Here is a 120783-nt window from a genome sequence, read left to right as displayed (position 1 = left end):
GCTGCCTTGCAACAAAACTCAGTGTGTGACTTCCCAGGTGCCAAGCTGCAGCAAAGCCAGCAGCCAGCAGAGAGACCCCTCAGACCTGCCAGTGGGGCAGGTGAGGTCCCTCTGGAAGAGCAGGAGAAAAATCCCCTGTACCTGCAGTTTGGGAGCTTGGGATGAAATCCATGTGATGCTGTGTTGCCTGGCAACAGGCTGAGAGTGATGGAGCACAGGGCAGGTGTTCTTCAGCCTGGGGAGGTGATGGACCACAGGACAGGTTTCTCCAGCCTGGGGAGGTGATGGAGCACAGAGCAGGTCCTCTCCAGTTTGGGAGGTGATGGAACACAGGGCAGGTGTTCTCCAGTTTGTGGAGGTGATGGAGCACAGGGCAGGTCCTCTCCAGTTTGGGAGGTGATGGAGCACAGGACAGGTGTTCTCCAGTTTGGGGAGGTGATGGAGCACAGGACAGGTGTTCTCCAGTTTGGGGAGGTGATGGAGCACAGGACAGTTTCTCCAGGCTGGGGAGCAGCAGCTCCAGCCACAGTGACTGCCGGTTTGTGTGCACAGAGCAGAGGGAAGGACATGATCACAAAAATGTGTAAGAACCAAGAGGGAGATAAAAGTCCAACAGAGGGTAAGGAGAAAAACAGAAGTCAGGGAGGGGAAAGGGAAAGGAAAGCCCAGAAATGACATCTGGCCACTGAAGGAGCTGCAAAGGCTCCTGGCTGTCACCTCCCAGGGACAGCTGCTGTCTCTGCTCAGGTGCATCCCAGCTTTGACAAGAGAACTGCAGGATAATGCAGTTTTCCTATGAGCACCTGTAGTGATTCTTCAGGAATTCTCTCAGGGATACTCAGAGTCCTGCTGCTTCACAAGTTTTGAAGCTGATTACACTGATTTGGGCCGAGGGAACTGTTCTGAGCAGTGATCATCCACACAAGGTGACACTGGGAATGGCACCAGCTCTCAGAGAAATCCCTGGGAGGGTTCCACTCCCAGCTAAATGTTTTGAGGGGCACTCAGGCTGAGGGTCAGGCATGGTCAGCACAGAGGTTGTCAGTCTAATCTTAATTTTGTCCACCTTTAGATGTTTGGAGAGAGAGAGAGAGGGAAAGAAAGAGAGGAAGAGAGAGAGAAAGAGGAAGGGAGAAAGGAAGAGAAAGAAAGAAAGAGAGAAAGAGAGAGGGAAAGAGAAAAGAAGGAAAAGAAGACAGAGAGAGAAAGAGGGAAAGGAAGAGAAAGAAAGAAAGAAAGAGAAAGAAAGAAAGAAAGAAAGAAAGAAAGAAAGAAAGAAAGAAAGAAAGAAAGAAAGAAAGAAAGAAAGAAAGAAAGAAAGAAAGAAAAGAAAGAAAGAAAGAAAGAAAGAAAGAAAGAAAGAAAGAAAGAAAGAAAGAAAGAAAGAAAGAAAGAAAGAAAGAAAGAAAGAAAGAAAGAAAGAAAGAAAGAAAGAAAGAAAGAAAGAAAGAAAGAAAGAAAGAAAGAAAGAAAGAAAGAAAGAAAGAAAGAAAGAAAGAAAGAAAGAAAGAAAGAAATTGTTGCCATCCATACCAAATGCTTTAGGTCTTCAAAATCCCCCTCAAAGCCACAAATCTCCCTGTACTTCTCTCCTTGCATTTGCACCCAGAGCAGAGGGGGCCCCAAGCACTGCCAAGGGATTTATTGAGGTGCTGTTTTGTCTCACAGTGAGGTGTCCCCAGCTCTTCCTGCTCACATTTCAGCCCATTTCCATCCCTGGGTCAGGAGGGAGGCTGAGCTCAGCCCTCCACACCACTCTCCTGACTGCAGCACTGCCCCTGCACAGAGCACATTGCAAAAAAATGACATCCCCATCCCTTTGGCCAGCCTCTGGCTTCCCTTTTGCTGTTTTAGCCTATCCACAGCATCCCCCAATGTCCCCAGGAGGAGGAATTAATCCATGTTTCCTTTGGAACACAGTAAAAAAAGCATTTTGTTCACACTCACATGGTGAGGGAGCAGTAGGGTTGTGATGGGCTGTGATTTCCCTGTTCTCAGATCTAGACTCTTAATAATTAAAACTTTTACCTCAGTACTTTCCATTTTGGTGGTTTTTCACCCAGTCTGACTATAAACAGTGCTGTAACAGGACTTTAACCTGACTGCAAATTCCAAACCCAGCAGATAATTTGTCCCAATTTGAAAAGATGAGCAAAAATATTTTATCTAAGTACAGCTGCTTCTGAAATGTCAGGATAAAGTTTTGTTTTTAGCTGTACCTTCCTTGTCATTTATAATAGGAGACAATACTAAATTTACCCCGATAAGTGCTTCAACACTCATCAGAACAAAGCCTATTACAATTTTCTATCATGAGTATGGAAGGAAAAAAAAATAAAATCGTTCTCTCTCCGCAGAACGTCTCCACTTTGTACCGTGTTTTCCGAGAAAATTAATCCTCTTGCTCTCTCTTTAAAAATTAAGGCTCAGCAGAGCACATGAGAGCAGCAGGGGAGGCAGAATTCCTGGGGGCTGGTGCTCCTTGCAGGGTGAAGCAGCTGGAGCCCAGGACGTGCTCTGGTCACTCTGACTCTGTGTCAGCTGCACTGCTGCCCTGGCCTCAGCTTACCAAGGAAAAACACTTTATTGTTTAAGAGTTTTGCTCCAAAATGTGGGCAGGGGAGGGTTACAGCGTGTTCCCTGTGAATCCTCTCCCAGCCATCCCCTTAGCAGGCTGCTGTCCCTCTCACTCCACTGCCTTTTCCCAGGCAGAGCTATCTATAATTGAAGCAATAGCTGAACCATCTGATTTTCCACCAGCCAACACCTCCTGCTGCAGCTAGCACCAGCCTAAGGTGAGTGCATATAGAGACATCACACTTTAGTAACATGTTACATTTGCTTTTTGCTGGTGCCAGCTGCTGCAGAAGGTAGTAGGGAGTGAGCTGAAGCTGGAACTGGAGATTTTGGGGAGCTGCTGCCATAAATCCAGGCCACATCTAATCTGAATTTCCTTCACCTTTAGCTGTTTGGAGACAGAAAGAGAGGGAAACAGAGACAAAGAGTGAGAGAGAAAGAAAACAATGTAAGAAATCTCATACACAGAGTGATCCTAGGCATGGATATAAGATTTCTCAGTATGTGCCCATTTTTACATCACCAAAAGATGCTTCTAATTATTTCCATTCAGGTTCCAAACTGATGTTTTCTGTGCTCACCAAATCCACTGAGAGGCGGAATGTTTCAATCTAAAGAAAGTCCATAGGGGAAATTAGAAAAGTTTTTCCAAGGAAAACAGCAGGGAGAAGAGAAAACAAAGGAACTGGAAGGAGAAGTGTAAAGCATCCTGCAAAGCTGTTCTGTGCAAACCTCCTTGCCTTGGTTTGAAGGACAGGTGTCTGCCAATAAAGGCAGAAGCTTCTCTTTGAAATGGAGAATGTAAACACTCTCCTTTTAAATTATTATCATTTTGAAATTAAGGGGCTCTCTCAGGAAAAGAGATGGGAATTAGGAATAACAGTTTTTTATTAGGAATATTAAAATAGAAATACAGTATTACAAAGAACAATCCCAACCCTGCCAGAGTCAGAATCCAAGCTGACACCCGTCAGTCAGTCAGGGTGGTGGCAGCAGTCCCATTCCATGGTGGCTGCATCCTCCTGCAGTGGCAGATGTGGTTCAGCTGGAGCAGTGCTCCTGGAGAAGGTGCAGTTTCCTCTGAAGGCGCAGGGATGATGTGGAAGGGTCTGGCTTTCCTCTGGAATGCAGTGGAAAGAAGGTGCCTTGGTGTCCAAAATCTCAGTTTTTCTCTGGGTAGGAAAGGCTTGGCTGCTGCCCTGGCTGGAGCATCTCCCAGTGGGATGATGGAATTTTATCAGTCATGCACTGGGACTCACTGGCCATGAACAGGAGATATCTCCTGGAGGGAGGATGGGCTGTGGAAAGATAAAGATGATTGCCCAGCTGGTTTAAAGATGGCCCATTAGCAGAGGATATGTGCCAGGAGATCAGGGGCACTGCCACACCTGGCTGCAGCAGATGGGGACAGAATCCACATTGCTGGGCACATCCTGTACTGCAACCCCAGACACTCCTCTATGCAATATACAGTATCTTAAGAGCTGTCTGAAGTCTCCATCCCTCCCTCCAGCTCTTTCACTCCATGTTTGGAGAGGACAAAGCACTTTGTAAGGGACAGGCTGCAGAGGCAAGGCTGGGGGCAAAGCCAGAGCTGAGTAAAGCCCAGGGAGTTCACACCTGAGATGCCTCAGCCAGAACCCACCCAGCAGAAGGAAGAGCTCCTAAGCCTGCTTCCCAGGCCACCGTTCCAGCTCCTGGAGGTGAAGCTGTTTCCCAGACTGCCCACATAATTCTCCCAGCAGTGGGACCCAGCTCTTCAGAGGAAACTGAACCAACAAATTGGTGATGCCCAGACCCCAATCACAGAAACATTGGTGGCCAGAGAGCTCTGGAGCTCCAGCCCAACCTCCCTTCACACTGAGAGCCATGCACACAGAACAGCACAGCCCTGACCAAGGGGATCCCTGTTCTCCCAGGCTCAGGAACGTGCTGCTTGATGTGTTCCTGCCCTCTCCCCCAGCACAAGCCCTGTGCCACATCCCCACATTGTCACACTGCTGTGACCTCAGGAGCAGGCAGCAAATCCACTGTTCCCCTGTCCTTGGAGTCAGCCAACACCCCGAGGGGGTCTGGTGTGTCACATTTACACCCACAGCTCTCGAGGCTTTAAGGGAACTGGAAAAGCTCTTGCTCTATGATGTCTAACTCTCAGTGGAAGTGCAGGGGTCAGGACAGGCTGTTTTTTGAGCCAGGATGTCCTGATTAAGTCAAGCACTGGTGATGGCATCTTAAAAGTGCTCAAGAGGGGTAAATCATCTGCCAACACCGGAAAGCTCTGGGGAGAAATCACCAAAGAATGCACTTGTCAGGAGTCAGAATGGGCCAGGCAATGCACATCCCTCTGCCAGGAGCCCCCAGGAGAGCGGGGTGGTCCCTCACAACCAGGGGCTGGCAGGATCTGTTGGCATGGCAACGAGGGATGCTGCACAGGCAGTTTGCAACACGGAGAAATGTTTGATAGATTTTAAAAATGCCAGCCTCGTTGTCTCCTTGCCTCCCTCCTCCCTCACTCACGCACTCCACCTTGCGCTGCCAAGTTGAATAACGGCGTTGCTCTGGGAGAAAAACAGCATCATCTGTAGCCCTGCTGTCAGGAGAGGGGCACAGAGGCCTGAACCACTTTTTTTTCCTGATATTCCCCCATCTCCTGCCAGTATCTCCCCTTGTGGAGACAAAGGCAAGCACTGGAGAGGGATCTGGGGCTCCAGCAGGATGCTCAGACTCTGTTTGTGCTGTGATATCCCACATTTCTCATCAACTCTCTGGACTATTTTACCTTCCTCATTGCAGGATGGAGAGGGCAACTCTGACTTACCTTTTTTATTTTTGAAATGGTTTAAGATGCAGGGCTTTTCAAGCATTAAGTAATTCTTGATCACCACTAGAACTCACGCAGAGTATGGAGCAAAGAGAAGTGAAGAGGCAGAGAGGTTAAAAAAGCAGACTTTTCTGCATACCCAAAACCTTTTCTGCTTTCACGGGAGATCTCTGGGATGTTGGAGGTGAGATCAGGACTCCCTGCACAAATGGCAGCTGCAGAATTCCCTGCTCCTACTCCAGGGGTGACCTCCCAATCCAAAGGAGTTTGTCCCCAGGTGCAGCAGCAGGCACATGTTATCCTCCTGCTCATAATTTGGGACAGTGTGACAACCACACAGGTCTGGCTAATGCCAGGATAAACATCTGCTGCTTTTGGTCTGGGTGTGATGCCAAGGGGTGTTTCAATGTGGTTCTGGCTTCTCCCTGGCCAGGGCTGCAGATTGTCCAGGCTGTGTTTCAGGTCTCCTGAGGGGCTCACTGAGGTTCCCCTCTAGCAGCACCCAGCTCTGCCATGGCTCTGTGAGCCTTGTGCTTCACACCAGGGCTTTGTGTGCTGCTCCTGCCTACACCACCAGCCTAGAGCCAAAGCTGATTCTGGGAAGAGGCACCTGTGACACCTGGAAATGCTCAACCAGCAGGACACCCACCCCCAAAGAGATTTTCCCAAGGATGTCTCAGCTCTGTAACAGCCCTGAGAGCATCACCAGCCCCCAGCCAGCCCCACCTGGGGGATGGGATGTCTACCTGTATCTTCCCCAGCACAGACAGGGGAGCTTCTCTATGAATCTTCCTGCAGCTCATGTCCAGGGAGGAAGGCAAACAGGAGAGAAGGTCCCAGTTGAGTTCCCTACAGTGTAATTCCTGTTGTAACACCTCCCAGCTGGGCAGAGCATGAGCCAGTTCCTGCTCCTAATCCCTCCCCAAGGTAAGAGGGAAGGTGACCTTTCCCTTAGCAAGAGGGACAAGGAAAGAGCAATGTTCTAAGGTCACCATGGAGGGCTTTGTCACTAAAGCACACCTTGAACTCCAGGCAGGGTTTAGGCTCTAATATTTTGCACTCAGACACGGTTGAGCATGATCTGCATAGCTGAGACATCTGTGTCCTTTGCTCATGGGGGTGAAGAGGCAGCAGGGGTTGGTCAGTGGGAAGAACCCTGGTCCCAAATCTCCTGGGCTGCCTCCTTGGCAGGAGCAGGATTGCTGTGTAAACTGGCTGGTGTCCACATGTATGGGGGCTCAGTCACAGCAGCTCCTGTGCTGGCTCTCATTAAGAACTGAATTTTTGAATTCTTTCATCAGTGTTCCCCCCGAACCCTGCAGGGAGGAGCAAACCCGGGGATTCCCTTGGCTGTGGCTTTGTGTGAGTGCTCAGCCCTGGTGCTGCTGATGGCAGAGGGAGGAATCCCCCACCTCTGGAGGGAAACAGAGGGGGATGGGGCTGCTCTTTTCCTCCAGCTCTGGTCGATTACAGGGAAGAGGAATCTGCTCCAGCAGCTCATCACTGTGCCAGCACCAATCGTGGCAGCACAGGGAATCCCTCTGCAGGAGCAGCTCTGATGAGCCCAGCCAGCTCCTGACAGGGATCCTCCACACCCACACAGCCCCCTGAACAGCATCCCACATCTTCCCCCCCAAAGGAATCCTCAGAGCTTCCTCTCTCCTCTGTTCTTCTGTGTCCCCCTGAATTTCTTCTGCCTCGCTCCACGCTGCTCTGCAGCTTTGTGTGCTCAAAATAATTCGTGCTCAGGGAATTCCTCTCCCTCTCCCTCTCTGCTCTTCTGCAGTATTTCTCACTGGCCTTTGCCCTAAGAGATGTAGTTGAGCATTAGCCCAAATATCATCTCCCACTGGTGTTCTGTACAGACTGGATGACTTTAAAACCCTCCTGCAAAAACATCTTGTTTCAAAAGCAGAGCAGGAGAGAGGAAGGCTTTGCTCTCCAGGTGGGGTGTTTGCTGAGGAATTATTATAAGCACTGAATATCTTGGCAAAGTGCTGTGTTCACCTAGGGCACTCCCAGCCTCAGAAGGAACAAAATCTGGGAGCAGCAACCTTGGCACCAATCTCCTCTCCAGCCACCTGGAGGGAACCTCTGCATCCATCCCTTCATCTTCAATTGATCACCTGCAGATCACAATCAGCATATTGATATATTGTGTTTATATTGCATATTCCTGATTGATAGGTGCTGTGCTTGTGTGGGAGGTCTCACAGGTGGGGTGGGTTAATCCTGGCAGCAGAATTGTGGGGCAGAGGTGTCTGGACTGTGATGAGGGGCTGAGTGTCAGCAGTGCAAGCAGCTGCCCTCAGAGATGGGCCCAAGGCACTGCAGAGCCTGGGTTATTTCATTCTTTGCTGCAATTAGGGATTGTTTCTTGCTTCTGCCTCTTGTTTTAGCCTTCTTCCATCTGCAGTGAGTGATGAGTTTTGTGATTCCTGGGCAAAGCATTGAGGGGACATGAGCAATTACTGCCCCATAGCAAACGTGTTGGGTTTTGCTTTTTGGGCTGGACCTAACTCCTGCTGAGCCCTGAGAGCAGCCTGGTTGCCAGGGTGCTGTGCAGGCTGCAATGTGTGCATGTGCTGCAGCTGCTGCTCAGAGACCCGGGGAGGAGGAAGCTCTGTGCTATAACCTCCCTTTTAAAATACTACAGCAGCCTAATGCAGCTTGTGATGGGGGGAAGAGCAGCTATTTTTAGCAAAAACGCTTCAGGTGAGTCGAAACTTTCCCCTTTGTTGCCTGCATCTTCAAAGCTCTTCTTCCAGCCTGGAGAAACAAGGCTAATCAGCCTCTGCTGCTTCCCAGTTCTCCCAGCAGCGAGTCTGCAGGCTCTGGGATGCTGCAGCCTGCCCTGCTTGTGCCTCAGTGCTGGGCCATAAAATACAGGGGTATAAAAAGGGATATAAAAGCACCACAGCCATAAGAAAGCTGGGAAATGCCCTGGGTGGCCTTGGCTTCCAGATGGGCTGGGGTGTGTTGGAAGCTGCTCTTTGGGGTTTCTCCAGACATGGTGTGGATTAGCTGGAGGAGATGCTGGAGCTGCAGTGCCATGGGGGGTGGGCTGTGGCTCCAGAGACTCTGGAGAACCCAGAGAAGACCCCAGAATAAATATCCCCACTGGAGCAAGAGAATCATGAGGGGTGTGTGAGGAAAGGGTGCACAGGCTGCAAGGACAGACAGCCCAGGGTGCTTTTTTGGGGTCCCTCCCTGCCTCGAGCTGTTGTGCTGCTGTGCCACAATTGAAATAAAGGAACCAGGAGTCTGAGACTCTGCCTGGGGAAACCTGGGTGGAGCCACTGAGAAAATATTGTCTGGCAGTGAGAGGGAGTCAAACTGGGAAGCTGTGGAGGGACCTTGGTGGCAGTAGTGATGGTGGTGGTGTAGATGTGACCCCAGGAGTGGCACCTGAAGGGTCAGGAGGGAAAGTTTTGCTGTGGGATGTCCTCACTGAGCTGTGACAATGGGCAGAGGGGGCTGAGGATGCCACCCATCCACGCCCTGCTCCCTGCTGAGGAAGTAGAATAAACTGGGCTGGCAAAGAGCCACAATCCCAAATTCACTGGGCAGTGCTTTTGGATTGTTTGGCTTTTCTCTGAAAGATTCCTCTCCCCAGGTGACTGGCAGAGCCAGCCCCCAGGGAGAGCAGTTCTGTCTAACCCACTTTTACACCATGCACTTAATGCAATGAATCTCCTCGCTTTTCTCCAAGATCTTCACTTACAACAAGATCCCTTGGCACCCACTTTAAAAAAAGAAGCCTTGCTGACATGCCTTTATTGGGCTGCTCTTAAAGCTGCCACAATTAAACAGCACAGATAAGAGCTGCTCTGCAGCCTGCATTCAGTTGGTAAATATTAATGCTGACTTTTTTAAGGTGAGTGGTGTGTTCCTGTGCTGCTGGCAGCTAACTTGGCTGGTACAAGAAATGGCTTCACTTTTGATAAGGGCTCAAAGAAGGTTTGAGCTCTTGGAGTTTTAGGCCAGAAGGGATAATTTGAATAAGTTTTTTTTTTTTTCTATTTAGGGTATCCTGAAGTTTCAGCTGGTTGACACTTCTAAGTTGATGAGCCCTGTACCTTCAGGATGAAGGCAGAGGAGGTGTTTGGCAAGGTTAGCTTATCAGAAGGGTTATATTTTGATTTATAGATAAACAGAAGATCCTATGCAAACAGGCATGGAGTGCAGTAGCAGGCAATGCAGTACTTAATTAGCCCTGCCATTAAAAATGTGTAGTTTGTGGCTTTTTTCCCCTGTCTAACTTCAAACTCTGGAGGTCACTCTGGCAGAGAAGTGTTTCTCCATCCTCCAAGCCAGCCTTGTTTCTCACCCTCTCCTCTCCCACGGTCAGACTAACCCAGCTTTATGCTGAATTTAGAGGGCTTTGCACTTGCAGCTTCATTTTTGGTGGTGTGAGCACCTGCAGTGTCCCAAAGTGGGCACAAGGTGTGGGAGCTGCTGGCTGGGAGAGCAGCTCCTGGGAGTGCTCATTTGGCATTTAAACTCTCACTGGGAGCTGGTGAGGATGTCCAGAGCTTCCCTCCAGCCCAGGGGGTTACAAATGAACTTTGGGATGGGGCTGGAAAAGTGGGAATGGGGTCAGGATGTGGAAAATTGGGGATTGTGGTGGGAGATGGAAAATTGGGAATGGGGCTGCAGTGAATTCTGTCAGGGGGATGGTGTATCAAAAATCACCCCAAGGCTGTGTCTGGGGCCCAACAGGTCACAAAGGGAGAAGAAATCTGGTGAAATCTTCTTACTGAAAGGCAGATGTTAATTTTAAGGCTGCCTAACCAGTAACAATCTTGTCTTGTTTGCTTTGTGCTGCTCTGGGGTTTCCAGGGAGGTGCTGAAGGTTTTTGACTCCTCATTGCACCTCCTTCATTCAATTCTGCACCTTCAGAAACCAGTGTGACTTTTGCCTAATGAAAAAACCTAATTGGACAAAGAACAACAGCAGGGCTTGGCTGGTGAGAGGCTGAGTTGTGACACCTTACAAGGAAATATATATATATATATATATAAAATATACACACATAAAGAAAGCGATTTATGCACCTCTATCATAGCTGGTAATGTGAATCCACATTTAGCACAGGGGGAATTGCTGGCTCTGTGGGGATTGAGGGCTGTTTGGCAAAGCAAGCACTCTGCCATCAAATGAAGAGATCAGCCACGCTTCCTGGAGCCAGCCAGCCTGGGTTATATTTAACCCAGCAGTTTTCACACTGGGAGAGTAAGTACATACTTTATGTCTCATTTCTGTCCTGGGTGCCATGGTGCATCACAATTGTGGCAGGGGTGATCCAGTCCCCATTAACACCTTTACAGGCTGCTTAGCACATCTGAGGCTCCTGGAGGGTGGGGAGAGAGGAAAGGGAGGCAAAAGCAACTGCAGAGCCTGCAGCCTCTGCTCCTGGCTGCCCTCCCTTCCCTGGCTGGCTTCCTGACATCCTCCTAGACCTGCAGGGAGGGCTGCAGGCAGAGCTCAGTTCACTCTGGAGCATTAGGAGTGGATGGAAAAGCGAAGCAAATGGAGGAAGAGGTGCAGCCTCCCCACCTGAGGGGTCTGGAGGCTGAATTAATGCTGTCCTGCCCCTTGCAGGGCTTGGCTCTTGGAGCAGGGTGCTCACCACTGACAGGAATGTGGGGTTTGTCTTTACAAACAAGCTGTGGGTCTGCTGGTAGACAAAACCAGCACTGGGAGATAAAAGAAACAAGGATTCCACTGATTGATGAATGGAAAAAGATATTTGCCTTTGCAAACAAACTGTTGGCTTGCTGATAAATGAAATTGGATATTGGAAGATGAAAGAAGTAATGGGGGAAAAACATGAATTCTGTAAGAATTAAAAATTAAAAGGGAGGGTTATACATTAGAGGGGAATCTCAGGTATCAGGTGTTCTGGGAAGTCTATGCCTCTCAAATTCTTCAGTCCATGGCAAAAGAGAGAGGGAAATGCAGCCAGGAAATTGGAATAAAAGGAGGCTGTGTCCACCAAAAATTCGGGGGATCCCAAGGGAATGCCCCATGGCCTCTCCCATTATTGGAATAAAGTAAAAGGACTCCTCTGTCTCCTTTTTGGACCTCTGGTGTTTGTGGGTTAATTTTCCTGACACCACTCTCTCCCCACCCTGTTCAGAATGGGAGTGACTTTAACCAGCCAAGGCTGAACCAGAGCAAGGAGAGCAGGAAGGACCAAGATCTGTGTTTGCTCTCCTGTCCTTCCTCTCCCCAGTCTCTGGCAAATGCTGCTCCACGGATCTGCTGCCCTGAGCTTGGCAGCCTGGGGATGGCTCTGCCCAGGAGCTGCTCTCCCAAGAGCACACAGACACGAGGGGTGTGATGCCTCAGCCTGGAAAATGGGGTGCTGGAGCAGGGAAGGAGAGCAGACAATGCCTGGCAATGCTGATTCCCTGCCTCAGCCCAGAGTGAGCTGTCCCCTCAGGCAGGGCTGTAACAGAGGAGGTAAAGGGGATCTCAAATGTCACACTGCTCATTATTTCTCTGTAGCATCCAAAGTCTTTAATTAACACCAATCAACACCCTTTCTGCAACGGAGAGCCAGGAGTGGAAGCTGATGGGGGAGCAGGAGCAGGGCTGGAGGGTGCAGAGCAGTGTGACCTTCTGCCCTGCAGGCCCAGGTTTTCTCCTGCCTGTCCCATGGAATATCTGGCATCACTGGCTGTGTTTACAGCTGTACATGGAGAACTGAAAAGGCTTTACAGGAGCAGGCTTAAAGACCTGGTTGCCTTAAAATGTAGGGGGAAATGGGGCATGTTATTGTAGCAACATGCTCAATGTGGCAGCAAGTCTGACAGTCAAGGGCATAGAGCTTGCAGGACCTTAAGAACCCATCCTGAGCAGGTTTGGGAGGGTATGAGTGGGCTAAACCCGTTTCCTGCATGGCAGAGGCAGAATGGGTGCCTGCTGGTGCCTGGGAAGGGGTGGAGATGTGGAAAAGAAGGTCTGGGAATTGCTGGGCAGATGTGTGTTGTGAAGGACAGAGAGTATCCTGCCTGGAGGAGAATTGCTCTCTGAGAAATGGGGCTTGGGGCATGGGGTGAAAAGAGGGGCAATGCTGGCAGCTTCATTTCAGGTTAATGAAAATATGATTAACAGTTGTAATTAACTGATGAGATGGTGACTAGTTCTCTGCCCCCTCCTGATGATTGATGAGGTGCAGAGGCTGCCTGTGTCCGTGCTTTCTGCTTATGGCAGCACTCTGCAGCAGCTCAAACTTTCTGCCTCTGACCTGGGTCTGGAGGGGGTTTCTGTGGCTCTTGCTGCCGAGAGGGGAATGTGGAGCTGTGCAGAATGTACATGGAGAATGTAAACCCCCTCCCTCCAAATTATTATCATTTTGAAATTAAGGGACTCTCAGGAAAAGAGATGGGAATTAGGAAGAGCAGCTCTTTACTAGGAAAATTAAAATAGAAATGCAATATTACAAAGAACAATCCCAACCCTGCCAGAGTCAGAATCCAAGCTGACACCCGTCAGTCAGTCAGGGTGGTGGCAGCAGTCCCATTCCATGGTGGCTGCATCCTCCTGCAGTGGCAGATGTGGTTCAGCTGGAGCAGTGCTCCTGGAGAAGGTGCAGTTTCCTTTGAAGGTCCAGGGATGATGTGGAAGGGTCTGGCTTTCCTCTGGAATCCAGTGGAAAGAAGGTGCCTTGGTGTCCAAAATCTCAGTTTTTCTCTGGGTAGGAAAGGCTTGGCTCCTCCCCTGGCTGGAGCATCTCCCAGTGGGATGATGGAATTTTATCAGTCATGCACTGGGACTCACTGGCCATGAACAGGAGATATCTGCTGGAGGGAGGATGGGCTGTGGGAAGATAAAGATGATTGCCCAGCTGGTTTAAAGATGGCCCATTAGCAGATAATATGTGCCACAGAGATCAGGGGCACTGCTACACCCAGCTGCAGCAGATGGGGACAGAATCCACATTGCTGGCCATATCAACCCAACAAACCCTGCCTGGCTGAGAGGCTTCATAGCAGGGAAGGAGTGCTGGGGCAGAATGGGGTGAGGATGTTGGTCTGTGGTGGAGCAGAACCAGAGCCAAGCTGGGAAATGAAACCTCACCCAGTGCTCACAGAGGGCTGGGGCTGAGCTGAGCTGCAGGAGGGGAATTTCCTGATGTCAGGGGCTCTCTGTGTCTCTTGCTGTGTGCCCTGGAAATGTGACACACTCTGAATCTTGGGCCAGAGGGGTTTGGGGCATGCTCACAGATGGGACCTGATGTGCCAGGTTCATGCTGGGCTGGCCTGAGCTTTTCTCAGCAATTGCCTGAGGGAGGGGCTGAGCCAGACACAAAATGCTGCTGCATCCTTTAGTGAGAGCCCCTCTCCTCTCTACAAAGTGCCAACCACGAGGGATGCTCCCTGCCTCTGCCCAGTGCAGGCAATTATTATTAAACTGTATAAAACAAGACTAAAAGTACCCATGGAGCTGAACTTGCCACCTAAAAACCTGTAGAAATATGTGAGAGCAACACTGGAGGAAGGCATTGTGTGCATGTTAAGAGCAGGGGAACAACTTATTCTTGTTTATTCCTGCATGAGGGTGGCATTTGTCCCTAAAATGAAGACAGATGGCACCAGAAATGACCAGGGTAGGTCAGAAACTAGTGCTCTGCTCCATCCGAATTTCTCTGGAGCAATGGTTAAGGATTTGCTTTTTGCTGTAGAGGGGAATAACAGAGCAGGTGAGCTATATTTTGTTTGTCTGATTACATATGCATGATCTAAAAAAAGTGACTCTCCATTTTCTCCAAGGATACCTGATGAGCATTAAAAATACAATTGCAAGAATAATCAGGTCAGACTTCAAACAAATGCAGGGAAACAGTTCTGTTCAAGAAATAGATACCCTGTTATGTCACACTTTGTCTGAACAGTTCTTAAAAAATGATCTTCCTTTTGGAGATGAAACCAAGGCTTTTCAACCCAAAAGCTGTGAGTAGCCAAGGAGTTCCAGTGGGGAAGAAAAGCAAACCCCACAGTTTATGGGGCCTCTCAAGAGTTACAGCAGGGCATTTCTGGTGCAGCACCTGTGCCTCTGTGGGTTAAAATAGGTGCAAACAAAGGGGTAGGACCAGAGGGATGGCCCTGAGAGCAGGGGACTGACCCAAATCCATGAGCCCTGAGGGTGTCTCTGAGGGGAGCAGGGAGCCCACAGTGAGTCTCTGGTAGCCCAACCTTGGTGCAAAGTTGCTGCCTAGATCTGGCTGGGAGCTGCAGGGATAAAGTTTTTTTGTGAGAGAACCTTTTCTTCAGCAATGAGGTTAGAGGGGCTGCCAGTTTCTGTGGGGTTGTTGCAGCAGACCTCTCCTCAGGGGCAGAAATGAGCCAAGGCACAGATTCTCATTCAACAACATGAAAAGTGTCCTGGTTTGTTCTTCTTTACAGTTTAACCATCCTCACTCTGACTACAGCAGGGTCCCACTGCACTCTAAATTCTGGCTATTTCCTGCTGGACTGGTTTGCAGGCTCTGAACACAACTTTCACCTAGCTCAGCCATGACTGCAGGCTCTGACTCCATCAGACCCAGACTGACCTCACAGCAGATCATTTACAGCAGCAACTCTCTTATTTTTTTCATTCCTTCTTCCTCAGGGCTTCTCTACCTCCTCCAGGTCCTTCTCCTCCAGAAAAATCCTCCTGACCTGCTAACCCACCCCTTCCATCACACTTATGAAGGGCAAGGTTAATCCTCTTCTTCAGTAATTAGTATAACTGTGACTTATCAGGGGAGAGGTCTCAGTAATCTCTTTTTCTACACCTACAGGGAATTAGCACAAGAGAAGGGAGATGGAACTTCTCCATCCCTCCTAAACAAAACCAGCAACTTGTCAGGTGTCCAGCTGGGAGAGTTGTGTAGGCAGAGAATTTGTGCAGATCTGCAGGTGGGGTTTAACCCCTGCCTTTGCTCCTTGCCTTACTGGGGAGGTTGAAAGGCTGGAGCAGCAGAGCTTGTAGCTCTAAATCTGCTGAAAAGCAACAACTTGAAGAAGGAACTATCCATAGCTTGGCTTGAGAAAAAAATCCCAGATACATGAAAATGCCATCTTACAGTCACTTTACCTGCAGAGGGACACTTTCATGCATCATTGGGATGCAAATGCTTGAATAAGCTTCAGTTTAAAAGGGAGTTCATCTGGGAAGGGAAGGCAGAGGTCTCCTGTGGGCTTGCCTGCTCACCAGGAATGTGCTGGGTGACCTCAACAGCTGTGGCAGCTGGCCCTGCTATTGTTTTACAGCTTTTCACATGAGCAAGTGAGTCTGGCAAAGATACTCTGGACTGACAGAAGTGCTGTGTAAAAGGAGGGCAGTGAGGGAAGCTGCTCTGTGTCCATCTGATGGGAGAGCTTTGTCTCTGCTGGAGTCTGGAGGGTGGCTCTGAGATCAGCCTCCTTCCCCAGGAGCCAGGCAGCTCCCTGCCTGCTGTTCCATCACTTCTCTGCAGGTATAAATATGTGCAAATATGTGTTTTTATACACCCACAGCACTGCTGCTGCCCAGCAACCTGTTGTCAGTGGGCTGGGGCTTTGAGTGGTCTATTCCAAAAACAAAAACCTCGTGCCAGTGCTACAGGTTTGGGGCAGAGTGGTTGGGAAGTGGAAAAGGGAGATCCCTTTCCAGCAGAAAAGGGCCTGGAGGTGCTGCTTGGCAGGGGCTGCACATGAGCCAGCTGTGCCCAGGTAACCCAAGAAGATCTGGTACCTGTTCCTGTTCCTGGCTGGCATCAGGAATAGTGACCAGGGCAGGGGTTTTCCCCCTGTGCTGGGTACTGCTGAGCCCTGTATCAGTTCTGGGCCCCTCAGTCCGGGAAGGACATTGAGCTACTGAGTCAGTAGAGCTGGGGGAGGATCTGGAGCGCAGGTGCCATGAGGAGGGGCTGGGGGAGATGTGGGGGCTCAGCCTGGAGAAAAGGAGGCTCAGGGTGTCATTTTCACTCTCCACAGCTCCCTGACAGGAGGGGACAGCCGGGGTCAGCTCTGCTCCCAGGGAACGAGGGACAGGGGCAGGGGACATAATCTCAACCTGTGCCAAGGGAGGTGTAGGCTGAGTATCAGGAGAAATTTCTTCACAGAAAGGGTGATTAGACATCAGAATGGGCTGCCCAGGGAGGTGTTTGAGCAAAGACTTGGACGTGGCACTTGGTCCATGGTCTGGTTGACAAAGGGGTGATTCATCAGAGGCTGGGCTCCGTGATCTCAGAGGGTTTTTTCGGAGCCAGTTGATGGATTCTGTGGGTTCTGTGGGCTCTGTGGGTTCTGTGGGCTCTGTGGATTCTGTGGGCTCTGTGGGCTCTGTGGGCTCTGTGGGTTCTGTGGGCTCTGTGGGCTCTGCGGGTTCTGTGGGCTCTGCGGGCTCTGTGGGTTCTGCGGGTTCTGCGGGTTCTGTGGGCTCTGTGGGTTCTGTGGATTCTGTGGGTCCTGTGGGTTCTGTGGGCTCTGCGGGTTCTGTGGGTTCTGCGGGTTCTGTGGGTTCTGTGAATTCTGTGGGTCCTGTGGGTTCTGCGGGCTCTGCGGGTTCTGTGGGTTCTGCGGGTTCTGCGGGTTCTGTGGGTTCTGTGGGCTCTGTGGGCTCCGTGGGTTCTGCGGGCTCTGCGGGTTCTGTGGGTTCTGCGGGCTCTGCGGGTTCTGTGGGTTCTGCGGGTTCTGTGGGTTCTGTGGGTTCTGTGGGTTCCGTGGGCTCCGTGGGTTCTGCGGGTTCCGTGGGTTCTGCGGGCTCTGCGGGTTCTGTGGGTTCTGCGGGTTCTGTGGGTTCTGTGGGTTCTGTGGGTTCTGTGCGATCGGCAGCGGGGCCGCTGTCGCTCCCCGTGCGGCGGGCAGGGGGCGCCAGACCCCGCGGAAAGAACGGGGGACACGGGGAGAGACCGGGGGGACACGGGGAGAGACCGGGGGGACACGGGGGACAGGGAGAGACTGTGCTGGGGGACAAGGAGAGCTGGCACTGGCTGTCCTTCACTGGGGGACAGTGAGCCCTGGCACAGACAGCCCTGTCCAGCCCTGCCCTGGGGGACACTGGGCGCTGCAGCACCGGCCAGGACACAGGTGTCATTGTCCCACTCTGCTGTCACCCCGAGTGCTGGGGCAGTTTTGGGTGTCTCAGTGTATGAGGGATCTAAAGCTGTCAGCATGCAGAGGAGGTTGCAGGGATGGTGAAGGGCCTGGAGCTGCTGAAGCTCCTTGGTCTGTTCAGCCTGGAGGGGGACAGGCCTCAGAAGCCTCACAGCTGCCTCACAGGGGACAGCAGCAGCCTCTGCTTAGGTGACAGTGACAGGGAATGGCCTGAAGCTGTGCCAGGGGGGTTTAGGGCACATATCAGGGTGGTCAGGCACTGGAACAGGCTCCCCAGGGCAGTGATCACAGCACCAGCCTGACAGAGGTAAAGAAGTATTTGGAAAATCATTTTGGGCACATGGTGTGACTCCTGGGGTGTCCTGTGCAGGGCCAGGAGTTACACTTTGATCCCTGTGTGTCCCTCCCAGCAGGACATTCTGTGAGACACTCAGCATCCAGGGCTGGTCAGAGCCATGTGGTGGCAGTGCCAGCCCAGTCTGGAGGTGGCTCCTTCCCTGGACCCTCTGGGACAGCAGTTTTGTGCCAGGGGCAGCACCCTGGGCTCAGGGCTGGCCTGGGCACTGCACTGGGATTTTTCTCTCTGGATCAGTTGACTCCAGGCTTGCATTGATTTCCATTTGAGTCAGGCACTGCCTAAAAGGCCCAGAGGGAGCTTGCACAGCATCTGTATTGCTGCAGCTTCCAGAGTGAGCCTTGCCAAGGCTCTCAGGGTGTGAATAGCTGAGGGAATCCCTCTGCAGGCTCCCTTGAGGGATGCCTCCTCCTAGGTCTGACACAGGGAGCTCTGCTGCTGATCAGTGCAGAGCAGAGAGGTCCTGCCTTGCACAGACCAGCTCCTTCCCAGCTCTCACTCCCCTTGGCAGTGCAGGAAAATGTGTAGCTGTTCTCATCACAGAGCCATAGAATGGCTTGCTTTGGCAGGGACCTTAAAGATCATCTCATTCCACCCCTGCCATTGGCAGGGACACCTTCCACTATCCCAGGTTGCTCCAAGCCTTGAACATTTGCAGGGATGGAGCAGCCACAGCTTCCCTGGGCAACCTGTTCTGGTGCCTCACCACCCTCACAATATTGATTTTTTTCCTAATATCCAATCTAAACCTGCTCTCTGTCAGTTTGAATCCATTCCCCCTTGTCCTGTCACTCCATCCCTTATCAATTATCTCTCTCCACGTTTCTTGTTGGCTCCTTCAGGTTTTGGGAGGTCCCCATGAGGTCACCCTGAAGCTTTTCTTCTGCAGGCTGAACAACCCCAACTCTCCCAGCCTTTCCTCCCTGATCCATCCCTCTGCTCATCCTGGTGCCCCTCTGGGCTGGTTCCAGCAGCTCCAGCTCCTTCCCATGCTGGGATCACAGCTGAGGGCAGCTCTGCCAAAAGGTGTCACAGCAGAAGGACAGGGGCAGGCTGTCACCTCCCAGCACCTGAGCACCTTTACCCAGAGGTTAAAAACACCTCTCCTGGATTTAGGGGGTTCCTTAGACCCACCCTCACAGCCAGGGCTGGGTCTGCTCCTAATTCTGCATCAATTCCTGCTCAGCACTGCCTGGCTCCCAGGTTTGCCTTTGCAGCTTCTTTACTTTGCAAACTATTTTATATTATCAGCCCAGGTTCAAAAAGTATCTTTAGCAGCAAGTACTAAACTCTTTTTCTTTTTTATTTATTTATTTTTCAAGATTAATGTCTTAGCATGAGAGTTGAATCTGGTTCAAATGGGTGGTTTCTCATCTATTTTCACCTGAAAAAGCTTTTTTTTTTGTTCTGGCTTATTTTTTCAACCTTCTAATGTGAAGACTTACCAGGCCTTTCCACCTCCCTCAAGGTGATGAAAACTCCTCATTGTTTTCAGGCTGGTAAAGTGAGAGTGAAGAAAGGGACTAAGGCAGTAACTACTTGCTCAAATATTATGACTTCTTTGTCACTCAGGTGAAAATAGAAGGATAAAAAGGAGAAAAGAGCTGAAAGAGATTGTTCTGTTTCCTCTGAAAAACTCATCTTTTTTATTGCTGGTCTGGCTCGTAGAGAGCTTAAAGTGAATACATAAAACTCTGCAGAAAAATAAAAAAAATATATTTTTTTCAATTTTACATTTTGAAAGTAATAATTGTTAGGTTTTTGGGGTTTTTTAGAAGAAAGGTAAAAAATCCAGTGGAATAGGAGACAAAATACTGGAAAATAAAGGGCAAGGTGCTCTGAAGATGGGGCATAAAGAATCAAACCAAACTGCCTGAGGATGACTGGGATGGAAAGCAGGAGCCTCAGGTGGGAAAGAGTGAATCCCCTGAGGAAACCAGGAGCTGCAAGTGGCCCAGGGAGCCTCTGCAGTGCTCCAGGGGCTGCCAGGCACAAAGTGCCACGCCCAGAGCAGAGCCCACCCTCACACTGCCCAGGTGACCCCAAGCCTGGCTGTCCCACACTCCGCACCAAAACCATCCCAGAATATCAAACCCCCATGATGACTCCTCTCCTGGCCATGCCCAGCTGTTCCAGATGTGCTTGCTGTGGGCTGCAGGCCAAGGACAGCTGGCTGTGCTCAAGCTGCAGCTGTGAAAGCCAAGCCAGGAGGAGGCATCAGATGGGCTGGAAATTCCTCCCCAGAGCCTGTGTGAGACCTCATGGGTGTGGCAGTGCTGACAGGGTGAGCAGAGCTTGCTGGGGTGCTGCTGATTGTTTCTAGCATGTCTGCACTCTGCTTTTACAGAACTTTTAGGATGCCAGCCTTGCTTTCATAAGTGTGCCTTTCCACTTTTTTTATTTGCCCACTGCTCCTCTCCCCTCACCTCTACACTCTGGATATACTTTACAGCCAAGGATTTTAGAGAAAATGAAGTCCTGGCTCTTAGCTCAGCCTTTTCAAGAAGTTTTGCTTCCATATCTGCAGCTGAGCAGTTTTGCAAACCTGGTATTCTCTACCTTGATTTCATTAGTCTTTTTGGCCTGAAAGTTTCTTTTTGTGGTGCTTGGGTTCTTATTTGGGGTTTTTTTTTTTTCTTTTTTTTTTTGTGGTGTTTTTGTTGTTTGTGCTCTTTTTGTTCGTTTCTTTTTCCCCCTAACTTTTTAACCTTCTGCTCTTTGCCAAGCTTTTCTCTGCTATGCATCCTCATGGTACTGAACATTTCAGCAGTGAAGCCTGAAGTTCAGGGGGATGAAGATGGAACCTGCCTCCCTTACCTTGCCCCAGCCCTTGCTGTGCAGATGCATCAATAGAGCCCAATTATGTGACCCCCACTGCTGCTCTCCCCAGCACCTCAGCCTCTCTGAGCACTTGCACTCAATGTGCCTTTTAGGGCTTTTTCTCTCCCCTGTTGTACAATCTGCTCCTTTACTTGGTAGTACTCATCACTATTGTATTAGAGTGCTTCACACATGGTAATGAATTTAATTTCACACCACCACTACTGGAAGACAGGTTATTTTTAGCCTCTCTTTAAATTTGTGAGAATTGACATGCAGAGCAGGAGAGTACTGGATGCTTCTGGCTGTCAAGCTGGAGATCTCTGGGTGATTTTGGAATGCTTAACCACAGAGGGTTCTCTGCAGGGCAGCTGCCCCTGAGTAAAGGTCAGGTGAGCCTGGCATACCTCTAAGTCAGACCCAGGATGTGTCTTATACCTCTGGGAACCAAAGCAAGTGTCTCCCCGTGGAAACTTGGGATTAAACCCTTGTGTAAGAGCCAGAGGCAGCAGCTGCTCCCACAATGTGCCCTCACAAGAGGAGCATCCTCTGTCTTCCTGCAGCTTCATGGCTGTCTGCTGTTTGCCCCTGTCCTGGTTTGGAGGACAGGTGTCTGCCAATAAAGGCAGAAACTTCTCTTTTAAATGGAGAATGTAAACCCCCTCCCTCCAAATTATTATCATTTTGAAATTAAGGGGCTCTCAGGAAAAGATATGGGAATTAGGAAGAACAGTTCTTTACTAGGAAAATTAAAATAGAAATGCAATATTACAAAGAACAATCCCAACCCTGCCAGAGTCAGAATCCAAGCTGACACCCGTCAGTCAGTCAGGGTGGTGGCAGCAGTCCCATTCCATGGTGGCTGCATCCTCCTGCAGTGGCAGATGTGGTTCAGCTGGAGCAGTGCTCCTGGAGAAGGTGCAGTTTCCTCTGAAGGTGCAGGGATGATGTGGAAGGGTCTGGCTTTCCTCTGGAATCCATTGGAAAGAAGGTGCCTTGGTGTCCAAAATCTCAGTTTTTCTCTGGGTAGGAAAGGCTTGGCTCCTCCCTGGCTGGAGCATCTCCCAGTGGGATGATGGAATTTTATCAGTCATGCCCTGGGACTCACTGGCCATGAACAGGAGATATTTCCTGGAGGGAGGATGGGCTGTGGGAAGATAAAGATGATTGCCCATCTGGTTTAAAGATGGCCCATTAGCAGATAATATGTGCCAGGAGATCAGGGTCACTGCCCCACCCGGCTGCAGCAGATGGGGACAGAATACACATTGCTGGGCACAGCCTGCACTGCAACCCAAGGCAGTTCCTCATTATCCTGTGAACAGGAACTGCTGCTCCTGCATGGTGCTAATTCCATCTGGGACAGACACATCTGGATCCTACAGGAGCTGGAGCTGCTGTGCTGAGGTGAGGGGATTCTGTAATTAAACCCTCGAGTAATTAGCTGCTCTTCTATCAGTGCATGAGGGCAGGGGGCTGCTCTGAATCCTGGCACTCCTGACTGCAGAGCTTGACTCTCGGACCTGGTGGATATTGCTTCTGGAAAGGCTTCAGGGCTGTTGGCAGCAGACACCTGTGGCCATCACAGTGTTTATGGGCTCTGGCCCCCTCCCCATGTTCTGGAATGCTCTTTATGACCCAAAATCTTGTGTTTTCAGCCCAGAGTTCAACCAGTGTAGCCTTGTCTGAGCTTTCCTACCTCTCCTAGCAATCCCTGTGCTCACAGGTAGAGCTGCCAGCCAGGGGACCCCTTCTTGTCCTTTTCAATTATTCCACGTCTTCCCACCCCTCCAAACACCTTCCTCAGCTTTGTCAGCTCAGAGGAGACCCTGCTCTCATCACAGCTGGAGAAGCTGAGCTCAGTTTAGAGCTGCCACCAAACAGCAGCACAAAGCTGCTGGAGGATGAATCCTAAGGGAAGAGTGAGCCCTGGGCTCAGGACACTGAGTGCATTCCACCCAAACCAGATTAATTCCCACTGTCCTTGGCTTTTCTGCTCCTGCTAATAGTGATGCTGGCCAACACTCCATCAGGGATAATGATGTGGACTCCAGGCAGTGCCATGTGATGGTTTTTCCTCGTGGATCAATGCTGGGGTTGGCTCAGCAGCACACTCAGAGCACGGGTGTCAGAGAGAGAGATGGGAGAGCAGCACGAGAGAAAAGGAAGGTGGCAATTCCTGCAGGAATAAGTGACTAATTGCTGTGCTTTGAATCCAGGGGATTTGAGAAATGTCTGTACAGAGGCTGATTAATTAGTGGTGATGTCATTCTACTGGCAATTCCAGGGCAGGCCAGCTGAAACATCACCTTTGGATGTAGATCTAATCCTCAACAGAGTGTTCTGCATTCAGTGCATAATGTGGAGCTGCTTTAAGACAGCCACAGGGAAGATGAAAATGCTGAAAATGCTGCCATTGTCAGGGCAGGGAGAAGGGGTTTGCCCTTTGGTTTTGCAGTGTGACTGAGGAGAGTGAGTCTGTGCCTGTTCTGAGGGTGATCACTTGGACTTTGAGTGCTGGAGAAGTTGTAGTTTCATCAGGTTACCCTGCTGCTCAGAAAAGCTTTCCTGCAGCATGCCCCTCCCTGGCTTCTTTGGCATCTGGAAATTGCTTTACTAAACCCCTACACCCTCAAAAAAATAGGAAGGGGTGAAATTTTGCAGTTATATTTTGTTGGGCTGAGTGCAGGGCTGCCTTGCTGAACTTTATTGCCATGCCCTGCAGGAAAAAGCTTGAATTTTTTCATTGAAAGGATGAATCTTTGCAGGCTGACAAAATGGCCCTTTGGTAAGAGCTTTCTCATCTGGGGACAAAGATTCCACCATTCCTTCCTAATAGTGCTGAAGTAAAAAATATGGGAAGGCTTCTCTCCCTCCAGTGGTCTGCCAAAGCCTTTCCTGCCTGGGGCTTCTTTGGAAAAAGGTAGAAATAAACAAAGGACTTCTGTGGTTGTTGGGGTGAAGTAGAGCCAAACCTCCTCCTTCCCCCACAGCTTCTCTTCAGTGTCTTTTCTTCTTATAGGTTCTGCTTTCTTCCCACTTGATTTTTTTTCCCTCCTCTTTATATAATTTTTTTCAATTTTGTTGTTGGCAGCTCCTCTGTTTCAGATCCTCTTCAAACTTAATTAATGTGCTGCTTATTCCCTCTTCCAGATCAGTAATTATTATATTTAATAAGACCAGATCTAGTCCTGATCTGTGCATTACCTCCTGCTATCCCAACCCTTTCCAGCTCACAGCAATGCAGCATCACATCAGTGCATGCAAAAAGGTCAGAGGGGCTTCTTTGGCTAATAAAGGGCAAAAATGCATCAGACCTAGGGAAACCCAGCTTGTGTTGTTATACAGGAGTGGAAAGAGAAGCTGCTGGGGTGGTTCTTTTCCTGCCACAGCTCCTGACACGTTGGATGGATCCAGATTTGCAAATCCACAGAGCAAGGTCCCCTCTGCTGCTCCTGGCAGAGCACAGGAGCTGCTCCCTCTCTGGAACAGGACTGTGGGCTCCTGGAATTTAGCAGAGCTCTCTCTTTCCTCTCTGCCTTCCTAATTATCATCTCTGCATCTGCTGATTGTCAGGTTTTCATCAGAATCTTGGTGGTTTGCATGCAGAGAAATTCCCACTTATGGAAGAGGGGGAAAACCCCCCTGTCCTATTGACAGCTCTGCCTGGGGCCCTTTGAAATGTTCCACATCCCCCAAAACCACCTCCATCACCTCCTCCAGGCCAGGGAAGATTTCTGGGGGTTGCACAGTTAATGCCTGATGCTTCCCACTGACCTTTTGTGCAAGAAAAGTAGCAAAGTGGCCTGATTAACTGGGATTGAAGGAATTAAGCCCATGTTTGTGGAGATAGTGATCAATGAGGTCCCTTTTAACACACTTGTTACTCTGGGCTTCCTTTGATTGGCATTTCAGGAGCTACACACCATAAATTACCTTGATGGATTCCCCTGTGCACCTGAATTTAAAAGAGATGAGGCAGAGGGTTATTTTAGTTAATATTCCAGTGTGTGACTTGCCAGATGCTGTGCTTGACTCAGAACCTCTGTTCCTTCACTTCTCAAGTCCTGTCCCACACAAACAGCACTACAGCTGCCCTTGAACCTGCCTCTGGGCTTTCTGCAGCTCCCACATTCCCTGACCCAAGAGTCCTTTCTGCCTGGACCATTCCTTCAAAACTTTATGCCTTGAGGAGGGAGCCAGTGCTGTGAGGCTGAGGCAGATTAATTACTGACACAAACTCTAGGCAGGACCTGGCAGCTACTCCCAGGTGACCAGCTCGGGCTGCTGGCATGGGGAATTTGCTGAAGAATTGTTCCTGGGTGCATGTGGGTCCAAGGGAGAAATTGTGGTGCCCCCCACTGCAGCCCATTAGCTCAGTGAAGTGAGAGGCTGCCTTCCTCGGATTAGAAAGCACTTGAGGATGTCATTTACTCAGGCAGATTTCCCAGCTGACTGAGCATTCTTATTCCACTAATTACAAATCAAGAGGGTGCTGTGTGCATTGGCTCCCAGACAGGAGGAGCCCTCCTCCCTAATGGTAGGGCTGGCTGGACTGGGGGAAGCTGAAGGGATCCTGACCATTATTATCCTGCCCCCTCCTATCAGCTGGAACAAAGTAGAGCTCAGTCTGGTGAATCCTGCAGAATGTGGTGCTCAGATGCTGCAGCATGGTGCTCTCTCCATTGCTGGGCCCATGTCCAGCCCTGCAGGTGAATTCTGCCAGCACTGGGCTCACTCAGAGACAGGACCCCGACTCACCCTGGCTGCTGCTGTGCACCTCACATGAAGGAGAATCATTGACCCTGAATCTTTGGTGGCTTTTGACCAATGTTGTCTTATTCAAACTGTTTTCAGCTGGTGTGGGAGGGAGGTGACATAGGAAAAGCTGCTGGTTTCAATTTCCCAGCACTGAATACTGGTGGCCTTTGGGATGTGGAGTGGAAACCACACAGCCCAAGCAGCTTCAGGGTTTCCTGCTGCTCTGGATCACACAGCTTGGCCTGTTGTGAGCATTGCTGTTTTGGGAGAAGTTACAGCATCTCTTTTCTCATTTGGAGTGTCCCTGGATCTGTGTTTTCCTATTTGGCTGAGGCAGGCTGCATTTCCAGAGGCTCCAGGCATTGCCAGGCACTGAGAGCAGCAGAACATCTGCCTGGCTCCGTGCAGAGCTGTTCTGCTCTGTCACCAAATGCACAGCTGCCCTGGCTGTTTGTCTGTGACCTGTTTGCACCAACCCCCCCCCATCCTGAAGCAGGCAGCCCTGGGGGAGTGCTGATCATCAGTACATTTGTGTGTGTGCTGTGCATTTGTAGTGACAGCTGCAGCTGAATCCTCCAAGTGCTGTGCCAGGGAGGAGCTCCTGGGACCCACAGCCTCGTGCCTGGCCCAGTTCTGGCAGCAAACTGGTGCTGGGGTGTCTAATGCATGTGACTGGGTGTGTTCCAGAGAGTGGGGGTCCCCACCAGTCTGGGGGAAGGTCAGGAGCTGGACTGAGGGCTAAGCCAGCCCTGGCACCAGCTGTGCAGATGGGGCAGCTTGAGGAGCTGTGGGTGCACCAGGAGAGTCCTGGGCTCTGAACTGCTCCTGTTTTGGTGCCTTTCTGCCAGAACAAGGCTAACACACAAACTATTTCTGAGAATGATGCCTTAAGTTTTTAGCTTTTATATTTTTCAGGTGCTGTGCTGCATTAGTGAATAACTCTGAACTCTGCATAGTGCCAGTGAGCTCTCTTCACAGTTTGGTCAGACAAAACAATCCTTCCAGGCCTGAGAACCAAGGACACCATCACAGCCTCAGGCCCCAAAAAGTAGAAACAAAAGTGAATTGGGGGGGAGCAAACTGAGGGAATTTGACTTCATTACCTGAAGCTGCCATTGAACAATTAACCCCTGATATACAAATAGACCAAACTTATATCTGCTAAAAAAACTCATGACCATTGTGCATCTTGGGTGTAGCCTTGGAGGCTGTTGACTGCCCGAGGTGCACCTGTTAAAAGCCTTTAATAAACATCCACTTTATTCTCCTAACTTTGTCCAGCCTCTGTTCTAGGTAGCCATTCTCAGCATTAAGTTTCTTATTTTATTAACCAGTGAGCTGCTGGGTCAGCCTCAGCTTCCATGAGGGTGACCTGGTCCTTGCAGCCACCTTAATATCACAAAGAGCTCTTATTCCCTGGATTTCTGCTGGGGTTTTTTTTCCCAGCTAATTAGAGCTGATAAAGCCCAATTGCTGTTAGGCATTGCCTCAGCCTTCCTGTGCTCCCTGTAAACTCCACCAAACATGACAACATCTGAATCCTCCCAGGGACCATGGCACAGGCAGCGTGGTGACATTTAGAGCTCTTGTTAAAGCAGCAGGTTCAGCTGAGGTCTTTGGGAATCTTCTGCTCTGCTGCTGACAGGCTCTATCCACAGCCACACTGCATGGGTGATTCTCCTGCTTGATGGGGGGGATCCTGAGGTGGCTGTTTGGGGAGAAATAAGCTCAGAGTACAGGTGTGGTAGGTCCTGAGTGCCCCAGAGCTCCCTCTCCTTGGGGATTTATTCTCCTGATGGCCCCAAGCTCAGCAGCATCTTTGTGCCAGCAGGCTGCTGATATGAACTGAGCTCAGTTTACCAAGCTGTGATGAGACCAGGGTCTCCTCTGAGTTGCCAAAGAAAGCTGAGGAGGGTATTTGGAGGGGAGGGAAGACATGGTATCACATATTGTGTGAAACATGCACAGAGGGCATTTTCCAAACGCTTCAGCTGGCGTTGTCAACCCCAGCAATTTTTAGTGTGAACCTCCTCATATCTGGCCCTGTTTCAAGTTCTAGGTTTTGGCTCCATGCCACTCGATTCCTTCTGAATAAAAATTGAGTTCACAGCTTCGTGGGTGCAGAGAAAAACTCAGGAGGACCCTGGATCAGGAAAAGCCAAGCACAAACAGGGACTCTCCAAGCCAGCCTTCATAAGCACTTGGTTCAGGTGTTAGGTATCTGAATTGTTTAAGAATATTTGGAGTTGACAAGCATGTGCAACATCAGAAATAGAAATGCTGAGGCATCGAAATCCCTGTGACTCCACAGGGGGATCTTTGAACTGATGCTGCTGTTGTAGCTGCAGAACAGAAATCTGGGAGTATGTGAGCAGGTCTTTCTCTCCAGGTTTATTTTTGCTCTTGCCAAGGGACTGCAGGACAAATACAGTCTCTTTCAGGCCCATTAGCTTTTATGAATTTGTTCCACTGCCAGCACACAGCTTTTGAATTTCGAGACAGCTCCCCCTGCTAAAAGAGCTCTGGTACTTCTCCATGTAGTTGGACCTGGCTTCTGGAGATTTGGATGGCATGTTTTGTCATAGAAACAAGACTCCAGCTCCCTGCTTTACCAGGATCTGCCTAGACACAGCCCTTGAGCTCTGCAGTGCCTCACAGGAAGGGATTTTAGCTCTGTGAGGTGTTGTCTGGATATGCATGTTGAGCATCTGTGTGAAATGAAAATTTACAGCCTTCCTGATGGTCATTGCTGGGTTTTCTTGGGCATGTCTAAGCTGCTGCTAAACCCTCAGATACACTGGAACCCTCATCTAAGGTGTGGTCTTATGTAGACACACTGCAAGCATCCCTTGGGATTATATATCAGTAGATACATTGATCAGGGCCTCTCAGGGAATGTGGAAAGGAGGGGAAAAAATATCTTCTCCACCAGTTCATGTTTGGTTGTGGATTGTGAGTGACCTCAGGGGAGCCACTGGGGTGGCTGTGCCTTGGCACATCACCTTCCACCAGCACAGCCCCAACAGCTTGTGAAAATGATAATTTTTCTCACTTACTTTGCCAGGCTGCTTCTTCAGTTGCCTGGTGGCAAGAGCCACTTTTGCATTTGTCTTGCCAGGATTTAGTCCCAGCATTATCAGGTGCTTGGAATTTATGGATGGAGTGACAATCTGCATAACACGTGGGATGCAAAGAGAAAGCTCTCTCCATTTTCTGAGGTTTAGATGGGGGAGTTCCAGCAGCAAGAACAGGTTTTGCTGTGTGTTTGAGAGGGTGAAAGGATCATGTCCTGTAGCCCCTTCCCATGAGGAAAAAGTGTGTGGGGAAAGTCTGTTCTTGTGGGGACCAGCAGATTGAAGTCACCTGCTTTGAGCTGTGCTGGCTGAAACACCTCTTGAGCTGTTTTGGGACACCAGGGAGGGCACAGCGTTTTAGGTGGCTTTTGTCCCCTCAGAGCAGCTTCACCATGGACAGGGAGGGGAGCAGGGGAAGGAGATAGCACCGGGCTGAGGACAAAGGCACAGATTTGGGGATGTCCCTGCACTCCGCCCAAGGGCGCTCCAGTTCCCTGCTGGCTTGTCCGGGTGGCTCCAAACCATCATCTTTTGGATGCTGCCTCTTTGGATGGATATCAGGATGGATTGAGGGGTGAAAACGTGGCAAACAGGCGGCAAAGAGCAGCGCCAGAGGCTGGGACAGCGCACAGGGGCGAGCCCGACCCCGCGCCCAGCGGGGATGAAGGCGGGGGCTGATTGATGGCAGAGAGGAGCCGGGGGTCTCTCCGAGAGGAGCTGGAGGCGAGTTGCCATGGAGATGGGCTAATAAAGCACCGGCAGCAGCCGGCTCTGATGCTGCAGGGAGCGGCAGGGTGGGAGAAGGGGCAGCTGCCATGTGGGGATGGAGAGAGAGAAGGTGACACCGGGAGAGTGGGAGCAGAGTTTGGTCTGCAAGGCTGTCGAGCTGTCCCTGGGTGCTTTAGGAATGGAAGGGAATGGGGGGAAAGAGCCCTGCTCTCCCAGCTCTTTGGGCAGCATCATGGTGCTCCTTGGCAGTGAGTGGCCAGCAGAGCATCTTTGTTCTGGCCACTCTATGCAGGCTGGCTGCTTCCCCTGGCAGCAGGAGAGGGCTCTGAGGTGAAAATCAGCTTGCAGAGAGCCCCTCACACAGGACTGGCACAAAGAACTCCAGTGCCCAGCACTGGGTTCTGTTTTCTCCACGTGCCAGCTGCTCCATGCCAAGGGGAGTGCCTGAGCCCCAGCAGGACGTTTGTAACTGATGGTTTCTGATCCCTGAATGGCTCTGTGCCTCCCAGTGCCCCTGAGGGAAGTGTCAGTGGGATGTGTCCCTCCCACCACGCTGCCCTGCTGTGCCCTGGCCCAGCCCTTCCCTGTGGCAGAACTGCAGCCAGCTTCCTTGGATGCTGGATTTGGGTGTAGGGTGGGAAGAATGGGGATGGCTGGACCTGTCCCCAGGAGCTGTGTGTGCTGGAGGTTTGCTGCACATCCCTAAGCTCTGGCTCCAACCTGCACCTGCAGAATGGAGCCTCCTGCTTGGCTGTTGAAGGGCTCAAATCTGCAGTTCCATTCTGTTCAAGGGCAATGCAGCATGGACCTGAGAGCAAGCAGACTTTTATTCTGGCTTGTTGAGCAGGCTGATGGGAGGGAAAGGCTTTGCTAATTATTAGCAAGGTATTCCCAGGCTGCTGTACTTCCATTCTAAGAGATTAGTCTTCAATAATATGGTGACAGCTACATTTTAACCTTGATCACCATAAGAAAGGCTTTGCCTCAAAGCCAGGAGCTCCTGGACTGTTCCAGAGTTCAGGGAGATGTTCCAGCAGGTAAAGGCAGAGATGGAGAGGTTAGATAGTTTAAAAAAGAAATTAAAAGCCTTATGATGGAGAGATGCATTAAAAGATAATTGCTTACAGGTTCCACAAGATGTTTTTATGTCTCTTAAATTGATGAATGTATCCACAGGGGCTGATACTCTTAATGAAGGGTTACCTTTACTTCTGAATAGAGCAGAGATCAAAGCAATTACAACCAGATATTGATAACACTACCCATACCCCCCAGAGAAAAGGTTGTCTAAAATTGGACTTCTTAAGCTACTTAATGCCTGCTTCTCTGGCCAAAGCCTCTTCCTTCCATCCTGACAGCATTCCTGTTGTCCAAACCCCTCCTGTGCTACTGCTGGACAGCCCTTATGTCTTTAATTCCATCATCAGGCACTGTCCAGATGGTGGGGGCACTCCCTTCCCTTATGGGTCAGCTGGTTTTCAGCACTGGCTGGCATAAAGGAAGATTTCCACAGCCTCCCTTGATGTCTCTGCAGAGCTAACAGGTGGGGTGAGCAAATCATGAGGGGCATGGAGATTTTTGGCATCTCTGGCACAGCCTCTCTCCTCCAGGAGGGCTTTGACTGGTGGATATTTTGATGAATGGTTTGGCAGCTGGAAGCAGACCTTGCTGTGGTGCACAGGTGCTCTGCCAAGGATCTGCATGAGCTGATGTTGGTGTGGATCAGCACATCTGGAGGGGCAGAAGGGTGACAAAGCCCACAGACCTCCTAGTTTGGGAGGTGTACCTTTCTTAGGTGCTGCACCTCTTGCTCAGCTCTCAGCACTTCATTGTTCATCTGGTGCTTTCTTTTCTGTCTGAGTCCAATTGGTCTCTTCCCCATCACTGTAAGAACCTGGCCTGTGCTGTGGATACAAGGGGAGTGATTCAAGTTGATTTTTAGATTCTTGGGAAAGCCCTTCCAATAAAGGGCCTTATGCCCAAGGCTTGTTCAGGCTGCTGGCAGTGTCAGAGACCTTTGGGCAGGGAAAGCAGCATTTGGTGAAGACATCTCAGGGTAAAGTGAGAGATGCTGCTCCTGGGGAAGTGTGTGTGACTGTTGCTCATGGAAGAACAGGCCTCAAAGAGAAGCATGGTTTTCACTGCCTCTGACTGTTGTTAGCAGTACTTAAATGTGTAAATCTTGGAATGTTCTTCAATAGGAGCCATTTAAAATCCTGAGTCACTTCTGTCTCCGGATATGCCTGTCTCACTGATTCTGTTTCATGCCTCTTCTCATAGCCAAGGCAGCTCATGCCAGCAGCTGAATCAGTTTGGAAAAGAGGAAGAACAAGTAGCAGGATGGTTTCTGCTTCCAGCCTCAAGGCCCTCAATGTCTTTTAGCAGGCCAGGTGCTCTATCTGAGTGTGGTCATCCTGGTGTATTCTCCACTGGAGCACATCTGCCAGTGGGAAGATTGTGGGCCAGATCCTTGGGGCTTTTAGCTAAGGGAATGGCTGTGCCTTGGGACTCCCTCTGCACTCTTCCCTGTTCCCTTGCCAACACTCTTTTGTTCACAAGCATATAAATGAGGAAAAGAAGAGGTGGCTTGGAGGAAATGTGGATGTGAGCAGGAATTACATGTGAAGAAATATGGCTAAATTGTGTTCCTTAGCTGACCATGCCCTGAGTAGGACACTGGATTAGCTGCTGATGTCCTGAAATCTCTTCCAATATGAGTTTTCCTATCATCCTATGATTTGTCCTAGTTTTGGAGACCAGCAAAAAGCTCCTCTGCCGGCGTGCACACACACAGCTGTCTTCTTGAGTGATGCTTTATTATGGCAGGAGAAATTCAATGCAGAAACAGACTCTTTTTAAAATGGCAACAGCCCTACACCATGCACTGGGTGCTGTCATTCGTGTGTGAACAGTCTAAGGACAATTAAAATGTTGTCTGTTCACAAGAGATCTCTAAAGTTAGGTCTCTGATGCACAGGCAAAATATTTTCCACAGGGCAGAAAATAACAAGTTGAAGGTCTTGCTGCTACTGCAAAATTGTCCTGTGAGTATTTAATCTCCATTGTCTGGGGTTGGATGTGATGTTGAGGGCTGGAGAAACTTATCTTGATTAGGGTTTGTGTGGTTCAGAGCTCCTGTAAGTGAGCCAAGTGTTGCAGTAACACTAAAGATGCTTCCTGCTCTGGTCTAAAACACGAGATTTGATTTGGGGCAGTGACTGGTTTTTGTTTGAGATGTTGGCCTTCAGATCTTGTGAGCTCCTCAGGTCTTGCCTGAGGAAAGCAGAATTCTACTGGCATTTAACCTGCTGCTTACAGGTACATCTGGATACATGGGTTAGGAAAGACCATCCTCAGATCACAGGGACATGAAATCTGGCTTTGAAAGAGAGATGAGGCTCTCTTCCTACTGTCCAGGAATGCCATGATAAATACTCTTATCTCACCAAAGTCAGGATGGCTGTGGTCTGCAGGGATGAGGTAGAACCATGATTGCCCCTAACTTTCTCCTGGAAGCAAGAACTGGGTCATCTTCTAATACCTCAATGCAGAGAACTGACAGTTAAATTGGATTTAATCACCCGTGCCTTGAGGGCCCTTGTCCTGAAGTATGTTTCCATGTTACTTTAGCCACTCAAACGCAGCCGTGTTTCACGGAGGAGCCCTGGGGTGGCCAGCAGTGCCTGCAGTGACGCTCACCCCGCACCTCGGCGGCGGAGCGCTGGTTCTGTACCTCGGAGTCAACTGCGGCTGAGCAGGGAGAGCTCTGCAGGGACAATATATTTTGAGTGTGCCTCACTGTCAGCTCTCGCCTTCCCAGCTTCGCTGCCGTGTGGCTCTGCAAAACCTCCCCGAGCCCAGCCAGCTCTGGCCAGCCCTTCCTCTGGGATCCCTGCGATTCCACAGCGCTTCTACCCCTGCCTTTGCTGCCTACTCCCTGCTGCATTTTAACCTCTCTTCTCCTCTCTCCTTCCCCGCGTTTGTTCCCTTCGTTTTATTGCGATATAAGCCTCGGCAACCCCAAGTTGTGGGACAAACTCCCCTTCTCTGCCCCGGGATCCGGCCAGGCCTGGCAGCGTGGAGGCAGCTCGGGGTGCTGCCCACCTCCTCGCAGGAGCATCAGCGCCTCCAGGAGCTCCCCCCTTCAACAGGTAGGGAGCAGCCAGCCCGGCTCTGCTCATCCTGCTGCGCCCAAAGGATGGCGGGGCTCTGAGGCCGGGGCTGGGCGGAGGACCCCGGAGCATCCATCGCTCGGGGAGGTGGCCCCAAACCGGGGCAGCGACAGCGACAGCGACAGCGACCCATCCCCGCTGCCTACGCCGCGGGGCGGGCGGCTCGGCACAAAGCGAGTGGGTAAACCCTCCTCCGGGGCGCGGGGAGAAGGAGGAGGAGGAGGAGGAGGAAGGCGGGGGGATGCTGCTCCCCTCCCTCGCTCGCCGCGGCCGGAGCAGCGCGCAGGCGGCAGCGGCAGCCCCGGCCGGGCGGCACGGACGGAGGGCTGGGGCGCGGAGCCCAGCGCAGAGCAGAGGAGCCCAGCGGGCTCCGGCCGCCCCCCGAGCCCCCCGAACCCCCGGCGGGGCAGCGGGCACGCCGGTGAGTGCGGGCGGGTGCGCGGCGGGCGCGTCCCCGCTCCCCCGGGGCTCCCCGCGCATCCCCGGCGGCGGAGATGGGGAGCCGGGCCGGGATGGGATGGGGTGGGGCTGCCGGGGGCTGCGGAGCCCCCCCGGGTATTGTCTGGGGGACAATAGGCGGAGGGATGAAGGAAGGGGGGGCTCGGAGCATCCCCGCTGCCGCGGCAACTCCCGCGCGTGTGGGTCCGGAGCGGAGCCGTGCCCGCTGCTCCCCGCCGGGCATGCAGCCCTGGCACCGCCGGCTGGACCGCGGGGAGAGCGGCGGCGGGGGAAAAAGCCTGGAGGAGAACAATCCTGAGCACCCCCCGGCTGGGGCCGGACGGGGAGTGCAGGGCAAGGGCTGAGCGGGGAGAAGGGTGTAGTAAAGCAAAGTCAAATTTCCCCCTGAATCCTGCTGCCAGGCCTAATGGGTACAGGTGTTGTGTTGGGCTGGGGAGGGAAAGGAGTTTTGGGGGCTGCGGTTTCTGAGGCTGGTATGAGGGTAGAGGGGAAAAGAGGTCTAGGTCTTTTCTCCTTCTCCCAGAGATACTAGGACTGAGATACGGATCATTGAAAAGGAATAGCCTAAAGCAATTAAGTGGTAGAGAGTCCCCACTGCAACACTTATCCATTGTTCCTTGCTCTGCCTTCTGCCAGAATGGTTCTCGCCTGGACAAGAGAAGTACAATTGAACAAATAGTTCGTTTCCCTGGCCAATTGCATCTGTAGTGTCTCCCTCGAATCTGCTGCTGACTGGCTGCAAATGCAGCAGCGTCCCCAGACAGAAACAGAGAACCAGGACCCTCTGGTGAGATTCCCGCTGCTGAGGGCTGGCAAGAGCAGCTCCCAGTGGCCGCTCACCCGAGTTGTTCCGATGGCAACAGCAGAGCAGGTTTGCTCCCTCACCTCTCCATCCCCTTAGTGCCCTTCTGGGGAGTGCAAAGAAGGAAACCAGCGGGTGCTGAGGCAGGACCAGCCCACAACTAGAAGATGCTACTTGTGGTTCAGGCAAGTCTTCTCCTTTCTGTAGTCTCTTAACTTTTCCCTTACCCTGGAGGATGCGGGATTTCGGGGCGTTTTAAGGTGATGCTGTTTTGGTGGAGTTTAGCCAGCCTGCCCTTCAGCCTGTGCCCGTGGTGCCCCACAGTGCACAGAGGCAGGAATGCTGGAGCCTGACCCTGCTGCTCCTTGCTGAGAGAGCCCCGAGCAGCTGGAGGGACTGCAGCTGCACCTGGGCCCTTGGCATATGCTCACCTGGAGGCTGCTCTGTCCTTTCCCCTGGACTCTCCTCCTGGCTCACCTGGGGGCTGCTCTGTCCTTTCCCCTGGCTCTCTGTTGGGAGGCACAGATGCATTGTCTGCACTGCTGCGAGACACCCTCAGCACGGGGGAACTGCTGCTTTCCCTCCCTTTGGAGCTTCTTATCACAAGTCTGCATCATGGAGCTTTTCTCCTTCTGTTCTTTCTCCTTTCCTCTCCCTTTGTCTGTAGACTGCCACCTGTCCCACTTCACTCTCAGCTTCTCCTTTGCCTTTTCCTGCTTAATGTGTTCTTTCACCTCAGTTTCTTTTTGTCTAAGTAGACCATGTCCTCTTCAGCCTGCCTCTCTCAACAGTGGAGACAGAGCCCAGCCCCTCATCTCAGTCAGAGTATTCCTGCCAACTGTTTACAAAAAGTAGCACAATACCCAGGCTGAACACTGACATAATTACATACCCAGCCAGAGAGTGTAGTAAATAATCCAGCTTTTCAGGCTTTTGCCCAGTGGTGAGTCTTTTGCCATCTCCTCTGCCCATGGGCTAAATGTATTATACTTGGCTTGCATTTACTCGTGTTCTGGAAGCACGCAGTCAGTGCAGCCGTGTGTGGATCAGAGGGGATGGACAGGGATGCCCTGCACCATCCACACTCCCCGTGCCTGTGTGCATTGTGTGTCTCAATCTGCTCCTGAGGCCAGGCTCTGACAGTCAGAGCTCCTGCAGGGGCTGCCAGGGCAGGGACGGCTGCTGAGGTGTGGAGATTGTTCCATCAGGGAGGGAAGGATGGCGCTGGGGTGAAGGTTAAAAACACCAGCAAAAAACCACAGGGCTTGGTGCGCAGTGTTTGCACTGCTGGCCAGTTTTCCAGAGTGTCCATGGAACTGCAGACACACAGAACTGTGGATATTGCCAGCACGGTTGTATTTCCAGTTGTGATTGTGAGCCTGAGTCTGTCTGCAGTTGCTTTGATTGTGAGTCAGTCTGTCTGCAGTTGCAGTAGCTGTGAATCAGTGTCTGCCTGTAATTATGTGGGTGAATCAGTGTTGGCTTGTTACACTATGAGTGCAAACGGTTTCCCATAGCAGTTGTGGGTGTGAATCACTCTACAGTCCCTCTGGATGTGTTTTTGAGTAGAGAGATGCAATACTTGGATTAATTTTGTTTTGATGAGGAAAAACTGTCAAGCGGCTTCTCATTTTGGAAAATTAAAGCTGGTTTGGGAGTTGGGCACAGACCTTATTTCTTCGTTACCAGCAGAACAACTTACCAAAGAAATCCACTTTAAGGCTTGCTCCCAAGGTTTACATGTTGATCTAAACCTTTAATTTCTTTTCCTGGTGCCTCTGCTTCCGATTGTCTTCTCCTGCTGGCGTCCCTTGCAGAGCTGCAGCCAACACATTCGATAACCATCACGTGTGCCTCGTACCTTGTGTGTGTGGCAGATTCACAGGAAGGTTGTTTATGGCTTGTACAGTGCCTGTGTGTTTGCAGGGACGAGCCAGTGAGTGACTCTTGGCTAGGTGAGCACAAACATTTCCGTGCTCAGGAGTTGAGGACTGTGTGGTTCCTCTGCCTCACTGCGAGCCAGGGCTGTTTCTCCAAGTAGGTGGCAAACAGCAAATTGGATTCAGGTGGATGGAGGTGCTGCTGCCTGTTTCTTGGTCTCTGCTTTCTCTAAAACACCACAGCAGCTTCTGGCCTTCAGCAGCATCTGTACAGCACCAGCCAGCGCTGATCTAGAGGCAAGCTGGAGCAATCCAGGCGACCTCAGGTGATGGGAGCAGAGCACTGGGCTGGGTGCAGGCTCCCAAAGGCAGCCTGGCCCTGTGCTGTGCAGGGAGGGCTCAGAGCTGGCAGGGCTGGGCTGCTGAACGGGGTGTCTGTGCAGCTGGCACTGCCGTCCCAGCGAGCTCGTTTCAGAACAAAGGGATGCAAACAACCTGGGAAGCAAAGGGATGCCAGACAGGGGTCTGCTGAAACACCACAGCTCTTACTCCGCTGTTTCTGGGCTTCCAGATGAACTCTGGCTGCTCATTGCTGCCCCTGCCCTCAAAGGAAAAGGTGGTTTTGTTCTGGGGGACCTTCCTTTTTAGCTGGAGTGATTGAGAACTGAAGAAAACCCTCCCCAGCAGGGCCACAGGGCAGCGTGTGCCTTGTCTGTGTTTATTGCTGCTGCACTGAGCACTTGCTGGCTGCTGTCTCTGCAGAGAGAGCTTGGAGCTTTGCTCAGGGAAGCATTGGAGAGGCACAGCAGTGGTCACCAGAAGCCTGGTGTGCTCACAGAGGGTCAGGGACAGCTGGACAGAGCCCAGCCTGTGCAGGCTGGATGATTCTACAATCCTTGAGGGGTGCTGAAGGACCTCTCCTGCTGCCTGGGACCTGTTTTGGAGAGGCTCCAGTGCAATGAGGAAGGGCTTTAATGAGCTTCTTGTGCTGTGTAAGTGCTCCAAAATTTGGGGGTAAATATGCAGGTGTTGTGAGGTCACTTACAGCGCTGTGCTTGGCTGTGCTGCTGTGCAGGTGGGCAGATGGTGCTTGACACCACCAGGGCCTGGATCACCCTCTTCTTCCTGCACAGAAGTGCTTTGATCTGAGCTTTTGGGCTGAAGCTGCCTCCTCTTCCCAGTCTGATTTCCAGCTGGCTCCCAGCATCAGCTCCTCACTGCACAGCCCTCCCTGAGATACCTGACTTGACAAAAGATGTGCAGCTGCTGCAGGTCCTGGGGGCTGAGTGGGAGCTGTCAGTGCTCTGCACCCTCCAGCTGATGCCACTGGTGTCCATGCATGATGTGTGGGGATGCTGATCCATGACACCACATGTGGACAGCATCTCTGGGTGCAGTGCTGGGGCAAACTTGTCCTTGGGGCTGTTTCTGAATGCTGTCTGCATGGTGAGACTATTGCTGAGTGAATCAGATGGTTCCCCTGGCTGTGCATCTTCCCAGGAGGCAGTAATTCAGTGAGATACTCATGTGACTCTCACAAACGTGCCCAGGTGGGTTTATGGGACTCTTCTGCCTTCATTTCTTTTCTGGTGACTGCAGTATCCCCCTCTCTGTCTGTTCTCTCAGGTGTTTTTGCAACCTTTACGTTTCAGTCTCCATCTCCAGAGTTCTGTGTCTCTCCCTTGTCAGCAGTAAACCTGTGCTAATCACTCTTTCCTAGGAAGGCACTTCAGAATATTTAATGGTTTCTAGAATAAGGATTTCTGGGAAGATCAGGCTCAGTGTGCCAAGTCAGGAGATACCCAATTTTGGCACAGTTACTAGGGTACCTTTGTGATTTGGAAGTTTCCAGCACTTTTTTTGGTTCCGGAAGGAAGGAAGGAAGGAAGGAAGGAAGGAAGGAAGGAAGGAAGGAAGGAAGGAAGGAAGGAAGGAAGGAAGGAAGGAAGGAGGGAAGGAAGGAAGGAGGGAAGGAGGGAAGGAAGGAAGGAGGGAAGGAGGGAAGGAGGGAAGGAGGGAAGGAGGGAAGGAGGGAAGGAGGGAAGGAGGGAAGGAGGGAAGGAGGGAAGGAGGGAAGGAGGGAAGGAGGGAAGGAGGGAAGGAGGGAAGGAGGGAAGAGGGAAGGAGGAAGGAAGGAAGGAAGGAAGGAAGGAAGGAAGGAAGGAAGGAAGGAAGGAAGGAAGGAAGGAAGGAAGGAAGGAAGGAAGGAAGGAAGGAAGGAAGGAAGGAAGGAAGGAAGGAAGGAAGGAAGGAAGGAAGGAAGGAAGGAAGGAAGGAAGGAAGGAAGGAAGGAAGGAAGGAAGGAAGGAAGGAAGGAAGGAAGGAAGGAAGGAAGGAAGCTTTTCCAATTCCTTGCACATCCAACAGGGAAACTGCATTTCCCTGGAATGTCATTGTGCTACAACACTCTGGAGATTGGACAGATTGTCTTGGAGAGGAGTGGGAATGTTTTTGAAGCCCTTAGGTGTGTGGTTATAAAGACACCTGCCAAATTCCACGTGTTGTGAACTTCAAGTATCGCTGGATTCCAGCTGCAGACTGTCAGCAGGGCTCCTTGGAAAATCTGCATTGGATTCAGCTGTGGAGGTTACCAGCAACTGCACAATTAGTGCTGAGTGCATTTGCTAAGTGTGCCATTAAGGAGTGAGCAATGGACAGATGGAGGGAGGAAGGAAGAAGTGCAGGGCTGCTCTGAACACACACCATCCCTCCAGACTCCATCTTGCACACACACAGAGGAGAGCCAGAAGCTCTGGGGAGATGTTCTTCAACTTGTATGGAAGAGGGGTCAGTCTAAAGAGTTGTACCATTCCTTTCTGAGCTTGAAAATTTTTGGTTCTGCACTTTTTTCTTCATGGGCACTGTGCAGTTTTCCCTTCAGCAAGTCCTAGTGAGACATTTGGGGTTTTTTTTCCTTCTTTGAGTCTGTTAAGAGCCAATTAACATTCCTAAACCCTCGCTTGGTTACATGCAGTTAAATGCACGTTGCCTGCATCCTCCTCCCCTTTCCGAGGATCAGGGATCCCTGCAGGTATTCAGATCAAGGCGTTGGCTGATTCAGAGCTTTCCTGAGGGGGAAGTGACAGCTGAATAGCCTCGCAGAGGACAGCCCCAGCACGGGCTGCAGGAGCTCCAGTGCTGCTTTCCTCAGGCACTCTCGTGGGTGTTCCCATCCCTTCCCTGTGCACCGAGGGACTCCTTCCCCTGCTCTGCCAGCAGCATCCTCTCCAAGAGCTACTCTTGTGTGCTAAAATCTGAGGAGCTCAGTTTCTGGGTTGTTGAAACCTTGAGAGTTGTTTTACAAACTGATTTTATGAGGGAGGCTCTGTGGCCAGTAGCTGTTGGGCTTCTGTTGCCTGGAAAGGCTGGTCTGGAACAGAGCAAAAGGAATAAAATAGGAATTTGTTGAAAGAATACAATTTGGGCATTAGAAGAGCCCAGCTGAGGCTACACCCAAATCAGATCCAAGATGGATCCTGGTCATGAGTTTTTACACTTTTATAAGTTTTGTTTCATCTACATCTTGGGGTCGATTTTTCAACCACAGCCTCAGGGTATGAAATATCAGCCCCCTTTCCCTTGCTGTTGTTTCTGCTTTTGGGGTACCAGCTGTCCTTGATTCTCTACCTAGGAAGGGATTGTTTTGTCACTACCTTGTGAATACACCTTACTAACACCTAATATGAAATTTCAGAGTTACACACTAAGCAGCAGAGATTCTGAAAAATATAAAACCTAAAACCCAAGGCATCATTTCTAAAGCATTTGCACTGGTTGGGTTCTTGTGTGTGCCTGTGGCTGGGCTGGCAAGAGTAAGGAGAGGGTGGAAGTGATGCTGAGAGCTGCTGTGCCACGGGAACCACACTAGGATCTCCCTGTGGGGAGCTTTGGATGATCCTCTAAACTGTCTGAATGGTGAAATCTCCTCTGCAAAAGCCTCACTGTATTTTTCAACATGTTTCCTGCTTGGCAGCAGGGTGATGAGCAGGACTAGGTCTGCTCCCCAATCCATCTCCAAGTGTAAAGTAGCCACAGAATGAAGGAAACACCCTGCAGCCTCTTCTATCCAGCTTCCCAAGAAAAATGCAATGCATGAACCCAAGGAAAGTGTAGGAAACAGTGCCAAGCTGTTTTCCATGTATTGTCCTTCCTGAGTCTGTAAGTGCAGCCATAGCAAACCCCCATTTTGGGGATGTTCTCAGTGTGAACAAATTGAGTCGTGACTGGCAAAATGTCCATTTAGGCAAGTAGTGAAAACAGATTTTGCTCCCAATGCAGGTATGCAGAACTGGTTCTGATGCTTAAAATGAGACTTAAGCACAAATTTGACTTAATTCAAGCATCCCTGTTGTCCTTGGCTAGCATCTTCCTCATCAGAGCTGTCCAAAGCAGAAAATTAACATTCATCTCTGTACAATATTGAAGGAAAACTCTATGAACAAGGTTTGGTGAAAATGCAGTTATTGGGAGCTTCTTGGCACAGACAGGACACACCTACATGGAAGGTGTTCTGGGTTTTGTCACTGTTCCTGACCCTCTGAATTACCTTGTTCCTCCATTTTCTCGTACTCTTTTTTTTTTTAGTTTCACTTTTCCACTGTTGGCTCATAATCTGCCCCACACATGGTTTCACCAAATCTGATAAAGATGGTCCCAAATGTTCTACAGGAGCCACAACAGTTCCTGCAGAGCCAGGAGGCACCTGCTGCAAATCCAGTGTCCTCATTTGTGTGGGGATCCCTGGTCAAAGAATGCTGGCTGTGCAAATTCTGCCCAAACAAAGCATTTTTTAAAATCAGCAGTTGAATGGGAAAATGTTGATTTCAGTGAAAATTTTCAGTGGTGTTTTGGGGAGGGGAGAGGATAGACAGCAATGGTTATTTTAATTGTTTTTATGATTTTTTTTTTTTTTGCCTTTGGCTAATATTTGAAATTGCCTTAGGGGGAAAAATCAATTAAATACTATTGTATAATATGCAAGTTGAAGTGAAACAAAAGGGAAAAGCTGAAAGGAAATCTGTTGAGAAGCTGCTTATTGAAGAAGTTCAGAATTTGCCTTGTAAGAAAAATCAACATTTTATGTGTCCTTGTTGTCATTTGGAATGAGTCTCCCCGAAATGTTGGATTTTCCCAGAGAACAGATGTTCAGCCAGTTAATTTGTGCTTCAACAGCAAATACTTGAATTTCCAAGACTGTGTGTCCCTTCTCAGCTGGAAGGTGGTGAGAGCCAGAGGAGCCATCCCAAATCAGAGCTGTGGGTGTGTCCATGCCTGAGGCTCCTGCACCTCCTTTGGTGTGAGGATGAGCTTCCCTAGGGGGCATTCAGGTAGAATCCTGATTAATAAATCCTGAGCACACTGTGCCTAAATTAATCCATGCATTAATTTCTGCAGGGATTTTAAGTGACTGATGGGGAGGAAGGTAAAGGTAACTAGGGCCAAATGCTGGGTTGGTTTGGTTTTTATTCCCCCCTGTGCCTGCTGTTAGTGAGTATCTTGCCAGAACAAAAGCTGAGGTGGGTGGTAAGGGCTGGTGGTGTCTGGCTCTTTCCTTCTGCCTGCCTGGCAGCTCCTGGAGCTGAAAACAAGGATCAGGCACAGCCTCCAGGGAGTCTGTAGGGTCACTGTGCTGTGGGGAGAGCACTAAATGCAGAAATGTGATAAAACACACCCAGCCTGTCCTTGTTCCTCCTCTCCTGCAGGGGCAGGGGCAGCCAGGTGCACACTGAGCCATGTGTGATCTCCAGGTGTTTCCATCCTGCTTGGCTGAGCCCTCTGCACAGGATTTCTGCTGGGAGTTCTCCTCTCCCACATCCCTGTGCAGAACCCCTGCTCCTTGGCAGCACTCAGATAGTTCCCCTGCCCATCCCAGCCTCAGCTGGCTGAGAATTACCATCCAGGTGCTGGGGTTTGGCTGTGCAGCCTCCTTCAGTGCTGGAGGGAGCTGCCTGAGGCTCTGCAGCGTTGAGTGGAGAAATCCAGAGATCACATTTGGCTGGCACCAGCATCTTGCCCTGGTTTCTGCCTGCTGTGATTGACTGGAGCCTTCCTGCTGGCTCTGGGGGCTCAGAGTGGGGCTGGCTGTGCCTGGTGCTGGATCCCCTGTGTGCCAGACAGGGAGCGTTGCGAGGGGGAGATGTCACGACAAGCTGTATTTATCCAGGCTGTTGCTTGGCAGTGCTGCTCCAAGGTGCATCAACATAATGAGATACATAAAAGGAGAAGGCAGTTAAATGTGCAATAACATCACAATAAAAGTAAAACTGAGCATTAATGAAAACTCTGAGCACACTAAGTGTGGTATTGTCGAGCGCTCCCACCACCTTGGGCCTCGGTGGTCAAACTTAATAATAATTTCTGGCAGTGTCATTACCGGAATTAAATGAGGTTTAACTGTCTAGAAAAAGATGTTGAGGGGAAAAAAAGGGTCTTGGGACTTCACAAGTGGTTTTGCTGTGTGGATGTCACTGAGGTAGCAGAGGCACCAGGTGAGCTGGGGACAGGTTGTGACTGAGACTGCAGGGTGAGGTAGAGGAAGGGATGGGTGGGAGAACAGCCAGCGTGGCTGCTTTGGAAAGTGAGCTTTACTCTTGCTGCTGAGGCACCTGGGGAGCTGCAGGATCTGCTGTGAGGCTGGGGTGAGGGTTTTCATGTTGTACCTGCTTGGCTCTGACCCGTGGTGCAGCTTCCCCAGGCCAGCAGTGCTTCAGGACACAATGCTGCCTTTGGCTCCTGAGATGTCTAATACAGGAGCCCAGAAATACTGACTGCTGCCCACCATGAAAAACGGCACTCTTTGCTTTTCCCTGGTAACTAAAATCTCTTTTCTCTCCTCTCATTCCCCTGTGTCCCTCCCTGGCAGGTTTTGGAGGCTCGTTTTGCAGTGGCTGCACTCTGACACCATGGCAATGGGGCCCTTCTCCCTCCTCAGCCTTGGATTCCTGGTCCTGCTTCTGGCTCTCCCTGCTGATGCTGGGTAAGGTGCTGAGTGCTGAGCTCTTGGCCAAGGCTGCAGTCCTCTTTCTGAACTTAAATATCCTGGGGTCAGTCTGTGTGTGAAGCAGTCCAGGGCAAAGCACTAGAGTCTCTGCTGTTTGAGCCTCCCCTTGTCCCCATCCCCAAGCCTTTCACCCAGGGACTGTTCAGGCCCTAACGTGGCTGACACTGGCATTATTTGAGGTGCTCTCACTGAGATCAGTTGTCAGCGTTTTTTGCAACGAAACCTATTTTCAGATTTGGCCTCTGCACAATTCATTCCAGGCAAGGACTCTGCTTGCCTGAGTTTTAACCTGGAAGAGAGATTCCTTCCACCCCATTTAATATTTTAATACTTTTTTTAAAGAACAGAAAATCAATCTGCTTCATCTGTTTGGCTGTTAATGCTGTAAGGGTCCATGGGCAGCACACCTGACCTGCTGCAGCACCAGGGTTCTCTGCCAGCCCTGGCTGGGCTTGCTGCCCTCCTCTGCCTGGGTGTGCAGGCTCTGGCTGTCCTGGCAAGGAGAGTGCTGCTGCCAGCCTCACCTTCCCAGCCTCTGGAAGCTGTCTGGAGGAGATGAAAGCCTGTTAGTCCATGGCTGCATCCTGCCAGAGCCTTTGCTGGGTGAGCTCGGGGAGCCCTTCGAGGAAGGAAGAAGGAGATGCTGCCAGCTGTGGGGAGGGAGGAGCTCTGCACAGAGGTAGAGAAGTGCAAATAATACATGACTCCTATAAAACATTTAGAAAAGCCTTTAGAGTGCCAGATATGGACCCTGAAATGCTGTCTGCTGAGTTAGAAGTCCAGAAGGGATCAGGGATCTTCACGCATGAGAAGATGTCGGTGCTGCCCCTCCCGCCCTGTCCTGCCTGTTCTGCTTTGTCTGCTTGGGTCTGACTTTGCAGCTTGCCTTCCCTGGAAGTGCTGACCCTGCCCTGCTGCTCAGGCACAGTCACCCCCTCCCCAAAATGGCTGGGGGGTTATCCCCTTGCCCTGTGCTTGCAGCTCTGCCTTCCTCACTGCTGCCTTCTCCTCCCCATCACGTATTCACCGGAGCTGCTGCTCCCTCGCCTCCTGCCACGCAGGGATTGCTCAGAATATCAGTCCCCAGGAGGATTTGCTTCCTAAATTGTGTGTGAGGGGACCCCTGTGCTGATGTGGCACAGCTCCCCAGAGAGCCTGTGCACAGGTGGCAAGGTAATGACTTTTCCTCAAGCCTATCCTAATTAAATTTGCTGTAAACCTCCGTTCTTCCTGCCTAAAGGATTTTAATTATTTTAAAACCTTGATCCCGGCACATCTCTTTGCAGTTCCTTTCTGCCTTGCTAAAGGGCAGCTTTAGCTTTATGTTGAGGTGAGGTGAGGCAGCTCAGGGCTTTCCTGGGAAAGCAATTATTAGCCAAAATCAGGTGCCAGGCAGAGGTGCTGCTGGCTCTCCCCTGCCTTCACCTTCCCTTGTCCTGCCCACGCTGCTCTTCCCCCAGCACCTCCCAAGTGAATCCCACACTGCTCACATTGAAGTCAAACCCTCAAATGTCAGGCTAAGTAAAAGAGCTTTGAAATTTGTAAACTCATTTTTTTTCCATCACCGCTGAGCCTCCGCCAGGAGTTCCTTCACAAAAATCCGTTCTCTCGCTCTTTATATTATGGGTAATTTTTAAAGATAGCTTATAAAACATTAATGAATGAGCTTTTCATGAGCATGCTAGCTATTCATAAGTTATAGAGAGTTATATGCTCATCAGCAGACACTGGGACAGATTGCTTTTAACCATGACATCTATTGAAAGCTTGTACAAATGAAACCCCACTAATTACTGCAGGCATTTGTTAAATTTCTCAAAACTCTCCTTACCTGCAGGGAGTTCAAGTTCAGATGAAAAGCCAAAAACAGAGTTTGGATTTAGCTGGAAATCTTGGAGGCTGTGATGCAGTTTGTAATGTCAGGGGTGTTTTGATGTTTGGATCTGTCAGGTTGCATTAGGGCTGGGTCAGGTGTTATCCCAACCATGCCTCACCCTATGGAAACTGGAATTCCAGCACTGTGTTATCCTTCTTGTGTTCCTGGAGGCTCAACTTCCTGGTTTGACCAACTCTCCAGGTGTTGCTTTGCTAAAAAACAGAGGCCAAGTGATCTTGTGAGAGGTGGGATGTGACCCTGGAGAAGTGGACCTCAGGCACTTTAAATGCAATTTCCCAGAGTGTTTGGTCAATGAAGCCAATGAAAATTAATGTCAGAATTGCCCAAAACTGAGTATTTCAATTACTGCAGCATTCTAAATAGTATTGATCCAGCCTGACTCTAAAAGTACCCATACCCTGCTCTCAATTTTTCCTCTTTTGCTAGGAAATACTCTTTGCTCCTCTTTCATCTAACAGAATCTGGGTTTTTCAGCTGGGTGAACACTTTGGTAGAGAATTGCAAGCTCTGGTATTTCTCACCTTACTGACTGTCACCTTCACTGCATTTACAGGTGCACCAGCAGTGCCAGTGGTAACCAGTCTGACCAGATGGGATGCAGTAGGATTAAGCTTTGAACTCCTTAAATAACATTCTTTTTTTTTGTGGTTTTTTTTTTATGCTATTTTGTTCCCCCAGTTACTTCATGATGCATGCCAAAACCAATGGCTGCCACACATCAAAGGACATAAAGGCTGGGGGTGGGAAGGAAAAGGGCAGAAATTTTAGAAAGTGACAATTTAGGGGCTTTTCTTCCCCCAGGACAGCTCTTCTGATGGTCATAGGTGCTGTCCTTGATAATTGTAACCAAGAATTCCATGTCTACCACCTCTGCTTCATGGCATTCGTGGTCTTCCTCTGGCCAGTGCTCCCCAGTTATTCACCTCTCCATTTAGTGTCAATTTGCCACTCAGGGCTTCCTGCTCCTGTAGCTGCTGCTGAGCATCCCTCTGCTTCAGCAGCCTTTATTCCCCTGCCTGGCTGGGCTTTCTCAGCTATCTCGCAGCCTGTTTGTGCCTCTTAATCTTTTTTTTTTTTTGCCTCATTTGTCTCTCTCTTATTTCCTCTTCCATCTTCCTTGAAAACTCTTCATCTCTATAGATTTTTCTTTTTGTTTTCTGTTACTTAATCTTCTGCCTTTCCATTTGTTTTGGTCTTAACAGCTATTTCTGCTGGGGAAAGCTGTGCTTGAAGCCATAGCACTGCTGCTCTGTGTCATCTGAAATCTCTTTTAGAGGCAGGTGGTTCCAGAAGGACTCACAATCTCCTTTTCTGTTGATTGAAAGGGAGACACAAAATGCAAATGTATTACTTGAGCCCCTTGTGTTTGCAAAACTGCATCAAAGATTTTGTTCAGTGAGATGTGCTTTTTTTAGAGGAATTTACACCTTGTTTTATTCCACCTGGGGCAGAATGTGTTCTGAGGAAATCATCTTGTTTGGGGGCTTCTTGTATTGAGCAGAGATGGGAATGTGGAAACTCATTTGTTTTTATAAAGACGGAAAATTCAGCAAACTGCAGAGATGGTACAGTAAGTGTTTTAATGCTGAGGCCTTAAGCCTGTTTACTGAATTCTTACTTTTCTGTCTCCCCTCTTCCCTGGGGCAGAGATCTTTGAAATGGCTCAATCTGGCAAATAACTGGTGTCACTTTTTCCATGCTGCCTAAAAGGAGATAGTGGCACTTGAACAGCTGAGCTTCCCACATCCTCTGCTCAGAAAACACCCATTTTTGGGGGGCAGGAAATAGATGCTGGGGCAGCTCCTTGTTAAAATAAGGCTCTGTCCTGGTTTGAAGGACAGGTGTCTGCCAATAAAGGCAGAAGATTCTCTTGGAAATGGAGAATGTAAACCTCCTCCCTCCAAATTATTATCGTTTTGAAATTAAGGGGCTCTCAGGAAAAGATATGGGAATTAGGAAGAACAGGTCTTTACTAGGAAAATTAAAATAGAAATGCAGTATTACAAAGAACAATCCCAAACCCTGCCAGAGTCAGAATCCAAGCTGACACCCGTCAGTCAGTCAGGGTGTTGGCAGCAGTCCCATTCCATGGTGGCTGCATCCTCCTGCAGTGGCAGATGTGGTTCAGCTGGAGCAGTGCTCCTGGAGAAGGTGCAGTTTCCTCTGAATCTCCAGGGATGATGTGGAAGGGTCTGGCTTTCCTCTGGAATCCAGTGGAGAGAAGGTGCCTTGGTGTCCAAAATCTCAGTTTTTCTCTGGGTAGGAAAGGCTTGGCTCCTGCCCTGGCTGGAGCATCTCCCAGTGGGATGATGGAATTTTATCAGTCATGCTCTGGGACTCACTGGCCATGAACAGGAGATATCTGCTGGAGGGAGGATGGGCTGTGGGAAGATAAAGATGATTGCCCAGCTGGTTTAAAGTTGGCCCATTAGCAGGAGATATGTGCCAGGAGATCAGGGGCACTGCCCCACCTGGCTGCAGCAGATGGGGACAGAATCCACATTTTGGCCCCATCCTGAATTGCAACCCAAGACAGGCTCCTAAACTGCTCCCCATGGTGCTGCTGGCTCTGGGAGGGGACAGTGGGGAGGGGACAGTGGGGTGGTCTGTGAGGACAGAGTTGATCAGAAATGCCCTGTGCTGAGCCCTATGAACACATGATTTATGAAAAGCTGAATCCCATCCTGCCCCTCAGGCAGGAGCAGGAACCGACCTCCCCTCATTCCTTTTAACTTCTCAGAGCACACACAGAGCAGAATTCCCTCCTAACACTTCTCCCTGGTTTCTCCCCCTGCCCCACGTGCCAGGCTCTCTCAGAAGCACGTCTCGGACGTCGTGGATGACAGCAAAGACAACATCACCATCTTCACACGCATCCTGGACAGGCTCCTGGACGGCTACGACAACCGCCTGCGGCCTGGCCTCGGAGGTCAGTCAGGGGCTCCCACAGCTGGGTGGCCTTAGCAATAAAAATTCCTTTTTTTTTATTTCTGGTGCTGTCAGGAGGGGAGGCTGTTCAGTGCCAGGCTCAGTTTGTGGCTGTTTCTCCGTTTTCAGTCTCTTTTGCTGTTGGGTGTCTGTGGCTGCTCTGGAGGCCTGAGACAGAGCAAGGCCTGTAGGTGGAACAGCTGTGGGTGAACCTATTGCTGCTGTTTTAGAGACATCACCCCTTCAGAAATGCTGATACATCCAGAAAGGAGACATTGAGGGGATGGAGAGTGTCCAGATAAAAGGTCTGGAGCACAAATGTGATGAGGAGCAGCTCAGCCTGGAGAAAAGGGGGGACATGCTCAGTTTCTACAGTTCCCTGAAAGAAGGCTGTGGCCACATATGGGTCAGTCTGTTCTCCAAGGTAACAAATGACAGGACAAAAGGAAATGGCCTCAAGTTGAACCAGTGGAGGTTTAGATTAGATGTAAAGAGAAAACTTTTCACAGAAAGGGTTGTAAAGCACTAGAAAAGGCTCTCTGGGAAATAGCTGCTGTGGCACTCGAGGCCATGGGTTAGTGCTGAACATGGTGATGGGTGCACAGTTGAACTTGCTGACCTTTCCAACCTGAACCATTCTGTGCCTCTGTACCACCAGTTTGCAGAGCCTTCAGCTCACCACCAGCACGTTGGCATTGCTGTTTAGTCAGTTTGCTTTGCTACAGAGCCTCCATCTCCATCTTCTCCATGCTTTCCCATGCAGCTGTCACCTGGCGAGCTCTGGGCACCGGGCACTCACCCAGCCCTGCTGCCTCCTGAGCTGCATTCCACCCTGCTGCCAACATTGCTGCTGCTGCAGAGCTGCTCTGCAAGCTCTACACTCCTTTGAGGTGCTCCAGAGAGAAAAACCATGGCAGCCACCTTCCCTCCTAATGCCTACAGCTACAGTCAGCGTGATCTAAGGGGGCAGAAGAAATGGGGAGGTGTGTGGGGATGACAGATGTGGGATTAAGGAGGTGTGGGCCTGGGTGGTTTCCTGGTGCATTGTTGCTCTGGCAGAGGTGGCCCCTCTCAGCTGTGTGTCCCTGGGGATGTCCCTGAACTGCTCTGAGCTCTCCTCCTCAGCAAAGGTGTGCTGCTGGACTGTGATTTGCACCCACACCTGGAGTCACCACGTGCTGTCCCATTTTCTGAAGGTCCTGCTGCCAAGAGCTGCTTTCCTGAGCTCTTGCCTGCTGATGGGATCTCCTGGAATGGCACTTTCCTTCCCCAGAGCAGCCTTGCCTCCTCCCAGCCCTGTGTCCACCCCTGTGCCACTGCCCTGTGCCCTGCAGCTGCCCTCTGAGACCATGCCAGACCTGGGCAGGAAGGGCTTTTCCAGCGAGCATCCTCCCCTCTGCTGTGCTGCAGGACCCAGACAGGAAAGGGTTACAGTGTCTGCATAAGCAATCAGTCAGTTTTATTGCTTTTGTTGCTTGTTTCTTTCCCCCAGAATTAACTGTGGTCCCACTAATAGCTTTGCTTCCTCAAGTGTCCCCCATGGCTGTATTGATTTAACTGAAACAAGTTCTGCACGGGGGCTGAGGGGGCATTTATGCTCACTGTAGGCTCAGCTGCAGACAAGCCCATGCTAAGTATTAACAAGAGGAGTCCCAGGAGCCCCTTGCTGGGGAAGTTCAAACCTTTCTTGGAACATCTTTGCTCTGTTGCTTTAGATCCTTTAATAACGTGTTTAACATAATAAATTGCCTTTGCCTGAGCTAGCCCTTGCATGTTTAAAGACTGCTTTCACCTCTGTGTTCCCCTGCTGAGGCACTCTGGCAAACCCAGATGGGAGGTGTTGATGAGGGCTGCAGCTTTTGGGGGCTCTTGACTGGCAGTGAGTTGTCCTCTGTGTGTGGAGCAGCCTGGTGAGCCAGGCTCTCCCCACTTTTAGTTGTTTTTCCAAAGGCCAAAGCCTTGGAGGTCTCTCAGGAGGAGAATTAGAGGGAAAGACTTCTGCAGAGGTGCTGCAGCCCCAAACCTGCTCAGCCCTCCCTGTCCCAAGTGTCTGCAAGGGCATCTCATCCAGAACAGGAATACCAGCCAGGCAAAGAGCCTGCATGTCCTGCTTCACACAGGTTACTCACAATTTAGGGAACTCCATCCTTCCACCTGCCTGGGTGTGGACACAAGATCACCACAGCTGCCCTTTCCATGGGCTGCACGGTATGGATGCTCTTGCCTGACATCTTCAGAAAAGCAGTGGAAGACATTCCCAAGGGAAATGGGGAGACCCATCCCACTGGGAAATAGGAATTCATCCCACTGCAGCACAGTTGCTCATCTGGAGCAAGGCAATCCCTTTCCCAGCCCTCACACAGCCTTGGACAGCAGGAGCCCATCTCTTGCTGACTGCCACCCCAGGCTCTTCCATCAACCACAAATTCTGGAGTCTGCAGTAGGACCATTTCTGCTTCTCTGGCCACCAGCAGCAGTGGGATGGATGATGGACAAGGAGCATGGATTTTCCTGTAAGACAACACTGGGCAGTCTCTGTAGTTTCCCCATTTCCCTTGGGAATGTCTTCCTCTGCTTTTCTGAAGATGTCAGGCAAGAGCATCCATACCCTGCAGCCCATGGAAAGGGCAGCTGTGGTGATCTTGTGTCCACACCCAGGCAGGTGGAAGGATGGAGTTCCCTAAATTGTGAGTAACCTGTGTGAAGCAGGACATGCAGGCTCTTTGCCTGGCTGGTTTTCCTGTTCTGGATGAGATGCCCTTGCAGACACTTGGGACAGGGAGGGCTGAGCAGGTTTGGGGCTGCAGCACCTCTCTGGGCTCTGCAGTGCTGTGTGTGCTCAGCCCTGTCCCCTCCTTCAGCTTCCCAAGCGCCAGGAACCGAGCAGTGTTTGTTTAGACTTTGGGAGAAGACACTGTGTAAGCAACAGAGTGTTAATGTGGTGACTTCTCCCCTCAAGATAGCCTCTTTGTATTTATTTTCTTATCCCCTCTGCTTTCACCATCTGCTGCCACCCACTCTAATAGCTGCCATGCCAGAGCTCCTCTTCCTACCAGGATGCTGCAGACACGAGCTGAAGCAAGCCTGTGCTGAGGCTGCTCAGGAATGCCTGCTGCTGCAGAGCCTGGCTCCAGGTGAGCCTGCCTCCAGGTGAGCCAGCCTGCTGATCCTGCCCCAAACAAGAGTCCAGCCAGGAGTCCATGCTGTCCTGAGGCAAGGGGAGGTTTGTGAGCACAGTCCAGGCTGACTTAGAAGAAGAAAGGCAGAGGAAGGTGGCTGTCAGACCCCTTCTTCTGCAGTAACACCCTGTAGCACTGGGGACACGACCACTTGTGTCACAGTGTCTGGCAGGAGGTTTCTCCCTGTCTCTGCCAGTTGAGCAGGGCAGAATTCCTCTTAGGAACAGAGCTGAGTCTTTTCTTTGGCCTCATGACCACTGAAAGACAGTCTGGGCTCAGGGAAGGGGTAGCTGCATAAACAGAGCATCTTCTAGGACTCAGAGTGGGGGAGGAGAGGAAGGAGCTGTCAGCAGAAAACCTGTGTTTCCCCTGGGAGAACACGGGGCAGATTGGTTATTAAGTCAGAAGAGGAGCAGCGATGGACCCCGAGGGAATGGAGACATCTGTTGTCATGGCCAACCTTGTAGGATGAGAAAATGTCCCAAGAGAGCTTCTGTGGACAGCAGGGGCCTCTGCTCCTGGTCTGGAGCTGTGAAGTCACACAGATTCTCTGCCCAGCCTGGAGGGGTTGCAGTGGGAAGTGTCTGCCTGTAGCTCTCAGGTTCTCCTTGCTGGGGCTCTCTGCAGAGCTTCATTTATGCACCTGGAGCTTACCTGGAGCTCACAAGAGCAGCAGAGAGGAGATGTGGCCAGGAGAAGGAGGTGGAACTGGCTGACCAAGGGTGAGATGTCCTGTGCCCAAACAGAAGAGATGCTCAAGGAGCAGGATGCAGGGAAAGGGACCACAAGTGACTCTTTGTGAATGACAGATGTACAAAACTCCCCTGTGTGTGCTTGCAGTCCTTACAGGCCCAGTGTGATGTCCAGCACAGTGACCATGAGGGGGAATTTGAGGGTCAGTGGTGCTCGCTGGACACCTGAACCTCCTCTACCTCATTTCCTAACTGATGACATTTGGGCCTGTTGTGCTGCAATTGAAACAGAGCCATCCTGGGAATGCTGAGGCAAGAGGGGACATTTCCAGGCTTTTCCATCCTTACAGCCTTGAGAATGTTTTAAATATGCTTTGACAATGTAGGGTTATCAGGCAGCAGCAGGAGGAGGCATGTGGGACCTTTCACAGCTGTTTCAAAGCAAGGCTGGGGTTTCTTCCAGCTCAGCCAGAGCCTGGCTGTTCCACAGGCCCAGGGGTGTGCCTGAGGTACATTTGGGGTAAGGGTGAGGAACCCAGAGGGCATCTGGAGCAGTGCTGGACAAAATCTGTGTATTGAGTGCTTGGGAAGCATTCCAGAAAACTGCTGGGCTTTTCCAGGGCATGCCAGGAGGGAAAGAGTTTGCCCCAAGGAAGAGGAGAAGAGAGTAGGCTGCTCAGTTTTCTAAAAGATGAGTTGTAAACACCCCAGATAAGCCAGTTTCTCCAAGTGTAATTAAAAAGCAATTTGTACCATGTTAAGCAGCCAGGCTGGGATCAATCAGTGTTATCCCTCCTGGAAGCAGCATGACTGACAAGGTAACTTGTGGTATTTCCCTGAAGCTTCTACAGCATCTCTGGAGTCCCTCAACAGCTCAGTCCTGCTGAAGGGGTAGTGCCTGCTGAGCATCCTGCCAGGCCAGCTCTGTGCCAGGGGCTTCTGGACAGCTGGGGTTTGGGAGCCTCCTGAAGTGTCCATGGGGTTTAATGGGACCAGCAAACACAGGAATCTGGATTAGAGCAGCTGAGTTCCCCAGGCAGAGCAAGGCCCTTCACCCCTTGGGTTCCTTCTTCCCTGGGGACAGGGCATGGCACCCATTCCCTGACCCTGGGGTGGTCCCATCCAGGCAGAGAGGAGCCCCAGTTTGTGCTCTCCCAACTGGGCATATCCAGAGGGTGAAACAATCCAGGCTCATCTTCCCCTTCTGCACTGTGTTGTTCTTTGGTGTCAGCACCTCCCAGCCCATGCTGGGCTCAAGCAGGACTTGGTTCAGCCAGGGCTTGCAGCTCACAACAGAACTCAGATAAGGGGTACCCACCTGGGCCTGTGGTGCCTTTTATCTATCCTCACTGTGTCAGCCCTGTCTTGCCAATGGTTTTGATCTATAGCCACCTGTTAATATTTATCCTGCTGTTGTGTTTCCATGATTATTTTGCCAGTAAAGTGCACCTCAGTTGGAGTTTCTTGTTTCCTCTTTCTGCAGTGTTGTTTCCTGCTCTTTTAATGATGGTGTAGTTTGGCAGGAATATCTGTAATCCTGCCTGGCCACCTGTATTTCCCTAATTCAAGTGCTGATGGCCAAGGGGTTTTGGACTTGGGTTCAGAGCTGCTCCCTTTAGGTTGAGACATTCTCAGGGGATGTTGGTGTGCTACACCTCAGTGCATCTGTCATTTTGGCCTGACCTCCTGCAGGTAAGGGCTTGTCTGTTACTGTGGGAGTATTAAGGCAGAGGGGCTGAAATAGTCAGAATAATGAAATTATAGAACTGCCTTCTCTTGAAAGTACAGTGGTCTCCAAAATGAAACAGCAAGATTTTATCTGGCTGGCAGGATCCAAGAAGAAATCTGTTTGCAGTGGAATTAACCTGTAACAGTGGTAAAAATTGTGAAATTGTCCAGATTGAAGCTTAAGGAACTTTTATTTCCTAAAATCTGGATGAAATGTTGAAATTGTCCTTTTCACTTGGGGATAGGTTTTTCACCTGTGTGTGATGAACCTGCCTCATAAGTATGATCTACACCTGCTGTTTGTGTGAGAGAAACATGAGATGACACACAGAGTTGTTCTCTGTGGTTTATTATGATTTCTAGGGTTTCAGGTCGGTGTTTAATCTGTTTTTCTGTCTTAATGTTCCACTTCTCCCAACTTCTCATCTCTTCTCTCTGATCTGACTTCATGCTTTGTATTGATTACTCCAGGGAGGAATTTGATCCTTTCTTAGGGGGAAAAAAACCAAAAAAAAAAAAAAAAATCCATGTCTTATCTCAGATTTTTGTCTTTGTCTGAGCTTCCTTGATGAGTTTTAATATGAAGCTGAGGCATTGCCTGAGCAGTGTTTCCTTCTGTTTACCTTTCTGGGCAACGGGGACCCTGCTCTGTCTCATCAAATTTCTGAAGTCAGGATCTGTGAACAAATTAAAGAAAGGTTGTCTTCCCCTCGGGGGCAGCTCTCCAAAGGCAGCTTTGCTGTGGATTTGCAGAGCCCTGGTGCTCCTCTCTGGCACAGAATTCCCAGTGGTGTTGCTGCTGGAGCCCCTGGTGCACAGCTCTGTGTGAAAAGCCTTGCACACATCAGAAAGCAGGAGAGGAACACGGCCCTGACAGCTGTGCCTAAGGGTGGAAGTTTTCTCTTAAATAAGTTATGAATGTGCTGAGGGCAACAAGCCTGTATCAAAGCTTCAGGGATGTCACAAGTACTGGGGAGGGGTTGGGAACCCATGGTGGAAGGAGATTGATTGCTTTTGGTGTGAAACACCTGGCTTTGGGTCAGCACAGGTGCTCTGGCAGCTGCCAGTGCCAGTGCAGAGCTGTGAGTGGGTCACCACGCCAGGTCTGTGCCCAGCCACCCTCTGAAAGGGCAGTCATGGGGCCAAAGCCCATCACCAGCTGTCCTTGCTGTGCACAGTTCTCACTCTCCAGCAGCCCAACCGAGCCCCCAGGCTGTGGGCTGTGATTTGTGAGAAGGAGAAAGTGTTTCTGCTGCTCCTGTGGATGCCTTGTTTTAGCTGGTGCCTTCCCTGCTGTGTGTTTCCAGCAAGGAGCTGCTGACCCTGCCCTGCACCCATGTGTGCATGCAAAAAGATTTTCCCCAGGGGGGCAAGAAATTTTCCTAGGGAAGGAAAGCCATTTGGAGGGGATTTTTGCCCCAGTAATACTGGAATAACATCTCAGAGCTCAATGCTGGCTCAGACACCTGCAGTGAAGCAGTGAGAACGTCGGGCAGCTGATCCTTGCCCGAGGGGGAGCTGTGGATGTGTCAGAGATGGGATGATGGTGTTTGTTTATAATGACTCTGGAAGGTGAGAGCTGATGTTTCAGCATGTTGAACATGTGTTAGATGGGTTTAAGAACATTAGTAGATGATGTTATAGATGGCTATAAACTGCTTGTGAGGATGTCTTTATTGATCTGTTGGACTATGGCAGCTTCTTTATTAGAATTTCCATTCGTTCAGTCCCATGTAAAGGATTTATAATGTGGCTTTGATAGGGATTGAGAAATAAGATTATTTTATTGGATGTAACAGAGTTTAAAAACAACTTTAATTGGTTTGTTCTGGGAAGCTGCTGGTGAACAACTGGTCAAATACTGAGGAAATGGCAGCTATTTTATTTGTTGAGCTAGAGGATAAAATGTTTGCAGCAGTTCATGTAGTAATACAGAGGTATTGTTTATGTCTGATGAGGCAAAGTCATTGATTGTGTTGGTGGTGAATTTCAGCCTTGATCCATCTGGAAGAAGCAATCAAATCACATCTATCTGAGCCCCCTGTGGAGGGGGGATTAATGCTGCTGCTTCAGACCTGTTAGCTTCTTAATGCCCTTCCATTTATTTAAAGGTTATTGTTTGATTAAATAAAAATACTGGAGTGTTTGTGAGGGTGGAAGATGCATGAGGCTTTGGGGAGTGCTGCAAGACTCTTAAGGCTAAACTGTGCAGGGTCCCTTGAGCAAAGACTGTTAAAAGTCAGAGGGAAATACCCTGCTGCAGTAAGTGGCAAAGCTCTCACCTGGGGAGGCAGGAATTTCCTGTAATATTTCTTTGTCTGCTAACTTGTAGCTTAACTTTAAAAATGTGCCTGTGAAGGATGTGCAACTAATGTTTATTAAAAAAAAAAAAAAAAAGAGTGCTTGTGGAGTACTGACAATTATAGGCACAGAGTATAGCCTGGAGAGGGATTTTAATCTGCAATTTGCATTGTGAGGGAAGGACACCCCGTCCTCTTTACCTTCTGGAAGGATATAATTCGAACCCAAGTGTTGAGAACAACAGGCATGGCAGAAGCATATGATTTTTATTTCCCTCTCCTCTCCCAACCTGCTGGAAAATCCTATTGATGACAAAGTTCAGGCTGAGTCAGTGGATGGAACAACTCGTGACTGGAGCGAAATAAATTGTGTCTGAAAAGCCAAGATGATGTTTGGACGTGGCAAAAGCCATTTCAGACGTCTCTGGTTTGGAAAGGATCAGTTCTGATGTGACAAACTTTGCTGAGGAAAGGGTCTGAGTTCCATAACAAACCCTCCAAAGCGCAGCCTTTGGCTCTGCACAGGGCTTGCTGCACCCTTCAGAGCTCTTGTTGAGGACGTTTTGTGTCCATACAGGCCAGATCAGAGGTTATTTTTGCTGTCCTGCATTTGTACTCACTCATCTGAGTTCTTATCTCATCATGTGGATGTAACTTTAGCCAGCTGTGGCCACTGTCCTGTAAAAAATTAAGGTGCAAACTCTGTTGGGATTTTTTTTTTGCCCCCAAGCTGTGTTTTCTCTGAAGGGTCTGTGCACATGTGAGAATTGAATTTCAGGCTTTTGTTTGTGGAAGATGAGAGCTCTTCCCTTTGGAAAGATGCACCTGGTCTCTCCTGAGAATTTGAAAACCCCTTTTCCTAGAAAAGGCCTTGTCTGCTATTATGAAGAAGGGTTAAAAAACAAAGGCATGAAATCTCCTTTCTTCTTCCCTGATAAATCTAGCCATCATTATGAGAGAAGCTTTCTGATAGCTCCTCTTTGTCATGTAATGTCAATACTATTAAGTCCACTTTGGCAAGGGAAGCAATGTATAATTAATTTGCAAATCAGTAAAGTGGATGTGATTTTTATACAAAGGAGAAGGTCTTTAACTGCACAAGGCTTTGTGTGGGCATGGCCATGCTTGGATGGGACCTCCCCCGAGTATCCCTGTGCCAGAAGTTCCCCTGTGTGTCCCCTCCTCAGTGGGACCCATGTGCTGCCCTCCAGCAAAGGGACTCAGTCAACAAATAAACAGGAACCAGGTAGGGCAGGGCTGAGGTTAGGAGTGTGAAAGTGCCTCTGAACACCTGCCCAGTGAGCTAGTTGAGCCAGAAAAATATCTTAAAGACTTTGCCTCCATCCACTGGTTTTGTTGTTTTGGGCTTTTTAAAGCTCTGGTTCTATTGGAATTATTATTATTTTGATGCAGAACGCATTAAAAAGGGAAAAGGAAAAAAATCCAAGCCCTATCCGGACTGATTTGTTCCCAGAAAGATGTTCAATTTTGTATGTATAATTGAAAGGGGCTAAATATAGCTGTATTAATATTTATGGGCCTTATGTTGGAATCAATACAAGAGTTGCTGTTCAAGGCAATTAAGCTTTACCTTTTCACATGTAGGATTTCGGTGTTTGGAGATGACATTAGTGGTGTGACCTGCATCCAAGAGAGAAAACACTAAAAGCATGCCACCATCTGTGGAGTATGATACCCTGTATTTAGTGCTGTTTGCTGACAGGCAGTTTGTCTCCAGTGAGGCTGATCTCTCCAGAGCAGGACTGCTGTCTTAACAGCAGGGAAATCTGTGCTCTGGGAGGCTTGAGGAGAACTGGCCCTGCTGTGTTTTGGGAGGAACTGAGCAAGGAGACTCTGCTGACATCATAAAGTGAGGATTGCCCACCTCTGCTGCATCTGTAGCTGCTGGGCAGAAGGGGAAAGGGATGATGGTGGCACTGCATGGATCCCGTTTGTCTTCACACCACCCACGCCCTGGAGCTGGAGCATGGGAATTGTGACTCTCGTGGGTGGAGGCACACGGGGCAGGGAGGGCTCTCCATGCTCTGTCCCTGGGCTCAGGTTCTCTGTGCCTGTCTGCAGGGCCAGTCACAACCTTCATGTCATCAAAGCACAGAGAAAGCAAATCCTGTCCAGGGCTCTGAGCTGCTGTAGGGAGCGTGTGCACGAGGAATTAGGTCGGGGCTGTAACGATGAAAACAAGTCAGTTTGTGTTAATAACAAAGGCAAAGTGATGGTGTGCTGGATTTCTAAAGCACTGCCTTTCAGGAGAAGGGTATCAGTGGCATACCATGACAGGAAGCCTGGCAGTGGCTGAATTGCCCTGCATTGCTGCTTTTTGGGAGCTGCAGCTCCTCGCTGCTCCAGTTAACAAAGAGCTGTTAGATGCTGTAAAATCTCTCACGGATAGGGACTGCCTGAGTCCTGCCTGTCTCCTAAATTTGATCAATGTGTCAGGCTTTTCCTTTCTTCCATCTGGCTCTGACAACTGCCTTTGGGAAGGAGGGCTGCAGCAAGGAGCCTTGCTAGGGGTTAACCTGCCCTCCCCAGGGCTGCAGGTGGAGATTTTCTCCGTGATGCTGATCGTGGTGCTCATCCCTTCTCCAAGGACTCTCAAATCTTGTGTGGGTGTGTTTCTGTTCTTTCCCTGGTGTGTGGTGTGTTTTGGTAGCTGGAAGCCTTTTAACCTCCTTCAGTAATCATCAGGGGGGTGCATTTTCCAAGGATTTTTATTATTTTAGGCTGCTGGAGTACAATGGCTGCTTAAACAAAGAGGGAAAAGTGGTAAACCAAAGGGCACACCTGCTGAGGAAAAATTGGGGGCCATGCTTTCAGTGGTGGAAAATGTGTTTTCAACTTCAAGTATCCCTTTGGAATCCCACTTCAGCTCTGGGGATTTGCTCTGGGTGATGCTGACCCCAGCACAGTATTTCCAATTACTGGTGACATAATCCTTGCCCAAAGGTGCTGGCTCCAGAGCAGAGGAGTTTTCCTTGGTGTGCCTGTCAGTGAGCCAGTCCCACCTCATCTCTGTTCCTGAACAAGGGCAAGCCAAGCCATATATTAAGGAACAAGGAAATTGCACCAGTTAAATTTAAAAAACTCATTTAGCTAAAGCAGTGTAAGCGCCCATGAATATTTATCTGATGTTATGGAAGCGTGCGGACTCCCACCTACTTTATTAAATTGATTTTCAATAAAAATGCAAGTGGAAGACGTTTGATTAATGGCTGCTGGGATGGGACAATTAATGTGAAGTCTGGAGTCAGCAAGAAGTGTCCCCTGAGTGTGTGTCCCTGCTCCAGGCTGGGCTAAAAAAATGTTTCCAAACTCCTCCAAGGAACCACAGCAATGTTTTTCCATGTGGTTTCTGAGATGGGGTGAACAGGAGCTGCTCTTTGGCTGGTGCCTGGTTTTGCAGAGGTCCTGACCTTGAAGCTGGCATGTGATCTTTGCTCCCAGTGTTCTGATTTTCCCTGCTTTTCCCACCCCTCAGAGCAGGCTGCACCTGAGAATTAAAGCCAGCAGCGAGCTCCGGCGCTCGTGTCGGGTTTGAGTGAGGCTCCCTGGGCCTTTGCATTTAAACATGCCTGGGATTAGCTCCATCAGCTTCCAGATCTGCTCAGCTCCTACCAATTTCCTCGCTCGGATTTGTCTCCTGGAGGAAGGCAATTTGGAGCTGTAATGTTACAGCTCTATTAAGGATCTCCAGCGCGGGTTCCCGCCGGGATTTTCGCGGTGCTGGTGCCGCCTTTCCGAGGAGCTGCCAGGAGATGCTGATGGTGGGGCAAGTGAGGGTTCCCAGGATGGGGTCCTGCTCAGTGGGGGCACCTGAGCAGCCCTGGGGGTTCCCCTGTCCCTGAGGGCAGCAGAGCTGGGGGCTCCTTGCAGCCTGGAAGAGAAACTCTCTGCTGGGGTCTTGTGAAAAATCTCTGGAAGCTGCTGTGGGAGGGATGTTACATCTCCTGTTCTCTGCAGGATTTTGCAGAGTCAGGGGTGCAGGATTTGGGGGGGGGATGGTTAGGGGCAGGCAGCGTGCCTTGGTGGGGCAGGGAAGGATGGAGTTGGGCAGGGAGGCAGCTCCATCTCTGCATCCCTCAGCCCCACACCTGTGGGGCACAGAGGAGCACCACAACACCATGAGCCACCAAAACTGCTGCCTAAGTGGCACCAGATAAACAACACCTGGGGCACAAATCCTTCCCCCATGCCCAGGATCCTGCACTGGGGAGCAGGATGAGCACTTTGATGCCCTCAGCCCTTCCCAAGGGGCACCCAAAGAGCTCCAGCCAGGTGGCACAGGGCATTCAGGGCAGGGAGCTCCTGCTGCTGCAGCTACAGGATAGAGAGGCTCGTGCAGTCCCTATTTTGCAGTACTTTGGGGTTTTCTCTGCAAATATGGCAGCAGGGAATGGGCACAGACACTTCTGGCACAGTTGGGCACTCCCCTACTGTGCTTGCTTTGCTGGAGTGGTGGGAACAGAAAGGAATTAAAGAAAGAAAAAGGGAGGGGGGAAGCAGATGCTGGGCATGGACAAAGTGATGGGAACAGAAAGAAATTTAAGAAAAAAGAAAAAAAAGGGAGCAGGTGCTGGCAAATAACTGCATGGCAGAAAAAGAGAGGGAGAGTTGTGGTTGAAAACAGAAGCTGAGGAAAGGCAGATTGGCAGGCAGCATATTTCTGGAGACAGCTTTCTCCTCTGTAGGCTGAGTCACCTAAGAAACGTGTCAATAAAATGCACTCTCGGGCACTGTCTCTAATAAATATATATTTAAGAGAGACATTTCTTCAAAACTTCTGCGAGGAGATGTCGAATTCTGAAGGGATGGCATGAAAAATGACATCTCCAGTGGAAGCAGAGAGTTGCCATGGGAACTGGAACGCTTTGAACATACATCACTAAAACAAGAAAACATTTTCCCCAGCAAAGGAAATTAAAAATTACATACATCTGGAGGCATCTGCCCTCTGCCTGTCTCTGATGGGAGTATCAAAGTACCATGCAGCATATCATAATTCATGTAGTGGGCAGGACTGACAATTCCATATGAGTTGCTTCATTTTTGTGAGTAACTGTGATTAAAAAAGCCTTCCAGTCCCTGGGACAGGCAATCCTGGTGCCTGAACAGTGCTGGGGAGGGGAAGATTTAGAGCCAAAATGGAATTTCCACTGAAATTATTTTTCTCACCTGGGGATAAAACAACAGCCTGAATGCACAACTAAGCCCATCTTGCCACGTGGGCATGAATCCACTGCTGCCAGGGTTTGCTGGCCCCATTTGGCAGCCAGGGACTTTTCCTGGGAATCAGGGGAAGGCAGGTGAGGGGGGATGTCCTGGAGGAGAACAGTGAGTATTTGGGGTTTATCTTGTGCTTTGGAGACTCTGCTTTTCTGTGAAAGTCTGGGGCAGCAAAACCAGGAGCAGTTATTTGCACCTGGCTGCTAGTGTAATTCTTTCCTTCCTTTGTTTTCCAGTACATTTCCTTTTTCTTTCTTTCCCAGTGCCTTTCTCAGTGTGTGGGAGAGGTGACATGGGGTGAACCCAGGGGAAATGCTAAATTGACCAGTGCAGGGCAGTGTGAATTAAATAAGTTTATTTGCACACTGTATTGGCATTGCTGCAATAAATAAGCACTGGCCATGCAGCCCAGTGAGCTGTGCATGACAGGGGACAGACAGCTCTGTGCAGAGCTGGGCTCTGCACACAGAGACCACGCTGGGGTGCATGAAGAAAGGAAAACGTTTTTCTGCAGTGCCCTGGGAGTGGAGGTGAAGGATGCCAGCAGCATCACCAGAGGCACACTGTCTGAGGAGCTGATTGAGTTCTCTGCTGAAGGAAATGCCAGCCAGGAGCTAATGGATAAGGGAACCAGAGTGCAAATTACAGCTTTGCTCCCTGCTATAGTACTCTTGTATCTTGTCTCAGTACCTGGCACTGGCCTCAGGGGACAGGCTTGAAAATTAAATGGGCCCTTCCTCTGAGCTGTGCAGCCACCCCCAGGAGTCACTTTCTTCTTCTATTTTTTCATTTCCATTTTTGCCCACTACAGCCCATCACATGTTCTGGCAATCCTGAGCCTGCACAGCAACCTGGAATGAGATTCAGCCAGAGGCAGGGGCAGGCAGCACTGGGGCTGAAAGGCACATGGGGAGACTGAGGCACAGCTCAGCTGCCTTCAGTGCATGCTCAGAGCCACAGTGAACAGCATCAGAGGCTGCAAACCTCATGACACATCTCTTTTTTTTCTTTTTTCTTCTACAATGACATAAATTCAATGCAGTGCGTGTCTCATTTGGTTGGAGTGAGACTGTTTGGTTTGGGGCCCCTCAGGACAAGAGGGAGATTGAGGGGCTGGAGCATATCCAGGGAAGGTAATGGAGCTGGGGAAGGGTTTGGAGGGCTCAGCCTGGAGAAAAGGAGGCTCAGGGCAGACCTTACTGCTCTGCACAACTCCTGACAGGAGGAGGCAGCCAGGTGGGGACAGGTCTCTTCCCCCAGGTAACAAGTGACAGGATGAGAGGAAATGGCCTCAAGTCAAGTCAGGGGAGGTTCAGGTTGGATATTAGGGAAAAGTTCTTTACTGACAGGGTTGTCAAAGACTGGAACAGGCTGCCCAGTGAAGTGGTGGAAATGTTAAAAAAACACATGGGTGGGGCACTTGGACATGGCTTAGTGGTGGACATGGTCATGATGCTGGGGTGATGGTTGGACCTCATCTTAGAGATTTTCCAACTTTAGTGATTCTCTGTTTTTTCTTGCATTCCCCTGTTTGCTTCCTGGCTTTCCAATCTTCACAGCTGTTTCCTCTGTTGTCTATCAATGATTATCAGGTTGGCAACAGCAGTTTTGTATTGCACCTTCGTGCTTATCTTTTTCCTGGGGATCTGCCTGATGAATTGCAGAGCTCAGTAATTGCTTTACAAACGCCAAGGATGTTACTGGCACTGATCTGAAGATTTTGTTACTCCTCTCAAAGCAAAGTGGTGATTTCTGCTCAAGAAAGAGCTGCTGAGAGTGAGTTAACAAAAGGCTCAGTGTTTTTTTAGGAAAGGGAGTGGAGCAAAAATCTGCCAGGACCAGTCTGCCTGAGGAAGAAGCTTCAGAGGCACACAAGGTTCATGTAGGTTATGGATGAGCCTGTTGGTTTTCCCAGCTGGCTTGTTCATGTGTGGAGGAACACAGCAATGCTTTGTTTTGGTGCCTCATCTCTCCTGTGTCGGCAACCTCAGGCACAGCACTGAGGCACTGAGCCCTCTGCAGTCTTTCCCTGAGGGTTCTGCTCACCAAGATCCTTTGACATGGTCAGCAAGAACACTATCACTGATCCCCAAAGGGAGAATTAACTGAATAAGGTTATCAAGGCAGGACACAGGTGGTTTGTAGGTAACATGGAGTGGGTTGCCCAATGCTGAGGTAGCAGACTGGCATTTTTGCCCTCACATTACTGCTCCTGCAGCAGAATTCTCCTGGCTTTGGTTTCCTTAGGGCACAGCTGGGTGTACCAGCTGGCACCACGGCATTGCCTGACAGCTCTTCCCCTGTCCACAGGGACCAGCAGGGATTCCCTTTCCCAAGCTAAGCTGGCTTAGCCATCAAAGCCAGGCTTTAATCCTGAGGATGTTAAATTATGCATGCTAATTTATATTCACACGTTTTCCCATTGTATTTATAATATATAACAAACATGTTGATGTAGCATCTCCCTTCCATTACCACAGGGTCTCAGAGCTCTGCAGAACCTCTAAAAGCATGCTCATACATACATATTCCTCCTCTGTCTTCCTGGCATCTGAGGGTGTCCTGAGTCCTTAAAATAGTAACGACAGTAGCTTTGTTCATTCTGTCGTAGTTCTGTCTGTGGCAAAAATAGCACAGCTAATTTGTAGGCTCTGTTTGTAGTCTGTATGTGTGAGAATGAGGGGTGTGTATAAAGCGTCCATGGCTGCACACCCTCTAGCAGTCACTGCCTCTGATTCTTTCTTCTGTCCCTGCTGGACTGGATGTTTATCAATAACACATCCTGAGTCTAACCCCTGGAAGTGCATCTTAATGTGGTGATGAGAATATGTGCACGTGGATAAATGGGAGGCAAACTGAATTAAATCACATTCTGTGGAGCCTTGTGGTAGGTTTTTAGCCAGGGTTTCTAATGGTGTGAGGCTTATCACACCCATCTTGCTGCCTTTTGTCTTCCATAAGCTTTAGAGCCTGCTGGCTGATCTGAGCAAAGCCTGAGAGAAAAGGTAGGTATCTCTGAGATTTGGAGTCCCTCCAAGATTTGTGGAAATATGAAACTGAGTGTAAAAAGACCCAAAGCAAAGAGAGGTAACTAGGTGGGATCAACTGGTGTTAGGCATCAGAAAAACAGGGAGGAAAAGCTGATCTGTGGGAAGCAGGGTTGGCTCCTCTGCTGGCAAAGCAGCATCTCTCCTAGGCTGCTCTGCTGGATAGAGCTGTAACCTGCACCCCACACTCTTGACAAGTGTGAGAAAATGCCTTTCACCAGCATGGGGGGGGTGTGAAATCCCTGTAGCACCTTCTACAGAAGCACCTGGATTTACTCAGTGTGCCAGGTATGCCTGGAGTGCCCCTACCCAGTGTGTGTTGAGACAAAGGGGCAGTGCAGTGAGGTCAGAGCTGACCACTGGGCTACCTGTGCTGTTAGCCCCATGGAAATGCTGGGGAGGGAGTGCAGTTACTCACCCAAAAGGGACCAGCAGATGCCCCCTGTGCCCCTCAGCTCTGTGCTGAGGAACAAAGTGTGTCTGAGTGCTCTGCTTTAAGCAATAGTTGTGCCTTCATCCAAACTCTGATGGTTATGGAGTTGTGTAGGTGTAGAAAGAGCTCAGACCTGGGTCAGAGCCACCAGCACATGTACAGCACATTTGCAGACTCCTGAGGGATTTCACTTCCAAAAACCCAGCTGATCTTCCCTGTGCAACTCAAGGAGTTTGTGCCCAGGAATCAGACATCTATCTATGCCTGAGAGTGTGCCATAAATCCCAGACAAGCCATGCTCAAGTGCTAACTGGGTCACTTCATGGTCCTGCAGCTCCTTCCTGCAGAGGACATTGGCTGCAGCCATGTGAGAACTCTGCATCTGCAGCATGTGGTGTGAGACAGGGAATAAATCTATTCCCTGCCTCAGCTCCCCGTGGCCCTGCTAAGAAAGGGAGCCAGGGCAGGCTGTCTTTTTGAGGCTTTGACAGGCATCATCTCACTTCATCTGTGCTGAAGAATTGAGCACATGTAATTGCAGACCATGCTGATCTCTCTCATCACGTGTGAGCGGCTTCGTTGTTGGCTGTCTCTTGAGACAGCCCCTGAAATTCTTTTGAACTCCTCATTCTCCCTGAAATATCCAGGTTGAGGGGAGAAAGGAAAGAAGCACAGCTGGAAGTGACACCACATGCATAGCTGTGTTTACAGATTGGATGATTTCTCTCTAGTCTGGCTTGAGGACACACAATTGTAGACACTGATGTGCCATCACACCAGAGAGAAGGTAGTAATTAATCACCATGGCTCACAGAGCAGCAACTTGGGAACTGGCTGTACAGCAAATGCTGGCAGTGCCAGGGGATTGGAGCAGCAGCAGTGGGTGAGAAAACGCCTCAGCACCCCAGGATTGGGGAAACAGGCTTGATGCTTTCCCTGCAAACAGCAAATAGCCTTGTTCCCCATCTAAATGTGATGTCCTTTTGATCATAACCCTGCAGAAGTCACTGGAAGCATAAGTGAGGGTGTCAGAGCTGTTACACAGACCCAGTTACTCTGGAATCAAGCAAATATCTGGGCAGAACTGCGTGAGACAAATCGTTGGTGACATGGCAGAGCTAGATAAGGATCCAACCCAAAGGTCTTGTTGGCAATCCCCTGCAGGCTCTTACTCACCCCTGCTTTTGCTGAGATAAGACATTTGTTTCAGACATTTATATTGTTTCTTTCCTTACTATGTGGTTTATTCTGCAGAGTACAGATTTCCCAGTGCTCAGTCCTTGGCTGACCTCACTTTGCAGTAGATGAGCATCCTGTCATCTTTAACCACACTGTCCCAGGTCACCAGGCTTCATCCATGGACCCTGCTCATCCTCATCTCTGTGCTCCCTAGAGAGAGGCAGGTGTCATCAGAGGTGGTGAGGACTGGGTGGGCAGAACTACCTGTGGCATTTCCTGTGTGGTCTTGGCTGTGTCATGATGCTTCTGCCCAAGTGAATTTTCCTGGAGATGTGTGGGTGTTTCAGGTAGTTCAGGGAATTAGAGCTATGTTGCTGTTAGCTCTGTCTGGCCTCTGAAGGGCTGGGCCACCTGCCAGCCCCCTGGTGACACTCCTGGCCCTGCTGGCTGCCATTTGGCACTGACAGGACTAAGACATCCTGTGTATGTTCTTGCTGCTCCTTCTCAGGAGTAGAACTCTGCTATCCACTTTTGGGAAAGGAGCCCAGGCTGAGCGGCCAGACAGGAATGAATGTTTGTGATAGGAGACTTGGCTTTCACTTCTGAGCAACTTATTTTATATTCAAGGTTGCTGGAGTTCTGCAACAGCCAAGCAATGTCTGAAAAGATGTATTTTTACTTTGGGACTGGGAGTTTGAAGAGGTTGCTCCTGACCTCTGTCTGAGATCCCCAAGCCATACCCAGCTGAGGAGAGAGAAGGGCTTGTGCTGAGACCTGCCTGCATCTCTGCTCTCCAGCTCTGTTCTCCCTTTCCCAGAGGCTGGAGGAAATGCCAGGAGATTCTCATGGCTGTTTGCCACCTCTGTTCCCCAAACTTTCCCTCCTGACCCCAGCAGAGCCTCTGCTCCCAGGATACCAGGTGTGGAAGCGCTTCAGGGCATGTTTGTGGTCCTGACTTTAGCAATAGCTCACGCAGCTTTGTGGCCTTTTGTGTGGCAGGAGCTCTGCCAATGTCCTTGGAGTCAGCTTTATCCCCTGGCTGGGCTGGACAAGCCCAGGAGGCATCAACAGCACTGCAGTGATGTTCACTGAAATGTTTCCTTCTCTGCTGCTATTTCTGAGCTTCCTCAGGAAAAAAAAAAAAAAAAAAAAAAAAAAAAAAAAAAAAAAAGTTGCAAGAAAAGCAGCTCTGATATATGTGGGGGAGTCTTACTGCTCCCACAGCAGGAGAGCAGCAGTGAAGGCCATGCCAGGGCTCTCTGGTGTGTGCTTGGTGATGTAGATGTCTCCATTTCTGCAGCTTTAGGCTGTGGAGAGAGTTCACCCTCTCCTCTTGGGCACCTACCACTCTGCTTGTATCTCCCTGTCCTCTCCCAGCACTGGCCTGGCATTCCCAAGTGCCAGGTCACATAAAAGGTGCCACATGCCACCCAGAGATGTCCCTCCATTCTTCAGTGCCTCCCATCCTGCAAGAAGACTCCATTCAGCTCCCAATGTCCAAAACAAGGCAGCACCACAGGTTAAAAAGCCACCTGAAAAACCACAGGTAGGGACTGGGAAAGGAAGCCCTGGTGTGATGGGGCTGAAGTTGTCAGAGGGAGAGGAGGGTCCCAAGGGTGGAGTTTCTGGATGGGGCTGTAGTGACACCTCTGAAGGAAAGGGCAGCCCCAGGCTGTGGTTCAGCTCAGCTCCAGTGAGCTCATGGAGCTTGTAGCGAAGGTCATGGAAACCTCTTTTGTTCCAGAGGCTAAAAGTGGAAGGAAAATTGAATTCCCCCAGTGGGAGGCTGAGAAGGTGAAGAATGAAACACACAAAGAACTTCTGTGTGCAGCTGCAAAAATTACCTTCTGTTGTTTATTAATTACTGTGGCAAAGAGCTGGGGGAAGGTATGAGGTGCAAGTTGGTAGCACCAGCTGACTTCTTGTGTTTCCCTTCCCAGAGATGCTGAGTTGGCTGGAAGACACCACCCTGGTGTTTTTGGGTGTCACCCTGGTGTCACTTTGGGTTGTGTGATGTAGAAGAGAGCGATGCTGCATCCCCTCTCTTCATAGTGCCACTGCACTCAGCACAGGCTGGGAATCCTTCCTGAGGGGATTTGTGCGTCTGAGGGGACACTGAATAAGGGGACTTCAGAAATTCTTGAGCTGAGGATAAATGGGGTTGTCTAGGAGGGTGTAAGGGGCATTATCAGCTTGTTACTGCCCTTCTTAGGTTGTGACCACAGCTGGAGATGGGATATGGGAGCCCAGAGCAGAAACATCTCCCTCCAGGAGCTGACTTGGAGTGGATTGAGGGTTTGTACCTCTGGGTGCAGAAAATCCCGAACCCTTCTCAGCCACACCACCCCGCACAGAAACATCAGTACAGTCGGGTTTGTCACCCCCGAGCTCCCCTGGGTCCCCGCACAGCCCTGGAGCTGCGTGCAGGAGCTCCCCATCCCCCGGCTCATCCCGTTCCTCCGCGCCGGGGCTGTGCATCCTCCCTGACGTCAGCGCAGCATCCCGGAATCCCCTGCACGGAGCCGCAGTCGCTTTCCCCTGCTTTGCACAGCACGCATCACTCGGGAGCCCTCAGCGCCCGGCTGCAGGCACATACATCATCCAGCCTGGCTGCGGGCACATCATCCTGCTGCGGGCACACCATCTCAGCTGCGGGCACATCCCGGCTGCGGGCACATCCCGGCTGCGGGCACACCATCCCGGCTGCGGGCACACCATCCTGCTGCGGGCACACCATCCCGGCTGCGGGCACATCATCCTGCTGCGGGCACATCATCCTACTGCGGGCATATCATCCCATCTGTGGGCATATCACCCCGGGTGCGGGTACATCCCGCTGCGGGCACATCCCGCTGTGGGCACATCCCGGCTGTGGGCACATCCTGGCTGTGGGCACATCCCGCTGCGGGCACATCCCGCTGTGGGCACATCCTGGCTGTGGGCACATCCCGCTGCGGGCACATCCTGGCTGTGGGCACATCCCGCTGTGGGCACATCCCACTGTGGGCACATCCCACTGTGGGCACATCCCACCGTGGGCACATCCCGGCTGCGGGCACATCCCGCTGTGGGCACATCCCGCTGCGGGCACATCACTCCGGGAGCCCCCGCTCAGCGCTGCCCCGACCCCCCGCTGCTGGCACACCGTCGGCCAGGCCGGGCTGTCACGGTGTGAATCCTGAATAAGCAGCGCTCGATGTGTGCAGGGGGAGGTTTAACACGAGCCCCCTGTGCCCCCCGCCCGGGATCACTCTGCAGCCGGGGAGGCGGAATTCGTGTTCAGCTCTGCCGCTGCTCCCGGTGCTTCCAAGGAGCGAGTAAAAATAGCACTCCGTCATTTTGTAAATAATAGCTATCTCCTCCCGGGCCCAGGGAGCCACGAGCACTCAAAACGGTGAATTGAAGGAGAAAGGGGGGGTCCCCTTTGGGCCGGGGGCTGGAGGATGGGGAGCACAGGGGAAATGGGAAACCCGAAGCATCTCAGCGACAGCTGCTGCTGGTTTACACCTTGTGCACAGCCAGGGAAGTGCCAGACCCTGCTGGTGCGGGGCTGCGGGGGCTGGGTCTGTCCCTTCTCTCCTCCCAGGGCTGCCGGAGGGATTGTGATGCACACGAGCAACCAGATCTGGGGCAGCACATTCCTGGAGGAGAGGGGTAGCTCTACAAAAGCAGGCAGGTGTAGGAAGTGCCATGGTAACACCGTGGGAAGGGTGGTTTTGTTTGCCATTTGCATTGCAGATCTGCCCAGCTGTGGGGGATTTCTACAGCTCGGAGCAAGGCAGCATGGCCTGGCAGGCAGAGAGCAGCTCTGTACCCCAGGGGGAAGGGGCAGCCCTGACCGACCTGCAGCACCTTGTTCTGCCCTCACACTTGCTCCAAATTGTTCCCAGAAACATGGTTGTGCTGAAGCTTGGGAATAAGCTGAGCCTATAAATAAGCAGAGCCCCAAAACAAGAGAACTGACCTCAAACAAATGACTTGGGAATATGGCATGCCACTTGGATCTCTAAATTCAGTTCAAATACTGAACCTGAAAATCTCTTGCTCTTCCAGTTTCTTGTTGGTGCCAGGCTCTTTTTTTGCTTTCCTGGTGCTGCAGCTCAGCAGGGTGGCTGGAAGGGGCTTGGGCAGCCCACCAAGGGCTCTGTTGGGCAGTGCTTTGCCAGTGTTGTGCCAATCTTTAGGGCAGCCAGACCTGGGCTCTGGTCCTTTCTCTGTCCAACTTCCTACCTGAACCCAGTCCTTGCACTTTTATTTCCCTGGTTATAAACAGGACTGGCAGCATCCACCTGCCAACCCAGCAGCCTTGAAGGCTCAACTTATGCTGATAAAAGAATTGAATTACAGGGAAGGATGCTACTAGGAAATGGAAGTGCCATTTTGTGTTCTGCAGCAGTTCTAGGGAAAGTGCCTACCCCCCTATATAGTCCTTAATTGTTAAATCTTTATGGAGAGAGAACTGGGTAAGCCAAGCTACAGAGTGAGTGCATCTATGGCTTGAGCAGGAAATAAGAATTTCCCTGCCATGTCTCTCAGCAGAGGCAGGAGATGCTTTTCTCTCAGCTTTCTCTTGCAAAAGCAGATGCAGTTTCATCTCATTCAGGCTCTGGGTGGATCGGTGTGAGGGTAAGGGAGGGGAGGCTGCTGGGGCAGCTCCTGATTTCTCTGCAGATGGAGGTCTCACAGTCACAGAGCTGGGAGCAGTGCAGATGCTCTTGGGCTGTGGGATCACAAAGGGAGTGAATCTCTGAGGCTGGAGCTTGCTCTATTCTGCTGGTGTTTTACTTATCTCTGGATTTCCCAGCTCTGCTGAAATCCCTGCCTGCGTAGCAATGATTTAATTTCAGAAATCCCTCCGGATCCCAGCCAAATCCTGCCCTTAGGAGCACATATTAACAGGGAGGGTTCAGTCTGGCTTTTGCTATGAGAGTTGCAGGAAGCTCATTTTTCTCAGTGCTGAGGGACATCACTGAGTCAGCACTGAAGCCCCAGCTTGTCCCTTCACTGAGTGCTCCATGGCCTTGCCAGGGGGTGAATCTGGAGTCTGGAAATGGGGGATCCTCTTCAGACATGGGTTGTAATTAGTTATTAATATTAATAAGTTATGAATAGATTATTTACGTTTCCTAACGCCATTATTTTTTATTGGATTTGCCAGAAGGTCAGGAAGGGGTCTCTGGAGCTCTGTGACAGCCAGGTTACAGCATGATGAGGACATAAAGGCTCATTTAAAGATTACAGGATCATATCAAAAGGTGTCCAAAACTAATTCTGCCTTTTTGTCTTCTCCTGACTTCCTGAATCCCTTCCCCTGTGCTTGGACCCAGCAGATCACACTGGAAAGCACAGACCCTCCTGTGACCCCCTGTCCCCCTGCTGCAGGGAACAGCTCATCCTGCACCTCCCAGGGACTGCTTTCCCTGGCCATGGGTGGCCACAGCTCCTGATCTGCTGTCCATGGCTGCAAAATGAATGCTGGGGAGGGGCAGGAAGGGGAGGGGAGGGAGAGTTTTGTGTTTTCTCCAAGACATAATGAGCTTTCTCTCACAGCATGGGGTAGCAGAAAGAGCCTCGCATCACTAAATGTTCTCTGCTGTGTGCCTCATCTGGGGACTCATTTGCAGGGAGACTGAGAATACCCAGAGTGTTTCAGCCTTACAGGAGGGGCTCATTTTGTTTAGACTTCTGGGTGTTTCACAAACTGTACCGCATACATATTTCTCTTTAACCTTCTTTTTATCGCATCAAGACAAGATCAGGGGTTACTTATATAGCACAATAATATCAGCCACTGGCTGCATCAAAAGCTTCCCAGCCATAATAACTAAAGACATGTATACGTATATTTTAGCCATTAAGGAGAAAACCCTGCCAGAATGCATTATCTTATTTTGGGATGTGAAACTTTGAAGCACAAACCTAAGCTTCATAGTATTGCAAAATAACTCTCAGGGGACAGAAGGATTTCCATAACTAAATTAAACAATGGGCCATCCAGGCCACTTGCAAGGCTGCAGCAATGGCCAAAATTGGGTACTGTGCATAAAACATGAACTCTGCTTTGCAGCTTTAAATTGGTTCTTTCATTAGGAGAGCAGCTCTGAGCCAGCTAATGTCACACAACAGCAAGATCTATCCCTAAAGTGGGGAGGATTTATGGGAACTGAGTGCTGAACTCAAGGCAGCTCATCCATCATGTTTTGAGCACAACCCAGTGGGCAGAGCACAGGACTGTAAATCTGGGAAATCACTGTGCCTTGATTTCCCTGCAAAGTGGGGTGACAGCAGAGGTGTCAATTAGGAAACACTCCAAAATCCAATGAAGTCAGGAAGGAGAGCTGTGTGTGCTGGGGGCTGTGTTCAGCACTCCAGGTTATCTGAAGGCATGTGGTTAAAGCTGGCCCTGGTTTCAGCAGCTGGGCAGGCAGTGAGGCTCTGTGGCTTTGCAGGGGCACTGGAGGTGCTGCTCAGCATCCTTGAGGGAATCTCAGCCCGGGATGCAGGGGCAGCACGTGATGTGGGAGAGCAGCAGCTTTGTGAGAGTGAGGCACTTAGGAGAACAGCAAGAACCATGGCAGTAAAAGGCAATCAGAATATTGATTCTTTTTACATACAGATAAGCCTGGAGCTGTAACAAACCCAGGGTTCCCTAAAACTGCTGGAACATTGCTAGGCTGTTTATGTGGCTGCCAGACACAAAAGGATTTCGGCTTAAAAAGGAATTTCAAAGCATCAGGGTTTACCTCTGCATTGAAAACATGTGGATCTGTACAGGGTATGGATCATGCAGCCACACAGATTCTGTAAATATTTTTGTCTGGCCGTGTGGGACAGATTTGTCCTCAGTGTAAGCGTGGGAAGCAGCAGAGCTGCACTGGAGATGAATGTGCCCAATTACAAGTGATAAAATCAGCTGTTGTTTGGGGCACAGAGCACGGTGCTGAGGGTTCAGCAGAGCAGGAATAAACACCATATAACAAACCTCAAACCCTTGCCTGCACAAGGAAATGCAGCTCTCTAATTGCTTTTTCTTTGTTCCCTTTTATTTTCTTTTTGTCCCAGACAGTGTAACTGAAGTCAAGACAGACATTTACGTGACGAGTTTCGGCCCTGTCTCGGACACAGACATGGTAGGTCATCTCACAGGGAGGGTGGCTTCTCCTCAGCTGCTGTGGATGTGTCCCACCCTCATCCCAGGACAATGTGGGCAAAAGTGGGATTTTCCTAAGAGCTGGTATCTCAGTTGCAAGGGTAGGCAGGAATTGTTTCCCAAGTGTGCTTGAGCTTTTGCAAACCAGTTGATAACTGGAGGAATGAAGGTGCTCCTTGGGAAGAGGGGAGGATGCCAGAATCTGGTCTGGCTTGGTGGCAGTGTCAGAGAGAATGATTCACCATCAAACCATCCTTAGTGCCCCAATTGGAAGAGAGGCAAAAGACAAAAACAGAAAAAGCATGGACTGATTGCACTATTTGGACATGTTCAGGGAAAATTATTAATGAAAAGGCCTGAGGTCTGAATTTAGGCTTGTATTCCCACAACAGTTTGTCTTCTAATTAAAACAGGACTGTGGATCATAATTAATAGTGAGGTTTCTCAACAGCATTTCTTGCAGCTCGTATTCCACATGCACCCAGAGAAGGGTTGGCTGTGGGTGGCTGCTCAAGAGTTCCAGGATTCCACAGACAAGACAGCTGTGCATTCAGGACTGAGTCCCTGGTGCATGTCCAGCCCCAGAGCTGAGCTGGTGCTGGCACAGCCCAGGCCAGTGGTAGGCAGTCCATGCCAGGGAGGGAGCCCTTTTTTGGGGAGGGAGCAGCCTGTCACTGGCTAGGCCAGGCTGGAACAGTCTCCTATGGCTCTCACAGCCCCTCCAGAGCAGCAAGGGTTGAATTTGCTGGGCTGGTATGGCCTGAACATCTCTTCAGCTGTCCCACAGCCATCCTGTGCTGGCAAGCAGAGTAGCTGGGGGAGAATAAAATCTCTGTGATTCATGGAGTTGCTCACTCCATCACTCAAACCCATGTTGCTTTGGGAAGACCACTCCCTCCAGGGCAAGGAGTTAAGTTGATGTCAGTGTAATCAAGATTATGAACCTCATCTGAGTTCTCCCTCTCTCTCTTCTGCTTTCCTACCACAGCAGAGACCCATAATATATTCAGCAATCGTAGCCCTTGGGGAGTATCTGATAATTACTTCCAAGGTGGAGCATATTTGATTAAGGGAGTGTGTATAATGAACTGTGAAGAAAAAAAATATGAGGTATTGAAAAGAGGAAGGTATTCTCTGCAATGTGATTTGACAAAATGAATTTAAAATTAGGAAGACAGTTAAGGAATAATAAATTATTTCCCCTCCGCGTGCCTTCGTTCCGTGTATTTTACAAATGCATGGCAAATTTAGCAGTTTAGCTCTGCTGCTAAAAGAGAGGGAGAGAAACCCCATCTCCTCTAGCAAGGGGAGAGCCTGCTCTGGGGCTTCCTTTCATCTTGGGAGCAGGGAATTCCCTCCTTCCCTGCATCTCTCTGGTGCTGCTCCCACCCCTCCTACTGCCCTGGAAGCAGCTCCTGGTGCATCCAGCACCTGGAATTACAGTGATGGGAGAGGGGCAGAGCAGCTGCTTACAAAGCATGGATGAGGAGGATGTGGAGACCTTTCCAAAGAGCTCCTAATCTCTCTTTTGGTTTGGAGAGCAGAGCCTGATCAGACCTGATGCACGCCCCAGTCTTCGGGACTGAGCTCTTGCAACTTTGCCTCAGTCCCAGGGGAATTTTACAAAGGAAAACAAAAATTGAAGGGGATTTTTTTGTTTCATGGATGGACTCTGAGGACAGAGTGTCTTGATGTTTTCAGTCACTTCTGTAGGCAGAGAAGAGGATAACACAGAACTAAGTGTGCTGCTTGGAAAGGGTGAGTTGGGAATAATGTTTTTATGGAAAGAAACACAGAAAAGAGTGGAAGATTCTGAACATGATTTCTCTTTTCTTCAGGAACGATTCCTAAGCATTAAAGAAGATAAGCAGGATCTTGGAAGTCATTAAAAATGTTTTGCTTCTTTGTCTGGCACTTTTTAAATAGGAACAAGGAATGAGAGAGCTCGTCTCCCAATAAGGACTTTTCCCAAACCTCCTGGGACTGCACACAGGATCATTTCTTTGGGTTTATCCCAAGAAATAATGAATTAGAGATCACTTCCATGAAAGGGCAAAATACCTTGTACAGAGCCCATGAGAATGCAGAATTTCTCTTTCCTTCCCCAGCCAAAATCCAGACGATTCATATTTGAGCAGGGGTGTCTCCATGGCCAGGGAGCAGGGATGGATTTATTAACTGAGATGCTGCCATTCAGCTGCCATCTGCTGCAAAACCTGTAGGAATTTCTCTATCCTATAGGAAAGTGATGCACAGCAGTTTTTAAGAGCTGCTGAGAAGTGCTGCAGGAAAGAAATCACTCACAATGATAAGTTTAGTTGGTCCTGCAGCCTCCAGGAATGCATAAATAAAGACCACGAGTCTGCAGCAGCAGGGAGAAAAGCAGAACAGTTGGGACAGACAGGTTTTCCAAAGACCTCTCTGTCTCTAAAAGTGATTTCTGAATCTGCATTCACTGAGTGAGGAGCTGGCCTTGGCTACAGGGTTTCAAAGAGGTGATTTCTAACTGCCCCAGCTGGAATATGGCCTAGGAAATGGGTCTCTGCACTGGCAGAAAGAAGAAGGAAAAAAAAAAAAAAAAAAAAAGAAAGAAAGAGAAGACAAAAGAAAGTCACAGGATCTTGTAATGCCTGTGAAGTCTTCGATTCATGATTTTCTAAAGGTGGCCTGGGGAACAAAATAACATTAAGACAATGTCATGCAAGTCAAGTTTATTTCTTTCTTTCTTTTTTTCATTATGAGCAGGGATATAATTATCAGCATCCTGGCCAGATTCCATCTCTAGGATCTTTATTTTTGCCTCCTAAAATACTTGTGTAGCTGCACATAATGGCCTTCCTCCCCTGAAACATCTGGATAGAGGTGGTGCAGCAGGGCTACCCCACTTGTGGCCACTGTAGGCTGTGCTGCAGCTTCTCTGCAGTGCTCAGAACCACTGACAGCACATTTTCACATCATAGGTAAGTCATTATCCAAAATGTGCTGAATCCCATCTAGCCTGCACTGCTGTTAATCTCTGCTTCTTCTTGCACCACACTTTGTGCCACCCAAGGTGTGCCAAAACCCAGTTTGGTCTCTGACTGAAGACTCCACCTCTTGAGCTGAGTAAAACACAACTCTCTCCTTATTTTTCTTATTTTTCTCTCCTCTCTCCCCAAAGGAATACACCATTGATGTCTTTTTCCGGCAGTCCTGGAGAGATGAAAGGCTGAAATTTGATGGTCCCATGAAAATCCTTCCCCTGAACAACCTGCTGGCCAGTAAGATCTGGACCCCTGACACTTTTTTCCACAACGGGAAGAAATCTGTTGCCCACAACATGACCACCCCCAACAAGCTGCTGCGCCTGGTGGACAATGGCACCCTCCTGTACACCATGAGGTGAGGCTGGCTCTCCTTCCAGGGAATCCCTGCACACACAGCACCTCACAGCAGGGTTTATGCAGCCTTCCACTAACTCTTGTTAGTGCTGCTTTCCATGCTCTCCTTGTTTCCTACCTATGGGCCTTCACTGATCCTCAGCCTGGCACATTTTTACAGATAGATTTTCCCTCATCATTCACATGGATTTTTTGCTTTTATGTGCTGAGGTAAAGTGGTGGGATCTATAGTTTGTAAAGTTGATGTGGCACCTGGTTTAATTTTCTTCCTGACCTGTGATGGGATATGAATCAGGTATCCAGTGTTGGTATGGGTTCATCAGTCTAGGAGAATTTGTTACTGTCCAGGAGCTTGAGAACAGATCTAAATTTGTTCAGCATGTTAGAGCAGAGCCATTTCACACATCTAATGAGATCAAGCTTGCTTGTGACAACAATGGGGTTTTTTTTTCCCATTTTGTGAAATAAAAAAACATCTAAATCTGTGATTGATGCACATCATTAGGGAAAAAAAAACCCAACAAACAGCTAATTAAAAACTGTGATTTGGAGAAGCCAGGGTTGCAGGAGCCATAGGTTGCAAATGAAATAACAAGCTGCTGATAAATGCACAAGAAAGGTATTGAGCTGGTTTTGGCAAGGTGTAAATCTTTGTTTTAAAAAATTATTTTCTCTGTCTCCATCTCCAATCCAATCCTACCTAATAACAGGCTTCATTGTGGATTCTGTGTGTAAGATGCTGCACTTTCACCTCTGTTTTTGAGGATCAGGCAGAATTTCATCTCTTCATAGTTAAACTGGCTGTGAATCTACATGGTGTCAGCAACTTTTACAGCCTACATTGATAAACAATGCCTTACTTTTGTGCAGCAGTTCTCAAATATGAGCTAATCCTGTCAGTGCCCTGGGGGTTTAGGTCTCCACACATCAGTGATCTCACATTAAGGCAGATGGGGTAAATGAAGGGAAAAGCCCAACTTGACTTAAGGGCTCTGTTCTGCTCCCAGCTCTCTGACCTGCAAGTAGACAACTTACACTCCCTGCACTTTGTATCATTGTCTGACTGTAAAGCATTACAGGAGCTGCTGGCATAAGACAGGAGGGGAAAAAAAAAAAAAAAAAAAAAAAAAAAAGACTCAATTTTAGAGCTTTTAAATCATTTCACTACTTCTTTATTCAGCAAACAGCCATTAACTTCAGCAAGTTTTGTGTGACTAAGAAAGTATTGGATTTATTTTTCCACTCAGGGCTGGGCAGGTGCCAGGATGGCAGCAGCATCATGAGACTCTTGGGAATGAGCTTCTGGAAGAAAAGAGAGTCTTGGGATTTTTAAAAATAAACTCAAACCATCCTTCAGTTCAGCTGTCTGCTGAAGAATTGGGGAGTAAAGGACTTCCTTTTACAGGTGCTCCTGTCCCCTTGAATACATCCCTAAGGCTTTGTCAGAGGTGAAGAGCCCACTTAGAGGCTGAGAGTTGGATATAAGACCTTTTGTCATGTTTTGAATTGCACAGAGCCAGGAGCTCTTGTGCACAGAGATCTTTTCTTCACCCAGTGTGTGAAGCCCAGGTGGGGCTCTGGGCAGCACATCCTGGAGCTGCTCCTGTAGTTAGAACTGACCAGATGATCACAGTGTGCTGGGACAAAGCAGGACTCCTCTGGGATTGCAGTTAAACACATCCAGGATGGGGTGTCTGTTCTGGAGCATCTGATGATTTCCTTTCTTCCTCTTGGTGCTGCTCTTTTGAGTGAGGTGTCAGAAAGGAAGATGCAAGGGCACAGACCATGCCTCAGGCTCAGCCATGAAATCCTACCTGGCTTCACCATTCCAAGGCACTCCCACCTCAATTCCCTGTCAAATGATGATGGTATCACCCTCCCTTGTTAACTGCTTTGAAACCTCCTCCCAGGCAAGGGCTGAAGGGAGTCTCTTGTTTTCTGTCCAAGTGATGCATTTGCTGTCCTCCCCCATGCCCAGGGACGTGCATGTGTGTTCTTCTTAAAGGAAGGAGCAGGACCTTGAAGCCAAACTCACACAGCTGACATCCAGCAAAGTGCAATTACCAAAGGGGTGCCTTGCTGGCTGGGGAGAGAGTTTGGGTTTCTCCAGATTTCCAGCACTGCCAAGGTGATCTCCTGGAGGCCATGCAGTTTGACTCCTGAGAATATCCTGCTCCTTTCCCTTGTACCAGCCAATATCCTTGAGGGATCAGCTCTGCTGATGTGCAATTAGAGGCACGTCTCTTGCTATTTATCCTGCTGGGAAAGCCAACTTCTCTTAGTCAAGGCTTACAGTTATAGATGAACTTGCTCTGGTGGAACAGCAAGTCTGACACATGCATCCAGCAAAATTACACCTGTGTGACAATATTTATAGCTCCTGGAGAGAGCCTCTTTATCACTGACCTGAGCTCCCAGGAGCTGCACAGCAGCTGCAGCCGAGCATCCAGAGATTTCCTACAGTCACGGCACATTCTCCTCATGGAGCAGTGCAATGTCACAGTGCACACCCCTGACCACTGACAGGCCTTGGCACCTGGGCCACCAAACATCCTTTGTGACCACTGCACTGAACTGCATTTCTTTACTCTCCAGGATTACTGCTCCCTCTGCATCTTCCCTGCTCCTCCACCTGCCTCAGAGGTTTTGAAAGCAAAACCAGTGAGAGATGCCAAGTCAGAAATGCAGTTTAATAGGAAGGAAAAAGAAAAGAAAATGCATGCAATAGTACAAAAGAAAAACCACTGACAGAGTCAGAATACAACCTGACACCCCCCTAGTCGAGGTGGTGGTAGCAGTCCAGATGAAGTGGTCTTGTTGAAGGAGTGATCCTGTAGAAAGGTTTGGTAGCTCTTGTCCTCTGGAAACCAGTGGGTAAGGGCTGCCTTGGTGTTCCAAATCTCAGTTTTTTATCTAGGTAAGAAATGTTTGGCTCCTCTCCCTCGGTGGAGCATCTCCCAGTGAGATGATGTAATTTTATCAGTCATGCAGTGGGACTCAGTGGCCCATTAACAGAAGATACCTCCCTGGAGGAAGGGTGGGTCCTGGAAAAGATAAAGAACATTGCTCCACCTGGTTTGTAACAGCTGGCCCATTAGCAGAGGATATCTCCCCCAGAGATAAGAATCACTGCCCCACCTGGTTTCAGCAGATGGTGATAGAACACATATTTTTGGACATATCTTTACATTGTAACCTAGGACAAGAGGGCACGTGGAGTGCAGTTTTATTACTTAGCCCTGTCTCTGCAGCCTCTTTTTGTGGAATTCCTACACAATCCAAGTAGTTCACAAAAACCCAGCTGTGGTCTCTAAGCTCTGGTGTCAGACCTGAGTGCAACAACCTGGGAATTGTGCATGGATTACATAAGGAAGAGACAAAAGTACCAGCCATCTCTGGGTGTACTCTGTCTCACATTGTGTGGGGCACATAGATAATGTTCTGGTTCTTCCCAGCCTTGAAGCATATAAAAATAGTGAAGCTTTAATGCTGTGCTGAAGGGATTCAGCTTTGTGAATCAAGGCTTTAAAAAGCTCTTCTGCTCTTAACAGGACCTGTCAGAATGGCATGTTGAGGCTTTGTGGTTATTGTCAGAGTGATTCCCAGACAATATGTGCTCAAGTTATGCACTTGGAAGATGTTTTCTTTACCTGTCAGGCTGACACATTCGCTGCATGCCCAAAGACTGCCTCAAGAGCCTGTGCTGCTGAAGACAATGTGCAATCCTTGGAAGGAGGGTCTGTGAACCCTCAGGTGAGGCAGAGGCAGAGCAGGAGGGAAAGCTGAGCCCAGCACAAGTGCAGACCTACAGGGGCTCTGGAATCCCAGAACAGGTTTTCTCCCTGGTGTGCCACACTCAGGTGTCTGGGCTTCCCACACTGCCTTTTGAAATCACAGAGCTTTGCAGTGTCTCCCTCAGTAAAGGCTTTGGGTGCCTTTACTGGCTGGGGATTTTTTGTCCCCCAGACAAGTTGTGATGGCTCCAGGCTTTGCAGAACTCTCCCCCACAATGGAGGTGCAGCCTCTCTGCAGGAGCAGCAGCCCAGCTGGGCTCTCCCAGGCTGTATGGGCTGGCAGCTGTTTTGTCTGTCCCTCACAAGGGCTGATCCCAAAAAACATCACAGACGAATCCAAGCAGAACAGAGCTTGGCTGGCTGATAAAAACACAAGCAGGCAACAAGATGAGATTTGCTCCAACTTTTCCCTGCAGGAGCAGATCCAAAGACAAAAATGATTTGTTTTCCAAGCTTGGCTTTGTGCAGGCAGAGTTTTTTAAGGAAACTGTCCCAGGAGGGAGAAATCTTCAGAGAACACCTTATCTCACTGCATTTCTGCCATCATGGGCTGAAATCTCCAGGGGCTGGGGGAGGATGGAAAGTGCAATCAGTGCTTCCAGATCCAGCACAAGGATCCTAGAAGCAATTTGGCTTTCAAGCTCAAACCCCAGCAATTAAAACCTAACCTAGATTCTCCCACAGCCTAAACCGTAAACACTGCTCGTCCTGACTGTGGTTATTAATGAACCTCCTGGAGAAGAAATCAGGACAAAACTCCAGCAGTATCCCTGGCATAAACAAAGCCAGCCCTGCCGTGCAGGGTGCTGTCATGTTTTTGTACCACTCACACACCGAGGGATTATTACATTTGCGTCCCAGAAATTGGGCTGAGATCCTGGCTCATCCTGCAGCTGCACGCAGGTAACGACAGGGGCTCTAATGACACATCAAAGGCTTTGCTAAGCTCCTGGTAACCATGAGAACGCAGCTGAAGAGGTTTGTTATCCCCTCAGCCCTGGCAGAGGTATGTGGAGCCTGATTCATGCTTCTTGCCATTGTGTTGGTGCAGTTCAAAGGACTTCCAGTGACTTTAAAAGAGGAGAAAAACACAGGTTCTGTCCTGGGTGTTCCACTTTCAGTGCCATTGTGCCAGCAAAGTGAAAACATGAGGAGTTTGGGGTTTGGCTTCAAGACAGTTCTGCATAAGTTACTGCAGGTACCTGGGACAGATGAGCCAAAGGCTACAACTGCTGACTGATGTGATTTCTGGCAGCTTGGCTATTTTTTACATGCTCTTTAGGCTTTCTAAGGACATTTCAGGGCTCCTGGATGTGAACAGCCCATCAGAGCAATGAAGCAAAACACAGTGGCTCTCTGGCCATCAGCTCCCTTGCACAGGATAAGGACAGAGATGAGAATTTCTGCAGTAAACACTTTAATCCAAATGCTGCAGAGGCTGTGGTAATTGTCTGGGGAGGGAGAGACATTCCTTATGGTTTGACATTTTGACGTTTCATGTGTTACCTGTGAACCTGCTGACCTGAGGCTGGCTGAAGCTGCTGAACCAGACTCATCTTGCTGGACTGCTGCCACTTCTCCTTTTTTTATTTAATTTTGGGAGACTTAAAAACTCCTTCAGTTGTAGGTGGAGAAGTGGCAGATTAGGTTGCTTTTTCAGTGGTTTGTTGATGGATTTATTGTTTTATTGCTTGCTGGCTCAGCTAATAAAACAGGCTTTAGATTTAAAATGTAACTGCTGCATTCCAAAACATAGAGGGATTCATCAGCATCCATAAAAAGTTGTCTCCTTCTTTAACAACACTCTTGTTGGCCATGGCCTGGAGAGGACAGGAGGATTTGGCCAAGGTCAGTCTCTGCTGCTGTCCTGGTCTCTTCTGAGGCTCTTCTGGCAGCTCTAAATGGCACAAACCCACCAGACCCATGATCTGCAGGGCTTGGGGTCATTCAGCCTTAATCAGAGTGATGATGGTCACAGCCAGCACTTGCAGACTATACAGTGAATGGAAAAGACTTTTCTGGGGTTTTTTTGGGATGAGTTCAGAAGGAAGGCACTGGTCAGAGATGAGATCCTTTGGAAAAACCCAACTTTGGTAACTCACAGCTGAGAGTCTTTTGAAATAATAAAGCAATGAGCGAAGCAGATGAAACAACAAGGTAAAAAGGAAAATTCTGGTGTGGGCTGCTGAGGGAGAAAGGGGAAATGCCTCAACATTTCCCTGACAAAAGTGACAGTGACAAAATGAGAAGTAAAAAGTCCATTTCAGTTGGGAAAGACAGAGAAAAAAATCGAAGACTAAGATCTGTGAGAATATGCTTGACAAGCTTGCCAGCCATGAGCTCCCCAAGTGGATTTTGAGCTGGCTGAAGAGAACATCACAGAAGAAACAGAACAGGAAGAACAAGGCAGCCAAGTCTACACCAAGCTGCCAGGTTTTTATACCTGCTTCTTGAAATCCATATTGGAAAAGAGAAGCATGAGAGCAAATGAGCAATTTGTTCATGGTGGCCTTTGAGTGTCCAGGAGAAAATAACTTCAACCCTGTGCTTGTAGGCTTGTCAAAATTACCATCAGTCTTCTGTGAGTCTTGACTGAAGTCTAAAGGTCAGGTTTTCTTCTCATTCATGTCAAACAGGTGCATTCCATGCAGTGAGGAAGAAGAGATCATCAAATCAGGGAGGGTGGTTTGTCTCCAAGAGCTGTTTTGGGCACTCAGTGGTTCTTGGCTTGGCTGAGAAAGCCAGGCTGGAGCCAGATGTGAAGAAGGACAGTCAGCATTCCCTCTTTGTCAGGTTCTCACAGGACACTTTCCATGGGCATGGATTCAGAAAGGACTGAAACACTCACTGCAGGCCAGGTCCTTGGTCTCTGGTGCACTGAATTGCCAGATGCTCCCAAAGATTTGGAGAACTGGGTGTTTGTGCCCTGCTCTGAGTGCTGCAGGGGCACCAGAGAGTTTGGGGCACTCAGCTCTGCCCTACCAAACTTACAGCAACTCTCCTCTTCTACTTCTTGATTTAACTGCTCTGCTCTCTCTTAAGGAGCTCCTACCTTTTCTAAACCCTCTGGGAGCTGCAGGTGAGGCTGGATGTGGGTCTGAACTCCCAGGGCTCCTTTTCTCCCCTGGCAGAGCAGTACTCACAGGTGATGGGAAGGTTCCAGAGCAGCAGCTGGGCAGGGTTTGCTACCTTGGGCCATGTGTGGTGTCCCCTCTCACAGCTGCCACGTGCAGCCACTGCCACTGCAGCTCTGCCACCCTGTCACCCCACAGCCATTCTGCCTTGTTTCCTCCACAGGGAATTTGTGAAGGGTTTGGTTTTTTTTTGTCCACTGAATTTTATCATGCCAAATTTAAAAAAACAAAGTCCTCTTTTTTTTTTTTTTTTCTTTTTTGTAGACTCATATAAGGTTTGTCTGCATGAAATAAATAACTTCTTTTTTAAAAATTGTATTGCTTTTTTTTTCTGTAATTTTTATTCTTTGCTTTTAGCAAACAAAACACACAGCCTTTATTTTTTCAGGGTTTATTTTGCATTTGCCTAAGCCTCAGTATTTTCTGTGAAGAATAAATTAGCTGAACATTTTTGTAGCCAAAGGAAAACATCTCAATAGAAGCTTCTTGACCTTTTTGCACAAGCCACCTTTAGTCTGTGCAGCTGCCCTTTGCATCCACATGTTGCTCCTGCCATGGTTTGTTTGCTGTTTTGCTGAGCCATCAGAAGTGAGTCCTTTTTTTTTTTTCTCCAAAATGGTTCCTTCAGAGAAGATTGTTTTGGACATCTCCTGGGGAGTTGTGTCTCCTGGCTCCCTCTCCCTGGCTGCACACTTTGCAGTGCTCCAGGGAGGAACACGAGCTCCCTTTTTAGAGCCCTTTATAATGGATCCTTTTATGCCTGGCCCCACATTCTGCAGCACACTGCTTTTATGGCTGTGCCTCCCTCACAAAGCTGCTTCCTGACAAGGTGTCCTACTGGGATTTGGGGGAATTTTGAAAGCACATGATGTCCTGCACACCCCAAAGATGTTCCAGTTCTTCTCCTGCCTGCAGTGCCAGGGAGGAGCCCAGGGAGGTGAGGTGAGCTGTCCCCCATGGACAGGGGGTGTTGTGTCCTGGTGGCTTCATGGCTCTGGACCTGGAGCAATCTGTCAGCCCCATTCCCTGGGAGCCCCTGAAGCTCTTCCCCTCTGCTTTCCAGGAGGTTTCCCTAGCCCAGGAGCTCTGTTCACAACACATAAGCAAACATGAGTCCTGGGCTCTGGCAGATTTCCCCATTGCACTGAGTGGGTGAAGATGAACTGGGTCAATACAGTTGAATTTACACTCTGGAAAAGGGCCAGGTTTTTCTTTTTTCTTTTTTCCCTGAGCTGCCCCTGTGCTTTGTCCTGCAGGCTGACCATCCACGCCGAGTGCCCCATGCACCTGGAGGACTTCCCAATGGACGTGCACGCCTGCCCTCTGAAATTTGGGAGCTGTAAGTACCCCCAGCAGCCTCTGTGAGGAGGTGCTACAGAGCTGGAGAGCAGTCCTTCCCGTGGCTGGTGTCACACAGTATTTTAGTAACAGTAATATTAATTTTTGCTAATGATAATGTGGCCAATTTTTTTTTTTCTGGTGTCTTATACATGCAATTCCTATTGTCACTGATCGAGCTGTGCTCAATTCAGGCTTACAAGATGAGTTAGACACCCATGGTTTTGCTGTAAACTTATTTAGAAAGTAGTCAGGTGGGAATTGGTCTCTTCTCCCAGGTAACAAGTGACAGGATGAGAGGAAACGACCTCAAATTGGGCCAAGGGATGTTTAGTTTGGATATTAGGAAAAATTTCTTCACTGTAAGGGTGGTCAAGCATTGGAACAGGTAGCTCAGGGAAGTGGTGGACTCACCATCCCTCAAAGTGTTCAAAAATATGTACTTTGGGCACTTGGGCACATGGGCCTAGCAGTGCTGGATTAATGCTTGGATTTGATCATCTTAGAAGTCTTTTCTAAGATTAATGATTCAGTGATTACAAATCTGAGTTGTGCTTTTCCTTCATCACAAGGGGATGCTGGGAAGACAGATTTGGGACAGCTGCTGGGTGTCCCATCCTGAAATACCTGATTCCCCTGGCTCCTTGCTCCTGTGGAGCTTACAAACCTTTGTCCCTCTTCAGTCTGTCAGGCAGGCTGCTCTCAAGGGAAAGGCTTGGAAACTCCAGGAATCTCAGTCCCAGCAGCCAGGGGTCCTGGTTTAGGGAAGATTTGCAGGATGCTCCCAGCTTCCCAGACTTGCAGCTGCTCAGCTTGGGATCACCATAGAAGTTCCATATGCAGGTTAAATTTCATTTGGTTTCGTTCCTAAAGTGAGTGGTACCCAAACTCCAAGATCTTGGTTCACCATGACGTGAAAATAAACATCCTAGTCTGGCTCTGCCTGGAGTCTTTCCCAGGTCCAATGAACTGAACACCACTTTTAGTCTGTATTTGTGTTAGCTGAGAGAATTTTCCTCCTCCAGCTAAAGAATGAGCCCACACCAGTAACCCCCAGAGAAACCCCAACCTCCCCAAACTGACACTTCCTTCCTGTAGCTATTTGGGAGCTAACTGAGGACAAAGTTGAAAGGTTTGATTGGCAGGAGAAGAAATCATATTTATCATGTGCATCTGCTCTTCTGTCTCATGACAAACTGTACCCATGAAAGTGGATTATTCAGAACTACTAAAATACAGCTATTTCTTAGGCAGCACCTAATTAAATGTAGAACTCATTGCCACAAGACATCACTAAGGCCAGTAAAATAGCAAGCCTCAGAGAAGGATGAATTATTAATGTTAATTGACCTTGTGAGGAGGAATATCAAATCTCATACCTCAGGCCTAAACTCTGAGATTATTACAAGACTTGCAGGAAGGCAGATTACTCCACATCTAATTGCTTATAATGTTTCTTGGTGAGGAAAAGAGATTAATGTGTGTATTTCTGCTGGAACACCCTTTGGGGTTATTTTTTTACTGATTTGACCTCTGAGTGATTAGAGTTTTGAGAAAGGGAGCTCAGAAAGCTGCCCCTGGTTAACATTAATGTGACTTTTTCTAAAGCACCCATACGGCATCTGAGCTCACCTCTCCTGTGTTGGAGTGGGATTAAACCAGTGTTTTCATTAAAAAGCCATTGACAGCTGGAAGCTGCTCATTTTCAAGCAGCCTAAAGTGGGTCAGATTTGCAATTAGAAGGACAATGCCAGTGCCAGAGCAATGCTGCTCAAAGGCTGAGTTTGCCTTACAGACCATTTTTGCTGTTCCCCACAAGTGGCTCAGCAGTGGCTTTCTGTCCCTGGGCCACCATGGCAGCCCCCTGAAGGGGTAAGGCAGAGAATTTGCAGGGTAATTAAAGGCATCAGGCATTCTAGAGAGCTTCAGGGCCCACTTGCACCATCCCTCAGGCCAAGTGCAGTGAGGGGATGGCTTTGCCTAAACCCCTGCTCCCTGGGGGATGGATGTGCACTGCAGAGAGCTGTTCCTCAGCCATCACAGGGCATTTGTACAGCAGCTATTTGATACTAGGGGAGCAGAAGATGTTGCTGAATTTACTATCTCCTCTAAATGCCCACGAGCTGTCCCTGTTTGGATTGGATTTTGCATTGCAAACGAGCAAAACCAAAGCAGCTGCTTGGCATTAAATGTGTTCCAAGCATCCATGCCATGCCTGTGTGACATCAGATACCCTTCTGTCCCAGACAACCTGGTAGACACACAACTGAATTGTCAAGAATTATGGCAATGAAACTGTGGGCAGATTCCTTTTGTAGGCTGAGAGTGGCAGTGGATGGACTGTGCCTGTAGAGCAGGAGGTGTTGCCCCTCATATGAAAGAGCAGTGGCAGAGCTCTGAAGAAGGATGGAGGGCTCCAGAAGCAGGTGGAGGGCTGGAAGGAGGGGTTGGAAGAGCAGAGTTTTGCACACGGGGTGAGAGGTGCCAGCTTGCATCAGAAGAGCTTAGGCAGCTGCCATGGTTTTGAAAGCAAAACCAGTGAGAGACTCCGAGTCAGAAATATAATTTAATAGGAAAAAAAAGAAAAAAATAAAATACATACAATAGTACAAAAGAAAAACACTGACAGAGCCAGAATACAACCTGGCACGCTGCTAGTTAGTGTGGTGGTAACAGTCCAGTTAAATGGTGGCTGCATCCTCCTGCAGTGGCAGATGTGGTTCAGCTGGATCAGTGCTCCTGTAGAAGGTGCAGTTTTCCTCTGAAAGTCCAGTGATGATGTTGTAAAGTCCAGTCTTCCTCTGGAATCCAGTGGGAAAAGGCTGTTTTGGTGTTCCAAATCTCATTTTTTATCTAGGTAGGAAAGGCTTGGCTCCTCCCCCTGGGTGGAGCATCTCCCAATGGGATGATGGAATTTTATCAGTCATGCACTGGGACTTAATGGCCATTAACAGGAGATATCTCCTGGAGGAAGGATGGGTTGTGGAAAAGATAAAGGTGAGTGCACCACCTGGTTTTTAACAGATGGTCCATTAGCAGAGGATATCTCCCACAGAGATAAGGATCACTGCCCCACCTGGTTTCAGCAGATGGTGAAGGAGTACATACTTTTGGGCACATCTTTACATTGTAACCTAGGACAGCAGCACTCTGAGAAATATTGGCTGATATCAAAACCACTCCCAAGGCTTTGCACAGCCCCTGCTTAACATTGAACAGGTTTGCCAAAACCCACAGTGCAGGGATCACAGTGGATGTTTTAGAAAGATCACAGAAATGTGGTTTTCTCAGGACACAATCTTTCATTCTTCCACACTCTTCCACAATCTCCAAAGCTGGAGCTGACGTGTTTCTTTGGCAGACCTGACACATTTCTTGACCTGACCCCAGCCAAAGAATTCCTTCAGGTCTTCACCAGGAGAAAGTGGTTGGTAAAAAATGAACTTAAAGCTTGGTTTAGTGAACTTTGTTCTTGCTTCAAAGGCTGGTGCAAAGTTGGTATGGACAGGAATTTTGGGTATTATGGGGAGAAATGACTCCTAGCAGAATCTAGAGAGACTCCATTTTTGGGTAACCACAGGAGGGAAAACCCAAGACCACTCTTGAGAGGGGGACTGGCTGTGAGGACAGAGCAGGGGCTTGGTCACAAACACAGGTGAAAAACATTTAGCTGTGAGAGGACAGCACCTGTAAATCTGAAAGTCTTGGAAAAGGTTGCTTTTGAATGAGAGAAAAAAATTTTAACTTTTTAACCTAAAATTTAGCCCCATTTGCATTCAGCCTTTGCTGCCAGCTGCTGCCAGCAGGACATTCCCTGTCCCTGGCATGGCAGGGCTGTGGCTGTCCTGCTGCCCCAGCATCCTGCTGGCCTGGATGCCTTCCTGTGCTGTCCCTGCTTGGAGCCAGCCCTTGCAGAGTCAGCACGTCACAGGGACAGCCTGTCTCTCAATGACAGAGCTCTGCCCCTCTGCAGCTCCCTTCCAAAAACCCCAGCTCGCTCCTCTCATTTGATTTAACAGTTGTTGATCTGCCTTGGTCTCTGGCCATGCTTGGCTGTGCTCAGCCATGTGGCTCTGAGAGATGCACAGCAAAGATTAATTTGGCTACAGGCTAATTTTGGTGTATTTTAGGTCGGGCAGAAGCACAGATCTCGCTCTTCTCCCTCCTCTGCAGATGCCTACACAAAGACAGAGGTGATCTACACCTGGACCCTGGGCAAGGATAAATCTGTGGAAGTTGCCAAGGGTGGATCTCGCCTGAACCAGTATGACCTGCTGGGCCATGTGGTTGGGACAGAGATGGTTCGATCCAGCACAGGTATTTGTGGGACCACAGTGTGGGCTGAGCTCCTCCTGGGATGAGATGGACTCATGGACTTGGAATGCCACGATTTGGAATAATTATAGGGGCAGTCCAGGACCACAGCACTCCCTAAGCCAGGAGAATGTGGCTGGTGACATCTTCAGCAGTCACCAAGAGGCAGCAAAGGGTTTGTTTTTCAGTGGTTTCCCCTGAAAGAGCCTTATTGCCCACAGCTCTTTAGACAACTGATCTCAAGCATCTAAAAATTATCTGCTGTGTGGAAAATCTGCCCCACGTTGTCCAGCTGGTTTGTGGTGCTGAGGGTTCATTTGTCTTGGATTCCTTTCCAACCCCTCAGGAAAGCACTGCAGGCAGGGGAGGCGAAGGCAACATAATGTTCAGTGTGATTTTCACTGCATCTGCTTGCACAAATATTATCATAACTAATAGAAGATTATCCCAAACAAATGTTTCCTCTGATTAATGACCAATATTAATCATCTTTCTCTCCCATCTGCTGCTCCTCCCTTCCCCTCTGAATCCAGGTACTGATAGCTTGTGTTATCTCATGTGTGTCTCTCTTATTTTTTTTTCCTTTTATTTTTTCCCTCTGTATGCACCAGTAGTTCTCTCATTTGAGGATATTTCCTCTCTGGTGCACTTGATTTTAATAGTGTCTGTCTGTAACAACTCATTTCACCTCCCTTGGGGAAATGTGGGGAGCTCAGGGAACTAAATGTCATAATATCTGGCCCATCTCTCTCCTTAAGTTGTAGTAAAATGTACAGATGAATAACCTGGAATGGTAAGAAAGCTGCTAAAGGCTCCTGTGTGTAATGATTTAGCAGAGCCACGCTCACAACATAAAGACACAGTAATCCAACAAAATACCCAAAGCTTTGGGGGGAGGAATAGGATGTTGAGGGAAAATAGGAACAGCTGCCTCTTCAGTTCAGGGATGAGACCTTTATCAAACAGAACTTGCCTTGATTTTTGAGATGGTTACAGTGAGGAAAGGTGGGATATTTTCTGGATTGACAGAGAAAATAAAATCCTGTGTCCTGGAATCCTGTTAAAGCACTGTTATGATGTCTCCAGGATTAAGGGATCTTACCCAGAGCATGTTTCCCTGGGATGGGAGCAGGGTCAGGAGAGACCCCCAGGGACCCCATGTGCCTGGGACAAAACAGCAAAATATTTTATTGCCCAGTTGTTGACAGTGGTTTGCCTTTGTCCCACACACATTTTGTAGTGAATTAAAGAAGACTTAGAGGAGTGTTTCAAAAGGATAAATGTGATGTGAAAGGGGCTGTGCTGGGGCACACACCTGGCATGGCACAGCAGCTGTGAGTGCCTGCACCCCTCCTTCCCACTGCAACCCCACTGCAAAACCAGGAATTGTGTTCAGGGTGGATCTCTGGACGCTCAGCTGGCCCCAGGCTGGCAAGCTCGGTGGCTCAGCCCCTCCCTGGCTGTCTCTGCAGGGGAATACGTTGTCATGACCACACACTTCCACCTCAAGAGGAAGATCGGGTACTTTGTGATCCAGACCTACCTGCCCTGCATCATGACTGTCATCCTGTCCCAGGTCTCCTTCTGGCTCAACAGGGAGTCTGTCCCTGCCCGCACGGTCTTTGGTGAGTCTGGGAGCACAGGGCATCCTCTCAGGGTGGGGAGGAAGGGAAATAGGAAGGGAAATACACTCAGCATCAGAGCTGGTCTTTGCCAGGCTCTGACCAGCATTTCTAAGCTGCTGGCCATTCCCCAGGATAGCTTTCAGTGTCTGCCCAGTGAGCCTGCTCCCTGCAAATCACTGTAAAAATACTCCTGGCCATGTCTCTGCTACAAGCCAAGCCATAAATATTAACAGTAATCAAGGTATTGATCATCTAATTATATGCATTTGGCTGTGTCTGCTTATCTGTGTTGGCTTTAGAGCTGGGCAGAGGATAGGTACACAGGGAGGTATTTAAAGCCTTACCTTTGAAATTGCTAATGTGCCCCTGGTCACAGCTCCACATAACAAGTTCCTGGGCTGAGGCAGCATAACTGCACGGTGAATATAGTGTTATTATTTCCTTCAGCTGCTTTCAGATCCTCTCACCGAAGCAAAGTGCCAGGCTGGCACTGCACATATATTAATAGCTTTTACAAGCATTTAATAACAGAATTGCTTTGTGCTTTCCTGTCAGGACCTTTAGTTCAGGATCTACACAGGCACACTCCCAGAGCAGGTGTGATGCTGCAGGACTGGATATCCTGGAAGTAACACTGCCCAGCAAATTCCATTTAACAGAGAGGATACTGGACAAAAGTTCCCAAGCAGAGAGGGGATATGTGGTATCATATGTGATTCCCTCCTGTGTTACCCTGAGAATTGCAGTGAAATAAGTTTCCTCAAGCAGCAGTTCAGGTCGAGCAGGCAAGAGCTGACTGAAAAATTAAAACCTACCTGTGTGACAAATGTCTTTGATCCCAAATTGCCTTGCTTTCCTATTAAGAAAATAATGAGAACTCCAATTGTTTATTCCTTTTTTTTCCCTGCCCCTCAGAAAGTATTGTCAACAATATTGAATTGAAACTCTTAAATTACCAGGAGTATGGCTTAAGGGAACTGAAAATTTGTCAATATTTTTATAATGTTTTTAATGCATTTTTAATTGAAAAGCACATTATTGAGGAAAATGGATGGTAATGGTTGCTTGCTTTAATGAAATAAGCTTTAAAAGACATTTTGCAACAGATCATTTGTTTAAGATAAATCATTGTGACAGTTATTCTGGCAGCTTGGGCCACTGACAGCAGGACCCAGGATCCCAGGTGTCCATCCATGCAGGTCACAAGACACTATTTCTAAAACCCTGAGAGAGCTGTGTTGGATGAGTGGCCAGTTTTTCATCCTCTCTGAGGTTCATAACCACATAGCTGTTCTTTTCACTGTCTTTTTATGATTTTTCTTTTGTTGCAAAAGCAACTAGAGGCTTCTCCATGACATATGAGTTGGGTGCAGCATCATGCATTTTACTCTGCCAACAGATGAGGAATGCAGTGCAGGTGCTTCCCTGTGAGCTAGGGCTCTCATGGAGAGCAGAAGTCTAATCACTGGAGTTTGGGGAAGGTTAATCTCATCCTAATGAAGATGTTTGCCATTGATTGTACTCCAAACTAAACCAGAATAATTCCCTGAGCAACCTGAAGTTGATTTGAGCAGGGGTTGGACAAACTGTTGTCCAGAACAGCTGTGGCTGCCCCATCCCTGGAAATGTTCAAGGCCAGGGTGGAGGGAACTTTGAGCAGCCTGAGACAGGGAAAAATGTCCCTGCTTGTGACAGGGGGTGGAACCAGATGGTCTCTAAGGTCCTTTCCAGCTCTGGCCGTGCTGTGATTTTCTATTTTGTGAACCTGACCTTCTGCCAGCCTGGCCTGCTCTATAATTCTGTGTTGTCCCTTATTACAGCAGGAATGTGGCTTCGTGAAGGAGGGGTAGCTGTTTTGAGAGAAACAGGTACAAGTCACTCCCTACAACTTCCTGAAGGGTGGGTGTGGTCAGGCTGTTGGTCTCTTTCTCCAGGCAGCACTGACAGAACCAGAGGACACAGTCCCAAGCTGCATCAAGGGAAATTAGGTTGGATATTAAGAAAATGGTTTTTTATGGAAAGAGTAATAAAGTACTGGAATGGTCTGCCCAGGGAGGTGGTGGAGTCACCATCCCTGGATGTGTTTAAAAACACTGGCTGTGGCACTGGGTGCCATGGATTAGCTGAGGTGTTAAGGCTGGGTTGGACTCCACTATCCTGAAGATCTCTTCCAACCTGGCTATTCTGCTAATTCCGTGACAGTGCACGACCTCACAGCATGCCTGTGTCCTGCTGTGCCCCCGCAGGTGTCACCACGGTGCTCACCATGACCACACTAAGCATCAGCGCCAGAAACTCCTTACCCAAAGTGGCGTACGCGACGGCCATGGACTGGTTCATAGCCGTCTGTTATGCCTTTGTGTTTTCTGCGCTGATCGAGTTCGCCACCGTCAACTACTTCACCAAGCGCAGCTGGGCCTGGGATGGCAAGAAGGTGCTGGAGGCCCAGGAGATGAAGGTCAGCCAAGGCTGGGGACAGGGGGTGGGGAAGAAACGCTGCACGAGGGAGCCGCGCCGGGCGCAGCAGTGGGTAACGTGCAGCCCCGCAGCACTCGGGAGGCTGGATGCTACTCACTGCCTTCCCAGCCAGCTCCTGCCTGCAGCGGTTCTTGAGGGCTGGGCAGGGATGCCTGGGGCTGGGGAGTGTGCTTAGCTGGAGGGGAACACCCAGGCATGGCAGCTGGCTCTTCCTTTGTCCTCTGTAGGGCTGTTTGCCAGAGGGAACATGGGTGCATCCGTGCTTTGGGTTTGCTCTGCTGGTGGTCTTGTGTTTCCTTCCTTTTCTTTCAAACCAACCCAACCTAGCCCTCCAACCTCATTCCTTGTTGCTAGCATGCCAAAAACCCCAACCGTGCCCCAGGACACCCACTGAGCCGTGTCCCCTGGCCAGCTCTGACACTGGTGCTGTTTCCAGCAGCTGCTGCTCTGTGAGCTTGGGCACAGAGGGTGGGTGGGCAGCCAGCAATCCCAAACGCCAGCTGGCAGCAGATTAATGCCTGGCATCACCCACGTTTTCCCTCCCCACTCGGGATCAGCCTCTCTGGCAGCTTCAGCCTGACAGGCTCTGCTACCCCTGCTCGTGCCCTCCTGCCTCTGAACTGATTTAATCTTGGCTGTGCAGAGAAATCGCTTACTGTAGCATGCTGCTCCTTGTTTATATTTATTGAATCAATTTGAAAATCAGCTTTGTCCTTGTTCTTGGTTCTGGAGCCTTTATATTTTTCTCCTTTGCATTTTAATGTGTTGTTGGAAATTGTTGTGGGGCTGTATGTTAAACACCTGACAGAATTGCAGCAACTTTTTGGGAAGACAGCAGCCAGTCATCTCTCTGGTGTGGAGGTCAAAGAAGATGAACAGAGCCATCACTGGGTGTTGGATGCCTCTCTCTTGTCTTTCTTGGACTCTGTCTATCTGTTTGCTTTTGCAGCTGTGGTCTGAGCAGCAGACTCATGGCAGAAAGCGTCCAGAGGGGGTCAGGTGATGGCCTTCCACTTCCACCATGAACAGTGATCCTAACCTGGCCTCTAGAGATGAGAGAAGCCTTTCCTGAGTCATTGACATGAGTGAAGAGTCAGGACAGGTCCTCAAAACTGTGGTGTCCCTTCCAGGGATGGGCAAATCAGCACCAAGTCAGGATTCACACTGCCTGGGGCAATTATGTGAACTGGGTGGAAAAAGCAGCAAGGGCTCAAAAGCTGCAGTTTATCTTAGAAGCAGCGAGTTCCTCAAATTATTCACTGACCCAGCACTGCAAGACTAACAGTGCTGAAACAATAGGGCAGGAGAATGCAGAATGTTCCTGCACATGATAATCAAACTAGAAAACAAAGCAGGAGCAGCAATGTTTCAGAGGGGGAGCTCTCCATGACTCTGCTGCAGTTGGTGTCAGCCTGGAGAACCTTCAGGAAGGGCTCCAAATTTATGGATGCTTTTTCAAGCTATCTCTGATCTTTACTGAAGATGGGAACTCACTCCCAGTCTCTGCAGCTCAGAGAGCTCCCTGAAGACTGATGGGCTTTTGGGGAGCTTAGGAATACCCTGTGTCAACATATTTGCTTTCCATTTTTATTCCAATGAGTATTTCCAAGCAGTGAATTTGCTGCACAGTGGAGGTGCCTCATTGGCTCAGTTTCAGCCTTTAATTAGCTCTTCTTGAAACAATTGACAAGCCAGGTGGTTGAGACCACAAAAGGAAAAACGTGGCAGCAGAATAACTATTGGCATTTTAAAGTGTTTGTATCAAGAGTAAAATTGCCAGTGACAAGCCCAGGCTGAGCCCTGGTCTCTGGAGATCCTTCTCCCCAGCCAAAAGCAATGTTCTTTATTGGTGTGATGGCAAGGAGCCTCCCTCCAGGTTTGGTTGAACATAAAAAAAAAATCACTGTAGGCAGCAGGAATGCTTTCCATGCCACTTGGACTAAATCACTACCATGGAAAAGCTGCTGGTTGCTGACAGACACACCTCCAATGTGTTTATTCTTTTTTTGTCCTCCTCAGCCAAACCTGAGATTTTTTTCAGGTAGAATCTAAAATGCTGGGCTGATCTTGGTGAATTGCTGGTCTCTGCATCATAAAATCATGATGATGTTCTGGCTGTAGCCACAGTTGGTTCTAGCTGGGAGTTGCAGGCAGATATGACCATAGATGTCACTAAAAACTCCTTTTAGCCTGCACTCTGATAAGGTTTGACTAATGTTTCTTGCACCCAAAGATTTTCCAAGCTTTTCTAGCCTGCCACCAGTAATTTGCTAATTGTAGATAAAAAGTTTCTTTTCTTTTTACATGATAAAGTGGCTGCAACCAGCCTAGAGGTGCAGATCAAATTGAAGAGAGGTATTTGTGTCCAAAGAGCAAAACTTGCTAGGAAAGGAGCAGTGACTTTAAAAATAAAATATCATCAGCAGAAAGGTGTGAGATAGCAGAGAGGTGTGAGATGAGTGAGAGGCCAAAGAGATTGAGAGATGAGTGGGTTCAGTAGCCAGCAAAGCTCCTGATCTCCAACATCCTCAAAATACCTTGTGAAAAGGATCAGCTTCAGGACAGAAGGGCTGTGTCTGTGCACAGAGATCCACCACCATCCCAGCCACAAGAATGGCCCCCTCTGGAGCCAACAAAGCATTTCTTGGGTGGCTGTGACAGTGAGGATCCAAAGAGACAACAAGCAACGGTGACTTTGCTGCTGGGAAACTGCAAGGGTGGCATTTATGAGTGAGTTTACTACAAAAAGTGTTGCTGTTCCTTAGGATGGAAGATGCTTTGGATTTTGGAAGACACTTCTGCCTGCAAAGCCATGTCTGTGCATAGAACCTGATCTAGCTCTGTTCCTCAATGACATTGCCCTGAAATTCTGGGTGTCAAAAAGCAACAAACCAGTACAAGTATCTCCAGTCAGACACATAAAAACAGAACACACTTTGGATGGAGCAATAATCCTGGATCTTTATTTTTGTTGTAAGACAATAGTTCTTCAGTGCATGGTGAAGTTAGGTCTGGGTTTTTAGTGTACTTTTTACCAAGAAAAACATGCATGAGGTGCCTTTTCTACTGGCTGGGTAAAGCCTGGCTTTTTGTGCAAACCCACTCTTCAGCAATTCTCAGGTTTGCCCTTTGATCCAGCTCCCTTGGGAATCATTTTTTTCCCCTTTGTTTCTTTCCATTTGTGGCATCTTTGTTACAATCCTAAAGGAACTAGAACCAACCTTGACAGGCCACCATTTTCAACCAGGTTGAAATCTTTAGGGCCCAGGATGGTTCAGACCCTTCTCCTTTTTGTCTGCCTCACTATGGTCAATATATTTTTGCTGGGACTTTCCCTTGCTGGTCATGCTCTGCAGCCCATGTGTCCTTTGTTCTTTGCACTTGCAATCTCCATGATTTCCATGAGGATTTCAAAGGTCTTTTCCAACCTAATGGATTCTGTGATAACACTGCAAGTGATTTATGTCCTCAGCACCTTCAGTACATTCCATGAATCATTCTTCAGCAGCATTTCACCCTCTTTCTCTCATCATTATGTGTTGTGTTTGGTTGATAATTTAATCCATTCAACAATCCAACCTCTTTGTCTGGTGATCCAGGGAGCACAAGACCATTGGGATCAGTCCCATATAATCTGAATTATCAAGTCTCTGGCACGCTGCAGGAGGAACTTTGGCTTGGTGTGGGGAAGAAGTGAAACCTTTGCTGCAACAGCAACTGCAGTTTCTGGGCTATGGGTTATGGGACACAGAGACTGGAGATGCTTGGGGGTCATTGAAGTGACTCTGCTCTAGAATGACAAGTGGCATATGCTTGGATTTCCCAAGTTCTGCAGACACTGGTGACTTTCAGAGTTGCCTGTCAGAGGCACAGTGCTTCCAATCTGAATTTCCTCCTGCCAAGGAGCAGGAACAGAGAACTAAATCTCTAGCAAATCATATACAGAAGCAGTGGTTCCCATACTTTAGATGTTCAGTTGTTAGTTCCTCAGCAGAGAGGCTTGAAGATAAGAATATTTAGCAAAAATACTATTATTTTCCAGAGTGTGTGTGTTGCTGAACAACTTGTCAGACTGTACTATCTAGGGAACAGATTTAGCTCTACACCAGATTGTACAGCTTTTCCCTCAGGAGAGCAGCACAGGGACATCTTTGTGCAGCAATTCAGCCTCTCTGTGCCTCAACGGGGCCATAAGTGCAGGAACTGCTTTGCAAAATAGATGTTTTAAATAGGACAAGTTTTCAAAGCAAATGTGGAGGTTCCTCCTGTTTATCCACTCTTTCCTTCTGTTTCAGGAGGATGTGAAATTCCTCAGAGATGAAGGTGCAGGGTGGGGACTGGGGGCTATTTGCAGCTGACAGCAACAAGTACATTTTGCTTTGTTTGATTTTTCAAAATCTTGCCTGAAATAGTTATTTATAAAGCATAGCCCAGCAAACAGGCTGAACCATTTCTTCTGACATCTCAGGGGCAGGACACATTGCCTTGGTGTGGGCAGTGTGGGTGTTCTGGCCAGCCCTGACCAGGGTGAGGATTTATGGGCAGCTGGGAAAAGGTTCCCAAGCCTCTGTTCTACCTCAACAGCCTGATCTGAGGTCCAGGGAATCCCAAATTAATGCTTGGGGTCTTTTGATCATATTATTGGGAGAGCAGCACCACCCACAGCACCCAGACTTGCCTGACTTTACTCCATTTCAGCTGCTTTCATGCAGATCCACTTTCCAAACTCTGGGGCAGGAAAGGTGTCCAGGTTGAAAATGTCATGTCACTTGTATTCATCTTTTCCCTCTAATGAATAACATGGCTGATTAATACTAAGATAATCACAGTGCACTGCCAATTATGTTCTGTGAACAACAATCTGTTTTTCATTTCGTTACTGATTATTAATGATTTTATTGCCTCCTGTAGCTGTGTTAATAAGTAATCATCCTTAAGCATATTTAAGTGTTTTAAGAGGTGAAATATCTTTAGCCCTTTACTTGTTTTTTGTCAGTTCTTTAGCAGGGAAAGTTCATCTGCTGTGCAGAGGGAATGTGTTAACGTGGCCCTAATGACTGCAGAATCAGACTCAGTTAATTGTTAAAGACCATAAAACACTATGAATATAGTCCAAACAGTGGTTTAGTCTGGTCTGGAGTCTGAAGACATCTGGATCTCCTCCTAATAAGTTAATTTCTGTAATTGCTGGCATTATTACAAGGCTACCTAGCTGTGGTGTTATTGGAGAGGGGTTTCAAGATTGCACAGAAGTCTGCTTTTAGTGTCCCTCTGAAAACCACTATGGAAAATTCATTTCCTGAGGTAACCAACAAAATCCATGGTGACTGTAGACACATTTCAAATGGGAGTACAGCACTGAAAGCCAAAGCCCTGGTACTGTCTCTGCTTCCCCAATAGGAACATGCATGACCATGCCCAGCAGCCCTGGGAAATACCTGGATGAGCCTCACCTTGTGTTTCAGTTGCTTTTGAGCAGAAAAAGTCATCCAGAGGCACACCTTGTTCTGAGTTCAGAGCCCAGAGTCCCACCATGAGGCACTGCTGTGTCTGGTGCTGGCTCCTGGTGGAGCAGGGGGCACCCAGGGGGTACCTGAGTGCAGATTTCATTCAGTGCCTTTCTCCTTGAAGGCTTGGGTTGCTTTACAGGTCCCTGGAAGCAGCAGAAGATCCCCACAGTGGAGGCAACATCTATCATGACCCCCTAGGTCCATCTTCCTGCCCACTCATCTTCATACACATCTGAACTGTCTGTCTCCAGCATTCACCCTCATCCTTCAGTGCATCCCATCTGACACACAAGGTCCTCTCTGGCCATTCTCTCTGCAATTTGTCCTCACTGCAGCACATATACCATCCCCCAGAGTCCTGTGGGAGGGATTCCCTCACCTCCTGCCATTTTCAGCATCCCTTGGGAATGGAGGCAGGAGGAAAGGCTTCCCTCTGCCTTGCAGCACTGTGATGAGCATTCCAGAAGTCCTTGCTGGTGCAAATGCCTTCCATGTGCTCTGTATCTCACCTGGGTGGGTCGTGAGGGGCTCTAAAGGGTTCCAGAAGCAATCTGAACAATTTGTAAGGTGCTCCTGTGAGGAAATCAGGGCACTGAAATATGATGCAAATATGGCTTTTTGTGCCACCAAAAAATGAAATCGAGCTGTAACCCTGTGTGCTGTGTCCTCCTCTCACCTGACCCAGGAAGGAGCCAGCCAAGCAGAAAATCCAGTTCTTCCCCAAGGATGACTGCACGGGGTGTCATTCCTTTTTGCCATTCTTCTTTCACGAGGTACATTCCTCCCTCCTTGGCCTTCTGCTCCTTACACCTTTCTCCACCATCTCACCCGGACCAGCAGGTAAACCCAGAGGACAGAATGTTCCCCGTGCCATTCTCTGCTGCTTCACCTCTCTTTGTTTGTTTGTCTGTTTGTTTGTTTCCCTTCTGCCCCCGCTAGAAAAAAGAGCCGGTGGCGCTGGCCAAGAAAACCAACAACACCTACAACATTGTTGGCACCACCTACGCCCTGAACATGGCCAAGGAGCCCGGGCTGCCCACCATCTCCAAGAGTGCTGCTGCCACTGCCACGGCCACCAGCGTGCCCCCCAAGCTGCCCCGCCTGGAGGAGAAGCTCCCCGAGAGCAAGAAGACCTACAACAGCGTCAGCAAGGTAGACAAGATGTCCCGCATCGTCTTCCCAGTGCTCTTTGCCATTTTCAACCTGGTCTACTGGGCCACCTATGTGAACCGCGAGTCGGCTATCAAGGGCATGATCCCCAAACAGTAGAGCTGCTCACACAAACCTGCCATCAGTCAGCATCATCCCAGCAGGAATTCTCCAGGGCTTTCTTCTCTTCTTGTTCTGTTCAGTTATTATTGTTCATTTTTATTATTATTATTATTACTATTATTATTATTATTATTACTATTATGTCACTCTTTTATAATGTAAACAAAACTGTGGTTTTAATTTAATCCCGTATATACTTTGGTTTTGTTTACTTTGATGATGAAAGCTAATAAGAAAAAAAAAATTAAGGGATCATAACAAGTTGTGCCTCTAACATCTTAAGTCTGCTGTCACCCATCTGATCAAGTCACCCTGTGCTGCCATCTCTGCCACCTCCTGTGGTCCCCATGATCTTCATGCCTCTGTCATTTCATGCTGTCCCCTGGGTGATGCTCTGGGGCTCCTCCTCCTCTGTGCTGGGCTGCCCTAGCATGAGGGATGCTCCTGGACACCTGCAGGGTGTGTCAGTCACTCAGCCAGGCTCCTCTTCAGTGCCTGACACTTTGTGCTGGGTCCTGCATCTGGGCTGTGATTGCAGGTGAGCTGGTCACCTGCAGGGACAAGGGAGCAGCCTGGCATGGCTCAGTGCCTGCTGGGGCAAACTGACCACTGCTCTGTGGTCCTCAGAGCCATTGCAGAGGTGGCAGCATCTTGTAGGTATTGCAGGTTTTCTTCATCTCTGTCTTCACCAAACTCCAGACAAGAAAGGTGGGAAAGGTCCCGTCTGGCTGGCATCCATGCTCTTGGGGCAATTCATGCTAGCTCCTAGCAGAGAAATCATTTGTCTCAGTGTCAGTCAGGAAGTCCAGGCAGAAGCTTTACAAAGGTATGGAGGAGATGTGAGGCTGCATGCACTCAGCATGAGGACTGGCAGCCCCAGAGTTCCTGTTCAGATGATGGTCTATCACTTTCTCTTATGGCCCCATCCACTTGTCCTTCTTAGCAGATCCTCTTTGTCCCAGCTTCTTCTTCCAGCTTCTCCCCTTCATCTTCCTCAGCAGCCCTCATTGGTATCTCAGTGCTCACTCTGGGTTCAGGCAGGGAAGCTCCCTGCTCTTGGGTAAGCACAGCCTGGGGAAGTCCAGCTCATGGCACAGCCCTGCTTCAGGGCAGGATGTGGGACCTGCCATGGGATGAGGCAGGGGACAGGTGGTCCCCAAGACTCTCCCTGCCCCTGGTGAGCTGGTGCATCCTCAGCACCACGGGAAAACAGCAGAAGAAACTTTGGAAGAGCAGGGTGACACTGCTGTCCCACAGAGCCATGTGAGCCAGGTGCCATCCCACAAAGCAGCTGAGGTAAGACCCAGTCTAACTTCACACTCTCCCAAGGAAAGCCCTGCAGTGCCTTGGAGAGAGGCTTTTCTCCCTCCCTGACCACCACAGTGCACCCAAACCAGTGTCTGTCCCTTTCCCAGCAGCAGCACAAAGTGGTGACATCCAAGCCATCTGTCCCTGCATCCATGGGCACACTGTCCTCCTACCAGGAGGGACATCCTGTGCCTGATGATTCCTTGGGGTAGCACAGCCCTGCTGCCACAGAGGGGTGCACCCCCTCTTTCTAAGGCCTCCCTCTGACCCCCTGGCTGCCCCCAGAGCTGCCCCCAGCCCGTTTTGGGCTCATGCAGCCAAGCCAAACTCCAGCACCCCAGGGTGATGCCTTCAGCACTGCTTTGAGCCACTGTGCCAGGATTAGCTTCCCCCTGAGCACAAGGCACAGGATTTGCCCCACCTGGAATATCCATGGGGGCAGCAGGAGGGAGGAAGGAAGGCCAGAGCACTTTGTCCTGCAGCGTGGGTGGCTCTGGTGCATGTCCTGCCTGTCCCTTACCAACCTCACTGGCTCAACAGCAGTGCAGCCACTCCCCTGCCCACAGCTCAGATTTGGAGAGGAGTTTGGAGATGATTAGCCAGTCCCAGGGTGTTGAGTCCACAAACAAATCCACATGGCTGGCAACACTGGGAAGGAAGAATCAGACCCTCCTCCAAGCTGCTGCTAAGGAAACCAGCAGTGTCCACATCCTCCCACAGCATCTGCACCCCTAACCCTGTCATTTCCACAGTGCCTTTCATCCCCAAGGGCTCCCTGGTGGGTGGGAAGACCCAGGAGCTCTGCCTGCAGCATTGGGGTGGAGGAGCAGAGGGCAGGGTTCACCATCCCCAGCCCTTCTGCTGGGCTGGGAGGGCATCCTGGCTTCTCTGGCACCTGGTTCTGCAGCTGCTGCAGCCACCCCACTATGACATCCCAGCTGCCCCATCTCTGCCTCAGTGTGTCCCCAGGCCCCTCGTACCCCCACACTCCCCCCAGCAGTGAGTTCCCCTCCTGCCACCATCTGCTCCCTGGGCTCTCCAGTGAGCTCTCCAGCTGTCTGTTTTGGAAACATCTTCTTCAATAAGCTAGATGAAGAGTGTCTCATAAAACATTCATGTCACCATGATACTCAGGCCTAAGTGAATGGAATAGAAACCCTACAACAAGCAAAACCAACACAATAAAGTGGTCACAAAGAGTATGTTGTGTTTGCTGATGGAATTACAGCAAGTTTAAATACTGTATCCAATGACTTGGCTGACTTAGCTGCCCTGCTGCAGAGGTGGTTTGCTCTGCTAGCCTGGGAATTCCCCAAAATCCCTTTTACCCCAAGAGCCACTTTGCTGTCTGTCTGTGTCTGCTTGTAGAGCTGTCCATAAATTGTCACAGATTCACAGAATGAACTAGGCTGGAAAAGACCTTTAAGATCCAACCTATGAGCTAACACCACCTAATCAACTAATTCATGAGTGCCATGTCCAGTCTTATTTTAAACATCTCCAGGGATGGTGACTCCCCCACCTCCCTGGGCAGATGATTCCAGCATGCAATCAGTCTTAGTGAAGAGTTTCTTTCTAACATCTAATCTAAACTTCCCTTGGTGCAGCTTAAGGCTGTGTCCTCTTGTTCTATCAGTGCTGCCTGGGAGAAGAGACCATATATATTTATATATATTTATGATGAGCACAGCCACCCTTCAGGGAGTTGTAGAGAGTGATAAGGTCACCTCTAGTCTCCTTTTCTCCAGGCTGAACACCCCCAGCTCCCTCAGCCATTCCTCACAGGGTTTGTGTTCCAGGCACTTCCCCACCCTTGTTGCCTCTTCTGGACATGCTCAAGAATCTCAACATCCTTCCTAGACGGAGGGCCCAGAACTGGACACAGAAAGATGTCAGCTCTTGCCATCAGCTTCTCAGCAGCCCGAGCAGCCTGGGGCAGCCTCTGCTGCCTGCCCCGGCCAGGTGGGCTCAGTGCTGTGGGCTGATGCTCAGGAGAGGGGCTGGCTCTCCCTGAAGTGCTGGACACAGCACTGGGGCAGCTTCTGATCCTCCTCCCTCCCTTCCTGCTGTGATCTGCTCACTCTCACTGAACTCTTGGGGTGAATTCCTGCTGTCCCTCCCCTCTTGTCCCTCCCAGGACACTGCCCACTGCTCTGGCTTGCCCGTGACACCCATCTGCTGGCTCTGCCACAAGCACTGCCTGATAAAGGCTGCCTTCCTGTGCCTGTGTCAGCACGCCTCCAAAGCCAAGTCTATTCCCAACCAAAGCCTGCCAAGGGCTCTGAGTGTCTCTGCCAGCTGGAAGCAGAAATGCCAGCATCCTTTGGTTAAAGACAACAAACCAAACAGGATTTCTAGTTTGGCTTCCAAGCAGGAAAGCATTTTGGGAAGATAGTTATAAATAAGTGGTTTAGCATCTCCTGCCAGCAGACATCACAGAGAAGATAATGTTCTTTTTTTATAAAACTGTCAGTGACTCAAATTAGGACTTTTCCTTCCCAGTTAACACGAGGCTGTTGATGGGGGCTTCTTCTAAGTGCTTGCCAGGCCAGAGCTAATCTAGCATCAATTACTGGAGTTTTAGGCTTGCTGTGATAGCATAGCAAGCTATCCATTTTTATAACTTAAGCTTTTCCATTTTTATAGCTGATCTGTATAGAAATTCGTCTGTGTAATGACCCCTGATAATGTAATCCACAACTGTGCAGAGAGTGGGCACTGTGACCCTCAAGACTCTGATATTTCTTTTCTTCTGGCAATGCCCAAACTTCCCTGACTTGAAGAGACTCTCCCAGGCAGGAATTGGAAGCTTTTGAGAGTGGTAAAAATGAGCTGTTGGTCTGCAGTCTTGTTCTGCAGCTTACACCACCTGAGAAACACAAACTGCAGTCCCCGGAGCTGCACTCCTGCTGGAAATGTCATGGGGACATTTTGGCACTGGTAGCTCACCCCTTCCCCCTCCTGAGCAGAGGACTGAGCCTGGGGAGGCAGGGACAGCTCCTCTGGGGTCCCTCAGCAGACAGGGACAGCAGAGTGGTCACTGAGAGCTGCACTTCAGTGTTAGCACAGAGAACACCCCTGTGGGGTGACAGGAGGGGCAGAGGGGTCCCTCAGTGCCACCCATTCTCCTGAGGGCTGGTGAAGTTCCCTCACAGAACATCCTGAAAGCTTCTCAAACACCACCCAGAGTTTGCCTGCTCTCCTTTGTGCACCCAGCTCAGCCTAAGCAAAGCTGGCTGCACCACAGCCAGCACAGTGCCCCTGTCCTGATCCCTGCCAGCAGACCCAGGCACAAGATTGTCCCCAGGCTGTCCCTGCCAGCCCATCCTATGACACCAGTGCATCCATTCCTCATCGCTGATTTCCTCTGTCTTGGATTCCTTTCAGCCCTCCTTGGGGAGGGTTACATCACATCCCAGGAAAGGGTTTCTCCTTTGCAGGTCACCTCTGCTGAGAACCTCTCTGGGACCTTCTCAAACCTGGGGCTGCTCCTGTCCCAGGGGATCCAGGAGAGCTCTGCAGCACAGAGGGTGCTCTCCCAGCAGCCTTTCCTTGGGAAGGCTCTGTCAGGGGTGTGGTAGTGCCCCCCTTCCATGTTCTTGATCCTGGGAGTGGTGGAGAGCTGGGGTGGGGCTGTCACAGCACACACTGTCAGCCCAGCCCCCACTCCAGGCCCTTTTCCCCAAATTTTATCCCTCCCTGGGGCCACACTTCAGCCCAATCCCAAACCCAATCAGACACCTGTGTGGATTTTGCAGACTCCAGGGAAACATTTCCATGACTCCTGTTGAGGCTGGGGAGGGTTCAACCAGGGCAAAGGACACATTGATGGAAACATAAATGTTCTGTTAATATTAAAGTAGGAAAAAGAAACATCCAAGCAACTCACCAATCCTCTCCATATCAAGCTAAACTACTTCTGAATGTAGTTTTGGCAAGAGGCCACAGCACAGATAACATTGATGGCTTCCAGGTATAAATATTTACTGTTTGACCTTGTTATTGTTCCATCAGCCAAAGGTTTTTCATATTTAGATATATATACATGCACGTGTGTGTATATTTATGCTCACAAACTCTTTACATCTAAATATCAAACCTCTTTGTCTTTGAAAGACAGAATGGCCACTTTTAATTATTTTACTTTCCCCTCATTCTCTTTGCTGAATCTTCCGGAGTGAGTTGAGCCCTCTCCACTGGGCTTTGGGAGGCACAGGGAATAAAGGGAGCAGGGGAGAAGAGCCTCCCCCAGCCCTGGGGGCTCAGTGTTCATGGAGCAGGGTCACTGCTGGCACTGCTGCCCAGTATCTTTCAGGAGAACTTAGTCCCCAGTGTCACAGCTGTTCCAACACATGCCCTGGACACAGGGATGCTCCTGAGATGGCTTTTGAACAGCTGAGTGCTACAAGCAATTGGTCCTCACCTCATGGCACAACCAGGGAATGTGCAGTGTGAGTCTCCACCCTCAGTCTGCTTCAGGAGGGAGCACAAAACCTGGTGGGATCCACTCCAGCTGCCCCTGGCCAGAGGAACATCTTGGCCTCTCCTGCCTAGCTCAGGGCAGTGCTGGCATCCAGGGGGCTGCAGGGATTGTGCAGTGTGTGATCATCCAGGTGGGATGCAGGGATTCCTGAGTGTGATCATCCAGGTGGGATGCAGGGATTGTGCAGTGTGTGATCATCCAGGTGGGATGCAGGGATTCCTGACTGTGTGATCACTGTGGGAGGTGTCAGCAGGAGCTGCTGCTGCTGTCCTGGTCTCAGCACAAGCAGGACCACACACAGATGTTGGCTGGGCTGTGATTTTGGCCTTGAGCACCACCCCTGCCTCTCCCCTGGCTTAGAGCAAGCATTCAGGCAGTGAACCTGCAGCTGCTCTTGCAGCTCCTCTGTTCCCTCCTCTGCTGCTGCAGAGAGGCTGTGGCAGACAGTGAGGGCCTTGTGGTGTCCCAGCCAGGAGAATGAAAGATGTCACCAGTTCTTGTCCTGGGTCTGTGCCTGCTTTACACTCTTTGGTTTGGCTTGGTCCCAGCACTGATGCTGGTTTTGCTCATGAAGCTCTAGGACAAAACATGTCCAGGCCATTGTCCTGTTCTCTGTGTCCCATTCCCCACCAGTGCAGATCTCTGCACAAAACTTCACCAGTCCCATCTGCCGAGAGAGGGAAGCCTGGTTTCATGTTTGCAGCCTGAGCCAGGGCTCTCCCACAGACTTTGAAGGCTCTTGGCTCTTCTCTTCAGTGCTTGAAGGCCCTGTCAGCTCGATAAGAGCACTCTGAGCTGCACTGTCTCCCCTGAAAGTCTGTCAATGCCTCCTGTCCTTGTGCAAGGCACCCAGCAAATGTAACAGCAGTCATACACCCAAAGATCTGATTTTTGCAACCACAGAAAGTAGGGACAGAGCTGGGAAACATGAGTCACTGCCACATTGCCTTTGCCAGGCTGCATTTAGAGTGGAAGGGTTTCTCTGCAGTCACAAGGGACTTTCTCAGCCCCCCCAATCCAGTCAGGTGGCCTCGAGCATCCCTTCACCAACCAGATTGTCACTGTCACTGACCTGGGGATAGCTGCAGGCACATGTCCTGCCTGAAGGTGAGGGCACCAGCTGCTCCTTCAGTACAGAGACTGGCACTAGCACCATGCCAGGGCAGCCCATCCTGAAAAAAGCACACCCAGAAATCAGAGAACACACCATTGTCACTGCCTCAGCTCCAGTCTGTGCCCCAGTACATCCCCAGCTTTGTTTTCCATCTTGTGAGACTTTCTTTACACCACTACGAGAAAGGATCTAGCTGGCAGCAGTTTAATGCATGACAATCCTGTTATTACAGCTGTAAATAAATAACAACTAGGAAAAAAAAAAAGCATTTTTAAAATTTTTTGTTGACATTATTTTCACTATTGACTAGCTGGTAGCCACTTTCTTAAGGGATTTCTCATGGAAACTGTGACCTTTCTTCTCTCTATTTCTCTCTCTCTCATTCTTTCTGAGATTTTTTTCTGTGTTTCAAATGCTTTTTGGTGCAATGTTCAATGCCTGTTTGTATTTTTGAATTGTATTTTTCAACCTTTGCTGGAAAAAAGGAAAAAAAAAAAGGCCCATTCTAATTGGCAGGATTTTTAGTCCTGTCATTTTTTCAGCTTTTAGCTTTTTCAGTAAGTTAAAGCAACAGAAAAATGCCTCAAAAAATGACAGTGAAGTTCTGAGAAGAGATTAGAAAAACACCAGAAATAAGAAGTACATAAGTAAGACCAGCAAGTTGAGTGGAGGAGGAGGAGGACTCTTGTGACACCTACTAACCTCCTGATGTAGCACACAAGGTGGGACTAGACCTCTTCACTGAATTAAATCACTCTGCTTTTCCACTCTACCCACTCTCTCGAACTCCAATCAAAACAAATAAAAATTCATATTTTAAAAAAAAAGTCTGGCTTTTGTCATTGGTTATTTTCCCCAGGTCTTTTTCTCAAAGCCAAATCCTCTGGGCTTTGGATCACTTGCCCATTTGGGGAGTTTGTCCCACTGGGGGGCAAAAAATAACAATATTCTGGGGGAAAGTAGAAGAGTTTGAGAATATTTTCTGGTGCCCATTGTGTCATGTTTAAAACATTTTCCTTTCCAATGCCAGGGGAGTGGAGGGCATGAGGTTTGTTAAGTGAGATGGGCTGGGGAGTCTGGGGAGTTTGGGGTGGTGGTGATGTGAGTGCTGGCAGAGCAGTCTGGGGTGTGCCTTGCCCTTCCCATGGGTGAGCCCAGGCACAGCATGAAGCAAACTTTCTGCTTCTCCAGGACAAGGAGAAGAGACTTGGCCAGGACCTAAACTGCCAGAGGGCAGAGTTAGATGGGATACTGGGGAGGAATTGCTCCCTGTGAGGGTGAACACTCACTCCTGAAACCCCTGAATTGTTATATTTAGCAACTAATGCAAAGAAGGATTTTTTCTCCCTGTGTATAAAGATCTGAAATGAAGTAAATCTCTCCAAATGTAAAAGCAGGGGACAAATAACCTGCAAGAAATGCTGAGGTTCATCCTATTGCATTAAGCTTAAAACTTTCAGTGTTTCCCTGCATATTTTTCTGCATTTTGAGTCAAAATGTTACCAATTTACCCAAACCAAACATATTCAATGTTCCCCTCCCCCCAGCTACCACTGGGAAGTAGCAGGAGAAGAAAATAACTCCAGTGACAGCATCAGTGGTTTTCCATCCATGGCTGGAGAGGGAAGGAGACGCCCTCTGCCTTCCCCAGCTCCCCTGAGCACCATCTGTGTGCTGCACCAGGGATTGGTGGTGGGACAACATCTCCAAACATATTGCAACCTTGGGCAAAAAAACAAAAGTTAGGGGTTTGAATTTGCTGCATTCAGCTGAATCCTCCCTTTTCCTCCGAGATTCCAATGACAGAGGAGGCTTGGGAGAGCTGGGGCTCGCAGCTGCTGTGGCAGATGGAAAGTTATCATGGGTCTGAGCAGTGCAGGCTGCATACTTATGTCTTCCTGAGGAAGGAGCAGAGCTTGTGGCCCCAGTAAGAGCAGCCCACCACTGTTTGAAACCATAAAAACTCAAACTTGAAGTTTTCACCCTTTCCCCACCACTCTGCCAGCCCCCCCTGCCTGAGTCCTTCCCTAATCAAGACTGCACAGGGCTGGTCCCAGCCTGAAAAGATCTTCCTGACTCAGAAGACAAAAATAAACAGCAATGTGAAATGCTTCCTTGCATTATCACTCCTCTACTTGAACCTAGAACAAGGACCCTGAAGAGGAACAGAGTGTAATTGCAATGTCCACAGAAAAGAAATAGTAATGAAAACAGACAGAGCCAGGAGAATTGGCAGAGAAGAGGCAGAGCTGAACAAGTATTTATTACCCCAGCACTTAGTGCTCAGGCTGACAGGTGCCTCAGGAATGCAATAGCAGGGTTTTATTATTAGGTGCTGATGGCACAGAAGTGCTGGGGGTGAGGGGAGGGCAGAACTGCTGCTCTGTGGCTCCTGAGGTGCCAGGAGCTGGGCAGCAGCAAATTCCTCCCCTGCACAGGCTCTGATGTGGCCAGAGGGGATGGCTCAGCCCCGTGGAGGAGAGGATCCCCTCTGAGGCACAGTGCTTTTCTTCTGCCTTCAAAGCCTTTGCTGTTTCACAAACCTCTTCTGCAAACCAACTTCTGGTGAGTTTCCCAAAGCCAGCCTCACACATTAGTGATGCCTTAGGATTTTGGCTTTTCTCTTTCTCATGTGTTTGTAATCCTGCAATTCTTTGGTGTATAACTCTAAACTCCATACAGTGTGAGCTGCTGCTTTCCCATTTTGGTCAGACACAACAATTCCTCTCCAGGCTGGGAATCAAGGACTCCTCACTCAGGCTCTGAGAAATGTAAACAAAAGTGAATTGAGGGAGCAAATTGGGGGTAAATAACTTCATTACCTGAAGCTCTAATTGGAAAAATTAACCCCCAATATGCAAATGTACAAAACTTATAAAAGTGTGAAAACCCATGACCTGTCACCTATTTTGGGGTGTAGACCCTGGGCAGCTTCATCTGCCCTAAATGTACCTGAAAGCCCTTCCATAAACACAACTTTTTATTCTCTTAGTTTTATCTGTTTTTAGGTAGTCCCATAAAGGCATCAAAAATCCCAGCAGCAAGGCAGGTTCCTCCTGCAGAAGGAAATCTCTTCTCTGCTTCCTTCCCCCTCTAAGACAGGTGAGTCCAACACTGCACAACTCCCATCTGCAGGGCCCTCCCCAAAACTATTGATGCTGAATGATCTTTGCCTTTTTTCCTCCTGTATATTCTCTCTATTCCTTACAAATATATTTGTAGTTCTGTAGCCTGTTATTTGTAGCTAGTTTTCTCTACCTTTTCTCCACTCTGACAGGCAGAAAGACAAAACACATTCCAAGGCCAAAAAACAGCTCTTAGGGACATATTTTTTGTAAATAAAGTTTAGTTTCCATCTGAGGGGGGAGGATTTAGAGTGGGGGAAATTACCTCACCTCTTATGTCTCTAATGGGTGATTTTTGTCAAATATGCTAATTTTCTAAACTTACAAAACTGTATTTACCCCGTGGGGAGGGTGTGGGCATTTTGTGGATATTTTCTGTATCTACCTCTGGAGGCTTCCAATAAAGACCAGCATTTATATGATGATCTAATATGATCTCTAGAGTGTGCTGGTTTATTTTAGCTTCTTTAAGGCATCAGTGTGGTTGTGCTGGCTGCCCTGTAAGCAAACACTTCTTTATTCTGCAATCCCCCCTGACCAAACACATCCATCAGCAGCTTGTCAGCAGGAAAACACAGCTGGAGACTCTGTGGTTGCAGAGAACCCCCTTGCCTGGCAGGATTGTGTTTTCCCAGGATCCATCATCCCTCTCCTTGACAGCTGCAGTGACTGCTTGGGGGATCTCACAGGCACATCACTGGAGGTGGGAGCAGCACCTGAGACTTTCCTCTGCCCCACCACCACCTCTTTCCACACTCTGAGACTTTCCCCTGCCCCAATACCTCTCCTTCCCCACTCTGAGATTTTCCTCTGCCTCACCACTTCTCCTTTCCACACTCTGTACCTTTCCCCTGCCCCCATCACTTCCCCTTTCCATAATCAATGACTTTCTTCTGCTCCCACCACTTCTCCTTTCCCCACTCTGTGACTTCCCTCTGTCCCATCACCTCCCCTTTCCACAATCAATAACTTTCCTCTTCCCCAACCACCTCTCCTTTCCACAATCAATAACTTTCCCCTGCCCCATCCCCTCTCCTTTCCCCACTCTGTGACTTTCCCCTGTCCCACCATCTCCCCTTTTCCCACTCGTGGGATGGGTGAAGTGTTAGCAGCAGCCAGAGCACTGAGCACATCTGGGCACATCTGGGCACATCACTTCCCAGCACAGATGTGCTCAGCTCCCTGCACAGATCCCTCCCAGGCATGAGGATGTTCCCTCATCCTGCACCCCTAAACCACAGCAAGGGGACCTGCAGGGCTGGGGGTGGGTGTCAACCACAGCGAAGCCCCTTCACCCCACAGCCACAGAAATCCAAGTGAAAAAGAGTTTTTCTGGGGTTGTGTTGGACAGACATATGCTATTTGTTAAATATAACTATAGTTACTTAAGCATTTTCTTTCAGTTGGCTAATTGGTAAATCTGTACTACTAAAAGTAAACAAAGTAAAAAAACAACATATCATTGAACCTCATATTTTTCTTAAGCTATTACCTAGCAAAAAGTTCTACAATTCTACTGATTTCCACACTTAAAACCTGAAGTTCACAATCTTCTGCAGCTAAAACACAAGATGTCAGTTGGAATCACTGTGCAATTCACATGTGTGTGTCTGCCTTTTATATGGAATAATCAGTGTTTTCTTACATTAGGGTTTCACACTCTTTGGTGGAATTTATCTGTAAAAATACAAACAAACTCTTTGCTCCAAATTATTAGAGGAAATGGACCTTCAATGATACATGTAGTACAACTAGAAACTTAGGGATAATTTAGATACAACAATCAACAATATTTTAAATTATAGACATGTTTTATAAAATTAGAAACACTATTTCATTCCCCCAGAGTCTGCAAACAGCTGATTCAATGAAGAATTAAATTATCATCTCAGGATAATGAGCAGGGAATGGACAGGGCTTCAGGGGAAGCAGGAGCTGCTCCAGCCTGTTGGATCCCAGAAACCTGGATTTTTGAGCTTTCTGTGCTGTCTGGCACTGACCCCCTGTAGAACACTGCTTTGGACCTGAGCCCTTGGAGAAGCTTCCAAATTTGAGTGATGGAGTTAAAATCACAGGTGTGTAGTTAAATAGAAGCGTGTGCTTTCACATGGTGAAGGGTTTTGAATTTAGGGTCTTTCAAATATAGTAATAGGTATGGGACAAGATGAAGGAATTTGTTGTGTTTTGGGTGTTGTTTCTTTCTGTGTTCTTCTTCCTTCTTCTTCATGGTTTCAGGCAGTAGTTTTTGGTTGGGTAGTTAGTGCTGCACTGAGGGTCACAGGAGGCTGGCTATTGGATCAAAAGTATAAATAATATAGGTGTTATTTCTCTGTTGGAGTGTTTAGCTTTAAGAGACCTTGTAACTAGCTAGATTCACCTCCATTTTTCTCACTTTTAGCTGGTAGCTAGAAGTGTTACTGAACTCTCTGTACTTTAGATAAGATTTAATAAACAACCAAACCCGAACACGAGAAAATTCATCTCCTTCATGTTTTTTAATCCTGACTCTGGGTGAAGACAGAAGTAAATCAAGACAAGCCACCAATTAATTGGTGCAGATACCAGCTTTACACAGCCCTGCTCTGAGCCCAGGGAAAAGGAGAGGAGTCCCTTTTGTCCCCTCCTGGAAGGACTAAGCAGCAAAGTTACCTGGTGGGCTGCTGTGGAAGAACTCAGGTGGGGTTCAGGCTCCCCTGCACCTCACCCAGGCTACAGAGGGTGCCCTGCAGTGGGGACGTGGCTGACACAGCCACAGGACACTCAGGTGGGACAGGGGGCTCAGCCTGGGAGCAGCAGAGACCCTGAGCCACCACATCTGGCAAGCAGTGAGAAAACCTCTCTGAAAAACAACCCCTGGGGGATCTTCTTCCAAAGGGGAGAGGGGCAGGAGCTGGCTGAGCATCAGGCACTTCATGAAAGCATTTTGGGATGCCCCATAAACAGCAGTGGAGGCAGTGGCAGCAGTGAGAGAAACAGGGCTGTACCAAGGATAGTCCAAGGACAGAGGGAGGACAGGCTGGTAGGGAAAAAAGCAGTATTTTGTTTATTACACAGACAGCACAGCTGGGGAAAAGAAGCCAAGCTTTCCAGTCTATAAACTCTCCTTAGGATGTGGTGCTGTAAACTTCAGGCTTAGAGCTGAGAACTGGTGATGGGAAAGATGAATCAGGAAAGCCTTATAAATATGATTGCCTGGCAAAAGATTTTGAGAATATGGAAAGAATAAGTGAGATTGAAATGAAAGCCATCTTTGAGATGCCAAACCTTAGTTAGTAAATAACTAGAAGACAATAGGATAGCCAGCAGAGAGTAATCCCCTCTTGATAGAACAATGCCTTCTGCTGGTCCAAAGGTCAGAGAAGACCCTGCTAGGGTCCAAAGGGTAGTTTTTAGAGTTTAAAGTATAACACATTATGGTAATGTAATGATTCTTATAGGCTGTATGTAAATGCTATAGGATTTGTATCTTGTGTTAGATTGGTTAGTGGAAATTAGAATATTCAACACAGAAGAAGATTTATTGGATTGTGAATGGGAAAATCACTCCCTTACTTCCCTCTCTTACCTCTTAGAATCCTACTACCCTGTTGGGTAGGATGAATCAAGAAAACCTTATAAATATGATTGCCTAGCAAAAGATTTTGAGAATATGGAAACCATAAGCAAGACTGAAATGGTAGCAGTTTTCGACTGAGTGGCTGGAGAGCAGCAATGTGGATGCTTGAAGATCTTCTCCCTTTGTTTAGATAATGCCAGTTGCTGCAAACATACCAAAGAGCAGCAGAGACCCTCTGCAGGCATGACAGGAAGGGTACAAGATAAGGTTTAGAGATAAGAAAGCAATAAAACATGGAAATGTAGTGATTCCTATAGGTTGTATGCAAATGTTAAAGAATTTGTATCTTGTATTAGATTGGTTAGTGGAAATTAGAATATTAAACATAGAAGGAGATTTAAGACTCTCTGTCCCTTGCTCTTGTCCCTGCACTCCTCACCCTTCCTTGCTTTACCCCCTTTGTTATCTCACTCCTCTGGGCCTGTTTGAGCTGTGTCTGGCAGCTCCCAGCTGAGCCCTTCTCACCCACACCCTTTGCAACAAACCACAAGTTTCCAGACCTGGCTTACAGAGATCTCTCCATCCTGACCACCATCACATCCAGCAGCTTCCTACAAAGTGCTCTAGGGTAAGTCTGTTCACGAGGCAATCAGAAGGCAAAGGCTTCCAGCTCCCAGCAAAGTGGAAAGATGCTTGAGAGGAGAAAGGTTCTTATTTGTGAAGAGGAGGAGACAAATAGTATTGCTGGGCTTATCCAGAAAAAACAACAACAACAACAACCAGACAGTGATCTGGGTTTTAAAAAAAAGTACAGAAATATAGTATACAGTATACAGTATAGTATACAGTAATACAGTATAATACAGAAAACTCCTCTGAAGTCAACACACAATTTTCTCAGCATGAGCAGGCTGTTCACTTGCCCAAAAGGCCTGGCAGCATTAAGTCTGGGGTCTGACCCCAGCTCAGCCATACATCAGCCCAGAGCTGTGCTGGAAATGGCCATAACTCACCAATCCATCTCCCAGCATCCAAAGCAAGCTGCTTAGGCTTCTCTTATGATTTCTTTTTGCTACAGTGAATTTTTCAATATCTATGGCTGACTGTAATCCCCAGTTTGCCTGTAAAACTAGCCTTTGCCTTCTTACTGCCTTATTACACCCAGCATAAATCAGGAGGGGTGGTGAGACAGGATTGATAAGGAGGATTTATTATGCTTGAATAACCATCTATGAGCACTCATTGCTGAGTGACTCCCCCTCCCTCCTCTGGAGAGCAGCTGCTGCCAGAACACAATCCTTGTCAAGTGTGAACTCTCAATCAGCTGGGACAGGGGAACCTCACTCCCATCCTCATTGTGGGGAGAGGGTTGGGTTCACCTGACTGTGCTTATCACAGAATCACAGAATGCTCTGGGCTGGAAGGGACCATAGGGATCACCTCATTCCAACTCCCCACCACATTCCCCTGCAGCAGGTTTCTCAGAGCTCCATCCAACCTGCCCTGGGACACTTCCAAGGATGGCAGTGATATAAAGGGAAGCAACTTTCCCTGTCCCAGAGATGGAGAGGTTGATTTACAGCTGAAAAAGCCCTGAGGTGAGGGTCAGTCATCACAGATATCCCAGGGCAGGTCCCCACCAAGGGATACAGAGAGAAAGTCAACATGGTTGGTGGTTTTTACAGAATTATTGCTGGGGAGCTGGGTGGCATTTTCCTTCCCTTGCTAAGTTTAGAGAGAAATTGTGCTGCTTGTTTGGGCTTTTTGCAGTCCTGCTATGGTCTGGTGGTGTTCTTGGGGTGTCCTGGGGTGCTGTGACCTTCCTGGAGAGGTGTCCTGCAGGGACATCCCAAGGGGCACAGGCACAGCCCTTAGCAGTGAGTGACTTCAAATCCACTGATTTCCAGCTCTAGTGATCCCAGCTCTAGTGATTCTAGTTCTAGTGATTTCACCTCTAGTGATTTCAGCTCTAGTGATCCCAGCTCTAGTGGTTCCAGTTCTAATGATTTCCAGCTCCAGTGATCCCAGCTCTCCTGTGAAGCCACTCTTGGGTGACACAGAGATAAAGGAAAGCCTCATACAGCATTCCACAGAGAGCAGAGCCCTTATCATAGGAGGCTGTTGGGGTTCTGGAATATTTTTTCTCTTATATTTACCTGTATCTATGTGCACACACAACAGGATGGGAATGCTGGAGCATCTGCCTCAAAGCTTCATTCCATCACAATCAGTTTCATTTTACAGAACCAAGCAAGGGAGGTGGAACAGCTGCTGGCACAGCAGAAATTCTCTTTGTTATAAAGTCTTTTAACAACTTTTTAGCCAATAGCAGAATATTAAAAGCTGGCAAGTGTTTGCTCAGGCCAATTAATAAACTTACACATATATCTTGCTTGTAATAGCTTAAAACAATGGATGAAGCTTCATTAATAAGTTTGCATATTTCTACTAGCTTCTTTAATATATTTTCCTGAGGTCTATCTCTACATAGCTCACAGCCCTGTTGTTTCTTGTCCTAGAATCTTCAGCATTCTTGCATTTCTCCATCCTGAGATTTGCTTTCACACAGCTCTACACCTTTAGAGGCCACTCTGTGAAGGGTGCCAGGGGTGACAGCTCCCCCAAACTGGAGGAACAGGGATTTATATGGGGAAGGTGGGGAAGAGCAACAGGGCAAATAGTCTGAGGGCTCAAAACCAAAACAAGAAGAGACCAACAGGGTACAGGTTATCAACATGAAGAGACAGAGCACCAGGGGGGCAGTGCTCTGCTCTCATCACCAACCATAAGAGGATTAATTTGGGAGGGATATATCCAGAGAGCACCCTAAATCCTTTTGGCCCTCAGGCCTCCCATGGGAGCTCAGGGTGTTTTTGTGCTGAGGATTTATTGTCTTCCACACAGTCCTGCTGTCTGGGGACCTCATTTGCGTAATTTTTTCGGGTCCTGGCTAATAATGACATCAGGTAAAACCAATTCATTCTGCTGGACTGAGAGTGGGCTTTGTCGTCATGGTAACTTTTGATTTGGATGCTTGCAGGAAGGGGACAGGTAAGTGCTTGAAATTGCCATATTTCAGCATGGTTTCAAATGCCTTGGATGTCTGAGGCCCATTTTCCATAAATGAAATTTCAAGCCTTGTTGAAGTACTTTGTAAACAAAATTCATTTGTCGCCTGAAGAAAATGGAGGGGAATTCAGCCGCAGAAAATACTTTTAGAAAAAATTAAGGTTTCATGAAGCACTCTACAAAATAATGGGAGTTAAACACAAGCAGAATGTGCTAATGCTGGTTTGTTCCCCAAACCCAGCCCTGGAGAGAAGTGATCCTTTCCCTGGGAGGAGAAAAAGTCCAGTGGCTCTCAGAGCTGGTCCAGCAAGACAACTTTTGTGCTGAGGGATGTAATGAAGAGGGACAGAGGCAGCTCTGATGAGAGCAATTTCTAATTAGCTTCAAATGCATCCCCCACAAGTTCTACCTAGTGTGCATCAATGAGCCTCTCTGTTCTCAAAATTTGGGTCAATGTGTACTGTATTAGTCAAAATACTCTGGAAGCTGAGACACTCATTCAGAGCTGGATATAAACATGCTTGTTTGGAGCTGTGATTATGAGTGCTTGTGGCTTCTCTGGAAATCAAACAGCAGTGATGATCCCCTCTGGATACACGTTAGTCTGAGCTGGGCTTGGAGGGGATATTTCCAGCTAGGAAGCCCTGGGCTTCTGAAAAAAGACTCCCAGTTTGGAGAGGCTGTGTAAAATCAGCAAAAGCTGTACAGAGCTGATTTCCTTTCCAAATGGAAATCAGCCTGGACCCAAAGGCATCCCACGAACATCAGTGCTCCGCATTCAGCATCTGGATCCAGCCCATCCCTGCTGCTGGAGCCTTTGCTTCTGCAGCCCCCTAAATGTTCTCCAAGGGCACATCCAAGGTCTGTGAGTGCAGCTGTGTGCAAGGAGAACCTGGTGCATCGTTGGTACCAGGATCTGGGTTGCAGCCTTTAGCCAAACCCTCTTCAGCATAATTTATATTTTCCCCTGAAGTGCTGTGTCTCTGCCTGGAACAGGGTGGCCACTTGGGGGAACTTCCCCTCCAAAGCTGAAACAATCCCCTGGCACTTAAACTGTTGCATAGAAAATATCATTTCCTTCTAGGCAGGTAGTAAAAGAAACTGTTTAAGCTCAGCTGCTTTGGGGAGGGAGGGGGATAATGAGAGGAAATTAAACGTTCAAAGTCAATTTGGACAGGGCTTGGATCAGCCTGGTGGGGTGGAAGGTGGTCCTGATGGAGCCAAAATACCCCAACCCAAAGCATTCTGTGATTCTGTGACTTTATGAAACCCAGGTGGGTCTGCAGAAATCCAGCCCAGGTGCAGCTTGAGCCCCACAGCTGCTGCAGGCAGCAAAGGCACCAGGTGGAGAATATTTAGGATGTGGCTCAGGCAGAGGGGAATCTGGGAGAGGGATGGGCAGAGCTGGAGCTGTTCTGGGCTGGGTCAGGGTCCTGCTCCAGCCCCATGGATGTTCAGAGCCCTTCCTGGGAATTGCACCAGCCCTGGAAAGCAGAGAGATCCTCCCTGCAGGATGGAGAGTGGTGATGAGCAGGGAGTTCTCCCAGAGCAGCAAACTGGGGCTGTGCTCCTTGGGCTCACAAGGATCCTGTCCCTGGTGTTCAGAGGAAGTGCCCAAAATAGAAACATTTTGGAAGTAGTGAGAAAGGATGGGATTTGAATAGCTCCAACCCTTCTCCATGTGATTTTTCTCAAACCTTCAGAGCAGTTGTTGCTTCTCCTGGTGGCAGAAGCTATTCAGGGAATTTGAACTGAATTTTTGCACTGAATTTCTAGGTACTTTGGGTGCCTAGAAATTGCATTTATTTAAAGGAAGTAAGTAACTTGCTGAAAACACGTTGCCCTGCTATGCAAAGGAGAAAAAGCAGGTATTCCTAGAATTAACCCAATGTCACTGCAAGTGTTTGCTGGGCTCCCAGTCTGCAGGTACTAAACTGGGAGAGCCCAAAGCCTTATCTAGAGTGCCTGGTTTCTGATAGCACTTAAACAGGAGAAGCTTCTTGTGATCTTGGGCTCTCTGTGACTCTCATGCATCTCTCAGATCCTCACCAGAGCACTCTCCCAGCCCCCAGTGATCTGTGTTTAATTCTGTTCCCCTTCTGTCAGGGAGGGAGGAGCTGAGCTCTTCTCCCTGGTACCCAGTGATGGGATGGAGTGGCTCACAGCTGTTCTAGGGGAGGTTCAGAGCAGACATTAGGGAGCTTTTCTTTCCAGAGAGAGTGGTCAGACACTGAACAGCCTTCCTGGAGAGCTGGTGGATGCCCCAAGCCTGTCAGTGTCTGAGAGTTGTTTGGACAAAGCCTTTAATAATTATTTTCACTTTTGGTCAGCCTTGAAGTTGTACAGAGTTAGAGGATCATTGTTGATCCCCTTGGATTGAAAATCTCTGATTATAATAACTCTTGATGGGTTGTTCTATGATTTGGTCTTGAACTCATCTGTGACCACACAAAGGAGTTTTTTTGTTTTAGTTGTGGTGTGAAACCCCCACTTTATTTAGGTTTGGGGGCTTTGGTTTTTCCTTCTATTTGATGTCTCTTTGCAGCTTTCATTAGAAGATTATAGTTAAATCCTTGATCTCTGTCCATCCCAAGCCTTCCTCACACAATAATACACTTGGATTTTATGCACTATTTAAAAGAATGCCAGTCATGCCAACTCCCACACAGGGGGTTCTAAAGGTGGAGATAAATATTTCTTGAGAGCAGAGTTCACTTTATTAGTGCTCAGCACAGCTTTTCAGGGACAAAACATGGATTTAGAGCTTAATCCCTGGCCCCTGCCGTGTTGCAAACTCTCTCTGAAACCTTTTTGGACACCAAGGCCATTTTGGAGTTTCAAAGTTAAACAATCCCTCTCTCCCCTGCATGTGGACACTGGGAGGATTAGAGAATCAAAGCCCCAGTTGTGAATATGTTCTGGTTCTCAGGTGTCTCCCTGCCTTGAACTTGCTTGTGTGGCATGACTCCAAATCTTCCTAGTTTATTTCCTGTGCTCAAGGCTTGAGATGGTCACAGAAAATCAAAACAATCACAACCCTCCTGATGCATGAATATGCTGCAAACAAAAGGAACAGTGAATTTTAGCATAAATAAATATTAATTTGGGCTCTCTTTTTTTTTATAAGCTTTTCATTTATTTCCCATCTGCGATTCTGCTGATTAAAAAATCATCCCATCATCTGATCCAAGACAGCAAAGGTCTGGCTGGGGCTTGGCTGGCTCACTCTGTGGCACAGAGATCACTTTGGAGGCAGATGAACCCTATGGTTAATTTGTGCCTGACATGCTAAAAATGGCTCATCACAAGTAGCAGGCAAAGAGCTCAAAATTTAGCAGGGAAAATTCAACAAACACAGTCAGACCCCAGTGCAGGGTTCATGTCCCCTTTAGAAAAGGGGTTCAGATCAGCAAAGCCCTTGCTTGGAATTGCATTTTCCTGGCCTTGCCTGAAGTGCTGGAAATATCTTCCAAACACAATAATTTGTTGAAGAGAAAGAGAGAGAGAGAGGGGTGGAAAACACAAAAGATGACCAGAAAAGTAAATGTGCAAGGAAGAAAAAAATCAGTGGACAAAAGGCTTTGCTCTGCCAGCAGTGAAACCATTCAGGCAGCCACAATAGCTGCTCCCTCCCCATCCTGTGCACCCCAGCCCTGAGCATTTGTGGTTATTATCTCTCCTGCACCAGACTGGTGTTGACAAACAAAAACACACATAGCTTTGATTTTCCATGTGTGCACAGGCAGAGGGAAGCTGTCACCTGCCCCTCGGTGCCTGCTTGCCTTGCTCTGCTTCACTCCCCTGGAACAAAGACGTGAACGGTGGCAGGAGATAAATTAAGGGTGTGAAAAGCTATTAGAACAATTAGGCACCGAGGCACAATGCAGGGGGAGAGCTGAGGGTCACTCCTGTGAGGGCTCTGAGTTTTGGGGAGGTTTGGCTGGTGAGGCAGCAGGTCCTCAGGAA

At 49.0% G+C, this 120783-nt stretch overlaps 1 protein-coding gene across 2 annotated transcripts; it reads left to right on the top strand.

Moving 5' to 3' along the window:
- Nucleotides 1-43451: 43451 nt before the first annotated feature.
- LOC306808327 (gamma-aminobutyric acid receptor subunit alpha-3-like) lies at nt 43452-100253 on the top strand (the record flags this gene model as incomplete). Of its 2 annotated transcripts, XM_079318788.1 has the most annotated exons (9): nt 43452-43519; nt 48248-48369; nt 73230-73297; nt 76478-76698; nt 84882-84964; nt 89137-89280; nt 90750-90902; nt 93149-93360; nt 99830-100253. In XM_079318788.1, 9 exons carry the CDS (start codon nt 43452-43454, stop codon nt 100157-100159), a joined length of 1401 nt encoding a protein of 466 aa, XP_079174914.1. In that variant the 3' UTR covers nt 100160-100253. The 2 variants fall into 2 exon arrangements, with proteins under 2 accessions (XP_079174914.1, XP_079174915.1); XM_079318789.1 differs by lacking the exon at nt 43452-43519 and having other exon boundaries at nt 48140-48369; nt 73234-73297; nt 99830-100252.
- Nucleotides 100254-120783: the final 20530 nt, after the last annotated feature.

The sequence above is a fragment of the Erithacus rubecula genome (assembly GCF_903797595.1).
Source record: "Erithacus rubecula genome assembly, chromosome: 15".
Classification (NCBI taxonomy): Eukaryota; Metazoa; Chordata; class Aves; order Passeriformes; family Muscicapidae; genus Erithacus; species Erithacus rubecula.
This window is presented reverse-complemented; position numbering and strand designations above follow the sequence as displayed.